Source organism: Chiloscyllium punctatum, chromosome 11 (genome assembly GCF_047496795.1).
Source record: "Chiloscyllium punctatum isolate Juve2018m chromosome 11, sChiPun1.3, whole genome shotgun sequence".
Classification (NCBI taxonomy): domain Eukaryota; kingdom Metazoa; phylum Chordata; class Chondrichthyes; order Orectolobiformes; family Hemiscylliidae; genus Chiloscyllium; species Chiloscyllium punctatum.
Window position 1 is genome coordinate 19,419,229 of NC_092749.1, and position 117,377 is coordinate 19,536,605.

At 42.0% G+C, this 117,377-nt stretch overlaps 3 protein-coding genes across 7 annotated transcripts; 1 reads left to right on the top strand and 2 right to left on the bottom strand.

The window, feature by feature from the left end:
• Positions 1-1,106: 1,106 nt before the first annotated feature.
• Positions 1,107-69,419, bottom strand: tspan33b (tetraspanin 33b). Of its 5 annotated transcripts, XM_072580412.1 has the most exons (11): positions 45,407-45,549; positions 44,490-44,593; positions 42,197-42,238; positions 40,005-40,116; positions 26,572-26,629; positions 24,172-24,299; positions 21,321-21,395; positions 16,049-16,144; positions 5,277-5,405; positions 4,297-4,458; positions 1,107-2,823 (listed from the first exon to the last, which is right to left on the bottom strand). In XM_072580412.1, exons 2-11 carry the CDS (start codon positions 44,525-44,527, stop codon positions 2,758-2,760), a joined length of 906 nt encoding a protein of 301 aa, XP_072436513.1. In that variant the 5' UTR covers positions 44,528-44,593; positions 45,407-45,549; the 3' UTR covers positions 1,107-2,757. The 5 variants fall into 5 exon arrangements, with proteins under 5 accessions (XP_072436513.1, XP_072436512.1, XP_072436514.1 ...); XM_072580411.1 differs by lacking the exon at positions 45,407-45,549 and having other exon boundaries at positions 44,490-44,644; XM_072580415.1 differs by lacking the exons at positions 44,490-44,593; positions 45,407-45,549 and adding an exon at positions 69,374-69,412 and having other exon boundaries at positions 1,108-2,823.
• A 5-nt stretch (positions 69,420-69,424) lies between these two features.
• cox20 (cytochrome c oxidase assembly factor COX20) lies at positions 69,425-79,352 on the top strand. Its single transcript, XM_072580419.1, has 4 exons — positions 69,425-69,584; positions 73,233-73,347; positions 76,054-76,117; positions 76,553-79,352. Exons 1-4 carry the CDS (start codon positions 69,552-69,554, stop codon positions 76,704-76,706), a joined length of 366 nt encoding a protein of 121 aa, XP_072436520.1. The 5' UTR covers positions 69,425-69,551; the 3' UTR covers positions 76,707-79,352.
• An 11,424-nt stretch (positions 79,353-90,776) lies between these two features.
• hnrnpua (heterogeneous nuclear ribonucleoprotein Ua) lies at positions 90,777-110,394 on the bottom strand. The gene is made up of 14 exons (XM_072580420.1): positions 109,508-110,394; positions 105,522-105,648; positions 105,364-105,437; positions 103,140-103,279; positions 102,951-103,050; positions 99,894-100,006; positions 98,471-98,734; positions 97,802-97,921; positions 97,036-97,164; positions 96,430-96,598; positions 94,944-95,210; positions 93,960-94,165; positions 91,826-91,930; positions 90,777-91,121 (listed from the first exon to the last, which is right to left on the bottom strand). Exons 1-14 carry the CDS (start codon positions 110,265-110,267, stop codon positions 91,065-91,067), a joined length of 2,631 nt encoding a protein of 876 aa, XP_072436521.1. The 5' UTR covers positions 110,268-110,394; the 3' UTR covers positions 90,777-91,064.
• Between the last annotated feature and the right edge of the window lie 6,983 nt (positions 110,395-117,377).

Below are 117,377 nucleotides of genomic sequence, written 5' to 3' on the forward strand. Positions count from 1 at the left end.
AAGGGTTCAGAAAAGATTTACAAGGATGTTGCCAGGGCTGGAGGGTTTGAGTTATAGGGAGAGGCTGAATAAGCTGGGGCTGTTTTCCCTGGAGCATCGGAGGCTGAGGAGTGATCTTATAGAGGTTTACAAAATCATAAGGGGCATGGATAGGGTCTTTTCCCCAGGGTAGTGGAATTCAAAACTAGAGGCATAGGTTTAAAGTGGGAGGGGAAAGATTTAAAAGGGACCTAAGGGATACGTTTTCACCCAGAGGGTGGTGCCTGTATGGAATGAGCTGCCAAAGGAAGTGGTAGAGGCCGGTACAATTACAATATTTAAAAGGCATCTAGATGGGTATATGAATAGGAAGGGTTTAGAGGGATATGGACCAAATGCTGACAAATGGGACCAGATTAATTTAGGATATCTGGTGGGAATAGCTAAATGGGAGCAAAGGGTGTTCAAAGTTTGTGAGAAGATTTGTAGCTCAGGTGCTCGTTGTTGTGGTTCTGTTCGCTGAGCTGGGAATTTGTGTTGCAGACGTTTCGTCCCCTGTCTAGGTGACATCCTCAGTGCTTGGGAGCCTCCTGTGAAGCGCTTCTGTGATGTTCCCTCCGGCATTTATAGTGATTTGTACCTGCCGCTTCCGGTTGTCAGTTCCAGCTGTCCGTTGCAGTGGCCGGTATATTGGGTCCAAGTCGATGTGCTTATTGATTGAATCTGTGGATGAGTGCCATGCCTCTAGGAATTCCCTGGCTGTTCTCTGTTTGGCTTGTCCTATAATAGTAGTGTTGTCCCAGTCAAATTCATGTTGCTTGTCATCTGTGTGTGTGGCTACTGAGGATAGCTGGTTGTGTCGTTTTGTGGCTAGCCACGACCAGCTATCCTTAGTAGCCACATACACAGATGACTAGCAACATGAATTCGACTGGGACAACACTACTATTATAGGACAAGCCAAACAGAGAACAGCCAGGGAATTCCTAGAAGCATGGCACTCATCCACAGATTCAGTCAATAAGCACATTGACCTGGACCCAATATACCGACCACTGCAGTGGACAGCTGGAACTGACAACCGGAAGTGGCAGAGACAAATCACTATAAATGCCGGAGGAAAGATCACAGAAACGCTTCACAGGAGGCTCCCAAGCACTGAGGATGTCACCTAGACAGGGGACGAAACGTCTGCAACACAAATTCTCAGCTCGGCAAACAGAACCACAACAGCAAAGGGTCTGTTTCCATGCTGTACAACTCTGTCTCCACTACTCTACTGTGAGCAGTTTTGGTCCCCGTATTTAAGGTAAGATAATTGTTTCATTGGAGGCATTTCAGCAGAAGTTCATTCAGATGATTCTCCAGTACGGAGGAATTGAAGAGGTTGGGATTCCCCTCCTTGGAGTTTAGAAGAAGGTGAGTTGATCTCATTAAAACCTATCGGATTAATAAGGGGCCTGGTAGGGTAAATACTGAGAAGACATTTCCCTTCATGGGAGAGTCTAGGACCAGAGGGCATAGTCTAAGAATAAAGGGATGCCAATTTAAGACAGAGACAAGGAGGAATTTCTTCTCTCGGGGGTTGAGAGTCTTTGGAACCCCTTGCCACAGAGAACTGTGTGGGCAGAATCCTTGTGCATATTTAGGGCTGATATAGACAGATTCTTGATCATTAGAGGAATCAAAAGTTAAGCAGACAAGACAGTAAAATGGATGTGAGGAATGTTGGATCAGCCTTGGTTCTATTGAATGGCATAGCAGGCTTGAGGGGCCGAATGGCCTACTCCTGTTCCTATTTATTATGGAATTACTTCTGTCCTGAATAACAGCTAGCATGGAAATTGATCACCTTGGTGGATTATTTAAGTAGGTCCATGTTTGTGATGGTTTGTGGAACATTGGGGTTCAATTGCCAGCACATTTATCCCAGCTGAGTGGTGGAAAACATAGTCATATCAGGGTCCCATTTCTAGCTGCTCCCTAGTGACTGGTTAGTTCATTCCTTGTTAATTCCATGCCTGCAGCAAAGTGCATGTCTGTAATCATCAGGTGAAGGTGAGGAATTGGAAGTCAAGGGTCACATCACCTGTCACACGTCACTGTGGGAGCAGAGTAAGAATCAAAGGGACTGCACTGTCAATATGTAGGAGCAGGGTAGAGGAGTGTGGGAGTGGGGTGGGCATAAGAGATAAGATGGAAGAGGAGAAACACCAGATAAAACCAGAATGGTGTGTATATTATGTACCTTCTCTTCACTGCTAAGTTGTAGGCTATTGCAATAATTTGGAGACAGCAGTTTTTACTGCCTATCTTTTCAGATCAGCATTGGGTGAATTACACTGCAGAACTAGCCTGATAAATATATCAGCTGTTTAGTCATGCTTTCGTAATGTGAAATCTATGTTGGAAATTATGAAATTGTTCTCAATTTTTTTGACCTTGTGCTGACACGCTGAATCACTCAAATAGTTGCCTCAAAACCAATTGTGGGAAAGGGGATGTTGGCTGAGAACGCAGCTGACTGCAGTGCTCCTTGTGATCCTCAGTATGTGCTCTGTTCAACTCTTAGTGATGCAGGTGAAAGATGAGGAGAGAAACTGACAATGCACCATCTTGGATTCCTCCATTTCAGTTGATCAGAAATAAAAGAACAGCATTTCTCATAAAAAAAGGTCTTGAATGTTCTTTCAGCCAGTTTGGCATCTTTGATTCTTGGCTAAGGCTCAGCAAATGACACTGCCTTTGGTTTGTTTCCCATAGACAAGGCTCCAGTCATTATATTGATTTAATCTCCTCTTTGATCTGTCCAATCAGCATTCGAGACAGCACAATCCCTCCGATCTGCAATGACAGATCAGAGAAGTACTTAATTTCCTGAAAAAAATACAATTTCAGCAACTTCACCTATTCACCTTACACATGCTCATTGCTGCAACTAAGTCACCTCAATGCATTTTAAGGTTACATGTAGGTCTCCCTTGTTGTCCTTACTGAGTCGTTAAGCCTGGCCCTGTATACTGGGGAGGAGGTCCTGGGGCTTTAGGAACATCCCCTAGAATTGGAAGGTTCTATGGATTTCCAATTTTTTTGAGATGCGTGAGTTTCCTGAGGATGTGAGGGTCTTTGGTGTGGGGTGGAGGGGGCTGGGGGTATGAGAATTTCCTGGAGGTGTGAGAGTTTCCGGGAGATGTGAGACTTTCTGTGGGGTTCGACGTTTCCTGGATGAAAGAGGGGTCTGAGAATTCCTGAACGATAGTTTCCTGTAAGTTCAACATGTCCTAAAAGCTGTAGGCATTTACGAGGGGTCTGGGGCTTTCTGAGGGGACCACAGGATTACAAAGGATTTGTCGTTTCCTGGGGGTTCAGGAGGTTCCTGGAGATTGAATATTATTTGAGGATATGAACACTTGCTTAAAGCATAAGAGATTCGTGGGAATTTGATAGTCTTCTGGGATTTAATGGTTTGACAAGGGATGCAAAGTATCCTGGTTACTCATAGCTTACTGGTGTTAGATAGCTCACTGGGGCTTGGAGGCTGGGGAATTGCCACAGTGAACATATACATATATTATATTCCATCAAGGGAGGTTCACTGGGCTGATACCTGAAAATGCCAGGACTGTGTTATGAAGAGCGATTGGTTGGAATGGACCTTCACCAGAGTTTAGAAGGATGAGAGGAAATCTGATAGAAAGGTAGAAAGGTTTAACAGACTAGATCCAGGAAGGATGTTTTCCCAGGTTGGGGAGTCTAGAACCAGGGGTCACAGTGCCAGGATATGAAGTAGACTATTTTGGACTGAAATGAGGAAAACGTTCAGCACTCAATGGGCGGTGAGTCTCTACAATTCTCTCCCACAGAAAGCTATGGAGGCAAACTCACTGAATATATTTAAGGAAAAGATTGATAATTGTTTTAGATATTAAAGGCATCAAAGGGTGTGGGAAGGAAGCGGGATAGAGATAGAGAATCAGCCATGATCATATTGAAAAGCAGAGCAGGCTCAAAGGGACAAATTACCTACTCTTGCTCCTAGTTTTCTATGAGTTGTGCTGTTTCCTTCCTGCTGGTCCCAGCTGTTGTAATAACTGGTCCCTTTATGCTGTCTCCCATCATTCCTCTCTCCCCCCTCCTACCAGCAGCCCAGGCTAATCTGAACACAAATACTTCAATCAGTCTCTGAGATATTTGCTGTTTATACCTGCACGAATCATGGCTCAAGCAGAGACGGAGAAATATAGGCACAGGCAGCTGGATACATACAGATACATGCACCTATATATGAATGGTCCTATCCATACTAAGAGTGCCTACCTGTGGCAGTGCCAGCCCAAGCACAATGCCTCCCACCAGCAGCAGATGACTCTCTATCCAGATCGCTGCCTTGTCAGCACAGCCCACCGGGTGCAGGAATTTAGAGGCTTCCAGTTGGTTTAGCGATTGTTTCCCAAAACCACACATTGTATTGATCACTGACTGAAGGCAAAGGGAGATGATAAGGAACAAATAAAGTAGGTGGTAGACATTTGCACAGTGGCATGCCTTAGGGACCCCAGCCAGAGAATGGGGGTAAGAGGGCAGATTTCCCAGCAGGCATTGCTAACCTCAGGTACACTTGAACAGGTTAATGTCTATAAAACAGGAGCTGACATTGGAAAAATGCCATTCTCATGCATGTAGTATTTCAATCCACTGGTCACTTTGGAGTTACAAAGTCAGAATCATCAAAACTGCAGAAATAAACTTTTATCCAATTCAAGCACCTAACATCTAAATCAAGTCCAGTGTAAAAGCAAAACATGTTCCTTTGGCACAGTGGTAGTGTCCCACTTGCTCCAGAGAGTGTGTCATAACAATTATGATGTTTTGATTAAAAATATACAAAAGCAAAACTGCGATTGCTGGCAAACTGAAACAGAAAAAGCCACAAGCAATTAGTGGGTCACACAGTATCTGTGGACAGCAACAGAGTTAACATTTCAGTCTGTGACCTATCAACAGAATAATTCTTTAAACTCGTGCCTAGATAATAACGGAGGCAAAATAGGGCAGTCAGCCTCAAGAATCCAACCCCAGGAACACCTGGTACCTGGAAGATGGGTTTAAAACTTTTTTTAACAAAAACACTGCATATTTTCTTTACTTCTTCATTTTTCTGCCTTTTATTCTGTGTTTTGTTTACTTTTCTGTGTTTTACGATGGCGCCAGACAGTGACGACACCATTTTCACCGTATTTTGTAACAATATACACATGACAATAAATAAAGCAAATCCAATATTTCGAATGGCTTACCTCACCAGGTATCAGTGTACAGCAGGAGTAAGGCACACCACAGCGTTCGGGGCTGGGATTGGTCGGGGTACAGTTGAAATACATGTTTTTTGACCAATCTTTGTAGCTGTTCCAACCACAGCATTGAAACTGCAAGAAGGTAAAGGAAGAAAGATTTTACAGGGTGCCCATTATATTAAGATCATCATTAACACTATTTCAATAAACGTTTCTTTGTGAATATATTATAAATATGTATCTATATTAAACAGACATTATAGAATCTGCAAGTTAAAAGCATTATAACATACAGGATTCTGGGTAATCCAAGATGGAGGACAGGAAAAATTTCTGGCTGCAACAGCTGTTCCTTTTTTTTGAGATATTTTAGGTGCTGGAGGTGATTTCCTCAAATTCCAGGAGTAGCAATTATTGTTTTATATGCTGTTGCATTGTTTTGGAACTTTGGAAAAAAAAGTCAAAATAATAGCAGTTTTAAAAGGGAGATGAACAGACAAAGGAGGTCATTGCGGGAGAGAGAGAGAGAGAGAGAAAACATGCACAGCTACTGCCTTTACTGTTTGAATTCATGTGTCGCTAGACATCGGAGTGCATCTGGGAAAATTAACAAACAGTGAAATTCACAACTAATCTTGGAGGAACTGTTGGGCGAATTTCACAGCACGGAATCAGATAAGTTAATCATTGTTTTAAATGTGGCCTACAGAGAATCTGCAGTAGTGAGTAGAGTGGGTTCTTTCTTGATTATATGTTTTTGGAGATATGTCTCTTGATTAAACTTAAAATATAAGCCATAACTAGTAATTTAACCTGGGGCAGTGTTTGTAGAGGAATAAGATGGTGTTATTTTCTGGGTCTGTAGATTGTGATGGAACAAAAATGGCCTTCATATGGAGAGATATGTAGTGCGAGCAGCAGCGGAGGTAGGACGAACTTGGAAGACTGCAGATAAGGTAAGGCAGTTTTTATTAAAATTACTTACCAGTAGCGGGCAGCGGTCGTTTTCTCTTTCACAGAAGGAGCGGGAGCAGTGGAGGAAGTGATGGAGACCAGAGGGGTAGCCGGGAAGGTAAGCAGTGAGTATAAATACTCACCCTTCGACGCCAACGGCCATTTTAAGTGCGAGCAGCAGCTGAGAAGGAGTGGGAGCAACGGAGGAAGTGACGTGGACCGGAGGGGCAGCCGGGAAGGAAAGCAGTGACCATATATATCAGCAAGGCGGCTAAACCCGAGACTCTACTACCGTAGTGTCTCCCACCCGCCCTCCTCCTCTAACCTAGTTAATTAGTAGGAAGAGCGGGAGCAATGACCAGGGGACTGCCAGTAATATATCTGGGCAGTGGCTGAACCCAAGACACTACACGTGTTGTGTCTCCCACCCTCCTCTAACCAAAAATAGGACTCGGGTTTGTTAAGGTAAGGATTTTCTATTTTTTTATCGGTGAATGCTTAAAAATTTACTTTTTATAGTTTATCTATTAATTGGTTTTTAGAAAAAGATTATAGCAGAGAGGTATCAGAAAGTATTTTAACTCAAACCTATACAAAGTAATAAAGTAATTAACTAAGCAGAGATGTCTGGGAAGGTGGTGTGCTATAGCTGTATGATGTGGGAGCTGGCTGATCCCATTGTGAACGGCAGTGACCACATCTGCAGCAAGTGTTGGTTGCTGGAAGAACTCCGGATCAGAATTGATAATCTGGAATCTGAGCTTCAAACACTGCGGCACATCCGGGAGGGGGAGAGTTACCTGGACACTTTGTTTCAGGAGGCAGTCACACCTGGGAGATTAAGTAATTCACATTCAGCTAGTGATCAGGCTCATCAGAGTGTGACTGTAAGTGAGGCAGGTAGGGGGAACCTGAGTTCAGGAGTGCAGGAGCCTCAGCCCTTGACCTTGTCTAACAGGTATAAGATTCTTGCTCCCTGTACGGATGAGGAAAAGGGCTCTGGACAGGATGAGCCAGCTGATCACAGCACCATGGTGCAGAAGGCCATTCAAGAGGGGGGAGCTAATAGACAAGTAATTGTTATAGGGGATTCTATAATTAGGGGGACAGATAGTATCCTTTGTGAGCCGGATCAGGAGTCTCGCATGGTGTGTTGCCTGCCTGGTGCCAGGGTGCGGGACATCTCCGACCAGCTTGAAAGGATATTGGAGCGGGAGGGGGAGGATCCAGTTGTTGTGGTCCACGTTGGGACTAACAACATAGGCAAAGCTAGGGTGGAGGACCTGTTTGGGGATTATCAAGCACTAGGAAGGAAATCGAAGTACAGGTCCTCAAGGGTCATAATCTCCGGATTACTGCCCGAGCCACGTGCCAATTGGCATAGGGATAAGAAAATTAGGGAAGTAAACACGTGGCTAAGGGATTGCTGTGGGAAAGAGGGATTCCACTTCATGGGGCATTGGCATCAGTTTTGGAACTGGGGGGATCTGTACCGTTGGGACAGTCTCCACCTGAACTGATCAGGTACCAATGTTCTAGCGAAGAGGATAAATAGGGTGGGCAGTAGGACTTTAAACTTCTGAGTTGGGGGAAAGGGAAAGTGAAAGCGACAGGGAGTATGGAGTTAAATGGAAAGATAAGCAGGAGGATGGCATGTATGCAGGTGGATTTAACCTTGAGGCAGATTAGGAATGCAACAAAAAGGAAGGATAATTTAGGACATCTTATGACTTCCAATATCTCTAATGATAAGAATGTTAGCATTAAGGCACTTTACCTGAATGCTCGTAGCATTCGTAACAAAACAGATGAACTAATGGCACGGATCATCGTGAATGATTATGATGTGGTAGGCATCACAGAAACATGGTTACAGGGGGGTCAGGACTGGCAGTTAAACATCCAAGGATTTTCAACTTATCGAAAAGACAGGGAGGTGGGCAGAGGGGGCGGGTGGCCTTGTTAGTTAAGAACAAAATTAAATCTATGGCACTAAATGACATAGGGTCGGATGATGTGGAGTCTGTGTGGGTGGAATTGAGGAAAAAAAACCATAATGGGAGTTGTATACAGACCTCCTAACAGGGGTCAGGACCAGAGGAGCAACATGTACCGGGAAATAGAAAAGGCATGTCAGAAAGGCAAGGTCACAGTGATCATGGGAGACTTCAATATGCAGGTGGACTGGGTAAATAATTTTGCCAGTGGATCCAAAGAAAGGGAATTTTTGGAATGCTTACAGGATGGCTTTCTGGAACAGCTTGTCATGGAGCCCACAAGGGAGCAGGCTATTTTGGACCTAGTGCTGTGTAATGAACCAGACTTTATAAAAGATTTTAAAGTAAGGGAACACTTTGGAAGCAGCAATCATAATATGGTAGAGTTCAGTCTGCAGTTTGAAAGAGAGAAGGCAAAATCGGATGTAATGGTGTTACAGTTAAACAAAGGTAATTATGAGGGCATGAGAGAGGAACTGACGCAAATCGACTGGAAGCAGAGCCGAGCAGGGAAGACAGTAGAGTAAAAATGGTAGGAGTTTGTGGGTATAATTGAGGACACAGTACAGAGGTTCATCCCCAAGAAAAGAAAGATTATCCGGGGAGGGATTAGACAGCCATGGCTGACAAAGGAAGTCAGGAAATGTATCAAATAGAAAGAGAGATCCTATATAGTGGCCAAGAGCAGTGGGAAATCAGAAGATTGGGAAGGCTACAAAAACAAACAGAGGATAACAAAGAGATAAATAAGGAAGGAGCGGATCAAGTATGAAGGTAGGCTAGCCAGTAATATTAGAAATGATAGTAAAAGTTTCTTTCAATACATAAGAAACAAACGACAGGCAAAAGTAGACCTTGGGCCACTTCAAACTGATGCTGGAAGCCTAGTGATGGGAGATAAGGAAATAGCTGGAGAACTTAATAAGTACTTTGTGTCAGTCTTCACAGTGGAAGACATGAGTAATATCCCAACAATTAAAGGGAGTCAGGGGGCTGAGTTGAGTATGGTTGCCATTACAAAAGAGATAGTGCTAGAAAAGCTAAAAGGTCTTAAAATTGACAAATCTCCTGGCCCCGATGGGCTACATCCTAGAGTTCTGAGGGAGGTGGCTGAGGAAATAGCGGAGGCGTTGGTTGAGATCTTTCAAAAGTCACTGGAGTCCGGGAAAGTCCCGGATGATTGGAAAATCGCTGTTGTAACCCCATTGTTCAAGAAAGGATCAAGACAAAAGATGGAAAATTATAGGCCAATTAGCCTAACCTCGGTTGTTGGTAAAATTCTAGAATCCATCGTTAAGGATGAGGTTTCTAAATTCTTGGAAGAGCAAGGTCGGATTAGAACAAGTCAACATGGATTTACTAAGGGAAGGTCGTGCCTGACAAACCTGTTAGAATTCTTTGAAGAGGTGACAAGTAGGTTAGACCAGGGAAACCCAGTGGATGTGGTCTATCTAGACTTCCAAAAGGCCTTTGATAAGGTGCCACACGGGAGGCTGCTGAGGAAGGTGAGGGCCAATGGTATTCGAGGTGAGCTACTGGTATGGATTGAGGATTGGCTGTCTGACAGAAGACAGAGAGTTGGGATAAGAGGCTCTTTATCGGAATGGCAGCCAGTGACAAGCGGTGTCCCACAGGGTTCAGTGTTGGGGCCGCAGCTGTTCACGTTATATATTAATGATCTGGATGAAGGGACTGGGGGCATTCTAGTGAAGTTTGCTGATGATACGAAGATAGGTGGACAGGCAGGTAGTACTGAGGAAGTGGGGAGGCTGCAGAAGGATCTAGACAGTTTGGGAGAGTGGTCCAGGAAATGGCTGATGAAGTTCAATGTGAGCAAATGCGAGGTCCTGCACTTAGTAAAAAGAATACAAGCATGGACTACTTTCTAAACGGTGAAAAAATTCATAAAGCCAAAGTACAAAGGGATCTGGGAGTGCTAGTCGAGGATTCTCTAAAGGTAAACATGCAGGTTGAGTCTGTGATTAAGAAAGCGAATGCAATGTTGTCATTTATCTCAAGAGGGTTGGAATATAAAAGCACCATTGTGCTACTGAGACTTTATAAAGCTCTGGTTAGGCCCCATTTGGAGTACTGTGTCCAGCTTTGGGCCCCACACCTCAGGAGGGACATACTGGCACTGGAGCGTGTCCAGCGGAGATTCACATGGATGATCCCTGGAATGGTAGGTCTAACATATGAGGAACGGCTGAGGATCCTGAGATTGTACTCATTGGAGTTTAGAAGGTTAAGGGGAGATCTAATAGAAACTTACAAGATAATGCATGGCTTGGAAAGGGTGGACGCTAAGAAATTGTTTCCGTTAGGCAGGGAGACTAGGACCCGTGGGCACAGCCTTAGAATTAGAGGGGGTCAATTCAGAACAGAAATGCGGAGTCTTTTCTTTAGCCTGAGAGTGGTGGGCCTGTGGAATTCATTGCCGCGGAGTGCAGTGGAGGCCGGGACGCTAAATGTCTTCACGGCAGAGATTGATAAATTCTTGATGTCACAAGGAATTAAGGGCTACGGGGAGAATGCGGGTAAGTGGAGTTGAAATGCCCATCAACCATGATTAAATGGCGGAGTGGACTCGATGGGCAGAATGGCCTTACTTCCACTCCTATGTCTTATGGTCTTATGGTCTTATGTACTTCTTGTCAGATGTGGGAGTTTAAAGAGAGTTTAAGTGTTACTGCAGATTATATCTGCTATAAATGCTGTTGGCTGCGAATCTAATCAGATCGAATGCATCAGCTGGAGGGACAGTTAGAAGCGATGAGGAATTTGCAACAGCAACAGTATGTGATGGATGGCAGTTATAGGAAGGGGGAAAAGTCTCAGATACAGTCACATAGACAGGTTAACTCCAGGAAAGGTATGAGAGGTAGGCAGCTAGTGCAGGAGTCTTTTGTGGATATACCCATTTCAAGCAGGTATGCAGTTGTGGAAAATGTAGGGGGTGATGGATTCTCAGGGGAACGTAGCATGAACTGCCAGGTTTCTGGTATTGAGACTGGCTCTAATGCAATGAGGGGTACGTCGGGTTCAAAGAGATCAATTATGTCAGGGGATTCTCTAGTCCGAGGTACAGACAGATGTTTCTGTGGCCAGCAGTGAAAAAGCAGAATGGTGCTCAAAGTTTGTGAGAAGATTTGTAGCTCGGGTGCTCGTTGTGGTTCTGTTCGCCGAGCTGGGAATTTGTCTTGCAAATGTTTCGTCCCCTGTCTAGGTGACATCCTCAGTGCTTGGGAGCCTCCTGTGAAGCGCTTCTGTGATGTTTCCTCCGGCATTTATAGTGGCCTGTCTCTGCCGCTTCTGGTTGTTCCGGCCACTTCAGCAGACAGCTGGAACTGACAACCGGAAGCGGCAGAGACAGGCCACTATAAATGCCGGAGGAAACAGCACAGAAGCGCTTCACAGGAGGCTCCCAAGCACTGAGGATGGTGTGTTGCTTCCCTGGTGCCTGGGTCAAGGATGTTTCAGAGATGGTGTAGAATGTTCTCACGGGGGAGAGAGGCCAGCAAGAATTCATTGTCCACATTGTAACCAACGACATGGGAAGGGAAGAGGTTGAGATTCTGAAGGGAGATGACAGAGAGTTAGGCAGAAATTTAAAAAGGAGGTCCTCGAGAGTAATATCGGGATTACTCCCAGTGCTACGAGCTAGAGCTATGAGGGCAGGAATAGGAGGATAGAGCAGGTGAATGCACGGCTGAGGAGTTGGTGTATGGGGGAAGGATTCACATTTTTGGATCATTGGAATCTCTTTTGGGGTAGAAGTGACCTGTACAAGAAGGACAGATTGCACTTGAATTGGAAGGGGACTAATATACTTGCAGGGAGATTTGCTGGAGCTGCTCGGGAGGATTTAAACTGGTAAGGTGGGGGGGGTGGGACCCAGATAGTGAGGAAAGAGATCAATCTGAGACTGGTACAGTCGAGAACAAAAGTGAGTCAAACAGTCAGGGCAGGCAGGGACAAGGTAGGACTAATAAATTAAACTGCATTTATTTCAATGCAAGGAGCCTAACTGGGAAGGCAGATGAACTCAGGTTAGAAACGTGGGACTGGGATATCATAGCAATTACAGAAACATGGCTCAGGGATGGGCAGGACTGGCACCTTAATGTTCCAGGATACAAATACTACAGGAAGGATAGAAAGGGAGGCAAGAGAGGAGGGGGAGTGGCATTTTTGATAAGAGATAGCATTACAGCTGTGCTGAGGGAGGATATTCCCGGAAATACATCCAGGGAAGTTATTTGGGTGGAACTGAGAAATAAGAAAGGGATGATCACCTTATTGGGATTGTATTATAGACCCCTAATAGTCAGAGGGAAATTGAGAAACAAACTTGTAAGGAGATCTCAGCTATTTGTAAGAATAATAGAGTGGTCATGGTAGGGGACTTTAACTTTCCAAACATAGACTGGGACTGCCATAGTGTTAAGGGTTTAGATGGACAGGAATTTCTTAAGTGTGTACAAGACTATTTTCTGATTCAGTATGTAGATGTACCTACTAGAGAAGGTGCAAAACTTGACCTACTCTTGGGAAATAAGGCAGGGCAGGTGACTGAGGTGTCAGTGGTGGAGCACTTTGGGGCCAGCGACCATAATTCTATTCATTTTAAAATAGTGATGGAAAAGGATAGACCAGATCTAAAAGTTGAAGTTCTAAATTGGAGAAAGACCAATTTTGACAGTATTAGGCAAGAACTTTCGAAAGCTGATTGGAGGCAGATGTTCGCAGGTAAAGGGACGGCTGGAAAATGGGAAGCCTTCAGAAATGAGATAACAATCCAGAGAAAGTATATTCCTGTCAGGGTGAAAGGGAAGGCTGGTAGATATAGGGAATGCTGGATGACTAAAGAAATTGAGGGTTTGGTTAAGAAAAAAAGGAAGCATTTGTAAGGATAGATCGAGTGAATTCTTAGAAGAGTATAAAGGAAGTAGGAGTATACTTAAGAGGGAAATCAGGAGGGCAAAAAGGGGACATGAGATAGCTTTGGCAAATAGAATTAAGGAAAATCCAAAGGGTTTTTACAAATACATTAAGGACAAAAGGGTAACTAGGGAGAGAATAGGGCCCTTCAAAGATCAGGATATTGTGTGGAGCTGCAGAAAATGGGGGAGATACTAAATGAGTATTTTGCATCAGTATTTACTGTGGAAAAGGATATGGAAGACATAGACTGTAGGGAAATAGATGGTGACATCTTGCAAATTGTCCATATTACAGAGGAGGAAGTGCTGGATGTCTTGAAATGGGTAAAGGTGGATAAATCCCCAAGACCTGATCAGGTGTACCCTAGAACTCTGTGGGAAGCTGGAGAAGTGATTGCTGGGCCTCTTGCTGAGATATTTGTATCATCGATAGTCACAGGTGACGGAAGACTGGAGGTTGGCAAACATGGTGCCACTGTTTAAGAAGGATGGTAAGGACATGCCAGGGAACTAAAGACCAGCGAGCCTGACATTGGTGGTGGGCAAGTTGTTGGAGGGAGTCCGAAGGGACAGGATGTACATGTATTTGGAAAGGCAAGGACTGATTAGGGATAGTCAACATGGCTTTGTATGTGGGAAATCATGTCTCACAAACTTGATTATGTTATTTTGAGGAAGCAACAAAGAGGAGTGATGAGGGCAGAGCGGTAGATGTGATCTATATGGACTTCAGTAAGGCATTTGACAAGGTTCCCCATGGGAGACTAGTGAGCAAGGTTAGATCTCATGGAATACAGGGAGAACTAGCCATTTGGATACAGAACTGGCTCAAAGGTAGAAGATAGAGGGTGGTGGTTTGTTTTTCAGACTGGAGGCGTGTGACCAGTGGAGTGCCACAAGGATCGGTGCTGGGCCCTCTACTTTTTGCAATTTACATAAATGATTTGGATGCGAGCATAAGAGGTACAGTTAGCAAGTTTGCAGATGACACCACAATTGGAGGTGTGGTGGACAGCGAAGAGGGTTACCTCAGATTACAACAGGATCTTGACCAGATGGGCCAATGGGCTGAGAAGTGGCAGGTGGAGTTTAATTCAGATAAATGCGAGGTGCTGCATTTTGGGAAAGAAAATTTAGCAGGACTTTATACACTTAATGGTAAGGTCCTAGAGAGTATTGCTGAACAGAGAGACCTTTGAGTGCAGGTTCATAGGTCCTTGAAAGTGGAGTCGCAGGTAGATAGGATAGTGAAGAAGGCGTTTGGTATGCTTTCATTTGTTAGTCAGAGTATTGAGTTTAGGAGTTGGGAGGTCATGTTGCGGCTGTACAGGACATTGGTTAGGCCACTGTTAGAATATTGCATGCAATTCTGGTCTCCTTCCTATCGGAAAAGTGTTGTGAAACTTGAAAAGGTTCAGAAAAGATTTACAAGAATATTGCCAGGGTTGGAGAATTTGAGCTACAGGGAGAGGTTGAACAGGCTGGGTCTGTTTTCCCTGGAGTTCAGAGGCTGAGGGATGACCTTATAGAGGTTTACACAATTATGAGAGGCATAGATAGGATAAATAGACAAAGTATTTTCCCTGGGGTAGGGGAGTCCAGAACTAGAGGGCATAGGTTTAGGGTGAAAGGGGAAAGATATAAAAGAGACCTACGGGGCAACTTTTTCACACAGAGGGTGGTACGTGTATGGAATGAGCTGCCAGAGGAAGTGGTCGAGGCTGGTACAATTGCAACATTTAAGAGGCATTTGGATGAGTATATGAATAGGAAGGGTTGGAGGGATATGGGCCAGGTGCTGGCAGGTGGGACTAGATTAGGTTGGGATAGCTGGTTGGCATGGATAGGTTGGACCAAAGGGTCTGTTTTCATGCTGTATATCTCTATGATTCTATGACATGCACAATGGAATGCACATAACAGAGTCACAATTTCCAACCAGGATTGAGGTGATTAGGACATATTTTATTCTTTCATGGGTTGAGGTCTTTCTGGCATTTGTTGCCATCCCTACTTCACCTTGAACTGAGTGGCCTGTCGAGCCATTTGAGAGGGTAGATTCAAGTCACAGACATTACTATGAAGCTAGAGTCACATGCAGGCCATGTCAGGTAAGGAGACTGTGGAAGGAGGGATGGAGACGGGGCAAAGGAAATTTGAAGATAACAAGAAAGATGGTCAAAGATGAGGGGAAGGAAGGTCAGGGACGGGGATGAGGAGGGGCAGAGATGGGGAGGGGGAGGGTCAGAGACAGGGAGGGGGAGGGTCAGAGACGGGGAGGAGGAGGAGGGTCAGAGACGGGGAGGAGGAGGGTCAGAGACGGGGAGGGGGAGGGTCAGAGGTAGTGAAACTAGATTCCAAGATGGTACAGCCACTGTAACCTGCTCAAGAGCTACTCCTGGTGGCCGACACAGAGAAACTGGGGGTAAAAACCACCTTACTGGGGAAATCAATATCATTTTGGAGAAGAAAGACAGCTTATTGAGGTTGTGCCATCATATGGGTTGGTTGTGAAGCTATGATGGGTTCTGTAGTGCTCACATTGTAAATCACAAGGGAGAACAAAACCAAGCACAGAAGAATGACTAGATCAGCCTGGTTGGGCAGCAAAACCAGAGATAGGAACCATTCAGGTTTTAAGGGTAGATTCCTTTGTTTCCTTGTTTCTAAATATTCATACAGCCTGGCATTGTTTGAAGTTTACAATCTCTGACTGTGACATAGGCTGTTTTCAACCATTGCTTTTCATGTGAGAAACAGGGAAGCAGCAAGTAGAAATCACTCCCAGTGAATCAATTAAGGTCGAGATAAGACACCACACAAACAGAAATGTATCAAAGATCAATTCTGTTATCTCAGCGAGTGTAGTTGGAGCTATTACCTCTCTCTGGATGTAGTCTATCAGATTCTGCAGGTCAATGTCATCCCTGTAATGGACAATGGCTTTCTTGATAAATTTACTCACTGTGTCTTCAGCCTACAAGGAGGGTACAAGGTCAAGATCAGATTGATGAAAGAAAATACAATGAAACAGAGCATTCAAAGTTGATGCAGGCTTATGTCGATGTGCCTTTGATTCTAAGAAGCAGCAATTCCAATTATTTCTGCTGTGCTGAGGATGAGCACCTTGCCAAGACCTTCCCCATGCCGCCACTTCTCACCTTTATACAACCGCCAAACCTCAAACAAATCATTGTTCACAGCAAATTGCCCAGCTTTCAGGACAACACCACACAACCCTGTCATGGCAACCACGGCAAGACGTGTTAGAGTGTCGACATGGATACCACCATTACACGTGGGGATACTTCCCACCATTTATACGGCAGGTACTCATGTGACTTGGCCAACGTTTTCTATCTCATACGCTGGAGGCAAGGATGCCCTGAGGCATGGTACATTGGCGAGACCGAGCAGAGGCTACAGCAATCAAAGAATGGACACCACACAACAATCATCAGACAGGAGTGTTCCCTCCCAGTCAGAGAACACTTCAGAGGTCTGGGACATTTGGACTTGGACGTTCAGGTGGCCATCCTCCAAGGCAGACTTCGGGACAGGCAACAATGCAAAGTGGCCGAGCAGAGGCTGATAGCCAAGTTCAGTACCCCTGGGGGATGGCCTCAATTGGGACTTTGGGTCCATGACACACTACAGGTGACCCCACTACACACTCCTTCTCTCTCTCTCTCTCTCTCTCACTCACACACACACACACACATTCACGCAGACCCTCTCTTATATACAAGTTCTCTCTCAAATGCTCACACATACACACCTCCCACATTTACACCCACGCACACACACCTTTTCATAGATATTCACATCCCCCCCCCCCACATACACTCACATGCACACACACACACACATATATAAATGTATGAAGTTTGTGGAGTGAATTTGTGGAATTACATTTTATTTTGCTCAAAAACTGCATGAATCCATGTAAGATTCTGAAAATTTCTTTTTTAGAAATAGAATCAGTCTGATCATTGGGGCACAGACAGACAGACTTTAACCTCACACTTTCAATGCATTATCTGAGCTGACATGGCTGTTAATGTTAAATTTCACTTGAGAATGCAACTTTTAAAAAAAAGTTCTGGGATTTACATATGAAAGAACTCAAAGTAACATGGTCATTCTAAAAGATGACAGATTAACAAACATTCCAAGTATTTTTCAATATATTATTTCAGTTACATCACACTGCAAACATTTGCTATAAATTCTGTGTCTTATGATTTTATAGTCCACAACCAAGTGAAGGAGCAGCCCTCCGAAAGCTAGTGCTTCCAAGTTGGACTATAACCAGGTGTTGTGTGATTTTTAACTAAGGGTGGCATGGTGGCTCAGTGGTTAGCACTGCTGCCTCACAGCACCAGGGTCCCAGGTTTGATTCCAACCTCGGGCAACTGGCTGTGTGGAGTTTGCACATTCTGCCTGTGTCTGCATGGGTTTCCTCCCACAGTCCAAAGATGTGTGGGTCAGGTGAATTGGCTGTGCTAAATTACCCATACTGTTAGGTGCATTAGTCAGAGGGAAATGGGTCTGGATGGGTTACTCTTCAGAGGGTTGGTGTGGACTTGTTGGGCCGAAGGGCCTGTTTCCACATTGTAGGGAATCTAATCTAATCTTATTTCTGCAGCAGCTTCTTCAGCTGCTCCAGCTGACTGGGACTTCTGTAGCTTCAACTCAATGCACAACATCAGCTGATTCAGTAGAGGGGGCAGGGGGGGGGGGATTCTCAGCTCTGAGACAGAATGTCATGGATTCAAGGCCCGTACCAGACACTAAACTACATAACTTACCTGACATTGTCAGTGTAATGCTCTTGAGAATACTACACTGTCAGAAGTGTCAGTGGTTAGTTTAGCTCAGATGGGTGGATGGTTGATAAGCAATGCAAGTGATTCCAACAGCACAGGTTCAATTCCTGCACCATAGAGATGTACAGCACAGAAACAGACCCTTCGGTCCAAGTTGTCCATGCTAACCAGATATCCCAACCCAATCAAGTCCCACCTGCCAGCACCTGGCCCATATCCCTCAAAACCCTTCCTATTCATATACCCATCCAAATGCCTTTTAAATATTGCAATTATACTAGGCTCCACCACATCCTCTGGCAACTCATTCCATGCACGTATCACCCTCTGTGTGGAAAACGTTGCCCCTTAGGTCTCTTTTACATCTTTCCCCTCTCACCCTAAACCTATTCCCCCCAGTTCTGGACTCCCAACCCCGGGAGAAGACTTTGTCTATTTATCCTATCCATGCCTCTCGTGATTTTATAAATCTCTATAAGGTCACCCCTCAGCCTTCGATGCTCCAGGGAAAACAGCCCCAACTTATTCAACCTCTCCCTATAGCTCAAATCCTCCAACCAAAGGTCAATAAGAAGGACTCTCCTTCTCAACCTTTCCCATCACCTGAGGCATGGTGACCACCCTTCATCTCTTGGCACAACATCGTAGGCTGAAGGGCCTGTGCTGTGCTGTACTTTTCTATGTTCTAAGTGTCATCTTTTAGATGAGACTAAATTGCATGCAACGTTTAATACATATATCGGTGTAATCTGTGACACCATGGCATACAAGGTTTTGGCCAAGTACTGGAAAATAGTATTAGAATAGTTAGGTTTTTGTTTTTGCCTAGCATGGACTTGATGGGCTGAAGGACCTTTTCCTGTGCTGTAAGCCACTATTACTACTGCAGTGATTGTAACAAGGGCAGCCAGGTGGACCTCAAAGAATATGAGTTCCTTGATTGGGGCTGTTAATCTGGTCCAATCAGGGAGCCCTGGCTGACAGATATAAACAGGAGTGCCAGAGGTTCTGTTCACTCTGAGGAAGCTGGACCAGTGTCAAGTCCTGTGCTTGTGTAAATAAAGGGTGACTTGCTGAGATACCAGCCTCTGGAGTTATTTCAACTATGACTATGAGTTTTTGCCTGTTGCCCTCAGCAATGTTCTCCAAGCTGCCTGGCTCTGCCTATACAGAGGCCCTCTGATATTCCGTGTACGGTGAACGCACATTGACATCCCAATTGAGCATAGAATTCCAGATCCCAAAACCACTGCTGTGCACAGGCCTTGGAAACCTCTGTGGCCAGTAAGAAAATTAAAGAGAAAGTTATGCCATGATTCTGTTTTGAAGAACAGGAGCGTTACAAGGGAAGACCAATACATCAGATGTAATCTTCCTCCTCCCTTCCCTCCAGCCATTAAGTTAGTTTGTATCATTATATTCCTCCTGAGGGATGTCAGGAGACTCCTCTTGTTCTTTGAATTAAGTTTTTGGATCTCAAAGTATGATTTAATGTCTCATCCAAAACATGGCATATCCAGCAATGTAGCACTGCCTCAGTGCTGCGTAGATGTGTCATCTTAGAATAAGTGCTCAAGTCCAGAAATGTATTTTGGTTCCTCCAACTCTGAGGTTTGTTTGCAATGTGCTGAGTTAGAGAAAAAAAATAAAATATTTCCAAATCAGGTTTACCAGACTAATTCCTGGGTTGGCATGACGAAGGATGAAGAGAGACCAGATCAATTAGGTTCACTGAAGGTTAGAAGAATGAATGGGGGATTCTCATAGAAATCTGTAAAAATGCATCCGGACGAGGCAGGGTAAATGCAGGAAATATGTTCCTGATGACCAGGGAGCCCAGAACCAGGGGTCACAGTTTAAAGATACAGGGTTGGCCATTTAGGACTGGGATGAGGAGAAATTTCTTCACCCAGAGAATGGGGAGCCAGTGGAATTTGCTACCACAGAATGCAGTTGATGTCAAAACATTGAATGTTTTCAAGAAGGAGTTGATATAGTTCTTAGGGCTAAAGGGATCAAAGGATATGGGGAGAAAGTGGGAACAGGGGACTGAACTGAATGATCGGCCATGATGATATTGAATGGGTACAGTAGGCTTGAAAGGCCAAATGGCTTCCTTGCCCTCCTATTTTCCAAGTTTCTTTGCTAGGTCCAAGCAGCTGTTTCAGGTAGTTGAGGGTTGCCATACCTCAGTATTTCACTGAAATGCCATCCTAGAGTGCGTAGATAAAGCCCAGAATAGGACTGAACCTTCAACTCACTGGCATACACGTGAGAGCATGCAGTGAACTGGTGCCAGCTGATACCTGGTATAAAACACCAAGGTTAGCAGCTTTCAGCCAGTGCACCCATCCAGGGATTCCTGCTGAAAGTACATTTATGTGCAGAGGACTGACTTCTGCTGTGATAGCCCCACATGCAGCACTGCATCCGTACTCATTCTATATAAGATGAATGTTTTCCTTAGTTGTTGTTTGGTCTGATCACAAGATGACTCATCATATAGAACTGAAATACTTAGAACTTGCAAAACAGGAACAGGTCGATTCCCCAAGCAACTGCTTATGCTCCCTCTTTATGCTTTCAATCACTACTTCATCTAACATTATCTTCTTCTCCCTTCTTCAGTTTCCCATTAAATGCATCTATATTATTCTCTCTAGCCACTCACTGTGGTAATGGGTCCACATTCTAATCACTTTCTGGGCAAAGACATTTCTCCAGAATTTGCCATCTCACTTATCAATGACCACCCCTAGTTGTGGACTCACCCTCAAGTGGAAACATCGTCTGCACATTTACCCTTGATAACATTTTAAAACCCACCTCAGCCTTCTCTTTTCTAAAGAATGCCTGACTTTTCAATCTTCTTAAAAGTGTGTTGCTGGAAAAGCGCAGCAGGTCAGGCAGCATCAAAGGAGAAGGAGAATCGACGTTTCGGGCATAAGCCTTCCTTCTCCTTTGATGCTGCCTGACCTGCTGCGCTTTTCTAGCAACACATTTTTGAGCTCTGATCCCCAGCATCTGCAGTCCTCACTTTCTCTTTTTCAATCTTCTGTCAATTATAGATGGTAAAAGAATCAGGAAAGACACAATTTTGGTCAAAAGCTTTGTATGATGAAACAAAACTATAAGACCTCTTTATCAGATGAGAGCTGAGGCAGAATAAAGATTGAGCATGAGATTTTACACAGAGAACGTGAGGCATGGAATACAGTGCTATGGAACTCAAAGGCACTCAGAAAACCTTTGACTGCCCATATAAGTCAGTCCATCCCTGGATTTGGGATGGACACACTATTTTCTTGTACCCTCTGGATGTACCTTGTCTGAGTAGACAAATCCCAGGACTCCAACCGCCAACTGTACCAAGAATAGGATGGTCAAGCTCACCGAAAACTGTGAAGAAAATAAGCCAAAACAAAGCCATATTTGTAACAGAACAACGAGAGCAGCATTGATTATTGTTAAGGCAGGTGACTTATTAATCTCTTAGGTGTCCTCATACACCCGCAGTTTAACAGCTACTGAGAGGCCTTGTGGAGAATTATAGAGCTGGCTTTGAAAGTTATGTTATCTGCAATGAATTAGACAACTGTGGGATTTTAAATTGTCATTCATTATGGGGCACATGTTGGTGTTATTCAGAGAAAAAAATCCTCTATCGTGTATTGTAACATTGATCTTGAAATCTTCCCTTTCTGCTGGGTGGGGGATAATGGAGTGTAGGCTTTTAATTTCAAAGGGTATGGAGAATAAAAACAGGAGGTTTTGCTAAAACAATGCAAGGCATTAGTCAGACCACAGGTCAAACACTATGAACAGTTTTGGTCCCCTTATCTAAAGAAAGGTATACTGGTATTGGAAACAGTCCAGACAAGGTTCACTTGGTTTATTCTGGGAACAGAGAGGTTTTTAATGAGGAAAGGTTGGGCTTGTACTCATTGGAGGTAAGAAGAATGAGTGGAGACCTCATTGTAACATGTAAGATTCTTAGGGGACTTGATAGACTAGATACTGAGAGGTTTTTTTCCCCTTGTGGAAGAGTCTGAAACCAGAGTCTCTCAGAATAAGAGATTGCTCATTTAAGGCAGAGGTGAGAAGGAATTTCTTTTCTCTCTGAGGGTAGTGAATCTGTGGGATTCTTTACCACAGAGGGCTGGTGAGGTTGGAATCATTTATATCCACCCAAGAGGACACTTTGCTTTATCTGAAAAACAGCAGTTTAGAGAAGAAAGACAGCAGTTTAGAGAAGAAAGGTGCTATGTTGGGTGAATAAGGCCACAATGCCTTGGTACTGCACTAAAATGCTAGCCTGGGATGTGCATATAAAGCCCAGCATAGGATTGAACCAGCAACTCACTGATATACAAGTGCAAGCACACAATGAATTGGTGCAAGCTGACTCCTATAAAATACCAAGAATAACAGCTATCAACCAGAGTTCCAATCTAGGGATTCCTGTTGATGATACATTTGTGCACAGAGGATTGAACTCTGCCATATTTGCCCCACATGCAAATACTTTGTCAATGATATACTCCAAATTCTCCCATCAGACAGAACCATGAGGTTCTGAAGAGTGCTTGCAACCTGTTGGCTTGCATCTTTGCCTGAGTTAAATCCTTCAGAAGGAAAATATAGTGAATGGTACAAAAAAAAACAAAAGTAAAAAGGACATCAAGGAGTGTTCTGCAAACTTAGCAGGTAGTGTGTTTAATCTGTGTAATTGCACACTAGACCAGTTTGTAATCACAGTGGAACAAACTTGATTCAGTTTTTTGAAGAGGTGACCAAGAAGATAGCTGAAAGCAGAGCAGTAGATATCGACATGGACTTTACCAAAGCTTTCAACAAAGTTCTGCATGGTAGACTGGTTAGTAAGGTTAAATCACACAGGATCCAAGGAGAGCCAGCCAATTGAATACTAAATTGGCTTGACAATAGGAGAAGAGGGTGGCGGTGGTAGAGGGTTGTTGTTCAGACTGGAGGCCTGTGACCAGCAGTGTGCCACAAGGATCGGTACTGGGTCCAATAATGTTTGTCATTATATAAACAATTTGGATGAGAAGCTAGGAAGCATGGTTAGTAAGTTTGTGGAATACACCAATATTGGTGGTATAGTGGACAGTGAAGAAGGTTATCTAAGAGTACAATGGGATCTTGATCAACTGGGCCAGTGGTCTGAGGAATGGAGTTTAATTTAGATAAATGTGAGGTGTTGCATTTTGGTAGAATCAACCAGGGCAGGACTTGTACTGTTAATGGTAGGGCCCTGCGTGGTGTTGTGAAACAGAGAGATGTAGGCATACAGGTACATAGTTTTTTGAAAGTGGTGTCACACATGGACAAGGTGGTAAAGAAGGTATTTGACACACTTGCCTTCATCAATCAGAGCACTGAGTACATGATTTGGGACGTAATGTTATGGCTCTACAAGACATTGGTAAGGTACTTCAAGACATTTAGAGTACTGTGTACAATTCTGGTCACCCTGCTATGGGAAGGAAGATATTAAACTGAAAAGGGTGCAAAAAAGATTACCAAGGATGTTACTGTGATTCGAGGGTTTGAGCTATAGAAAGAGTCTGAATAGGCTGGGATCTTTTTCACTGGAGCATAGGAAACTAAGGGATGACCTTATAGAGGTTTATAATATCATGAGGGGCATGGACAGGGTAAATAGCCAAGGTTTTTTTCCAAGGGTAGGGCAGTCCAAAACTAGAGGGCATAGTGAAAGGGAAAAGATTTATAATGGACCTGAGGGGCAACCTTTTCACACAAATGGTGGTGTGTGTATATGGAACGAGCTGCCAGAGGAAGTGGTAGAGGTGATTACAATTACAACATTTAAAAGATATTTGGACAGCTACATGGATAGGAAAAGTTCAAGGGAATGGGCCAAATGCAGGCAAATGGGACTACTTCAGTTTAGGAAAACTGGTTGGCATGGACGAGTTGGGCCGAAGAGTCTGTTTCCGTGCTGTGTGACTCTGTGACTCTATGGTGAGGTGCTCAGACAGGGTGAACATCTAAAATAATGCAAAGGCATAAATATATCTGTAAACGAGTGCAAATAACCATGACCAGGAAGGATGTGTGGTCACTGTTTTTTGAAATGTTTGTAGGTTATGCACTGATGTTGATGGATACAGTTGTGCTGAACGAAACTCACCACTTGCAGCAGCACAATGTTTTCTCTCAGAGCTCCAATGCAGCCACAGAAGGTGATTAAAAACATAATGGCTCCAACCACAATCATAATTATCGCAGGGTCAATAACAAAAGTATCCCGTACAGCATCTGTGTGAGAAAACCAGAGTAAATCCTGACTTTGTCCAAAGGTTCAAAATGCATGATGATAAGTTGACAGTTCATTTCATATTGCTCTCCTTTACCACAGTACTTCCATTGACTTCAGTACAAATCAAACCAGTTAGGAAGGAAACCTGCTTTCATTAACTCATCTGGTCTACATATCACTCTAGATGACTTCTAAAGGCCCTCTAAAGTGACTTACTTTCGAAGAAAATACCATTGTATCAGGTCGCACTGGGATGGACAATATGTATCAGTCTAGCTGTCGATGCCCACATTTGAAGATTACATTATTTAAATCTGAGAATTTCCATTATAACCATAGTTTATTTTTCTCAATGTTTTACTGACTGTAATAATATAATAATACCCCTTCATCCCAAGTTGGTCCACTAACAAATCTCACCAGAGCCCCTGCCCAGTCACATTGACTGAAATACCTCTGTCTCTCACTGTAATGGCATCGTTTATCAGCACTGTCCAATTCCTCTGACTTTTCTAAGGATTTCAAGCCTGGAATATTTAACTCACAAATGTTATCAAGGTGTACTATCTGAAATATTACTTAAGAATGACATTGATTGGTAATATATCTATGTTGTGGACATTTTGAAAGAAAGGAGACTGGCTGTAGTAGGGAAAATGTTGTATTTGTAGAGAACACAAGTTGCTTTACTGGAGTCACAGCGACAACAATACTTTCAGAAAGAGGTCACATGACCCCAGTTTGCAGTTAAAATAAAGCTACTGGATTTGATCTTGATATTCAGAGAGAACCTGTTTGGAACAACAGCCTTTGCCCTTTTTCTGAATCCATCTCATTAACAAAGAAAGGCTTCATTAACACAAGAGTATTCTTAAACAAGAACTCAAAATCTATACCACTGTCTCCAGAAAGGTGAACTCTGTCACTATATCAGATCCAAAAAGACCCCAGTGCCAACAGGTTGTATGCAAAATGACTTCAGGTACAGTCCACTATTTGGTCAATCTGTAAATTATTTTCCTGAAGATAACTCCTACTTGGCCAAAGTATTTTAAGATAATACTCTGCTGACTTCTTTTTTTCCCCAGACTGGATACTGAGGCAGATTTCCCTTCGCCAAAGGACAATAGTGAACTAGGTGAATTTTTCTGACAATTGATGACAGTTCTCATGGTCACCTTTCCCAAGGCTAGTTCTGAATTCCAGATTCCACAGCATGTCCCCTGGCCTCTGCACTGTTAGTCCAGTGACATTCTAGGTGTATATATTTGCACAGTTAAAATATTTTGTTCATAATCTTTATATATTTGCTTGAAATTTTTTGTTTTGCAATAAAATAGTTCCTTGTTACTTAAGGTGCATAGTTGAGTTGTTTCTGATACTGATCTGTATACAGTTTGTTACATGTATCAAACTCAGCTCACTTTATTAATTCAATCATTGTGGTGACCTGTGAAGGAGTGACACAAGGGCAGGAATTGGTTCATCTCCTCTAACTAGGACGTAACACAATCATGCTCAGGTTATAGTCAGTCTCTGGAATGGCTATTACATCTTATCCTTTCAGTAGAATTTGTGCTTCTAAATTGTTTTATTTCATATGCTGTACATGTTTGTGAACAGTTGAGTAACCGTCCCCATCTTGCACAAATGCTCCACTAGTCTCACGCTCGATTAGTAGGGTAATCAAAAATCCCAAAATTGTTCTAGAACTAGTTGGATGGTGGGCTTTGGGACTGGAGGAGTGCTTCATGGATGTAATCTAATTTCAGGTCTTACACCCCTTCCCATTTAATATAAAAATCAAAATAAAAATTTGTTATCTGTTTCTTCGCCCTTAGTGGGTTGGAAGTGCTTCTTAATACATTTACAGTATTTGTGACATGTGGATCTTTGAAATTCATGAAAATGTGAATTTACCAAGTCAGGAAGCTGCATATAACAGAACTGATATAGATGATAGTGGGGAATATCGTCACCTTGTATTTAGCGAGTATGGAACTGTTATAACTCAATCTTACCTAAGCAGTATACACTCAACCAAATGCAAAGCTGCTACATCTGACCTTTCATTGATAGGATGCTTTGTATACATATAGAGTGTAGACAGAATTACTATATCTGGGTATTGCTGGTAAATGAGCAGGAAGCAGGAGTTATTGCAATGCATACATCCTTGGAAATTGGCAGTTGCACAGGCAGCACTTTGAACAATTCTAAATCTATTGTGCTTGTCCCTATCACACAGAGAATAGAAAGTTCCTCATCCACCTGTGGCTTTTTGAATCTTTGCATATACTCCAATGGCAACAATCACCAGTGAGATGATCTACAAGACAAAAAAAAACAAAATGATTCATATAAACATCAAAACTTAACGTATTAATGACCTCTACTCTTATAGTCAAAATCATAGTTTTTAAAACAGTAAGCCTTTTGCAGCATTTAAATTCCAACAGCAAAGAGCAAGATAGCAAATGGTTGCATTGTACTAAGTGATTAATACCTTAAAATGAAGATATATAAACATTATGCCATGCAACACAAAAAATTGCTGCAAATTGAGAGTCACACAGCACTTGTACCTCTCCGCCAAAACTGAACGTTTATAGCCTGAAGCACATACCAGGAAGTGAATATTTCTATATGTGATCCCCAATCCTTCCAGCTTTTGCACTGTTCTGTATGTCTCACAGATGAAGAGAGATACCTCTTGGACAAACCACGCCTTACTATGTCACAGCTACAGACACTGTGTAATCGATAGCACGGAGGTAGGTCATTTGACCCTCATTGAAAGAGCGATCCAATTAGTCCCACTCCTCTACCTTGTCCCCATTTGCCCTGAAAATTTTTCCCTCTTCAAGTACTAATGCAATTTCTCTCTGAAAGTTGTTATTTGTATTCCCCATTCCTCCTATCTTTTCAGGTATCATGTAAGCAATTTGACTCCCTCCTTTCAAAATGTTCCTGTCAGTCCCAATTTCAGGTCTGCCCATGGGACAGAGAAGATTCAATCCAATATGTTCTTGCTCTTCACTGTATTGTGAAGAAACATCCCAACTCCAGTTGCCCTCCCTTAGCAACTAATTGGAGCCGCGAGTAGTAGCCGCTGGGGACATGGATCTGTGGTGTAGGGGTCACCAAAGGCTGAGGACGGTACTATCTACGGACCCTTGAAACTCCCGATTCCACATTTTCACAGGAAAGGCCAGTTCTATAGCTTTCTTGAGGTGCAGATATGGCTCAGTTAGTAACTTTTTTTTGGGTTAGAATAATATTAACTCCACAAACAAAGTGATCCCTGAACATTTCCCAAAGTGCTGGCCCATACTAACAGTGTTCCACCAATTTCTGCAGTTTCATTAAGAATTCAGTAACTGGTTCCCAGGAAGTCCATTAGCCATGTTAAACCTATAATACTGCAATATAACAGCTTTATTAGGGTCATAGTGGTCTGCTACCATATCTATCGGTTCATCAAAGGACTTTGGCTGCAGGTAGATTAAGCTCTTTATGATGTAGGAAGCCGGAGCCCCACAAGGGTTCGAGAGAATGACTTTTTGTCAGATGACCCCCTTCGATCCCTGAAAATATTCTTTCATTCTTTTGGCTCACTGGGGCCTTTTTTCCGTACCTGCATCACATGATTCCAGTTTCGCAAACAGAAGCACTTTCAATATTTCCCCACCACAGTCTTATTGGTTTCATTTGGAAGGCAGGGCTGGCTGAAACCTTTCTTGATTCTTGTCACTAATGTAATAACTCAGGGAGCCCGACTGGAAAGGAACATTGTTCATTGTTGAACACTAAAACAGAGCTACTATTTGTGGCATACATGGGTTAGTCCCAGTCCTGGACAGACTGATCTGCAGATCAATCTCTAGGTCTGCTTTTTTTTTTACTCAGAAGTGCTATTATGCACAACTAAGCAATCTTCCCATCATCAAAATTTCAACTTTTTTGCGCTTTTTTAAAACTAATAACCACCACCAGTAAAAACACCCATGTAATCAATTAAGTATTTACAAGCAAAACCCATTATGGGCAATGCAAGCCATCAGAGGTGGGTCTGCTTTATCCTAAATTTCTAATAATTCTGTTCAGCAATATTATTACACACATCTAGAGAAGGTGGGACTTAGAGGGCTCAGGTGATGAGTTATAGCTGGGCAAGCCATTGCCTGTTCCCAAGGGAACTCATCCTCAAGGAGCTCCATAGGGAGGTTAAATGATAATTCCCAATGGGCCTTGTAGGGGTTATCACAATTATCCAATTCCCTCTTGAATGAACCTACCCCACCACACTCTCAGGTATTCCAGATCCTAAGCTCTCACCGCATGAAAAACAAATTCCTTCATGTCACCAGTTTGCCAATCATCTTCAATCTTGTTCCCTATCCTTTCACCAATGGGAACTGTTTCTCCTTATTGATTCTGTCCAGGCCCCCCTCATGACTTTGAATATCTCTATAAAATATCCTCTCAAAATTCTCTTCTCCAAGGAGAAAAGTGCAAACTTACCAATCCATCTGTGTAACTGAAGTTCCTCATTCTTGGAACCATTAGAACATAGAACATAGAACATTACAGTGTAGTACAGGCCCTTCAGCCCTCGATGTTGCGCCGCCCTATCATACTAATCTGAAGCCCATCCCACCTACACTATTCCATGTACGTCCATATGTCTGTTCAATGACGACTTAGATGCACTTAAAGTTGGCGAATCTACTACCGTTTCAGGCAAAGCATTCCATACCCTTACTACTCTCTAAGTAAAGAAACTACCTCTGACATCTGTCTTATACCTATCTCCCCTCACTTTAAAGTTGTGTCCCCTCGTGTTTGCTGTCCCCAAGGCCCTCAGCCTTTCCTCATAAGACATTCCTTCCATCCCAGGCAACATCCTAGTAAATCTCCTCTGCACCCTTTCCAAAGCTTCCACATCCTTCTTATAATGCGGTGACCAGAACTGTACACAATACTCCAAGTGTGGCCGCACCAGAGCTTTGTACAGCTGCAGCATGACCTCCTGGCTCTGGAACTCAATCCCTCTATTAATAAAGGCAAAAACACTGTATGCCTTCTTAACAACCCTGTCACTCTGGGTGGCAACTTTCAGGGATCTGTGTACATGGACATCAAGATCTCTCTGCTCATCTGCACTCCCAAGAATCTTACCATTAGCCCAGTACTTTGCATTCCGATTACTCCGACCAAAGTATATCACCTCACACTTGGCCAAATTAAACTCCATTTGCCACCTCTCAGCCCAGCTCTGCATCCTATCTATGTGTCTCTGCAACTTACTACATCCTTCGTCACTATCCATAACTCCACCGACCTTAGTGTCGTCCGCAAATTTACTAACCCACCCTTCTAAGCCCTCATCCAGGTCATTTATAAAAGTGACGAACAGCAGTGGACCCAACACCGACCCTTGTGGTACGCCGCTAGTAACTGGACACCAAGATGAACATGTTCCATCAACTACAACCATCTGTTTTCTTTCAGCAAGCCAATTACTGATCCAAACTGCTATGTCTCCCACAATCCCATTCCTCTGCATTTTGTATAATAGCCTACTGTGGGGAACCTTATTGAATGCCTCATGAATTGTTTCTGCAGTTTCCCTCATGCCAAAAATTTGCTTTGCTAAGGTACTGAAAATGCTGAGACTTCGACTCCCATACCTTTATCCACAATTACCTTGATTGAATTATGATGCTCATTTACTTTCCAACCTATTTTCTGTTCACTCCTCTTAAATATTGACAATTACCTCCTGGAATCTCAGAATTATTACAGCACAGAAGGAGGTCATTTCCCTATTGCCTCACTTATCGGTGCATTCTGATCTTAAATGCTGAGCTTGAAAGACTTGTCAATTAAGCAAGGCAGCAAGTTATAGACTGAAAGCAGGTTTATTCCCTCCATCCCCACTTCTATTTTTATTAATTTTTTTTCATCCAATGTGAACATCACTGTAAATTAAAAACAGCAGGCCCTATTCTTCAAACTCTCCCACTGGGGCCAGGTTGGCAACTGCTAGCCTTTGGACAGGACATTCTGCAAGGACTGCTTACAATTGTCTAACCAATCTTGATGTGCTACAGGATCATAGGATTGTTACAGCACAGAAGGAGGCCATTTGGTCCATCATATCTGCACACCCTCTCTGTATGAACTTAGTCAATCTCCGGCCTTGACCCATAATCCAGTATATGCTTCCTTTTCAAATGACAGCTAATTCCCTTTCAAATATGCTATCACTCTACACTCTTTCTGCACTCTAAGGCGGTGCATTCCAGGAGGTAACTATTGGCTGCAGGATGCTTTGGCTTCTTTTGTCAGTTATTTAAAATCTTTGTCCTCTCGTTCTTAATTCTTTCAAGAGTGCCAATATTTTCTCTCAATTTGTTCAGACCCCTCATGATTCTGAATGCTAAGTCCTGGACATTCACTCCGTGATCTCCTGATGTGTCCAATGTCTCTCACAGCTCTGGCCTGGACGGGTCTTCGGTTTTTCTTCTTCTCCTATTCACAGAAAATCTCCTGGATATTGGAAGTTGTTGCACAACAGTTACCAGCACAAAACCGTGAGCAAAGATGCTCAGCTACAGGGAGCACAACCTTTCCACGGTAAACTGTTTGTCAGCATAGGGTGATTAGATATCATGTGAATATGATACATGGTTGAACATCGCATGGTCAGAATACATCATGATCAAAACTCTAGAAGTGACTCCAGGAGCCTTCATAAGCAGTAGGAGACACAGGTAAGTACAGCAGCATAGTCAGGCAGAATACAGTCACCTTAGTCGCTTCCAATGAAATTGTAAAATGGCGCCTAGTGAAATAGAGTCATAGAAATCTACAGCACGGAAACAGGCCCTTCAGCCCAACTTGCCTATGCCCACCAGTTTTCACAATTATACCAGTCCCATTTGCCTGCATTTGGTCCATATTCCTCCATATCTATCCCGTCCCGTCTAAATGATTTTTTAGATAACAAAATTGCATTCACTTCCACCATTCATGAGAAACTGAATACAAAACAGACTTGCATTTCTCTAGCAGCGTTTCATGACTTCAAAACATCCAAATTAAGTGTTTTTACAATGTAGCATAATGCAAGAATTACAATCATTAAGGATTATTACATAAAATCATTTCAAAGCAACTGGTCAAAATAGGTACATTTAATACACTGTAAAGATAGAAATACCAGGACCTGCAAGAGGATGTAATTTAGTGTGCGTGGAATGGGAATAGTTATCTGAGTCTAAAGCTGATCTTGGCAAAGTCTTACAGCATGAATGCAAGCAACAATTGGTTATGTAACTCTTTGACCTGTCTGACTTCTTTGGGCTGAAATGGGCTTGGTTCCTCGATGCTATTTAATTTGTATAATTCATTTCCTCAAGATATACTTTTATTCATAAAATGAATAAGGATTCAAGACAAGAGAATACAAATGTTATGCTTTATAAAATTAATTTACTACAAAACAATGTGCACCACTCTACGGTAACCCCTGCCCCCACCCCTCCAATTATAATGGACAATGGAGATTTCATCTACATTTGTACATGTTCTGACATGTAATTACTTGTGGGAATTGGGACAAATTGAACAATCTGAAAGTATGCTATGTCAGTAAGTCTCATCATCATAACTCTGCTTGTTGTTTTTAATGGCACCTCATGGTTTATATAAATGATGCATGAATTGATGCGTAAACAGTACTGAGCACAGTGAAGGCAGTGTTAGCAAATTCACCCTTCAGTCTTAGCCACTTAGCTCAAATGCAAAGCACAAAAAGAATGAAATTAACTCAGATGAAATACTTTCACAGTCCAATAAACATGGCACCAGAGAAAAACAGTAGTCCAGCTGTGAGCAATACTCAGTTTGGAAATGGTATCCCACATTCTTCTGCATTTTTGCTAACATGCATCCAGACTATTTAGACATTTGGGGAAGATTTGGACCCAATAAGTAGGCAGGTTCGAGTTGGTTAAGTGTTAAACAGTTGAATCCTGATCCTACTTGCAGTCCTGGTTGATAGTCAAGTCAGTAGGCATTCAACCTACTGTGTGGGGGAGTGGGGAGAGGGTTGTTGTCAGGACTTCAGATATTGTCACGAAGCTGCATGCCTCATTCTACATTCACCATTTAAAATTGAACTCTGAACAATTCAGATCTCGGGCAAGCTGCAAGCTACAAGCTGAACCAAGATTGTGGATTGAGATGTAAATATCTTTCCACAAACCTACAGAGTCCCTGACCAACTCCCTGCAATCAGATTCCTCCCTCCTCAAAGAAATTATGATCTTCCCTCTCCCCGATCTCTCTTCAATCTCTAGTAAACAACGTCTCCAACCTACTCCCATCATTGGGCTCTAATCTAATCTTCCTGTACCCCTCCCCACCCAAAGGCCCCCATGTGCCAATGAAACCAATTCCATTAGCATCTCTGCTCCCTCTGTCCTTGTGTATTTAAATCATTAGCCAGTTATTCTCAATCGGAGACATCACACAAGAGTCCAACCCTGTGGCCACCTGATTTTCATGTTAGCATATTATATTCCAGCAGAAGTTACTGGACAGCAGTTGTTGGCTGTCCCTTATGCATCTACTCAGAGTCACGACCTTTTACTCAAAATCTACATGTAGCCTATGTTAGAAGATAGAACATAGAACATTACAGTGCAGTACAGGCCCTTTGGCCATCGATGTTGCGTCAACCTGTGGAACCAATCTGAAGCCCATCTAACCTACATTATTCCATTCTCGTCCATATGCCTATCTAAAGATGATTTAAATGCCCTTAAAGTTGGCAAGTCTATTACTGTTGCAGACAGTGCGTTCCATGCTCCTACTACCCTCTGAGTAAAGAAACTATGTCTGACATCTGACCAATATCTATCACCCCTCATTTTAAAGCTATGTCCCTTTGTGCTAGCCATTGTCATCCGAGGAAAAAGGCTCTCACTGTCCAACCTATCTAACTCTGTGATTATCTTATATGTCTCAATTAATTCACCTCTCAACCTTCTTCTCTGTAACAAAAACAGCCTCAAGTCCCTCAGCCTTTCCTCGTAAAATCTTCCCTCCATACCAGGCAACATCCTAGTAAATCTCCTCTGAACCCTTTCCAATGCTTCCACATCCTTTCTATAATGCGGTGACCAGAACTGTATGCAATACTCCAAATGAGGCTGCGCCAGAGTTTTGTACAGCTGCAGCATGATTTCATGGTTCTGAAACTCAATCCTTCTACCAATAAAAGCTAACACACCTGTTGAAAGAGGTTGTTGCCAAGTATTCAAGACCAGCAATGATGGGTGACTTCATCCATTGTCTCCTAAGGCCAGAATATTGAAAAAAATCTCCTACAGTACCAAGGAAAGGAATAGCCTTCATGGCTCTTTCTGAAAGCAAGCCAGATTTCATCCTGTGTTGAGTAATATTAAATACGATGCAGTATCCAGAGTGAATGATTAAACCTCATAATATTTGCACCTTTTAGTGGTTCATATTTTGGAATATATTGCTAGAATGTGATGTTGGCAAGTCTGCATGTGTTGTCCATTTCTGATTGCCCTTGAGAAAGTTTGCACTCCACATGGCTATTAGAATCACAGAATCAATATAGTGTGGAAACAGGCCCTTCGGCCCAACAAGTCCACACTAACCCTGCAAAGGATAACCCAACCAGACCCATTCTCCTACCCCATTATCTTATATGTACTCCTGAATAACACACCAAATCTACACATCCCTGAACACCATGGACAATTTAGCATGGCCAATCCATCTAACCTGCACATCTTTGGATTGTGGGAGGAAACCCATGCAGACACGGGGAGAATGTGCAAACTCCATACAGACAATCGCCCAAGGTTGGAATTGAACCCAGGTCCCTGGTACTGTGAGGCAACAGTGCTAACCACTGATCCACTGTGCCACCCATTAAGGAAGCACCTGCAGGTTCTTGACCCAGTGACCGAGATATGACAAATTATGATTGGGATAGAGTCATAGAGATGTACAGCATTGAAAAAGACCCTTTGGTCCAACCCGATATTCCAACCCAATCTAGTCCCACCTGCCAGCACCAGGCCCATATCCCTCCAAACCCTTCTTATTCATATACCCATCGAAATGCCTCTTAAATGTTGCAATTGTACCAGCCTCCACCACTTCCTCTGGCAGCTCATTCCATACACGTACCACCCTCTGCATGAAAAAGTTGCCCTGTAGGTCTCTTTTATATCTTTCCCCTCTCACCCTCAACCTATGCCCTCTAGTTCTGGACTCCCTGACCCCAGGGAAAAGACTTTGCCTATTTACTCTATCCATGTCCCTCATAATTTTGTACACCTCTATAAGGTCACCCCTCAGCCTCCGACACTCCAGGGAAAACAGTCCCAGCCTGTTCAGCCTCTCTCCAAAGCTCAAATCCTCCAACCCTGGCAACATCCTTGTAAATCTTTTCTAAACCTTTTCAAGTAAATAGAGGACTACATTAGCTTCTTATGAAATATAAATTTGCAGTGAGAAGGTAAAGTGAGATGAAAGGAAAGAAAATGGATAGACTGAGAAATTTGAAATAAAGACAGAAAACACTGCAATTATGGAGGAAGTTTATATCAGCATAAGAAAAGATTGCCATTTCAACTCAAGTTGTCTTCTTCTTTCATATTCTAATGGACTGCTGCATATTTGTACTTCTACCCTTTTCCACTTTTGAAGGAATGCCAGCCAGGAGATTACATGTAATCTCAATCACAAATGTTTGTGCTGCATTGCAGTTTTTCTGTTAAAGTATAGTCACGTAGTTATACATTACTGATTTAGTGTAGAGTATGTCTTGCTCAGTGTCTATAGATGAAGACAGACCTCTTGACTTGACTGTCCTGATACTCTCCTGATTGGTCTTCGATTCCCCACCTTAAATAGATCTCAGCAGTTTCAAACCTCGGCTGCCTGTACGCTAATTTAGAATCGAGAGTGTGGCACTGGAAAAGCACAGCAGGTCAGGCAGCATACGAGGCGCAGGAAAATCGCGTTTCAGGCAAAAGCCCTACATTAGGAATGAGGATGGGAGTGGAGAGATAAATGGGAGGAGGTGTGAGGCTGGGGGGAAGGTAGCTGAGAGTGTGATAGGTGAATGGAGATGGGGTAATGGTGATAGCTCGGAAGGGAGGACGGAGTGGATAAGTGGGAAGGAAGGTGGACAGGCAGGCCACGTCATGAGGGCAGTGCTGAGCTGGAAGGTTGGAGCTGAGATAAGGTGGAAGGAGGGGAAATGAGGAAACTGGTGAAATCCACATTGATGCTGTGGGATTGGAAGGTCCCAAGTTGGAAGATGAGGTGGAAGATGAGGCGTTCTTCCTTCAGGTGTCAGGTGGTAATGGAGTGGCGACGGAGGAAGCCCAGGACCTCAATGTCCTTGGCAGAGTGGGAGGGGGAGTTGAAGTATTCAGCCACAGAGCAGTGGGGTTGATTGGTGTGGGTGTCCCGGAGATGTTCTCTGAAGCGCTCTGCGAGTAGGCGTCCTGTCTCCCCAATGTAGAAGAGACCGCACCGGGAGCAACGGATACAGTAAATGACAGATATGGATGTGCAGGTGAAACTTTGATGGATGTGGAAGGCTCCTTTGGGGCCTTGGATGGAGGTGAGGGGGGAGGTGTGGGTGTAGGTTTTGCAATTCCTGCAGAGGTAGTGGAAGGTGCCGGGAAGGAATGGTGTGCTGTTGGGGCGGGGGCACCTGACGAGGTAGTCATGGAGGGAACAGTCTTTACAGAAAGCAGATGGGGTGGGGAGGAAAATATATCTCAGGTGGTGGGGTCCGTTTGTAGGTGGCAGAAATGGCGGAGGATGATGCGATGTATATGGAGGTTGGTGGGGTGGAAGGTGGGGACCAGGGGTGTTCTGTCCTTTACACCAGTCCCTCTCCATCAGCACCCCATACTCCCTGAGCTACACTGGCTCCCAATCCAGCAAAGCTTCAGTTTTAAAAGTCTCATTTTTGTTCTTAAATTCCTCCATGGACTCACTCCTTTTTATCTCCAGCCTCACCAGTCTCCAGATATATCTGTACCTCTCCGATTCTGATCACATGCACTTCTCTGATTTTTACTGCTCTACCATTTGTGGCTGTGCCTTCAGTTGCTGAGGCCCTAAGATAGAGCCATAGAGATGTACAGCATGGAAACAGACCCTTCGGTCCAACCCGTCCATGCCGATCAGATATCCCAACCCAATCTAGTCCCACCTGGAGTTCTTTTCCTAAAAAACTCCCCAGTTTTCTCTCCATCTCTTCTCGTTTAAAGTGCTTGTTAAGACATGGTCACTTGTTCTACCAGGTCCTTGTGTACCTCAGTTTCAATTCATTTTTGGATAACCTGAGTTCCACAAGAGCCCTGATTTATAGCACCTTGTGATGCCTTATTACATTCACGATTCTATTTAAGTAATTGAATTGAATTACTTTGGAATTTGTGAGGACTTTATAAGTCTCTATAAGTTGCTTTTTGTATTGTAATCAGAGTTCCATTGCCAATCAATTAACATTATTTTCTCCTTTATTATACATTATTGGGATTGTTTGAAATTTGACTTTCTTGCATTTCAGTAAGATTTAAGCTGTACCAAGTGACCATATGATAGATTTAGATGGGAGAAAATGGAGGAGGTTCAAGTCAAGCAATGACAGACCATTTGGTCTCCTCCTCCTCCTCCTCCTATTTCTTATGACTCTATATATGAACGTTAACATGGACTGGTTAAATCGAATTGCCTATTTCTGTGCGAAATCCGAGGTAAATGTGGCAGCATTTCTGCATTATCAAAATGAGGTGTCCAGCTGATCTATATATGGTGGAGGAAGAAATGTCAGATTGAACATTGAACAATTTCCTATGCCTCTTTGAGTAATGTCACAAAAACCGTAACGTCCATTAGAACAGATGTTCAAAGGATTGTATTTCCAAGTGTCAGCTGTGAGGCCTTGCAGATTGCTTAGAAAAGATTCCACTGAAAGGAGAAAATAGGTTAAGATCCCAGAGGCAGTTTCTCTTCAAAAGGAATGTGCAACTGCATCACAAACTCACAATGCAGCAATGTCCTCAGAAGCAGAATTATTCTGAAAGCTGAATGTTGCTCACAGCTGTCCCTGTTTGCTATTCTCTTGTTTTCTGTTGTCTCAGTTGAACTGTGAAATGGTGCATCAGCAATAGGCTTGATCTTACTGTATGCTGCTTTGGCTGTCCTTGGTTATAGCAACAAAAGTTGACACCAATGATTTGCATTGGGATTTTTCAATGCAAGTGTAAAATAATCAGGAAATGGGGAGGGACGAGGTTTGATAGCAATGGCTTGTCCTAGGATGGATGTGTTGTCCCTGTCAAAGTGGTGTCCTTCCTGATCTGTATGTAAGGATACTAGTGCGTGAGGCTCATGTCGTTTTGTGGCTAGTTGATGTTCATGTATCCTGGTGGCCAGTTTTCTGCCTGTTTGTCCAATGTAGTGTTTGTTACAGTCGTTGCATGGTATTTTGTAAATTACATTAGTTTTGCTTGAGAAAAAAAGACAGGAAATGACATCACCATCGGAGATGACATCACCAAACCAAAGAAACCCAAGCATATAAATAGAAAGCAGGAATCATCAGCAATGCTTCATCCAGAGGCTCACTGAAGATGTTACCTAATATGGTGATGAAACATCTGAAAATAAACCTTCCAGCTCATCGAGCAAACCTACATCCATGACTTGAACCAGTTGAGAGTTTTCCCTCTGATTCTGATTGGCTCCAATTTTGTTAGTGTTCTTTCATGCCATACTTAGTGAAATGCTACTTTGATGTCAAGGGCTGTCAATCTCACTTCACCTCTGGAGTTCAGCTCCTTTGGACCATGGCTGTTATGAGGTCAGGAGATTAGTGGCTCTGATGGAGTGATGAGTGTCAGTAAGCAAATACTCATCAAATGCTGCTTGATATCACTATCAACAACTTCTTCCATGATTATAGTGATGATCCAAGATTAGACTGACAGGGTGGAAATTGGCCATTTGGGTTTGTCCTGTGTTTTTGTGTATAGAGAAATGTTAGTGTTGTAGCTGTATTGGAACATTTTGGTTTGGGGTCATGACTAGCCTGGAGGCCCACATCTTCAGTACTTTCACCAGAATGTTATCAGGGCACAATGCCTTCACCCATTTCTTGATACTACATGGAGTGAATCAAATTAGCTGAAGATTGACATCAGTGATCATGGGATCCGAGGAGGAGGCTGCAATGGTGTGCCTATGTGCTTGTATGCATGGTTTTCCCTGCTGTTTTCTTTGCTGACCTTGCTAACCTGCCTCTCTAAGGACAAGATCCAGAAGTTTCGCAGCAATGCCAATTATCTTCTACATGACCTCTGAACGAGCAGGTTTAGATCTCATCTCAAAGGGAAGATTGAATAGATAGGTTAGATTACCGATATTATTTTTCTACCTAATCTTTGAAAGATTGTGAAACAATTTAAATGCAATAATATATGATGGAAGGATCATTGCAACGAGGTTCCTCTGATCATTCAATTTCTTTTATTGTATTAGAGGATGTGGGCATCCCTGCAAAACAAATATTTCTTGCCAATCCCTAATTGCCCTTGAGAAGGCAAACAAACTGAGCAACCTCAACAGAAGTTTCTTGCTTTAAAAAAAAGTGGGCGGCATGGTGGTACAGTGGTTAGCACTACTGGGTTCGAACGACTGAACCCAGCACGACCTGGGTTCGATTCCCTCCTCATGTGACTGTCTGTGTGGAGTTTGCACATTCTCCCCGTGTCTGTGTGGGTTTCCTATGGTTTCCTCCCACAGTCCAAAAATATGCAGGTTAGGTGAATTGGCCAAACTAAATTGCCCGGAGTGTTAGGTGAATGGGTAAATGGGAATAGGTCTGCGTGGGTTGCACTTCGGCAGGTCGGTGTGGACTTGCTGGGCCGATGGGTCTGTTTCCACACTGCAAGTAATCGAATCTAAAAAGGCGGTGCTGAGCAAATGGTGAAATGTGACACTCAGCCAGACTCGCGTGACTCCCCCAACCCATGATGAGTTAACTGATCAACCTTGGAGCTGTGTACCAGCATGAGCAGAAGATCATTTTCTGATGAACTCTGCATAAAATGAATCAAATCAATAGAAATCTCAAGGGCACAGCCCAACAAGGAAGGGAGATGGGTGTTGGCTCCACCTGGTACAGGCATCAGTGCTGCTCCAGGCTATATAGAATATCACCCAGCTACACCATTCCCCTCCCAACAAAGCATCTCAGCTGCTACTATACCACATCAGTATACACAACTGATCTGACAGGTTCAATAATTCCATAAAAGCAGACAGCACAACTGCACCAATATTTAAAACAGTGGAAGATCCTTGTTTGTTTTAAAAAAAAGACACTCAAAAATGATTATGAATCACAGCCAAATAATAATCAGAAGGAAATTTGAAGATAAGCACAGGCTATCCCTTCACTAACAGTTTCACTTAGAACTGATGGTTAATGTTAGTGGGCAAAGCAGATATTACAGAACAGGCAACAAAGAATTAACCTTTAAACATTATCAATTAAAACACCTGCATGCATGTTCTGGCAGCAAAAACTAAAATTGGCTGTAAATGTAACAGCAATTACTTACCCAGAACAAGAAACTGAAGAAAAATAGATAGTACTTAATCCAGGGATTAATAAATGTGATATTTGCACCTCTGTTCAACCTTCTTCCAAGATCCATTGTGGAAATACAACAGCTGTTAAAAGAAAAATATCAGGACAGGAAAATAGAAGAGATTCCGCCAAATGATAAGCTATAAAGAAAATGTCAGCAGACTTCTGGCTTAACGTTCTTATGCAGTGTGTGTGTCTGTCTGTACGTGAATGAGCCTGCCTGTTACTGAACACTGCAACTCATTCTGTGCCTCCAGTTGGCTCTGTACCATAAATAGACACACTCTTATCACCCGAATGCATGCAGCTCAGACACAACACAAGCGGGAATACTGATTCAGCATCAGATGGGACACATTTGGCACAGGATCAGCTGCGGTAGTTTTTTAAAAAATCTATTTAATAACAACTCAACGGTTTTACATAGAGCTGCGTCCCTGACCTACTCTTTTGTTCTGGCCTTCAGAGTAAGGTTTTAGTGTCCTTCTTTGTCATATTTAGAAATGTATTTCATTAAGCATCATTTCATGTGATAGACATGTGAATATATTCTCACACATTTTATATATATAAAAACAAATTTCATGGTACAGAATTTAAGCTGTATATTCTATATGTAGACAAGCACTTTAAGCAACTATTAAATACTGTGATATTATGTTCCTCAGTTTTTGAGCATAAGTTGAAATGTACATTTGTGAATTTGCTAGTTTTCAGCAGTTTGCATTGCTTGCAAATTACAGCATCACGACATGGCTTGTGATGTTTTTACTGAATATTATAGTTCAAGGTGCAAACAGACGCAGTACTTTTACAAATGCATATTCCCATATCAGAACCTAAAAGCTTCTGTTCGGGTTCCCCCCACTTTGCATCTTTGCACTTGAGGAGTTTCAGCTGCTCTTATTTGCTTGCAAGTAGGATAACATGCATTGTTGCATTGCTGCAGATAAAAGGATGCACTAACATAAAATATATTCAATATAAGCATCATTAACTTGCGCTTTCCAGTATATTTAATGCATTGTGGTTATTTTTAGGCTTTCCAGTTTTTTTGTATTATAGGTTCAGGGTCTTGGGTTTACTGCTTTTACAATTTTAAGCAGGCAGACTGGGCAGCAATCTGATATGCGAACATTTTTTCACCCCTTCTCAGCAAAGATTATTAGGCCACAGAAGCAAGAACTTACCAGCTTCTATTCTATTTCAGTGTGTATTAGTTTATCTCAGGAGGTAAGCCGAAGGAAGTAAATGCAATGCAAGTAGCCTCAGCACTCCTCAGTTAGAATGGAGAATTAATCAATAGTAATTACTCCTCATTGCTAGTTGTGCTGAAAACCTTGCGTGGGTGGTTTTCAGGTGAGGATAGACTGGACTTGATATGCCATATCATATATTTTTGAGTAATTTACTGTCACTGAGGCCTCAATGTTACACTACACTCCTCCTCACACCTATTATCACCACCCTACCAATTAGCAGTACAGTGTGGTTGGGGAAATAATGAATGAAATTGGGATAAGCCTTCCCAACATGCTGCTTACTCAGCAGCTGCCATTTTTACAATAGCGGATATCGGGACATCTGAATATCATGCCACAGAGAGGTTGCAGACTTTATCATTATAGTGATTAAAACTATCACATGGATCACATTCTCAATGAGATTCTTGATTGGGACTATGAACCTGGGCCAATCAGGGAGCCTTGGCTAATGGATATAAACAAGAGATTCACCTGCACACACATGATATGGGTGCGGGGGGGAGGGGAGAAAGGAGTGTCAGAGGCTCTGTTTACTCTGAGAGAAAAAAGAAAAAAATATATAAACAGGAGATTCAGAAGTTCTCCTCAGTCCAGGGATTGTCTTTGAGCTGGCTGGTCATAATCCATGTACAGTGCGCATGTAACTAAAGGATGACTTGGTGATGGGATACCAGCCTCTGTGCAGTTAATCTAAGTATCATATCGGAACTCAGCACAACAGAGAACAATGTGAAAGGTGGAAGTTGACAGCTCTGTAAGCTTGTGCTTTTTCTGGCACTCCTGTGGGCTGGAGTCTATAGCCAAGCAAGTCTACAGTCTCCCTGAAATACCAGGGCTTAAATGTCTCAGGACAACCATGAAGAACAATCACTGGGCAAAAACAAAGATCGGAGGATACCTGCCACTCACTGAATGTAGCTCAATATGTGGCCAACGTCTTCTAGAAAGGAGTGAGGAAAAGAGAAAAGAAAACAAGTGAATACGTCAATCTAATAACAGATGTTTTTGGTATATCACATAGTTTACATTTGCAACAGTTTCATGACTGGAGAGATATGGACCAGGAACAGGCAGGTGGGACTAGTTTAGTTTGTGATTATGTTCGGCATGGACTGGTTGGACCGAAGGGTTTCTTTCTGTGCTGTATGACTCTATGACATCAGATAACTTTGGCAAATGGAGTTAAGGAGAATCAAAAGAGATTCTATAAATACATCAAGAGCAAAGTATTAAGTAGGGAGAGAATAGGGCCCCATAAAAGTCAGTGTGGCAGTTTATCAGTGGTAGGTTAGATATTAAACCGATGTTTTGCGTCAATATTTACTATGGAGACAAACTTAGAAGCCGGGAACTTGGGGAAATACATACTGATGTCTTTCAAAGGTTTTGTATTATCAAAGAGGAGATGCAGGAGGTCTTAATAATGAATAAATTCCCAGGAACTGATCAAGTGCTTATCAGAACCTTGTGGGAAGTTAGGAAAGAGATTGTTGGGTCCCTTGCTGAGATATTTGTATCATCGATAGCCATGGGTGAGGTGCCAGATGACTGGAGGTTGGCTAATGTGGTGCCATTATTGAAGAAAGGTGGTAAGGAAGAGCTAAGAACTATAGACTGGTGAGTCTTACATCAATGGTGGGTAAGTTGTTGGAGGGGACTCTAAGCGACAGAATTTACATGCATTCAGAAAGGCAAAGAATGATTCGGGATAGTCATCTTGGGCTTTGTGAGTAGGAAATTCTCACTAAGTTGATTTGAGTTTTTTGAAGAGGTGACACAAAAGATTGATGAAGGCAGAGCAGTCAACATTGTCTATATGGACTTCAGCAAAGCGCTCAGCAAGGTTTTTCATGGTAGACTAGTTAGTAAGGTTAGATCACATGGGATCGGGGGGGGGGGGGGGGGGGTTGGCCAATTGAATACAAAATTGTCTTGAATGAAAAGACTGAGGGCTGTGATGGAGGGCTATTTTTCAGACCGAAGGCCTGTTATAGTGGTGTGTCACAAGGATCAGTAATTCAACCTCCTGGCTTTCTTAACTCTGTCTACCATTAATTTAAGGCACAAGTTAGGATTATGATGGAATACTCCTGACTTGCCTGGATGAGTCTAGCTCAAACAACACTCAAGATGCTTAACGCCATCCATGTAGCCTATTTGACTGGCATCACATCCACAAACAATGGCCTCTGCCAAGTCAATACGCTTATAACCAGATCCACCAGACAAGACATATCATTTGTGTAGCTGACACCAGACTCCTGGACTAACTCCTTTATTTGGAACTTGGTTGCAGTAGCAAGTTCCCAGGAGGAGACCAGAAATGTTTTAGAGATGTTCAACGTATCCCTGAAAATGTCAAAATGTTACCTACTCACATGTGGGAGTCCTTGGTTTGTGATTGACCAAAATGGAGAAAGTTTAATCAGGAAGGCATTGAAAACATGAAGAGATTTTGTCGAGAACTTGCAATGGTCAAATAATCATAAAGCACATATCTCCCAATACCACATTTATCCCACCCTCTAAGACTCACCTGTACTGTATGAGATAGACTCTGCAGATCACTCATTGCACTTAACTAAGCTACCTCCGAACCCATCATAATGCAGTGTGAGCAAATCATCATCGACTATGAGAGACCTCCTACCAAGAGGGAAGACTCCCTTTGCTGTTGCATAGAACTGGGATGCTAAAATTACTTGTGTCTTCTAATGGGAAAAAAGCAAATTTATATTGTATTGCTTTGTGATCATAGAATGGTCAATTCCCAGACACAAATAATGGGGGAAAAAAGCCCACTTTTCATTGACATACAATTACCAGCATTACTTCCAGGAGGAAGGGTCTTGCACTGGAACCAACAAACATATTGGGATTTTAGTTCACTGAGGTAGGAACAACATGAAGACAGTCACAGTTTAATTTCCATTTCCAATGTTGGATGACATTCCTTTGAAGAAACCACAACAGAAACAGAACTTATTTCTTGTGCCCTTAACGATAACATCTGGAGAGGCATTGGCTTAATGGTATTTTCTCTGGTCTGTTAAATCAGAGACCCAATGTCCTGGGGACTTGGGTTCGAATGCTACCACGGCAGATGGGGAAATTTGAATTCAGTAAAACAAAGTGGAAATAAGAGTGTAATGATGATCATGAAACCATTATTGATTATTGGGAAAACCCACCTGATTCGCTCATGGCCTTTAGGTAAGGAAACTACCATCCTTATCAGGTCTAGCCTACATGTGACTCGAGACCCACAGCAATGTGGTTGACTTTTAACTGATCTCTAGGCAATTAGGGTTGGGTAATAAATGAGAGCATTGTCAGCAACACCTGCATCCTGTGAGTGAACAAAAAATATTTATATAGCACCATTAAGATATTAAACATCCCAAGATTCTTTACACTACTACATTCAGACATGATTTGACACAAAAATGTAGTATGCAGGTATAACATGGAATGTTGTGGGTTATTGTAAGGGGCATGAAATACAAAGAGGAGAAAGCATGGAGGCTGCGAGGTCAGTGGGGGTGGAAGTGATGTCATGGTTCGCGGCGGCGGTTGCTGCCGCGGGCGCTGCAGCGGCCGCGTGGTTAATGGCACCTGAGTGATTTTGGAGGCCGATGGAAGATTCTGGAACAGTTGAGGAACCCAGAGTGTTCCTCTATATTGGGGAGACAGGCCGCCTACTTGCAGAACGTTTCAGAGAACCTCCTTTGGGACACCCGACCAACCAACCCAACCACCCCATGGCTCAACACTTCAACTCCCCCTCCCACTCCACCAAGGACATGCAGGTCCTTGGACTCCTCCATCGCCAGACCACAGCAACACAATGGCTGGAGGAAGAGCGCCTCATCTTCCGCCTAGGAACCTTCCAACCACAAGGGATGAACTCAGATTTCTCCAGTTTCCTCATTTCCCCTCCCCCCACCTTGTCTCAGTCCTAACCCTTGAATTCAGCACCACCTTCCTAACCTGCAATCTTCTTCCTGACCTCTCCATCCGCACCCCCACTCCGGCCTATCATCCTCACCTTAGCCTCCTTCCACCTATCGCATTTCCAATGCCCCTCCCCCAAGTCCCTCCTCCCTACCTTTTATCTGTTTGGTACACCCTCCTCATTCCTGAAGAAGGGCTCATTCCCGAAACGTTGATTCTCCTGCTCCTTGGATGGTGCCTGACCTGCTGCGCTTTTCCAGCAACACATTTTCAGCATGAAATACAAAAGTAGGAAAGTTTTGTTCCAGTTTCACAGGGCATTGTGAAATTACATCCGGAATAGTGTGGATGGTTTGGTTTCCTTAGTCAAGAAAGGATATCATTGCTTTGAAAGTAATGTAAATAAGGTTCACTCGACTAATTTCTTAGATGAAGGGATTATTTTATGAGGTAAACAGGTTGAGTTTACAACAATGAGCCGTCATCTTATTGAACCATATAAAATCCTGAGGGGACTTGATACGTTGGATATTGAAGGGATGTTTCCCATTGTGAGAGAGACTAAACCCTAGGGAACACAGGTTAAAAATAAAGGAGTCTCCATTTACGGGAAAGATGAGAATTTTTTATCAGGTTTTTCATTAACTTAGGGTTACTAATCTGTGGAATTCTCTTCTGCAGAGACCAGTGGAGGTTGGGTCATTGAAAACAACAAATGCTGGAGATCAGAGCGGGTCAGACCGCATTCATTTTTGTTGTTTTCAGTACAGATTCCAGCATCTACAGTAATTTGCTCCTATGTTGGGTCATTGAATAATGTTTCAGATTTAGCTGGATTGACAAAGGTGTCAAATAGAAGGGAGTAGTAAAGATAGCAGAGGCCACAATCAGATCAGCCACGATCTTATCAAATGGTGAGCAGGCTTCATGGGCCAGATGATCTCTCCTGCTCCTAATGCGTATGTTCGTACATAGTAAGCCACATTGGGAGATATTCGGATGGATGACTGAAAGTGCAGGAGTGCCTTAAAGGGAAAGAAGGATAAACAGGTTTCAGGAGGGAATTCCAAGCCTCAGAGTTGAAGACCAGTGATCCAACAATGAAAATAGGGGATGCACAAGCTAGATTTGGAAGGATGTAGAAATTCTGAAAAGAGGGATGGCCGGATCAAATTAAAAGGTAATAAAGACAAGGATGTCAATGCATTTGAAAAAAAGATGAGAATATTAAGTAACTTTGGATCAGCTGCCTAGTTAGATCAGCAAGCTTAGAGGTAATGCATGAATGGAACTTTGTGCAAGTACTGCAGCAAATCTTTGGATGAGTTCAACTTTATATAGGATGGAATATAGGAGGTCAGACTACCACCAATGCGGGGATGAAAGGGGAGCAAAAGAGTACAATTAGAAAGTAACTGGTTTTAATTCCTATCTGGCACCTGAGACCAATCATTAGCTTATTATTGAACTATGATTCCGCAGAAAGCAAGAGACAAATTAAATTGATTTACAAACTTAAGATATTTTAGAAACAGAAAAAAAGGCATTTTTCCTATTGATAGATTGTAAACCCTACCTAATCATCTTTTCAATATATTTATGCAAGTTGGAAGAAATACAAATATAAGTAACAAATAGCATAATGACAGGAGAAAGTGCCAAAGGATAAATTGCCCCTCACTTACTAAAGGCATTAATGGTGATCCAGTGCAGTACCATGTGATATTTTATTCCACATATTAGTGAAAGTCACAAAGGGATATCACTGCGACCTGTTAAAGGATTCTCTGTTCAAGAACAGCACTGTATTGACCTTTAATCTTCATTGAAGGAGAAGTACAAAAGGGAGAAAGTAGCAGAGTTGTATGACGTGCAGAACATACTAGCCAAGGATGTAGTTGTAAAGAATCAGCTCAGCCATCTGGATATTGTAACAGAGCAGTCTGCGGATTCCTAGTGAGGCTACTGTTGAACTGAGCCACTTGGGACAACCTGTCATGGGCAAAGTATTATCAGCAAGAATAAAGGTCACTGCTTAGTCTTGCCATTTCCAGAAATTTAAAATAACCATGTTTTAGATACAACTACTAGAGCTTACATTGACCATATCTTTTTCAAACCTCTACCTATTGCTGCAGAATAATACACTGTTACTTTGCTACACAGATTGCATTGTGATAGTGAGTGATGTGACTCCCTGGAATGCGTGTATAAATATGCAAAATATAGTTCCTAAATCATACTGGAACAATACAATATGACAGTCACTACTGCACTGATATTTTATCCTACAGGGATCTTCCAGGCAGCCGTAGCGCTTATCTCCATGAATCCTCCTTATACTACAGGGCCAACACAAGTACCACCTCTGTTTTCTCAGTGGTACACCCACAGCATGTTGACTTTTCCCATTAGATATAAATCCATGTTGGTGCTATCTTTAACGAGGTTGACAATTATGGTTTCCCTGATGTCTGGTACTCAATAGACAATAGACAATAGGTGCAGGAGTAGGCCATTCTGCCATTCGAGCCTGCACCACCATTCAATATGATCATGGCTGATCAGCCTTAATCAGTATCCTGTTCCTGCCTTACCTCCATAACCCTTGATTCCACTATCCTTGAGATCTCCATCCAACTCTTTCTTAAATGAATCCAGAGACTGGGCCTCCACTGCCCTCTGGGGCAGAGCATTCCACACAGCCACCACTCTCTGGGTGAAGAAGTTTCTCCTCATCTCTGTCCTAAATGGTCTACCCCGTATTTTTAAGCTGTGTCCTCTGGTTCAGCACTCACCCATCAGTGGAAACATGTTTCCCGCCTCCAGAGTGTCCAATGCTTTAATAATCTTATATGTCTCAATCATATCCCCTTAGTCTTCTAAACTCAAGGATATACAAGCCCAGTCGCTCCAGTTCTTTCAGTGTAAGGTAGTCTCGCCATTCCAGGAATTGACCTCGTGAACCTATGCTGCACTCCCTCAATAGCCAGAATGTCTTTCCTCAAATTTGGAGACCAGAACTGCACACAGTACTCCAGGTGTGGTCTCACCAGGGTCCTGTACAGCTGCAGAAGAACCTCTTTGCTTCTATACTCAATCCCTCTTGTTATGAAGGCCAGCATGCTATTAGCCTTCTTCACTACCTGCTGTACCTGCATGCTTACCTTCATTGACTGGTGTACAAGAACACCCAGATCTCTTTGTACTGCCCCTTTACCTAAATTGATTCAATTTAGGTAGTAATCTGTCTTCCTGTTCTTGCCACCAAAGTGGATAACCATACATTTATCCACATTAAACTTCATCTGCCATGCATCTGACCATTCACCTAACCTGTCCAGGTCACCCTGTAATCTCCTAACATCCTCCTCACATTTCACCCTGCCACCCAGCCTCCTCATATTTCACCCTGCCACACATTGTCACATATACCTAGGTACAGTGAAACATTTTGTTTTGTGTGCAGTACATGCAGCTCATACCATCCAAAGTGCTTGAGTATAATAGAACAGTGCGAAGAATACAATGTTACAGCTGCAGAGATTGTGCACTAAGAGTGTGATCAACATTAAATTTAAAATTTGAGAGGTCCCTTCAGAAATCTAATAACAGCGGGGAACAAACTGTTCTTGAATCTGTTGGTACGTGTTTAAGCTTTTGTATCTTCTGCCCAATAAAAGATCTTATAACCAGGGTGCGGGGGGTCTTTGATGATGTTGGCTGCCTTTCTGAGGCAGCGGGAAGTGTAGATGGAGTCAATAGATGGAAGGTTGGCTTGTGTGTTTGACTGGGCTGCGTTCACAACTCTCTGTAGTTTCGTAGTGTCTTGGACAGAGCAGTTGCCATACCAAGCCGTGATGCATCTGGATAGAATGCTTTCTACGGTGCATCTATAAAAATTGATAAGATGCAGGTTCACTGAGTTCTGTATGCCGTGTGAAGAGGGAACAAATATCACACTATCAGTATACTCACAGACCTGCTCATCTGGGACCTGAACTGGTAAATCTGTAATGCATATAAGCAATAATTTTCATTTAATATGCCCTGGCCACAAAGGCTCCCTTATGATATTATCAAAAAAGTATGCTTTTATTAGAACTGGTTGCAAAGAGAAATGCTCAATGTCATCAGTAAAAGCATTATGAGTGAGTGTGTATGGTTTACTGCTGGAACTTTTACAGCACCATTAATACCACACTCAACAGGTGGCTGGGAAAGCACATTGCTCATCAGTGGAACTCACTTCATTGCAATCATTTATGACAACATCATAAATTGTGATAAAATAGGGACGGATATAAAGAGAAACAAACTTCAAAACTGATTTTGAGTCTTTATTTTCCTGAATTTTATAATAAAGATTGAATACACAGAACGATCTTAAAAACTATAATATCTCAAAATAGTATCTTAAAAAAATTAAGTTAAATGATCACACAAGGAATCTTATGCTGCAAAGAAATGTGATGTTGCCTGTGTTGGAAGAGTGGAAGCCACCAACATTCATACTTTTCAATCTGGACCGTAAGTATCCTTTAATATTTCATTTTCTTTTGAATTGGTGAGCTGATAGAGAATGCAGCACAGAATCTCAAACTTTGGCAATTTTCAGGTTTAACAAAACTTAAATCAAACCTGCCTCTGTTTATAAGAAACAATTTCTGCATGAGTCATCTCTCCACACTTCTACAAGACTGTTGGCAAGTTCAGCTTTGAGTAGGTCATCACCAAGCAGATTTTCTTACCCCTTTTTGTGATTCACATTCTTATCTTTTTTTCTCCCTCCTTATTTCTTTCCGAGTTCTCCTGGAAAGTCTGCCTCTTCCCGGAATTCATGGAATCAGAGAATTGTTATTGGCACAGAGGAGGACATTTAGTCCAATGTTCCTTCACCAGTTCCGTCATCTCATGCCAATCTCCTGCCTTATCATCATACTTCTGCATACCATTTCTATCCTATTAATCGTCTTATGCCCTTTTGAATGCCTCAATTGAACCTACCTCCACCAAATTTCCAGACAGTGCAATCTATGCCCTAACTGCACACTGTGTGAAAAAGACTTTTCTCATGTCACCATTACTTTGCACATCACCTTTATTCTAGAAACCTGAAATTGAGAAAGAGATTCTCTGCCAGTATAGCTTTTAAATCCTCAGTTCCTTCAAACTGAAACAGCTTTCGCTAACCCTCTCATTCACAGAACGCCTGCAAGCCAGTGGAAGCCAGGTCAAACTCATTCCTTGTCACAGCCAAACACCATCAGATAGAAAGATGACACCTTTGGGTTCAAAGGTGATGAGGCTTGTTAAAATGTAGTTTCTGGCTGCTTCTCCTCCATATGAAATGGAAATGCAAAAACTGGGGGAATCATGTACCTTTGGAAATGGCTCCCCGAAGTAAAAATTGCAATTACATGAATTGCAAATAAATGTGTATATTTCAGTGGTGATGACGGTCTGAAGATATGATTGGAATTCCTTAATGCTAATTTGCCTTCAGCCATCACTGTGGCTTTGGCAGCACAGTGGCTCAGTGGTTAGCACTGCTGCCTCACAGTGCTAGGGACCCAGGTTCAATTCCAGCCTTGGGCAGCTGGCTGTGTGGAGTTTGCACATTCTCCCCATGTCTACATAGGTTCCTCCAAGTGCTCTGGTTTCTTTCCACAATCCAAAGATGTGCAGTTCAGGTGAATTGGCCATGCTAAATTGCCCCAAGTGTTAGGTGTATTTTTCAGAGGCAAATGGGTCTGGGTGGGTTACTCTTCGGAGGGTCAGTGTGGACTTGTTGGGTCGAAGAGCCTGTTTCCACAATGTAGGGAATCTAATTAATTAATTAATCGCTGTAATCCTTGTGGTCATAATTGCATGACGTCAGCCTTCTGAAACAACCATTCTACTTGGAACTCAATCACAGCAGGAAACTCCCAGGAGGAATGTGCAGGTGCTTTAGCGATGGTGACAAAGTATCCTTGAAGAAATCAAATATACCTCTGACTCTTGGGAGTCCCTAGTTTTTCACCAATCAAAATTAAAAAGATCTGAAATTGGTGAACTCAATCTGGAGTTTAGATGGCTATGGAGTGCCTAGTTGGAAATCTAATTTCTTAGGATTCAGTTCAGCTTCATTGGAACACTGGAGGAGACCAAGGATTGAAATGTTAGAGTGTATAAAGCAAGGCAGAGAACAGAAATGACAATCAACATGATGCTGGAGGTTGCAGGCTGGAGTAACGAACAGGCCAGATAGAAGTTCACTTCCATGAAGCAACTGAAAGTTCTATTACAGTCTGATTACTTGGTCTTCAGTTGGTGCCTGCTGACAAATTACTAGGGAAGGCACCAATCACAGCAGGAGTCTTCAATGGAATCACCAGAGGTGAAGTCAAGGAGCCAGATAGAGCACAGAGCCCTTAAGCACCTCATAACATTGATACTTCAAGCACCACCTACCCACAAGTGGCAGAGTCTGCAATTTGAGCATTGGCCATTTTAGCCATCTCAGAACCCATCAGCATGGAAACAAGTCATTCTGAATTCTGAGGGTGCGCCCAAAAAGAGAATAAACCAATAATGAAGCTGTTGACATTGCCATCAGAAAATATTAAACATTACTGCTGAAAATACCCTGAACTATAAGTAAAATACATAACAATGAGATACTTTAAATTCTTTCTCCTCTGTATGGTTTGAATCATGTTGAAATTAAAAATTAAATAGAATCACTGTAAAACCAAAGAAATTTGTTATAATAGATATGAAATCAGGATGTCTTAGGAGCTTTTAAATGCAAGTAAAAGGGAGGAATAAATCATTGATGAATGTGATTTAATGTTTACACCTTCGTAACACAGTTTGCAAAGCCTTGGCTGCAGCTGGCTGAACTTTAAAACAGCTCCAGATCCTGGAGATGCTTTGCTGGTCAAAGCTCTGAATTATTCTTTTCACACGTCTTCATGAAAGCTGTTATCAAACAGGAAAACCTTAGGGTACAATAACAAAATACAGAATTTCAGTTTAGTAGTTATGCTTAATCCAAAGAGTAGGAGTTCAATTCCCATCATGACAAATTGCAAGATAAAAATTTAATCCAGTAAGTTGTGGGCTGGCACCAGAAAAATGAGGAAAGAAAATTACCAGGCAGCCATAGATTAGATTACTCACAGTGTGGAAACAGGCCCTTCAGCCCAACAAGTCCACACCAACCCACTGAAGCGCAACCCACCCAAACCCTTTCCCCTACACCTAACACTACGGGCAATTTAGCATGGTCAATTCACCTAACCTGCACATTTTTGGATTGTGGGAGGAAACTGGAGCACCCAGAGGAAACCCACGCAGACACAGGGAGAATGTGCAAACGGGTGGGAATTGAACCCGGGTCTCTAGCACTGTGAGGTATCAGTGCTAACCACTGTGCCAAATTCACCAGGAAAATGAACCTGCTGTCTGACTATTTATGACTCCAATATATCAAAATTGGAGGTGTAGTGAACAGTGAAGAAGATTACCTCAGATGGACCATTGGGCTGAGGAATGGCAGATGGAGTTTAATTTAGATAAATGCGAGGTGCTGCATTTTGGGAAAGCAAATTTAGCAGGACTTATTCAATTAATGGTAAGGTCCTAGGGAGTATTGCTGAACAGAGAGATCTTGGAGTGCAAGTTCACAGCTCCTTGAAAGTAGAGTCGCAGGTAGATAGGATAGTAAAGAAGACATTTGGTATGCTTTCCTTTATTGGTCAGAGTATTGAGTACAGGAGTTGGGAGGTCATGTTGCAGCTATACAGGAGATGGGTTAGCTTGGTTAGATTGGTTAGATCTGGAGTCACATTGGGTCAAAACTGGTAAGGCATTAGTGAACCAGGGTTTTTTCAAACAATGCTTCATAATAGTTTCATGGTTGTCGTCATTGAGTCTAGATTTATTAACTGAATTTAAGTTCCATAATCTGCTGTGGTGGGATTTGAATTCATGTCCCAATAGTATTAGCTCACTTTTAGTTTACTAGTTCAGTAACAATACCACTAACCTCCTGTCTCCCTCATTTTGTCAGCTAATCCCACTCTCACAGACTTTCCATTTATTTTTCCTGACCCCTCCCACATTTTCATTAATTTAAAACCAATTACATTTTTACCATTCTTCAATTCAAATTGCATGTCACAGACTTGAAACATTACCTCCAGTTCTCTTCACATAAAGTCATAGAGATGTACAGCATGGAAACAGACCATTCGGTCCAACTCGTCCATGCCAACCAAATATCCCAACCTAATCTAGTCCCACATGCCAGCACACGGCCCATTTCCCTCTAAACCCTTCCTATTCATATACCCATCCAGATGCTTTTTAAATGTTGCAACTGTACCAACCTCCACCACTTCCTCTGGCAACTCATTCCATATACACACCACCATCTGCGTGAAAAAGTTGCCCCTTAGGTCTCTTTTATGCCTTTCCCCTCTCAACCTAAACCTATGCCCTGTAGTTCTGGATTCCCTCAGCCCAGGGAAAAGACTTTATCTATTTATCCTATCCATGCCACGACACTCAATGGAAAACAGCCCTAGCCTATTCAACCTCTCCCTATAGCTCAAATCCTCCAACTCTGGCAACATCCTTGCAAATCTTTTCTGAACCCTTTCGAGTTTCACAACGTCCTTCCGATAGGAAGGAGACCACAATTGCATGCAATATTCCAAAAGTGGCCTAACCAATCTCCTGTATAGCTGCAACATGACCTCCCAACTCCTGTACTCAATACTCTGACCAATAAAGGAAAGCATACCAAATGCCTTCTTTACTATCCTATCTACCTGCGACTCTACTTTCAAGGAGCTATGAACTTGCACTCCAAGATCTCTCTGTTCAGCAATACTCCCTAGGACCTTACCATTAATTGAATAAGTCCTGCTAAGATTTGCTTTCCCAAAATGCAGTACCTCGCATTTATCTAAATTAAACTCCATCTGCCATTCCTCAGCCCAATGGCCCATCTGATCAAGATCCCATTGTTATCTGAGGTAATCTTCTTCACTGTCCACTACACCTCCAATTTTGGTGTCATCTGCAAACTTACTAACTATACCTGTTATGCTCACACCTAAATCATTTATATAAATGATGAAAAGTAGTGGACCCAGCACCGATCCTTGTGGCACTCACTCGTCATAGGCCTCGTCTGATAAACAAACCTTCACCACCACCCTCTGTCTTCTACCTTCAAGCCAGTTCTGTATCCAAATGGCTAGTTCTCCATATATTCCGTGAGATCTAACCTTGCTAACCAGTCTCCCTAGGGGAACCTTGTCAAACACTTTAATGAAGTCCATATAGATCACGCCCTCAATTATCTTTGTTACTTCTTCAAAAAACTCAATCAAGTTTGTGAGACATGATTTCCCACGCACAAAGCCATGATGACTATACCTAATCAGTCCTTGCCTTTCCAAATACATTTCCATTCTGTCCCTCAGGATTCCTTCCAACAACTTGCCCACCACCAACATCAGGCTCACCGGTCTACAGTTCCCTGGCTTGTTCTTATCACTTTTCTTAAACAGTGGCACCATGTTAACCACCCTCCAGTCTTCCGGCATCTCACCTGTGACTATTGATGATACAAATATCCCAGCAAGGTGCCCAGCAATCACTTCCCTAGCTTCCCACAGAATTCTAGGGTACACCTGATCAGGTCCTGATAAATCCACTTTTATGCCTTTCAAGAAATCAAGCATTTCCTCCTCTGTAATATGGACATTTTTCAAGATGTCACCATCCATTTCCCTACATTCTATATCTTCCATGTCCTTCTCCACAGTAAACACTGATGCAAAATTATTGTTTAGTATCTCCCCCATCTCCTGCGGCTCCACACAAAGGTTGCCTTGCTGATTTTTGAGAGGCCATTTTGTCTCCCTAGTTACCCTTTCGTCCTTAATGTATTTGTAAAAACCCTTTGGTTTATCCTTAACCCTATTTGCCAAAGCTATCTCATGTCCCCTTTTTGTCCTCCTGATTTCCCTCTTAAGTATACTCCTACTGCCTTTATACTCTTCTAAGGATTCGTTCAATCTGTCTATATCTGACATATGCTTCCTCATTTTTCTTAAACAAACCCTCAATTTCTCTAGTCATCCAGCATTCCCTACACCTACCAGCCTTTCCTTTCATCCTGACAGGAATATACTGTCTCTGGACTCTCGTTATCTCATTTCTGAAGGCTTTCCATTTTCCAGCCGTCCCTTTACCTGCAAGCATTGGCCCCCAGTCAGCTTTTGAACGTTCAAGTATTTCCAACATTTTCTGTTTTAATTTTATATGGTTGACTCTTAATGGCCATGGAAAGCCAGACCTCAGTAGCAAAATCTGTTGATGAAGAAAGGAGCCCTCATTCTTCTCTCAACAGCTTTATCCACATCCGGAGAACTAGAAATTGTCTATGGTAGAGTTCCATTACATGACATTATGATTTTGCCTTTAGTCAACTCTATTAAAAAGTCCCTAATGTGGCGCAGGAATCCAATTGCACTCTCTTCTTAGCAACAGTGGGCTAAGAAGATGCATGGCTTGCAGGCCTCTGTATACTATAGGTCATCTTCTCAACCTGCTAAGCTTTTTCTTTTGCCTTGCCTCCTACAGTGCCCCTCCAAAAAATGAAAATCAGCCACATGTGCCCTCCCATCAGTGACCATCTCGCAGTTGTCTATGGCAATGTCTATCATCATTCTGAGGAAGATTCACTGGACCCGAAATATTAACACTGATTTCTCTCCACAGATGCCGCCACACCTGCTGAGCTTTTCCATCAATTTCTATAGTTGTTTCTTATTTCTAGCATCTGTAGTTCTTCTGGTTTTTATATGTCATCTTCATATCTGGCTTACAGGCACCCTGTGGAAATATGTATGTTCAGGAGGTCATGGCCTCATGGCCAATTCACCATGTACAAAGTATTTGGGTATGGGGACCTCACTCGTCCAATGAAGGAACCAGATCTCGCTGCTTTGGTATTGAGTGCAAGAATTGTTCAAGGCAGAAGTTTTATCCTTGGGAGTCCCTGGCCTGTGAGGCCATAGAAATGGCTGGATTTAAACCAAATAATGAAAACACAAACTAATTTTCTGTGAGATCAAGACCAAGCATAGTCTATAGATAAAGTGAGACTACAGGGTGGGAGATCAGGGAAATAGGGTAAAATTCTATCCCTCAATTTGTAGTCAAGCATTCTGTTGTTTATTTACATAAGAATTTGACTTGAAATACTACTTATTATAAAAACTATGGCAATCTAGAATGATTATCCGTAACTCCAAAATGACCCAGGCCTAACAGACACAATGCATAACATCAGCTAGTCATCACAGGGGAGGCTGCAGGAAGTGTCTGTGTAAACTGCTGGTGACACCACATTCTATGTGCAATAATGTTAGCATCAGCGCATGCACAGCTGGCCAGGGGCCAGGCAAGCTGAAAGGGAAGCAAAGTGGAGTCTGCATAAGGAGAGTGGTGGGAATTTCAGCACCAGCAGCCTGCCTCTGTTAGTGGGAGTGGAAGAGAACGGAAGCTGGTATCGGGAGGCACAGCGTGTTAGCGTCTGTTTTATTCAGTGGCAAGGAGAACAATTTGGAATAAAGTGCATTAGTTTTCTCTTTAAATTGTTTAAAAATCTGAAGAAGCTTTCTGAATGTACACTTCCTGTAACACCAGCTTTGAGTCTGGTTGCTGCTTTCAATCACTTAGCAATGACACTGGCTTTCTCTTTGTGCATGTGTGCTCTCTGTGCCACCTACAGGTTGCATTTATACAAATCACAGCCATGGCAATTTGGAAAGTAGAGAAATGGCAAAAACACAGGGATTTGTCCACAGGGTTGAAAGGCTGAAAGTTTTTTTTCAACAATGTACTTTATTTGTAAAAAATAGTGTTGTATATATACATAGTCACAAACACAGTTTGGTTCTGTACAATAGCATATTGAGGAGAAAAAAAACTGTTCTAAGGAAGGGTCACTGGACTCGAAGGGCAGGATGGCCCACTCCTGCACCTATTGTCTATTGAAATGTTGACATTGATTTCTCTGCACAGATGCTGCCAGACCTGGGCGGCACGGTGGCACAGTGGTTAGCACTGCTACCTCACAGCGCCAGAGACCCGGGTTCATTTCCCGCCTCAGGCGACTGACTGAGTGGAGTTTGCACGTTCTCCCCGTGTCTGCGTGGGTTTCCTCCGGGTGCTCCGGTTTCCTCCCACAATCCAAAGATGTGCTGGTCAGGTGAATTGGCCATGCTAAATTGCCCGTAGTGTTAGGTAAGGGGTAGATGTAGATGTAGGGGTATGGGTGGGTTACGCTTCGGTGGGGCGGTGTGGACTTGTTGGGCTGAAGGGCCTGTTTCCACACTGTAAGTAATCTAATCTAAAAAAAACCTGCTGAGCCTTTCCAGCAACCTTTGTTTTTGTTTCAAACAAACTTTGGAGTTTGACTCTATACAAACAAAGACCTCTCTTACGCATACAAGACTACATTTACATACACTTGAGGCACAAGGAGGGTCTGATCATTGAACATACCCCCATTCAGCAGAAAGACTTCAGAACAGTGGTCCTTCCCCACTATGCCTTGTGCACAATGTACATCCAAATAGATGGTGTTTCCCATGGTATCCCCTCTTGCTAACATTTTCTCTGGTTTCCAGGAGAAGCATTTCTTTGATGGAATGATCACTAACCTCTTATCTCTCACAACTTCCACCATGTAGATGACACTTTTTATCCTGTGTCAAAATTTATCATTGAAATTAAGCAATCAAACAAGCTGCTTTTCTTTGACATGTTAATTGGAAGGTATACCAATGTGTTCTCTACTACAAGTGCATATTCACTGGTCATTATACACATTGCAATTCCAAAAGTTGTGCATGCTAGAAGCTCAACTTTGTTGGGAACCTCCTGAGGGTCTGAGCAATCCGGTCACCGTGTAAGCTTGACGCTGCCAAAGGAAGTATCAAGTATATCCTCTGAAATAACAGCATTCTTATCAAATTGCTGTACATGACACAAGCTCCTTGAAGCAACTGATAGCCACCATTTTTGTCCCTGAAAAATGCCCACATTGTTTCTTTTTCATTCTGCGAGAGTTATGGAGGCAGCAAACCCTGCCATACTCCCCGTGGCAACAGCCTGACCAATCTGAGGCTGCCTGCCTGGTCTGTTTATTCTGCTAACTGTGATTGACAGTTACCAGTTCCTCCTACATCTCCATGCCAACTACAGTTCAACCAATTAGGATTCTTTTTTCAGGCTGTGTAAATTGATATTTTCTTTCTAAGTTTGTTATTTTGTTCCCTAGTCTTGATAAGGGGAAGACAAAGAGTTTCATCTTATGTCTTTTTTAGCAATAAGGAAGTTCTGTACTTCCAAGCAATGATTTGAATTCCAGATTTGAAGTTTTGGATGGATGGTTATTGACCCAAAGTATTAATTCTGTTTCTCCTTCTGCAGATATCACCTGACCTGTTGAGTATTTCCAACATTTTCCATTTTTATATTCGAGCTTAGGGCTTGTACAGCAGTTTATAATGTTAGCATATTCAAAGGGTCATTGGAACCAGCCTCATCAGATCTTCAATGCCAAATGTAGAGGTGAGCCACACAGACTTGGACACTCCCAGGTATTGATCCCAAGCCTAAATTCAAGCTAACTGGTTATCAGCTGAGGCTCCAGTTAGAATCAACTCTCTTAGAACAGTGGGTCAGCAATAGGTCTGTCTAGAAATGAAATCTGTACAATGTAGATGCATCCAGAGATCTTGGAGAGTTGTGGGAGGTTACAGAGTTTGGGGCAAAGCTGGTATGAAATGGCCATGGATGAACAAAATTAGGAGAATTTTAATTCAGAATTGCTGCTATACCAGGAGCAAATGTAGGTCAATGATCACAAGAATGACAGGTAAACAGGACTTGGTGATCGTTATTACAAAGCAGAAGCTTGCCTTTTAGCCCATCAAGTCCATATCAAATGCTCTGCAGAGTCAGGACTGTTCCCCACTCTACTAAGTTGTAGATGAAACCACTCACTGCAAAAACGTTGATCTTTTCCAAGCATTTGTTTCCCCTAAGCCTTGAAACTGTCTCACCCCAGTTGAAAATCAGCGAATGGAAACAATTTCTTTTGTCTACCTTATCTAAACCTGCCAAAACCTTGTAGATCTCGACCTCATTTTGATCTCCTTTGTTCGAAGGAAAACAACACCAGCTTCTCCACCCTAACCATGAAACTAAATTCCCTCATACCTGGAGCCATTCTGGTAAATCTCCTCTGCCTGCTCTTTGGTGTCGAGGTACAGACAGTAGAGTTTCAGGTGACATGGATGGTAAAGAGTCTTAAGTTAAATGGTTGGAGGGTTGGGACTAAAGTGGGAGCTTTGTGAGGAATGAAATTTGGTGTGACAGAGACAAGTAGGCAGGTGGTCTCAATGTTAATCACAAGGAAGTCCATACGCTCCTGCCTTTGCTGGTAGGGGCGAGAAGGCAAAAGAGAGTTTAAAGGTAGAATTAACAATGCAGAAGTGAAGCCAGGACAAAGGGGTACAGTCTAAATTTAAAGTTGGGTCATTTAGAAGTGAAGTCTGGAGTGAAAATATGGAATAAGTACAGGGTGTTCTGGCAATGTTTAGTAGCTTTAGCAGCATTTGTAAAGGGAGAAACAGAGTTAACCTTTCAAGTTGAATGCAACTTTTCTTTGAAACTGTTAGTGAAAATCTGGAACTCTCTCCCCAGAAAAGGTTGTGAACATTTGATCCATTCAGAATTTCATGACTGGAACTGATACATATTTGTTCAAAGAAGGAAATCTGTGTTAATGAAGCAACAGCATTTTGATGAAGATGAAGGATAAGACTAGTTGATTAAACGCAATGAATTTGAAATGAGATAAAGTAGGGCAATGCAGGTGATAAGGAATACCAGGAAGTGATTGCAGGTGACCATTGTCTGTAATCAAGATGAAGGAGAGTTACAAAGAATTTGGGCAAGATAATTTATAAGATTAGAGATAAAGTAGAGGGCAGTCAGGGAGCAAACTCCAGACAGATAGGGTGAGATTATGGCTGTCATGTTTCTTCTTTGGTTCTTGCACAAAATTGGCTGCACAGAACTCTTCATAACATCTTTTCAGCATATCCTTCTAATATGTTCTCCCCATGTTCTTATCAAACTTCCTCTTACCTTATACCAAGTTTTGCTCACTGTGTCACTGACATTCAAGGAACCCTCAACACCTCACTCCAATTGTAGCACTGGTGTCCTCCATGTCTAACTCTCCCAAACCCTCTGCTCTCCCACTTCACCTGTCCACCCAACTCTGCTGTTCTGCCCTGCTCAGCAGCACCATTCTGTTCTCTGCTCAGCTCACTCTCTCCCTGCTCACAATGGCAACCCCCTACTCTTAGTTCCTTGCCCCTTTCATCTCCAATCCCAACTTTGTTCTCCCACTCTCAGCTATCTTCTCCAGGTCTGCTCAGCACCCCTCATTTAGTTGTCTCTCTCCACCCTCTCTCTCACGCCCCATTACCCATCTCAGTCAATCTCAGCTCTGCTTTCCTACTCCCAACTCTAGTCTCCAGCTCGCCTCAACATTCCCATGCTGCTCTCCTCCACACCCCACTCTGATATCTCACTCCCAGTTATGCTCAATAGTAAAGGTGCTGTGTTCACCTGGACAGTAAATTATCCCCTGCAGTTGCAATGGCAATACACACAGCCTTTTTTTCAATGGGGAGCAATTGCAGAACTGAGGTACAGAGGGATTTGAGTGTTCAGGTGAATAAATCACAAAAGATTAGCATGTAGGTAGAAGAGCTGATTTGGAAGGCAAAGATAAGCCAGGTTGATACCCAGCTTACCTGGCTAGGAAGAAAATGCTCCACATTCCATTGAGTCTGTTAGGGAGAGAACTGTCAACATCACTCGCAAGCTGAAAAAGATTAATGCCAAATTTCAGGAATTCTATGTAGTTATACCGATCAGAGGGCTGTGGGGGTGGAGTAGCGAGAATGGAATCCTTTACTGAAAACCTGGCCCTCCCTGGTATAAACACAGATCAGCGCTCCCTTTTAAATGCACCTCTGATGACACAGGAGGTGCAAGAGGCAGTAAGGCAGCTCCAAGGTGGCAAAGCACCTGGGTTCCTGAGTGAATTTTACAAGGAGTTTATACATGTTAGCTGAACTACTTCTGGACATATATAGTCATTTGTTTAGCCAACTGCCTTCCACCCTCTCATAGGGAGGTCAATATCTCCCTTACTTTAAAGAAAGGAAAAGACCCTGAGGATTGCACATTGCGTAGACCAATCTCATTGCTGAATGTGGACTTCAACGTTTTATCAAAGGTAATGGCTCTGAAGTTGGAAAAGGTGCTGCCCGCTATTATAAAAGAGAACTGGACAGGTTTTATCAAGGGCCGCAGCTCCTCCAACAATATTAGGCGGGTACTGAACACAGTGCAAGTTTGTCAGCAGGGATTGGTTCCGGGCTTGGTGGTCTCCCTGGATGCAGAAAAGGCTTTTGATCAGGTGGATTGGTCGTATCTATTTGCTGTTCTAGATCGCTTTGGGTCTGGGAAGGACCTTCGCCAGGGGGGTGGCGAATCGGGTCAAATCCAGCAATTTTAGTGTGGGGAGAGGCAGCCGACAGGAGTGTCCCCTCTTGCCGTTGCTGTTTCCTTGGTATTGGAACCATTGGCGAAGGCGATCAGAAAGGAACCTGAAATAGTGGCACCAAAAGTGGGAATTGGGGAACACAAAATTAATTTTTATGTGGATGATGTCCTTCTGATTTTGGCTAATCCCGAAAAATCCATACCCCAGCTCATACAAAAACATTAAATTATTTGGCAGCTTTTCAGGATACAAGATAAATTTTGCAAAGTTGGAAGTCATGCCCATGCGGGGATTGGTGGAAGTACCAAAGCTGGAGGTCGGAATGGAGTTTCCTTTTAGGTGATCACAGAAAAGTGTTCTCTATCTGGGAATTTTTATTATCCCTACCTTCTGTCAGCTGTACTGAGCTAACTTTGCGCAGTTAGAACATAGAATATAGAACAATACAGCACAGAACAGGCCCTTCAGCCCTCGGTGTTGCGCCAACCTGTGAACTATTCTCAGCTCATCCCCTATGCTATCCTAAAATCATCCATGTGCTTATTTAAGGATTGTTTAAATCTCCCTAATGTGGGTGAGTTGACTACATTAGCAGGTAGGGCATTCCACGCCCTTACCACTCTCTGCATAAAGAACCGGCCTCTGCAATCTGTCTTAAATCTATCACCCCTCAATTTGTAGTTATGCCTCCTCGACATGCTGACTTTCACTGTCTACCCTATCTAATCCTCTGATCATCTTGTATGTCTCTATCAAATCCCCTCTTAGCCTTCTTCTTTCCAATGAGAACAGGACCAAGTCTCTCAGCCTTTTCTCATAAGACCTTCCCTCCAGACCAGGCAACATGCTGATAAATCTCCTCTGCACTTTTTCCAATGCTTCCACATCCTTCCCGAAATATGGGGACCAGAACTGTACACAATATTTCAAGTGTATAGTTTTGTATCGTTGCAGCATGATATTGCGGTTCCTGAACTCAATCCCTCTATGAATGAAACTTAACACACCGTATGCCTTCTTAACAGCATTATCCACCTGGGTGGCAACTTTCAGGGATCTATGTACATGGACTCCAAGATTCCTCTGCACATCCACACTACCAAGAATCTTTCCATTGACCCAGTACTTTGCCTTCCTGTTATTCTTCCAAAGTGAATCACTTTGAAATCTTTAGCTGCATTGAGCTCCATTTGCCACCTCTCAGCCCAATTCTGCAGTTTATCCAAGCTCCCCCTGCAACCTGTAACATTCTTCCACACTGTCCACTACTCCGACTTTACTGTCTTCTGCAAATTTACTAATCCATCCACCTATGCCTGTGTATAAGTCATTTATAAAGATGACAAACAGCAATGGTCCCAAAACAGATCTTTGTGGCACACCACTAGTAACCGGAGTCCAGGCTGAATATTTTCCATCAACCACCACTCGCTGCCTTCTTTCAGAAAGCCAGTTTCTAATCCAAACTGCTAAATCACCCTCAATTCCATGCCTCTGCATTTTCTCCAACAGTCTACCATGTGGAACCTTATCAAAGGCTTTACTGAAGTTCATGTACACCACGTCAACTGCCCTACCCTCATCTACATGCTTGGTCACCTTCTCAAAAAACTCAGTGAGGTTTGTGAGACACGACCTGCCCTTGGTGAAACCATGTTGACTATCAGGGGCGGCACGGTGGTACTGTGGTTAGCACTGCTACCTCACAGCGCCAGGGACCCGGGTTCAATTCCCACCTCAGGCTGTGTGGAGTTTGCACATTCTCTGCGTGGCTGTGCTCCAGTTTCCCCCCACAGTCCAAAAATGTGCAGGTTAGGTGAATTGGCCATGCTAAATTGCCCGTAGTGTTAGGTGTAGGGGAATGGGTCTGGGTTGGTGTGGACTTGTTGGGCCAAAGGACTGTAAGTAATCTAATCTGAAATCAAATTGTTGCTTGCTAGATGATTATAAATCTTATCTCCTATAATCCTTTCCTACAATAGAAGTAAGACTCACTGGTCTATAATTACCTGGGTCATCTCTACTGCCCTTCTTGAACAAGGGCACAACATTTGCAATCCTCCAGTCCTCTGGTACTAAACCTGTAGGCAATGACGACTCAAATATCAAAGCCAAAGGCTCTGCTATCTCCTGCCTAGCTTCCCAGAAAATCCTTGGATAAATCCCATCCGGCCCTGAGGACTTGTCTGCTTTCACACCTTCTAGAATTGATAACATCTGTTCATAACTAACCTCGATCCTTTCTAGTCTAATATCTCGTACCTCATTCTTCTCCTCTATAATATTCTCCTTTTCCTGAGTGAAAACCAATGAGAAATGTTCACCTCTCCGATCTCCACAGGGTCCACACTCAACTTCCCACTTCTATCTTTGACTGGCCCTATTCCTACCCTAGTCATCCTTTTATTCCTCACATACCAATAGAAAGCTTTAGGCTTCTCCTTTATTCTATTTGCTAAAGACTGCTCGTGTCCTCTCTTTGCTCTTCTTAACTCTCTCTTTAAATCCTTCCTCGCTGATCTGTAACTCTCCATCGCCTCATCTGAACCATCTTGCCTCATCAACACATAAGCCTCCTTCTTCTTCTTAACAAGAGATGCAATTTCTGTCATAAACCACGGTTCCCTTACCTTATCACTTCCTCTCTGCCTGACAGGGACATACCTATCAAGGGCACCCAATATCTGTTCCTTAAACCAGCTGCACATTTCCATTGTCTGCATCCCCTGCATTTTGCTACCCCATTCTATGCATCCTAATTCTTGCCTAATTGCATTGTAATTGCCCTTGCCCCATCGATAACTCTTGACTTGTGGCATGGACCTATCCCTTTCCATCGCTAAACTAAACGTAACTGAATTATGGTCACTCTCTCCAAAGTGCTCACCTACAACTAAATCAAACACCTGGCCTGGTTCATTACCAAGCACCAGATCCAGTATGGCTTCTCCTCTTGTCGGCCCTTCGACATACTGTGTCAGGAAATCCTCCTGTACACATTGGACAAAAACTGATCCAACTGACGTACTAGAGTTATAGCATTTCCAGTCAATGTTAGGGAAGTTAAAGTCCTCCATAATGACCACTTCGTTCTTTTCACTCCTACCCAGAATGATTTTGCTAATCCTTTCTTCCACCTCCCTGGAACTCTGCGGAGGCCTATAAAAAACTCCAAGCAGTGTGAGCTCTCTTCTCCTGTTTCTAACCTCAGCCCACACCACCTCAGTAGACGAGTCCTCATCAAAAGTTCTCTCAGCCACCGTTACACTATCCTTGACTAACAAGGCCATACTTCCCCCTCTTTTACCGCCTTGCCTGTTCTTAATGAAAGATGTATACCCTGGAACCTGCAACATCCATTCCTCACCCTGGTCTATCCATGTCTCCAAAATGGCCACAACATTGAAGTCCCAGGTACCTACCCATGCTGCAAGCTCACCTACCTTATTTCAGATACTTCTAGCGTTGAAGTAAACACACTTCAAACCAGTTTGCTGTCTGCCAGCACATTCCTTTGACCCTGAAATCCTGTCCCTGTCCTCCCTATTCTCATCCTCCTGCGTACTGCAACTACATCTCAGATTCCCATCCTCCTGCTGAACTAGTTTAAACCCACCCAAACAGCACCAGCAAATTTCCCACCCAGGATATTAGTACCCCTCTGGTTCATGTGAAGACCGTCCTGTTTGTACAAGTCCCACCTTCCACAGAATGTGCCCCAATTATCCCAGAACCTGAAACCCTTCCTCCTGCACCATCCTTGCAGCCACATGTTCAGTTGTTTGAGAGAATAAAGCAGGACTTGCAACAGTGGGAGGGACTACCCATATCATGGTTAGGCTGTGTAGCCTTGATTAAATTGATTCTTCTTCCTCGGTTATTATATACCACGAGGATGCTCCTGTCGTTATTACCCAAACAAGCGCGCTGCGGAGGTTAGCCGGTTGGCTTGGATTCTTTATTTGGTGCAGTTGGCGCCCCCTAATTAAATTTACCAAGCTACAACTTCTGCAGGATATGGGGGGTTGGGGGGATGGACCTTCCAGATCTGAAGAGATAACAAATAGGCACCCTGCTGTCATTTGTAGGCGAATGGGTACACAATGACTCGAGGTCGATATGGCTTGATGTTGAGGCCTCGCAGATGAGATGCCCCCTCATCAACTTACAGTTTATGGATAAGATGAGATTTGTGGTTGAGCACTGTGAGAGCCTGATTATCAAAAATACGGTGAAAGCATGGAGGATAATGCGGCTGGGTGAGGGCAATTTGCTTAAAACTTCGCCGTTCACCCCATTGCTAGAAGCCCCAGAATTTAGATGGGGGTCAATGGACTCTGGCTTTAGAGCATGAGAGGGTAAGGGAATCTCCTGTTTGGGAGATTTATTCGAGGGAGAGGTCTTGATGTCTTTTAACCAATTAAGTCAGAAATATGGGATTTCCAATAGGGACCTTTTCTGATACTTCCAGGTTAGGCATTATATACAGAAGAAGACAACACTTTTGGCCCAGCCCTACAAGTCGGATATAGAAAGAATAGTGCTCCGATATGGGGGTACTCTCTCCCATCTGCAGAGAAGGAACGCCTTGGGAGATATGGAAAGACTCCATGGGATGTGGAATCAGGAATTAGGGAATTAAATCTCAGTGGAAACATGGGAGGATATATGGGAGAAAGTGAGGACTGCAGATGCTGGAGGTCAGAGTTGAGAGTGTGTTGCTGGGAAAAACAAGGAAGTATTTGAAGCCACAATCAGACTAGCCATGATGCTGCCAAATGGTAGAACAGACTTGAGGGATCTCCCTCTGCTCTAATTTGTTTTTTCTTTCACATCATTGATTTTAATTGTTCCATCATTAGTACTGGTGCCTTCAGCTAAAGCTGCAACTCTGTTATTCCTTCTCTTTTTTTTAAAGACGCTCCTTAAAACATTCCACTTGGATTGAGGTTTGGTCACCTGACCTAATACTTTATGTGTCTCAGTGTACAATTTGTTTGACAACACCGCTTTGAAGTGCCTTTTGACTTTTTTTACATTAAAATATGAATGGATTGCCTAAGCATGTGGTAGAGGCAGATTCAGTCAATCCTTTGTTATGAAGGAAACAAAAACAAGTTCAAATTAGGCTAATCAGTTTAAATTATGCCCCAGATACGAAAATCCAATCGAATTTGAATTTTACTGTTTGGGAGGACATCAAACCAAAGAAATGGGGTTCTGGATTAGTGGTGCTGGAAGAGCACAGCAGTTCAGGCAGCATCCAAGTAGCTTCGAAATTGACGTTTCGGCCAAAAGCCCTTCATCAGAAACGTCAATTTCGAAGCTACTTGGATGTTGCCTGAACTGCTGTGCTCTTCCAGCACCACTAATCCAGAATCTAGTTTCCAGCATCTGCAGTCATTGTTTTTACCTCAAAGAAATGGGGGCTTGTCCAGGATGTTTTGGGGTATAAAATCAGACATTTCATTGGTTTGATTGCTCCCAAATAGTAAAATTCAAATTCAATCAGATTTTGGTATTTGGGGCATAATTTAAACTGATTGCCTAAGTTGAATTTGTTTTTTTGTTCCATGACAACACAGCTGCACTATTGGGATTCATAGTCAAATGTTACATTTTAAATTGGTTCAGGACACTGTGTGCCTCTCTAAGTCTGTGCCAGTCTCTCTTAAAGGTACAGTACACCTCTACACCTTCATAACACCTTCCCAAAAGATTAGCGTCATAGAGATGAATAGCATGAAAACAGATCCTTCGGTCCAACTTGTTGATGCTGACCAGATATCCCAACCTAATCTAGTCCCACTTGCCAGCACCTGGCCCATATCCCTCCAAATCCTTCCTATTCATATATCTATCCAGATACCTTTTAAATGTTGTAATTGTACCAGACTCCACCACCTCCTCTGGCAGCTCATTCCATAAACGCACCACCCTCTGCATGAAATGGTTACCCCTTAGGTCTCTTTTAAATCTTTACCCTCCCACCCTAAACCTATGCTCTCTAGCTCTGGACTCCCCCACCCTAGGGAAAAGACTTTATCTATAAACATCTAAAAAGATAAAGCTGCAAGGCTACAGGAAAAGGCGAAGGATGTGAGACTGCCTGAGTTCTCCTTGCTGACAGCTGACAAAACACAGCCCTCAAAATAGTATTTTTTTGTGCTGTAACAAATAAAGGATCCATTTAAATGCAAGCTGTTAAACGTATCCATGCTCTTGTCTCAATGTGTAAAAAATCCCATTGTGTTATTTCAAAGAAGAGCAGGAGCAGTTCTGAAGAAGGGTCACTGGACTCAAAACATTAACTCTGCGTTCTCTCCATAAACACTGCCAGACCTGCTGAGTTTCTCCAGCAATTTCTGCTTTAGTTTTATATTATCACAAAGTCCGGATTATCCAGTTGTTATCAAAACGCTGTCTGGAGGAATTTCTGTTTGCAAATTCGTTGTTGCATTGCCTACATATCAAAAATGTTTTTCATCTGCCAATGGGGCACCTGATGCTAGTGAAAAGTGGTGATAGAAAAGCAAGACTTTACTTTTGGATGGAAGCAAATTTCAAACTCTTCTGGGTAAAAGAAATTCTCTTGAATGTTATCAAACCGAGACCTAGGGTGCAGATACGTAGATTTTTGAAAGTGGTGTCACAGGTAGAAAAAGGTATTTGGCATGCTTATCTTCATCAGTCAGAGAATTGAGTACAGGAGTTGGGATGTCATGTTGTGGCTGTACAAGACATTGGAGAAGGCTACATTTGGAGTACTGCATACAATTCTGGTCATCCTGCTATCGGAAGGATGTTATTAAATTGGGAAGGGTGCAAAAAAGATTTCCTGTACAAGGATATTACCAATATTGGAGGGTTTGAGTTATAAGGAGAGGCTGGAAAAGCTGGGCCATTTCTCTCCTGAAGAATAGGAGGCCGAGGAAGTCACCGTATAGAGGTTTAAAAAAATCACAAGAGGCCAGAGTCTTTTCTCCAGGGTAGGGGAGTCCAAAAGCAGAAGGAATAGGTTGAAGGTCAGAGGGAAAAGATTTTAAATGGGCGACTTCTTCTCGCAGAGGGTGGTGAGTGTATGGAATGAGCTGCTCGAGGAAGTGGTAAATGCAAGTACAGATACAACACTTAAAAAAGACATTTGGACAGGTACATGGATTGGAAAGGTTTAGAGGGATATGGGCCAAATGCAAGAAAATGGGACTAGTTCAGTTGAGGAAACTTGGTCCACTGGATCAGTTGGACTGAAAGATCGGTTTGTGTTGTATAACTCTAATTATTATTATTGGATCTGCCTTTGAATTTTTGTTTCGCTAGTCTCAGCACTTGGAGAAAGGTGCTTCTGAAATTAAAGGCGAGCACAACCTGAATTGAAAGGATGCAGCTCAGAGCACAATGGGACCTCCTCTCCCCCCAAAGGCCAGCAGAAGGTGCCCGCATGCGCAGAACTACCTGCCGGGGCCTTGGCCTCACGTGATCCCGCGCTCCCGGACTCCCGGTTGCCGACGCTTTTCAGCTGGTGCCACCCGGTCCCGGAACGAGATGACCGTTTGAAGCCACGGATTCGCTCCACGATCGAGGGTGAGGTTGGTGTTGGGGTAGGGGCCGGCGGGGACAGCAGAAAGCCGCCATGTCCAGCGGGACGGACACAGAGAAGGCGAAGGTGAGTACGTCAGTAACGGTCGGGAGGGAGGTCGCGGGGGTGAAAGGTCACGGGCCTGCGCAGTGGGCACTCCCAATGTCAAGTCAAGGTCGCAGCTCAGTGTTAAAGGTGAAAAACAGGCTGTCAACGTGAGAAAGAGACAAAAAAATGCTTAAAATGTTCAGTTCAAGTAGCAGGTTTTTGCTGGTCGGATTTCAGCCGTTTCTATTGGTCAAATAGGCTTCTTCGCTACAAAATGGCAGACAAGTACATTCCTGGCTGTTCTGAAAATGGCAACCTCTGCTGATGCATTCCTTCTCGAGTTCCTTCTAAAAATAAAATGATCACAGCTATAAACTTCTCTTTTCAAATATGTGTAAAACATATTTGTGAGACGCAGTGACCATAAATCTCCTAACTGTGGTGACCACTTTTATCTAAAAGGTCACTGGACTCGAAATGTTGATCCTGGTGTCGCCAGACTTTCTCCATCAATTGAGATTTCCAGCTTCTGTAGTTCTTTGTTATGTATTATTGTGGTACCTACCTGTTTGTTTTTTTTCCCTTTTCTGTGCTGGCGTAAGACACTGAATGAACAGTGAGTGCATAAATCTTTATTCATGTTCCACCAGCAGGAAGAAAGGAAAAACCCCAGTGACAAGCAGTGCCCTTATGAGACTGCTGTTTATTTTTTTAAAACCCACACACTACCGCCTAACTGCATTAGTGCTTATTTTTTTTCCCCCAGCACCCATGTTTTGTGTGTGCAGGTGTGAGACACAGGGAAGGACACAAGGTGCCTGTTTGGTTTTTAACTTGGAATCCAAGTGTTATGATTGGCTGAAATAAATTAAACCTGAACAGTAAAACTTTTAAAAATACTTCAGGTGCTGGACTTCTGAAATTAGAACTGAAAATATGAGAGAAACTCAGTAGGCCTGGTAGCATTTGTGGAGAGAGAAACAGTAAACATTTTGAGTCCAATTACTCTTGTTTTTGGAAATGGTCATAGTTAGCACAAATACTGAAGATGATTGTCACTGATAGTCTTCAATTATTTTTTTCAATCAGTGACAATCATCATCAGTATTTGTGCTAACTATGACCATTTCCAAAAACAAGAGTAATTGGACTCAGTGTTAACTCTGTTTCTTTGTCTACAAATGCTGCCACACCCATAGTTTTTTTTCCAAGTGGTTGAATTCTACACTTGAGCTGTGGTGGTTTGAGGTGCTGATAGTTTCTGTATTATTCATGTTCAGTTTTGAACTCTGAGCATGAATATATTCACTTACCTCAACCATGGCATCCAGTAATTGCTCTTGGCAACATTGATTATGAAGGGGAGAGTCAACCAAAATTAAAGCTGCAGGTCTGTGAGTGACCAGGATAGGACAAGAACCAGCGTATTTCTGAATCACACCTCTCCTATATGCTACACACAATCAAATTCCTAGTTCATGCATTGACAATTAAGAAATTGGCTGTGGAATTGTGTTCTTCAGAGTACAAAAGTGAGGGGACAAAGCATTGATATGTTCAATGTTCATTGCACTAAATACCTGGCAGATAAATTGAACAGATATTTTGTATGAATCTTCAATATAGAAGAAAAAAGTCATATTCCCAAGATAGATATCATTCAGGAAATGGGAGGGAGGAATTCAAGAAAATTACAATGAGCAGGAAAGTGGTGCTGATCCAATTGTTAGAGCTGTGGACTGATGGTTTCAGGCCCTGATGGACTTGTCCCTAGGGTTATAAAAGAAATAACAAGTGAGATAGTTTTCATTTTCCTAAGCTGTCTTGATTTGGGTGAGTCTCTATTAGACTGGAAAATAGTGAAATAACTCCTTTGTTCAAAAAGAGAAGAAGATAAATCAGGAAAGTGTACACCACATTGCTTAACACTTGCCATAAATAATGTGTTAGACAATCTTGTTAAATTGGTATAGAAAAGTTCAACATTATCTGTCAGAGTCAATGTGGTTTCGTGAAAGCAAAGTGATTTTTAACCAATATTTTTGGAGGTTTTTTTGAGAAAGTATCATGTGCTGCAGATGAAGCAGAATTGGTTAATACGTTTTACCTAGATTTCCAGAAGGCATTTGATAAGGTGTTGCAGCCAAAGATTATTGCAAAAAATAAAGGCTCAAAGTGTACGATGTAATATATATTGGCATATATAGAAGATTGGAAGAAAGTGAGGACTGCAGATGCTGGAGAGTCAAATTCGAAAAGTGTGGTGGTGGAACAGGAAACTGAGAATAGGGTCTTTGTTGGCAAGATGAATTAAGTGCCACTGATATTGCTGCTGGGGCATTGATTTATTACAATTTGCACAAATAACTTGGATGAAGGGACAAAAGTTATGGTTACTCCATTTATTGATAATAAAGATAAAAAAGGTTGTGAAGAGAACATGAAGCCATAAAGGATTATAGATGGGTTAAATGAATGGGTGAAGATATGGCAAATGAAGTTGAATATGGGGAAATGTAAATTTGTCTATTTTGGTAGGAAGAATAAAAAGCATATTACATGAATGGTGACTTTGCAGAATTTCAAAATACAGAGGGTTTTGGATGTCCTAGTGCATGAATTGCAAAAAGTTAGTATACAGGTTCAGTAAATAATTAGGAAAGCTAATGGAATGTTATAATTTATTGTGAGGGGATTGAATAGGTGTGCTTTGTTTCTGTTAAACAAATGAAACTCTTTCTGTACTGTAAACAATATTAGTCTCCTTACTTAAGGAAGGTTGGAATGCATTAGAAGCAGTTCAGAGAACTCAATTAACATATGGATTGGATGATGTGTTGATTTATAATGAAAGGCTAGGCTTATATCCACTGGAGTTTAGAAGAATAAGGAGGCTGATTTGATTGAAGCATATAAGACCCATGTGAAAGTAGTGATTTCTCTTGGGGGAGAATCTGGAATTAGTAGTCACCCCTTCAAAATAAGAGCGTCACCACCTCATTTGTCCAATCCAGTCTAACACCAGCATTTTCACATCATAAACTTGTTGGAACATAACCTGGTATTAGGTGATTTTTAAAAAAACTTAATCAAAATAAGGCGTCACCCATTTAATAGAGAATTTTTTCTCACAAAGTTAAATCTTTGCTACACTCTTCATGAAAAGCTGATGAAAGCAGAGTTTTTGAATATTTTTAGACTACAGTAGATTATTGATAAGCAAGGAGATGCAAACTTATCAGGAATATAGAGTAATCAGATCAGCTATAATCTTATTGATGGAGGAGCGGGCTTGAGAGGCTGAACGGCTTATTCCTGCTCTTGTTTCAGTTTTGTGCGGTATTCCAGTTTCAGTGAAGCATTAAATTGAGACCACTGTTTTGTGTTGTGATGTTTCAGCTGGACTATATTCTATGGGATTACTTGAAAGAAGGACCAAGAATTCTCCTCATTTTGTCACCAACATCTCTTCATTGATTAGCTGAAGATAGGTTGACTGATTATTTTCTCGTGGCTATTTTTTGACACAGATGGAGCGTTTCCACTGCACATCTGAGTAGTTCGTGGTGCAAGTTTTATGCTCTGATTGGGCTGTTGGTTTTTCAATTGTTTGCAGTAGGTTTCCATTCGGTATAGCAATTGAAATTAATCATATTTGGTAATAAAACTTTATTTTTGTTTTTTTAGCCATTCAAGCTTCTAGGAATATTGGATGTGCAGAACACTCCATGTGCTCGAGAATCTGTTCTGTATGGATCCGCTGGTGCTATAGTAGCTGGACTTGGTCACTTCCTAGCAACAAGTGAGCATCCAATTTGATATTGAAGTGAATCTTTTCAGATATGTATTCTGTTGTATTTATCGTAAGTGACAGGTTTACTGATGACTGTGGATGCTTGAAGCATGAATATTGAGATTCATATGGTGAAAATGAGGAGCAATGCTGCTGGGAAGGTGGGAAGCCTCCATTTATAGGAAGCACTTACTGATAGTACTGGACAGGTTTGTCCCACTGAGGCAAGGCAGGGATGGCAGGTTGAAAGAATCTTGGGTGACAAGGGATGTGGTCAAGAGGAAGAAGGAACTTACTTAAGGTTGAGGAGGCAAGAATCAGACAGGATTTTAAATGCTTACAAGGTAGCCAGGAAGGAACTGAAGAATGGACTTAGGAGACCTAGAAGGGGGCATGCAAAAGCTTTAGCGGGTTGGATTAATGAAAACCCTAAGGCATTCTACAGTTATGTGAGGGACAAGAGGATGGCTAGAGTGAGGGTAGGGCCAATCAGGGATAGTAGAGGGAACATACACCTGGAGTTGGAGGAAGTAGGGGAGGTCCTTAATGAATACTTTGCTCAAGGTGAGGGACCTTGACGTTTCTGAGGTCAGCGAGAAGCAGACTGATATGGTAGAACAGGTTGATGTTAGGAAGGAGGATGTGCTGAAAAGTTTGAAAAACATAAGGATAGATAAGTCCCCTGGGCCAGATGGGAAATACCCAAGATTACAAGAAGTGAGGGAAGAGATTGCTGCGCCTTTGGCAATGATCTTTGTGTCCTCAATGTCCACTGGAGTATTGCCAGATGATTGAAGGATGGCAAATGTTATTCCCTTCTTCAAGAAAGGGAATAAGTATAATTGGGAATTACAGACTATTCGGTCTTATGTCTGTGGTGGGCAAATTATTGGAGAGGATTATGAGAGACAGGATTTGTGATTACTTGGAAAGCCATAGGTTGATTAGAAGTAGTCAGCATGGCTTTGTGAGGGGCAAGTCGTGCCTCACAAACCTTATTAAACTCTTTGAGGATGTGACAAAACACGTTGATGAAGGCAGAGCAGTGGACATGGTGTACGTGGATTTTAGCAAGGCGTTTGATAAGGTTCTCCATAGTAAGTTCATTCAGAAAGTAAGGAGGGATACAGGGAAACCTGTCTGTCTGGTAACAGAATTGGCTAGCCCATAGAAGACAGAGGGTGGTGATAGATGGAAAGTACTCAGCCTGGAACTCGGTGACCAATGGTGTTTTGCTGGGATTGGTTCTGGGACCTCTGCTCTTTGTGATTTATAAAAATGACTTGTAAGAGGAAGTGGAAGAGTAGGTTAGTAAGTTTGCCAATGCCATGAAGATTGGTGGAGTTGTGGATAATGTTGTCGGTCGCAATGAGTCATTGACAGGATGCAGAACTGGGCTGTTAAGTGGCAGATGGAGTTCACCCTGGAAAAGTGTGAAGTCATTCACTTTGGAAGGTCGAATTTGAATGCAGAATACAAGGTTAAAGGCAGGAGTCTTGGCAGTGTGGAGGAACAGAGGGATCTTGGGGTCCATGTCCATAGATCCCTCAAAGTTGCCACCCAAGTTGATAGGGATTGAGATTAAGAGCCGTAAGGTTATGCTGCAACTCTATAGAGCCCTTGTTAGACCGTTCTTGGAATGTTGTGTTCAGTTCTGGTTGCCTTGTTATAGGAAAGGTGTAGAAGCTTTAGAGAGGGTGCAGAGGAGATTTACCAGGATGCTGCCTGGACTGGAGGGCATGTCTTACGAAGAAAGGTTGAGAAGGCTATGACTTTTCTTATTGGAGTGGAGAAGGATGAGAGGTTACTTGATAGAGATGTACAAGATGTTGAGAGGCATAGATAGAGTGGATAGCCAGAGACTTTTTCCCATGGCGGAAATGTTTATAGTGAGGGGCCATAATTTTAAGGTAATTGGAGGAAGGTTTAAGGGAGATGTCAGAGGTAGGTTCATTACTCGAGTGATGGGTGCGTGGAATGCACTACCGGCAGTGGTGGTAGAATCAGATACATTAGGGATATTTAAACAACTCTTGGATAGGCACATGGAAGTTAGTATAATGAAGGGTATGTAGGTTAGTCTGATTTTAGAGGCCGGCACACCGAGGACCGAAGGGCCTATACTGTTCTGTGTTCTCAACAGAAGCACAAGTGGACCATATGATTTGTTGAATGTGCTCTTCCATTAAAAAAGATGGGCTTTTAGGTCTGATCGAGTTGATCTTGTGGAAGACCAGCACGGGCACAATAGGTGGAACTCCATCTCCTGTGCTGCAACCAGTTTATGATTCAATATGGTTATGGCTGACCTTGAGCTTCAACTCCACTTTCCTACGTGTTTCCTTTATCCATTGATCTCCTGAGCCCAGAAATCTGTCACAGCCACTAATGTATTCAGTGACACAGCATCCACACCCCTCTGGGGCATATAATCTATTCTTTTCAAATCATAATGGTTATAGCACAGAAGGAGGACACTCAGTCCATGTGACATTACTGGCTCTCTGCAAGAGCACAAGGACAGGAATCGATCAGTTGGCCCAATGGCCTTTTTCTCTGGCACATTTACACTATGTCCTTACGAAAGCAGCCTTCCAGAAAGCCATTGTCACTCTGCAGCACCCCCCCAACCAAAAAAAAACATGTTTAATTTGCAATATTAATGAAGACTTTGAATTTTGTTTCAAAGTTTACAATAATTTTCTCTTCCTGCAGGCAGAGTAAAGCGGTCTTTTGACTTTGGTGTGGGGGGCTTTCTACTTACAACTTTGGGAACTTGGTAAGTGGGTTGTCAGATGATCTTGAGAATATATTTGTGTTCCATCTTTGCAAAGTTTAAACTTGAGTTCAGGGACATGGTATGTTACTGCACTAGTAATGTGGATGTCTGATCTAGTGAGCTGGAGTTCAGATCCCACCATGGAAGTTTGGAAGTTAAAATTCAATAGATTAAAATTTGAAATAAAGAGCTGGTGTCTGTAATGGTGACAATTAAATTGCTGTTTTGTATAAAAACCCAACTGGTTCATTAATAGCCTTTTAGATAAGGAAATCTGACTTCAAACCACAAAGCTTGGTATAGATGTTGCAATTACTGCAGTACAATTGAGCTTCAAGCCTGCAGTGGCAATATTTCCTTAAACCTGAAATTGTATGTTTGCTACAAGTGATTTGAGCCAGCAAAACATTTCAGTTACATCTGTATCTTTCTCAGGATGCTCTGCAGGTACCAGAATGCAAAACTACGAATCCAGCAGCGAATGATGCAGGAAGGTATGAAAAACAAGTTGACATTCGAAGGAACTGAAATGGATCCTACCCGAAAATCAGATGGAAGCAACAAAAACAGCCATGGAAGTAACTCATAGACCATTGGCCCTGACAGCAGTGTGGTTTGGAGCCAGAAAGTTTTAATTACTAGCGAATTCAAAGAATCAACTTTCCTACCTTGGCTGTACTTCCAATCCTGCTTGTTTAAGGAAACTGAGAGTTTTTCCAGAATTTCTAACATATAAGTAATTTGTTCCTATATAAGGGAAAAAGACCAAGATAACAATCGGCTCTGTTTTGATGATAAGTATTTATTATTACCATGACAAGGTAATGAACAATCTCTATATGTCATAGTCTAATTTTGAATGTTTTATGTAAACTGACAATTTGGATGTACAATCGCTTTCTTTTTGCAAATTTGTTGAAAGCTAAAACATTAGCTGGGTTTCTGGATCATGAAAGCTAAAACAGGTTGACATGTTTAAAACCATCTTCGAGACTTGCACAGATTTGAGTCATCATTTCATTTTGGCTTCTTGGTTGGAGTTATGGCAATGAGTGTTAGCTGGTGAATTTGATTGGAAAATGCAAACTAGAGGAGGCTTTCAGCTCCTTAAGCCTGTTTCACTACTTATTGAGATCATTGTCTGATCCACCTGCTTGAACTCTCTATTCTTTTATAACTTTGTCTGATAAATAGCACATTTTAAAATAATGATTGAAGAAGCATCCACTGCTTTTTATAGAGGAGCATTCCACTCTTCTACCAGCCTTTGTGTGAAATGTTTCCTATATTCTCTCCTGAATAGCCTAGATCTGATTTAAGCTCAATGTCACCTTCTCCTAGACAGAGAAATAGTTCACTTTATGTATGTTTCTTCACATTTCTGCCTGAAGGTAGTTCCAACCCACAATGTTGGGATCTCTGCTACAGAAGGAAGGCATATCATGAAACCTCCACAGACAGAATATGAATTGAAACCTATGCTTTTGGCACTGAACTGATCGACAGTGTCCTCGAGCTAACTAAGCTAAAAGACATGATGACCTCTCTGGACATTCAGTTGCATTACCATTGCTGGATGTCCCACTATCAACATGTCTATAGTTACAATTAACCAGAAGCTTAACTGGACCGGCCTGGTAAATAGTGCAATACAAGAGGCAATCAGAGGCTAAAATTCTGCAGTGAATAACTCGCCTCCTTTCTCCACTCTCCTTGATGAGCATGCTCAAAGCTCAATACTATCCAGGACAAAAACAACCCATCCAGCAACTTCAACATTCACTACTTTCACCAAAGTGCACAGTCACAGTATTGTACCATTTATAAGATGCACCGCAGTAACTCACCCAGGTTTCTTTGACGATGCCTTCTAAACCCAGGTCCACTATAGTCTAAGGACCTGGGCAGCAGATGCATGGGAATGTATCCACTTGTAAATTCCTGTACAAACCACACATTTTGACTTGGAACTATACTACCATCCCTTCTGTGTTGTCAGGGTCAAAATCCTAGAACTGCCTTCGAAAGAGCACTCTGGGTGTACCAAATCCCCACAGATTTCATTAGGTCAAAAAGACAACTCACCACCACCTTCTCAAAGGCCATTAGGCTGAGCAATAAATGCTACTCTAGCTAGCAACACACATTTCCTATAAATAATTGTTTTCAAAAATCAGATTGTCTTTTTGATTTTCTATACTCCAGGTTATATAGTCTTAGTTTATCAAATGGCAACAACCAGACTTGGTGCATATGGCAACTATAAGGACTTTATAAAGATTTGGAAACTTGTTTCTGAAATCTTCTAACAGTTTTGAGGGATTCATCAGTGTTTCTATTCAAATTTTCATTGTTGTCCCAGTCTACTGGTGCCATTTTGAATCATTAATCTTGTTTAGACTGTTATCTTTATTCATTTCCATTGTTCTTGGGGTCAATGAAAATGGGGGATAGTTGAGGCTAGCAGGTGAGAGGAATCCTTGAAGTGTGTTTGGAATTCCCTCTCCACAGTCTGTGCAGATAAATAATTACAAGGGAGGATCCTTCAGTACCAACCAAGCTCTGCAAACCTTGAAGGGAGTGGACCAACTCTCTTGATCTCCTAAAATAAGTGCGGGCTTGCTTTGAAATCTCACATTCCGATCCTTAGAGGTAATTGAAAAAAAGTGCAGGCAAAACTTTACAGGTCTGACAGCATCTGCGGGGAGGATAGAAGTAAAGTTTTGATTCAAATATAACTTATTTGGAACTGAGTTTGAGTTTCAAAGGAGAATCGTATAGGAGTCAACATTAACTTCCCATTAATTCCACTCAAACGCCAAAAATGAATTGCATTGGACTCGTGTTAACTCAGCTTTTCTCTCACCACAAATGCTGATGCACCTACTGAGTTTTTCTGGCGCTTTCTGTTTTTATTTCAAATTTCCATCATGTAGAGTATATTTCTTTTATCTTAGGGTGGTTTACCCAACCTTCCAGGATTGCACCATTGAGCTGAATAATGGCTCTGCTAAAGGGCCAATAAGGAAGAACGAATTGGCATCTTTCCCTGAGCAATCCAAAAACCATTAAAGGTATTCAGGAATTTCAAGACTTCCTCATTGTTTAAAAACTCATCCCCTTTACTTTGCAGCCTGACATCTCTGGCTACCAGAACATCATTATGTTGGACAGAAACTTGACCTAATTGATAGTGTTGCAGATATGCCTTAAATAAAAAGTGAACTTGTAAATATGTGATGCTTTTCAGGATGTTTCAAAGTGCTTGACAGTTGAAGAAGTATTTTTCAAGTGTTGTGGGGACACCGTATCTGTACCTACTCACTGTCCACAATTTTGCATTTGAGCTTTCCATGAAACATATTGATGAATAATGCTGTAACAGGACTGGTTTTTGTGCTTTTCTTTCCTGATTGAATCATCGGCCTGTCCTCACATGCCTCAATGGCAGAAATTTCATCTATGGTTACGTGCACCTTCACACCAGCTCCTATAGCATAGTTACAAATTGAGCAAAGTCTCCAAAAGCTCATTTCCTCCTAATGCTTTTATAAAGATATTGTAATTTGAATTGGTGTTCAATTATTCCTTTGTCATTGCTTAGCTGTCCATTTGTACAATGTCACCTGATCCACTGCAGTGACATAGCAATAAGTTAGATGCGCCACTAATGTTTCAAACTACTTTCATTGAACTCATGAATTAAGTAACTCATACAATTGAGTTCAATTTCAATTACACTATGTATGCATAAATACAGTGTTGCTATGGGATCCCTTCTAGGTGTAGCTCTCATTAACAACTTCCAAGGGAAATGTGCCTTCAATGGAGTGATCACTAACTGTCTACCCATGCAAAATTCTGATATATAGATGAAATGTTTGCAATATTTGAATCTGCAAGTACATCACAGAATTTCCTTACTCACCTATTCTCACATTCACCTTTAAAATAGAGTAGGAGAAAATGAGGATTGCAGATACTGGAGATCAGAGCTGAAAAATGTGTTGCTGGAAAAGCACAGCAGGTCAGGCAGCATCCAAGGAGCAGGAGAATCGCCGTTTCGGGCATAGACCAGTCAAACCAGGTCCTTTGATGCCCTAGCTGAGAAATTGGCTAAGGGGTTTCAACTATTTTCTGCCGCAAGCTTACATGCACTGGTCAACATTCGCTTTGGGGTTCCTACTGCTCCATATATTACACGATGAGCCATTTTGACAACCTCATGAAGAGGGCCTTAGCCAGCAGCTTGTGATATAGGTTTATTGCTAATTTAGTCCACCACTTTCCTCCTATTTTCCCATATTTTTGGTGTTGTTGCATTGGCCCTGCTGAGTAGTGCTTGTCAATTGTTTATTTTGTCAAATGTGTAAATTGGTAATGGGCAGCAAACAAAAAGTCGACAGTTTCTGCTGTATCTCCATATCAACCACAAACCAACCAATTATCACCCACTTCTCATACTGCATAATTTTTTTCTTTCTTTCTAAGGCTTTTTTTGTCATTCAGTTCTGATAATGCAAGCAAAAATGCAATAAGCTCATGTCTCTTTAGCCCCGTCTAAGTACTGATCAAATTAGTATCTGTTAAAGTCATCAGACAAAACATCTTTGTGTGTTGAATTAAATGAGAGTTCTTTATTTATTGCCTTTCACTAGTAGCTCATAGCTTTTTTTATCTTATTCCCAGCCAGCATTCCTTCACAATGTCAGCATCACTAAAGGGTTCACAATAACTGCACTTATATTAGAAGGACTAATGTAAAATAAAACATCCCAAGATGTTTGATAAATAAGCATTTATGTTGCCTTTTCAGGATTCAGTGTACTTGCAATAATACTTCTATTGTTTTTCCTGGTGGGTGATTCTGCAGTTTCAGTGGGAGTAGTCACAATTCCCAAAGCCGAGTGCCTTGTCACTATTATATGTGGCAGCCTTAATATTGAAAACAGCAACGTTCAGCCCCTTCTCATTTTAGATTTTTAGAATGGAAGATTTTCTTTGGCTTTAAAAAAATGCTAAAGAATTCCAGATCGTACATAGTCATCTATTGTGTTTAACTTGCTCATGGGGGAGGGGGGATGCTTGCCCTGTGTGATGCATATACAGATGCAAGATAAACAAGGATAAACATTTGGAATGAGAATGCTTAGGCCCTTGCACTAAACTAATGCATGGCCAGGCAAGTTGATGCGGTGATTGAAGACGAACTAAGGAACTGATTGATGTAATGAGAAGGGGCTGAATGTTGGATAACAGAGTGGGGAGACCATGATGTATTTTTTAAAATCATTCATGGGATTGGCTGTTGCATTTATTGTTTATCTCTAATTGTCCTGGAGAAACTGGTGGTGAGCTGCCTTCTTGGACCACTGTGGTCCTTCTGATGTAGGGACACCCACAGTGAAATCACATTGGAGATGATTCACAGAGACTCGTCAGGAGGCCAGCTACTTTGGACAGTGGCTTCAGCAGAGCAGATTTGATGGAGGTATTGTGTAGAGGGAATGGAGCCCTCAGGAGGTCAGAAGTATCATGCAGCTTGTAGGAGTCAGTAGATTTGCAGCAGAGTTAGTTGAATGGCCTAACCCGGATGTAGTGAAGCTATTGCTAGGATCCAGTATTTTTTTTCTGTCTGTTCTATTGTTTTTTTTAGAGTGAACAGAACCCCTGACACTCTTGCTTATTTTCTTTTTTTTCTTTAATACCCCCACACTACCACCTAACTGTGGTCGTGCTTATTTAGGAGCCAGTATTTTGTGCAGGTTTCTACATATGCTGGCACATGTAAATCATGAAGCCTTCAGCTCCCCCAAGTGGATTATTGTATATGCACATAACCTGGTGAAGAAATAAGCCGCTCAAGGTCATTGGACACACAAGGAAGGTGAAACCAAATATCAAACTGCTGAAAAAACACAACAGGTCAAGTTGGTATCTGTGAAATTAACAATTGATATTTACATTTAGGGTGTGAACCTCCAGAACTGTCACTGGGATATGATCAGCAGCTTTTTACTCTGATATCTCTATCTTCTGTTCCAGAAGTTCTGAAAACTCTTCAACCTTGGATTTCCTCGTGCTGTAATGTGCAGGGTAGATCTGTCCCTTCTCACTTGATTTTGCCTCTTTTCGCTGATCGTCCTCACCTTCCACCCACAACCTTTACATTCAACAAATTACCCTGTCATTTCAACCTGCCTACAACAATGACTGCCAAAGTCCAAACCCATCTTTAGCCCATCTCCTTTCCCTCCTTTACATCCACAGCAACAGAAAAGAATACCGATACCCAGGCAGTTCCTATTAGAAATTGATTTGACAGATCAGGATGGAAGAAGGCAGCTTAGGAATCAGCATTTAGCTGAAGACTAAAATCCAACTATCAGGTCCATGTCATTGTTACACTGTTGTGTACACAGTGTTTGTTGTATAGAACTTGAAATATGCTGAGAGTCTTTGCCAAAGCCTTTCATGTTTCACTCATCAGGACAAACACAAGAATGTAAAATTTCAGATAGTTGCAACAATACCACAACTATATATTCTCAATGATAAGATGTCGATGACAAACCTCACTGATAGTAACATCCTTTGGGGCCAAAACAGTAATAAGCAGGAATGTGTAAGCCGTCTCACCCACCCTGCATCTTCATCGCCACCATTCTTCATCTTGTGAAGAACAAGATTCCCAATGATGTGGATATTGGCTACAGGATGGACCTGTCAACCTCAAACAGTTGAAATCCAAGAAGGAAGTGATATCAACCTCACTTGTGGAACTTCAGAGTGTGGTTGACAATGTTGTTTCTGCCCTTTCAGAAGTGAACCTTCAAGCCTGACTTAGTGCCTTCACAGAAGCGGATCAAACAATTGGTCTCATCCTCAACCTCAAGAAAACTCAAAATCTTTACCAGTCAAATGAACAAACTGATCAGCCAATCATTGCAATCCATAACCCAGGCAGTCTTGAATTGCACTGGCACTGAAATTAATATATATTGTTCAATTGTATGGTCAGCAGAATGTATTTTTGCACTGATGACATGATACAGCCCCTCAGCATATGATGGATGTAGGACTTTAGTCAGTTGTCTTCCCAAAAATGAGCCTATGAAACAGAAGTTGCCCCCAAGTTTTATCAAGTGTTTCAACAGATAATCTTTGATGTTGGAAAGTACCAATCTGCAAAACCCAGTTGAGGAAAACTCTTTGCACACAAGGTTGTGGATAGATCAAAGATAAACTTATACCATGTTGATGGTCCTCAAGCAACAACTAAAATGCATCAGTGTGCATTCCTGTGATCATTGCACAGAGCAAAGTCCTGAATAATGGAACTTTTTGGAAGAAGCCACAATAATATCTGCTATATTTTCTCTCAAAGCTGCTTTGCAAAGGCATATTCCCAAAACAATTGAACACTTGCCTCTACTCCAGTACTGCCCCCTCAAAAGCAACATTAGACTCCAGACATGCAGAAGAAATCTGATGGGGAGGGCCCTTCTCCCCACCGACCAAGCTACATCTTGACGGTTGTTTGAACATTCTGGCAACAAAGCATTCTGCCAAATCACGTACTGAGGAAAATTTCACATCTTTTGTGCTTCCTGTAATTTCCAATTTAAACTGATTTCACCCTTGGGATGTACACCTGACACGGAATACATTTTGTAAATATTGAGTCAATTACAGTCATATTCAGTGGAACCAGGCTGATTGGGAGACAAGCTGAATTTTCTTGTAAATTCTGTAGGATTCAATATTAAAAATTATAAACATATCTTGGGAAAAATTATAGACACAAATGGAGCAGAGCATTTTGGGATTGTGATTGAGCAGCCCAATTCCTAGCTTTAAGAGAAATGGTGATGAAGAAAATGTGGATGATTGGACTAACGATCCTGCTTAAGGAATTCTTCTGAGGCTGTGAAAATGGTCTTCTGCCAAGCACAACAGTCTTTGTATGCGTCAATTATAACTCCAGTCATTGAGGCATTTCTGTTTGATTCACATCCACCTTAGGATCTGGGTCCCATATTTGGTTAAGGAAAATTTGCATTCTTATTGTAACAGCCTCAACATCAGAACAGCCTAAAATGATGTAAAACAATTTAAATACATGTGAAGTGTACTCACTGTTGTAAGGTCAGAAGGCAGCAGCAGATTTGTACACAAGCTCCCATTAATAGCAATGTCACATCACCTAAATAATCCCTTTAGTGATGTTGATTGAGGCATAGAGTTTGGCCAGGATACTAGGGAGAACTCCCTGAGCACCTCCAAATAGTACCTTGCGATAATGTTGATCTACTTCATCAGCAGATATTTGAAAGACTTCACCTCCAATAGTGTAGCAGCTTCTTAGTTCTGTATTTGTATAATTCAAAAGTAACAAACTGGAATGTTTTGATGAATCTGCTTTTCCAGTGGAAGAGAGGATGAAGTACCAGGCATTTTCAATGTGCTTCAGAGTCAACCTGCCTGGTTTAAAACTTGTAATTAACTTGTCATTAATTAGTGCATTCTCCATGGTAACACTTCTATCAATCAGAGTCATCTTACCAACCAATCAGCATGCACATCTCACAGTGTAAATATTAGTTTTATCCTTGTATTGGTATTCTTGCAAATTATCTTGAAGAGTACAAGGCAAAAAGCTTTGACCAAAGTGTGTCTTTTTTCAGTAATGCTCAAATTCTGAAATTTCTTCTGAGTGTTGTAATTCTCCGTGTGATCTGTGATGTAAGTTACAAATTGAAATGCTTGATTACCATTTGGTTTCTATATGAGTTATGACTGAGCAAATAATCATTATGCTGTTTAACAAATATTGATTATCTTTGGTAAACTTAACTTTAACAGGTTTAACCGATTTAAAAAACTTGTCCCACAATTTTCATTTCAATTACAATCTTTCAAAATAAACGCTTCTACAACAACAACCATGCTTTACATAAAGCAAGGAAGTTGATGATAAATTTTCCATAGAAGGCAGCTGGATTATTAATGATGTTCACGCAGAAATACCCACAGACTTTACCATTTTTTTTGCAAAGGGGGAGTAAAAGGCACATATACAACATTTACCTACATCTCAATGATTCCTTAATTGAACTTATTCACAGGTGGCCTCCCTAGTAACAGTCATTCATGTGTTAAACAAAATGTTTAATTTAACCAATCATGGAAGAATCATAGCTAAGCCAATTGTTTTCTCTGTTCATGAAAGAAATGGAACATCGCCTGGTCTTTCCCAAGCGTCTGGTTAAAAACACTACAACAATTCTCAACTGATTAATATCCTCACTGAGTGAAATCCAACTGTTCCAGTTATGAATAATCAGCCTCTGATAGCTGATCTTCATGACTAGTTCTTACCTAAAGAGCTAGAGTCTCTTGTAGTGCAGTGGTAGTGCCCCTGCCTCTGAACCAAAGTCTGGGATTCAAGTTCCAGTTGTGCCAGAGATGTGTCATAACACCTCTGAATATGTTCTTATTTAAAATCTAACTACATCTGTTCCTAGCCAGGGTAGCTAATTGTCTTAGGACTAGAGAAAGTTTTGTTTTCATAACCACTAGATGTCTCAAATAACTTTACACCCAATGAAGTACTTTTGAAGTATAATCAATCAGCTGTAATGTAGAAAATGTGACAATCAATTTGCACACAGCAAATTCCTACAACAGCAATGTGATAATTTCTATAATAGTTACTGGCCTAACAAATTATGTCCAGATCCTGCAAATGACTTGTTGTTTTTTAAATTGTGCACATTAGCAGCACCGGTGGAGAGAAAGCAAGAGTTTCAAGTCTAGTAACCTTTCAGAACTTGAGTTAATGTCGAGTCCTGATTCCTGATGAAAGTTTTTGCCCGAAACATTGACTCTTCTGCTCCTCAGATGTTGCCTGACCTGCTGTTCTTTTCCAGCACCACACTCTCAACTCTAATCTCCAGCATTTAGAACTTAGAACATAGAACATAGAAGAATACAGCGCAGTACGGGCCCTTTGGCCCTCGATGTTGCACCGATCCTAGCCCACTATCCTCCATATGCCTATCCAATGCCCGTTTAAATGCCCATAAAGAGGGAGAGTCCACCACTGCTACTGGCAGGGCATTCCATGAACTCACGACTCGCTGAGTAAAGAATCTACCCCTAACATCGGTCCTATACCTACCACCCCTTAATTTAAAGCTATGCCCCCTCGTAATAGCTGACTCCATACGTGGAAAAAGGTTCTCATGGTCAACCCTATCTAAACCCCTAATCATCTTGTACACCTCTATCAAGTCACCCCTAAACCTTCTTTTCTCCAATGAAAACAGCCCCAAGTTCCTCAGCCTTTCCTCATACGATCTTCCTACCATACCAGGCAACATCCTGGTAAACCTCCTCTGGACCCGTTCCAGTGCCTCCACATCCTTCCTATAGTATGGTGACCAAAACTGCACACAATACTCCAGATGCGGCCACACCAGAGTCTTATACAACTGCAGCATGACCTCAGGACTCCGGAACTCAATTCCTCTACAAATAAAAGCCAGTACGCCATATGCCTTCTTCACCACACTATTTATCTGGATGGTAACTTTCAGAGATCTGTGTACATGGACACCAAGATCCCTCTGCTCATCCACACTACCAAGTATCCGACCATTAGCCCAGTACCCCATCTTTTTGTTACTCTTACCAAAGTGAATCACCTCACATTTCGCTACATTGAACTCCATTTGCCACCTTTCTGCCCAGCTCTGCAGCTTATCTATATCCCGCTGTAACCTGACACATCCTTCCTCACTCAACAACTCCACCGACTTTCGTATCATCCGCAAACTTGCTCACCCAACCTTCTAGCCCCTCCTCCAGGTCATTTATAAAAATGACAAACAGCAATGGTCCCAAAACAGATCCTTGCGGAACACCGCTAGTAACTGCATTCCAAGATGAACCTTTACCATCAACTACTACCCTCTGTCTTCTTCCAGCCAGTCAATTCCTAATCCAAACCTCCAACTCACCCTCAATGCCATACCTCTGTATTTTTTGCAGTAGCCGACCATGGGGAACCTTATCAAACGCCTTACTAAAATCCATATACACCACATCTACCGCTTTCCCCTCGTCCACCTCCTTAGTCACCTTCTTGAAGAATTCAATAAGGTTTGTGAGGCACGACCTGCCCTTCACAAAACCATGCTGACTATCCCAGATCACATTATTCCTATCCAGATGTTCATAAATCCTATCCCTTACAATTCTCTCTGAGACTTTGCCCACAACAGAAGTGAGACTCACCGGCCTATAGCTACTAGGGTTATCCCTACTCTCCTTCTTGAACAAGGGAACCATATTTGATATCCTCCAGTCTTCTGGCACTATTCCTGTAGACAACGAGGACATAAAAATCAAGGCCAATGGCTCTGCAATCTCCTCCCATGCTTTCCAGAGAATCCTGGGATAAATGCCATCAGGCCCAGGGGACTTATCTATTTTCACCCTTTCCAGAATTTCCAACACCTCTTCCCTACATACTTCAAAGCCGTCCATTCTAATTAATTGTGACTCAGTATTCACACTGGCAACAATGTCCTGTTCCTGAGTGAATACTGACGAAAAGTATTCATTCAGTATCTCCCCAATCTCTTCAGCCTCCACACACAACTTCCCACTACTATCCTTGACTGGACCTATTCCTACCCTAGTCATTCTTTTATTCCTGACATACCTATAGAAAGCCTTAGAGTTTTCCCTAATCCTACCAACTAAGGACTTTTCATGTCCCCTCCTTGCTGCTCTTAGTTCTCTCTTCAGAACCTTCCTGGCTACCTTATAACATTCAATCGCCCCAACTGAACCTTCACGCCTCATCTTTACATAGGCCGCCCTCTTCCATTTAACAAAGGATTCCAATTCCTTATTAAACCACGGCTCCCTCACACGACCCTTTCCTCCCTGCCTGACAGGTACATACTTATCTAGGACACTCAATAGTTGCTGTCCTCACTTCTGTCTTATGTTGAGTCTGTATAACGGCCCTTTGGAATAGAAGGTATAACACTTTCCCATTCACCCCTGCACTTCTCAAGTCCCAAAGACACTTGCAGATGAAGCAACATTTTACTTGTACTTTTTATGAATCAGTTCTGAAGAGGAGCCATTCTGGACTCTATGTACACTAACTCTACTTCTCACTCCACAGAAGCTGCCAGGCCTGCTGAGTTTCTCTGGAGCACTTTCAACCTTTATTTCAGCTCTCTAGCATCTGCAGTTTTTTTTACTCTTTGCATGATGCTGATTTAAGGACACATTTGTTAGAACTCCCCTGTTCAGATCAACGGTCACTGAACACAAAATGTTATCTCTGCTTTATCCTGCCAGACTGGCTGTTTCTTCAGTAATTCCCCGTTTTATCTGACTTTCAACATCTGCATTTTAATTTAGTGTGTAACACCCCCTATCTTCTTCAAAATGGTGCTAAATGTTCCTTTTATATCCACCTGAACAAACAGATGGGAACTGATACTTCAGTTCTTACAGATCCTTACAAAGTACCCTAAAGTACTTCATGAGCCTATAAATTGCTTTAGGAGTGCAATCATTTTTCAAAACAAGATAATGCATCCAATTTGCACACAGCAAACTCACACAGTCAAAACACACAAGATAGTGTCTTTGCTAGTGATAAATGTTGTCCAGGACAGGTTATGGGCCAAGTGCTGAAAAGTGGGACTAAGATAGATTTAGTTTTATTTTGTTGACGCAGACTCAAAGGGCTGAAGGGCCTCTTCTGAATGATTGTATGATACCAAAACACTTCTGGTTTTCAAAGAACATCCAACCTGTTTGACAATCTGAGCAGATACTTAACATCTCATTCAAAACTGTCTCTACAAGAAAGCAGCAACTCTTCAGTATTGACATTCAGTGTGGTAATGGAATGGTCTTGCATACTGCATAGCTTTCACTCACCCAAGCTCAAGGACGAAGTCATTAATGCTGATCCCTGGGTTAAACAAACAGAAGTCATTCTGGTGAAAAGTCAGATTTGAATTAAAGCTAATTCTTTGGTGTTCAAGAACTTATACAAAATAAACCACTTTGCACCACCTTTTTGGTTCTGCAAGTTCAAATTTCTTTACTAAAAGCCATTAGTTTGCATGGGAACCCTGATAAGGAAATGGAAAATACTGTGAATGCTGAATATTTGAAATAGAAACAGAAATTTCTGAAAATATTCAACAGGTCCAGTAGTATATATGGAAAGATTTGGTGGTTTCAATCACTTAACTTCAACTGAGAAGAATTCTTAAAAAAAACATTAAATTCAAAACATTTAACAGCAGGTCTGGCACTATCTAGTACTTTAGTTTTACATTAAGGCTCTGCTAAATGTTAAGCTAGCTTTTTACAATTGGTATTTCCTCAGCACCAATTATTACAAATGCCATCCAGACATTCATTATTTTTGTTATAATGTTTATTTTTAACCCTACCTCCAATTTTCTGTCAAGGTCAGGCATTATTCCCCTGCTACTTCACAACTTGCTGTTCATGTGTAAACTCAGGCAAGCTAAGCGCACGATGTGATTAGAATCCCAAAAGGTTAAGAATCACACAGCTGAGCTGGGTCTATATTCATGATGTGAAGGAACCAGTGTTGGACTGGGATGGACAAAGTTTTAAAAAAACACACAACACTAGATTGTAGTCCAACAGGTTTATTTGGAAGCACTAGCTTTCAGAGCGCTGCTCCATCAGGTGGTTGTGGAGTATTAGATCATACGACAATTTATAGCAAAAGATTACAGTGTCATACAGTGATATATTGAACAAACCTGGTTTGTTAAATCTTTCATCTTTTAGAATGCAGTTTTCAATTCATTAATATGTAAATCCCAGAACTTCTTTTAAGTTATCTTTATGTTCAATAGAAGAAAGTAGGGACTGCAGATGCTGGAGACCAGAGTCGGGTGTATGGTGCTGGAGCAGCAGGTCAGGCAGCATCCGAGGAACAGGAGAATTGATGTTTCGGGCATGAGCCGGATGACCTGCTGTGCTTTTCCAGCACCACACTCTTGTCTTTGTTCACTGTCCATTGTGAATCACCACCTCCAGGGTCAGAAAATTATAGTAAACAGTAACTTCTTTCCAGGCAATACCTTTTAGTTTTAGCCCTTTTGAGGCTTGATGAATTCCTGGGATTTGGGTTAGGTACAGTATTATAGTGCCTATGTTACAGGGTAGCAATGCAGAGGCCTGGACTAATAAAGTCAGGGTGACTGTCCAAACCCTATCATGGCAACTTTTAAAAGGAGCGAAAGTGTTGCTGACTAGGCCAGCATTTGTTCCCTAGATCCATAAAATTTAAATTCAATTGATTAAATAGTATGGAAATATTGTAAGTTGTTGTAAACTGCATCATCCTTTGATAAAATGAATGAATAAAAATATACATGTATTCAATTTGTTAATGGTGCAAAAAATAGGTATTTTCCACAACCTTTCCCAAAATTGATCACTTTTCTATTGGCATTGAACCATAGGATGGAAGTGCCTGAATTTGCACCATCTGTAGAAAAAAAGGTGCAGACTTAGCAGAATTGTGAACCCAACACTATGATGGTTCATTAATAAACGAGTAACACACAAAGCACAAGTTCGGGGGGATTTTATTTGATAAAATTTTACAGAAAAAAATGCAGAAACTGAAAATGTTTTAATCCTCTAGAAATTGGAGGTTCACCACATTTCACCTAAACATTACAATTAAAATGTAAAAAAATAAAAGACACTTAAAAATCAATTAACTGATAAAGCTTCCAAATACGACCTGCAGGCACTTTGTTTTGGAATGTTTAAAAATCAAGATTAAAAAAGTTGACATCTCTTGGTTGAAATTACAGCTGCGGTGAAACCATTGTTCATTCACTCACTGCAGATCCTAGTAGTAGTCTTTGTTATACTGATTGCTGTACTGGCTCCAGAACTGTTGCAGTCGCTGCATGATTGAAAAAAAAGAGAATCAGAAAGATCCTAAATAATAGAAAACAAACTCCAAAAGCTTTTCATAGAGTTGCAGTTAACCTGGGTAAAGGGAACAGTATTTCAAAGTATATGTAACTCTAGATGACATGAAAAACATTGAAAAACTACCATCCCAGCTCTCTTCCATCTCTATATTTTATGCAACAGAAACACATGGGATACATTTTTTTTCAAAATACAGGCAAAGGCAGCCTTCCAGTGGCACTGAAGTGAGCTGCTGAAAGTCCTCTTCCCTACTGGTTTCAGAGATAGTTGATAATTAAGGTCTCAGGCAATGAGATCAACCAACAGATGAGATGTGAAACTGAGCACACCCCGTTTCCATTACCATTTCTGCTCATCCATCCTTCCACTCCAAGCTGCTTCAAAGTACTCCATAAACTTTAATACTCAAACGTTCCCTTATTAGCACTCACTCTCACAACACGAACAAAATTTGAAAATCACCTGCTTTATATATGATTTTTTAAAACTGCTTTGAATAAAATCTCCAGATGATTTCATACTTTAAATACCCCAATCGAAAACTATATTAAATAGTTTTAAATTGGCAAAAGTCTTTAACAGACAGCTGAATATTACCAGCTTTTTAAAAACAGGACTATAGATGAATCTGATTTGTTTGCTGGTCACTATCTTGTAGTAAATGTTACTTACTGCCTGCTGTTGACGGCTCCAGTTCTGTTTGTAGCCCTGACCTTGGAGGAAGTTTTCATTTCTGTAGCCTTGGTTGAAGCCACGATTTCCCCTGCCTCTGAAATTCTGTTGCAATATAAAAAGTATTTTAGTCAACAGATAGGTGAGCAGTTTTCCACTTACTCTGACATTCAAGATGTATCTGAATTGGGATGCCCAAGTGCTCAAGGTCTAATTCCACTACTGGGAGATTTCCCCATCTATTCATAATATGATCATTACTGTGATTGAAAAGGAACATGCAGCATCAAAATAAGGAAATAGGCAGTTTTCCATGGTACGATGTTGAGGGGGTGCTGATCAGGAATGACCCATGCGGTGTAACTAACAAGAGTTTCATTTCATTCAATGGCAAAGGTAAGCCTGCTGTAATTCTCTTCTTCCTACTGCAGCATAACCAGCTGGTACATTCGTTTGTATAAGGGATGCACTACAGAGCGGGACAAGATCTTCTACAGTCTCAGCAACCCAATTTTTCCAAGGTTCCCTCAGACTTTATAATCGGTGACCCATAATCCTGGTCAAGTATCCAATAAATGATATAAAAATTTGATTGTCACCATTTCAAAGTTTTTTCTCTCAAAAGTAATAGTTTTATGTTTAAAGTTAACTACCATGACGAGGCTGAAGTAGCCTTCCCATCTCTAATCTCCTCCAGCTCCCATATCCCCAGAGACTCTGCACCCATTTCTTTCTAGTCTTGAGGATCCCGGACTTTAGTTACTCCACCAGGAGCCTTCAGTTTCCCAGGCCTTAGGCCCTGGAATTTCATCCAAACTTCTCAAACCTTTCCTTCAAGAGGCTCTTCAAAAATCTATTTATTTGCTTTGATAGCATGTCATTTGGCTTAATAGTAAAATGTTATAACAGCTCTGAAGTGCAGATTTTATCCACTGAATGTGCTGATTAAGCCCTACAAAGCACGACAGAATCAGCAAATGGAAGCAATACTGTATGAATATACTGAAATTATTTAGAAGGATTGTCCATGCCTCCTCTTAGACTTTGTTACTCTCAGTGAAAGGGCAAGAAAAGGGGAAAGGAAGTGAAGACCAGACAGAAAACTGAAGAGGAAGATTGATGTAATTAGGAACTTACGACGAAGTGGAGTGGGCCATATGGCCCTTCGAGCCTGCTTCACCATTCAATATGAGCATTTATGATCTGACTGTGGTCACAACCCCACTGCCCAAGCATAACTCATTTATCAAAAATCTAATTATGCCTTCATTTAGTTCAATGAAAAAGTCTTTGCTAAGCTATGATAGGTACAGAAACAATTTCCTCATGGTAAATCCCCACACCCCAAAAATGAGACAAGTGAACGTTCTATGAACTACATCTAGAACAATTATGTCTTTCGTCAAAGAACGGGCACAAAACAAACAGTATTCCACATGTGGTATTGCCCAGGCCCTTTGCATCTGCAAGAAAATCTCCCTTCCACAGATTAAATCTTCCTGCAATAAATGCAACTATTGCAAAATTATTAAGCAGTCACAGAAAAAAAATGATCAGAGGTTTGGCTGAGAATACCCACGTCAGACTGTTTGACAAAATTTGAAGTTGCCAACTTCAATCTCAGGCTGGCACAATAGCAAGCACTGCTGCCTCACAGTGCCAGGGACCTGGGTTCGGGTCCAGTCTTTGGCGACTGTGTGTGGAGTTTGCATAATCTCCCCATGTCTGCGTGGGTTTCCTCCTGGTGCTCCGGACTCCTCCCACAATCTAAAGATGTGCAGGTTAGGTGAATTGGCCATGTTAAATTCCTCACACTGTTCAGGGATGTGTAGGTTAAGTGAATTAGTCAGAAGTAAATGCTGAGTAATGGGGAATAGGTTTGGGTGGGATACTCTTCAGAAGTCAGTGTGGACGTTGGGCCGAAGGACCTGTTTCGACACTATAAGGATTTTAATTCTTACAGGCAACTAAAACAACAGTTTATAAGCTCATTTTTTTTTTAAAAGTAAGATTCATGGAGCTACCTAACAGAATAATTTAGAAGTCTTGGGTGCTGTGTGTTACACAGAAATAGTTTGCGGCCAGAGAGCATTTTCTTACAGACAAATAAAAAAATTCAAAATCTATACATTACTTGTCCATAGCCTCCTCTGTTGCTGCCTGGACCCCTGTGGTTGTCTGCCACGCCCCTGTGGTTGTAAGAACCTCCTCTTCCACTGTAAGAGGGTCTTTCGATAAAACCACCTCTGTTGTAGCCTATCATTGGAGTGAAACGCTGATTATGAGCATAGCCACGGCTTTGCTGATTTCCTCTTCTATTATACTGTCCACGGTTTGAACCTGTTTGGAAAAAGACAAGAGCTTCTCAACATCACATTTCAATTCCATTTAATATTTCAGGTCAAAGGGGAAGCCATAGAACCACGAGGAAAAGAAAGGTAAAAAGGGACCAACAGGATAGTTGCTTCAAACTGCTGACACAGACATAATGGTCTGAATGGTCTCTTTTTAGATCGTATTTTTCTGCTTAAAAAAAAAAGTCATCTTACAGAAAAACTTTCTCCTAATAAAGTTATTTCTCTAGAATGCAAATGAAATAAGGTTCTAAAGACCAGATTCTGGGGTGAGCCAAAGACCAGGTCTTCTGTTTGATGTATTCTGTTTTCAGTCAAAACTATGACCAAACGGGTCTTGGAAATCAGAAAGAAAGGAACGATTCTTTACCCTTAGAAGTACTAGAAACTCGCAATCGTACTTGTAGATGTCAAGCAAAAACATTTTCCCATCCTAATACCCAGTCAGCAACTGAGGCTCACAGCAATTACAAATACTGGAGCAAAGACGCTGGAGGATGCCAGGGAAAATGAAATCATAGCCCAAAATGTTAATATCTTGAGAAGATAGACAAGCCCAGAAGTCATCTAGAAAGTGGTACTCCCCACCTTCCTGCAGAGGCTGTTGCACCCACAGGTAACTTCATTGCTGGGCAGCAATGAAAGATCAAGTTTCACACTGTAAACACGTGGCAAATTGTGAGCATTTTCCAACAGAAAGCTGGAAATGAAGCCTCTATTTGTACAAATCTGCATAAAGTACAAAGCCTGTATAATCTGCTTACCTCCTCGGTAATTGCCACGGTTCTGATATCCGCCACGCCCTCCTCTCTGGCCACCTCTATTGTACTGGTTCATTCCACCTCGTTGACCACTTCGCCCCCGATTCATTGCTCTCTTTCCAGAACTGGTATTGGGCTTTTTCTCTGGTGGAAGAGCGGTTTTACTTTCCTCCTTATATTTCTCAAGCAATTTCTGAGCATCCTCCTTTTGCAACTCTGCGTAGCTCACCTCATCCAGAAAATCACCTGGTTCAGGCAATGTGTAGATACCTTAAAAAACAGACCAAAGTAAAAATCAACACAAAGTAGAATAATTTTATATTGAAATTCATCTGCAGTTCGGTAATGCTGTCCTTGGATAAGTAGACCATTGCAACCTCGTTGCATTGCTATTAAAACCTCCCTCCCTTCTTGCTCACTTGAAGCATGTCAAGAGGGGATCTAATGGGCAGATCAGGCCAGAGAGAGTGTAAGTAGGCTATCCAACTCTGAAGCATCACAGCTAAACTCTGTACTCACCCAAAGTCCATACACATGTCTTTTTTGGGGGGGTGGGGTGGGGTGGGAAGAGAGAGAGAGAAAAGAGGAGGAATCACTGAACAGCAGCGACTACCACCCTGACCAACCAGCCTCATACAGGGAGACATCAAGTAACGTCAGGCCCTTATTTACTAAGACCAAGCCGACAGTGCAGATCTATTATCCTGCATGGAGTGGCCCTAATCACTACTACTCAGAGCCACAGATTTTCAGCTAATGCATTAAAAAGAGCTCCAATAGAAGCTCAAAATCCAGGATAGCACCCCTCCTCCTTCAATCCAGGTTATTCCTTGCACTGAGAAGTGGTAAAGGACAGCAAGATTAAAACCCTTGTAAGAAATAAATTTCGGAAATTCAGTCCAAAAGGAGGCATCAGAGCATTCTTTCCAAATTAGATGATATTAGTGAACCTAAGTAGTGAGATAATATCCTGGATATAACGCACCAAAGAACATTTACTGGATTCATGTATAGCTCCTTCCACAAAACACATCAAAAACTACTCTGTATTGGTGTGCAAGAAACAGTGTGCTTTTTGCCTACAAGTCACACTAAGCTAAAATTAGAAGTTCTTGGGTAAAATAAAGTACAAACAGCTGTATGGCAGTAGCTTAAGGCTATGATTACTTCTGAAGCAAGACTTTTAAACACATAAAACATTTCTTACATAGAAGGCAGGTAAAATACCCAAGTCAAGCATCTCTCTAAAATTACACTTAACTAATATTGAAAGACAAAAAGATCCAATGTAACAGATAAAGAAATAAAAAAAAAACCAAAAGGGCAAAATTATATTTTAAGGTTTGGTAAAAAGACTGGAGGTGACCATTAAGTGCACCACTGTACCACTAACACATCCAAACTACAGAGCAAGACTAGGTATTCTAGCTTCCAAAGAAAAACTGATTGATAAGGCAACACCAGGGTTGCGCTCAAGTTCGATCTACACCTTTCATTTTCAGAACAGCATGCTCTGGGACATCCTTTCCCTCTTCCTCTGCTTTCTTCTTTGAACGCTCCTTATATTCTTCATCTGATGGGCAAATGACAACCGCTTTACGTTGGAAGCCTGCGAACAGGCACATCTTCCTTCTTTGTGCAGCTGCACACACATTTGTCTACACAAGAAAATTAAAAGTTTTTTTGAAAAAAAAACTATGCTTCTCATTTTGAGTTTCCAGGCACCCCCAAAACCTCCCATTCCTACATAGTATCCCATCTTAATTAAAACCCAGTAAAGCTGCTAAGACAGCATTAGTTATTGTGCACCAAGTATACAATTAATTATAGCAAACATATTACAAAGATGCTTGATTGTAAGGAATCAAAGTGCAATTATACTGGGTTATTTGGTTGCTTTCCTACTTAGCAAAAATGTAACTGTCCTATCTATAATCTATACTCAATATCTATTTATTGCAATGCATCAAACTCTTGCCCTAAATCTTTCCTTGTCTCCCAAACAATCTGACCTAATTAGATTATGCATAGGAACAGAAATAAACCTGAACATATAACCAGTCAATGACAGGAGAAACAGCAATTATCAGCACACCTGATCAAGGATGTAGTTGCGCTTCTTGCGAGCTGCAATCTCAATGAACTTGCTCAAACACTGTGTGGCTTGTTGAATCAACGTAGTTAGTTTACCTCTGTCAGTCTTCTGACGCTTGAAGCTCAAAACCTGAAATAGAGCACAAATTTTGAACAAACATTCAAGAAAATGGTAAAAGTAGAATCAACCATGGTTTAATCTGTTCGCAGAGTTTTTTTCCGCCAAGGTATTTGCTGTTTAGTGAAATCTTTGTTCATTTGCATTCCTTAGCCTTTTACTACGTGAATGTTGTCAGGAATGTAATTAATGATTTCTTTTGTAGTATTACCATGTACGTTTTTCAGGTTTTTTTTAAAGCGGCACCAAAATTGTTATTCTGTGGTAACACTTCCTATTAATTTCCCTTACAATGAGGAAGACTCAGTTAATTGTCACTGTTCAATCTGTTTCCATGTTAGGTTCCCAACATTAGTAAGTGACATGCCCATCCTGAGATAAACATGACTTGGGAATGGAGCAGGAAAAGACGTTAGGAACTCATTGCAGAGCACCACCTACTCATTGGAAGTTGCAACCACACGGTTACAGTCAATACAGGATTTTGAAGTATTTAGGGCATAACAAAAATCACAGCTCAAAATTAGACAGAGCATGCTTTAATATATTATGTAATAAATAAATCATTGCGGTTTACTAGGAATGCATGCTTACAAGGAATGCACATTTTCCAGATGCAAAATGGTCTGATGGTTCTCATGTATCTTACCTTCATTATATCCATGATGTTGTTTGTCCCCAGTATGTTATATTTGCCTGGGTACTCTGCTGCATGCTTTGAAACCCATACTGATTTGCCAGTTCCAGGCAGGCCAACCATCATCAAAACCTAAAACAAACCAAACAATATTATTACAAACTATTCTAAGTGTCCTGTTCCAGATATGACTACTAAATATTAACGCTGAATAAAGGATCTTCTGCAAGCTACATTTTACAGCATTAGTCTACCACACTATCACACTGCATCCAACATACTTTAAGAAAAAACATATTGCAGCCGTACATATTGAACTGTAACAACCAATGAAGAAAGTATATAGTGATGATATTATGGCTATACCTGGACAGAACCAGAACAGTGAACACTTTTTAAAAAAAGAGGAACAATGTAATATCAAATATGGGAACAAATGTGGCACTTTAAACGTTGACAAACTCCTGGTACACTATAGAGTCATACTGGAAAAGAAAACCCAGCGAGAGAAATAATCTTTGACATTTTTCAACCCGAGGACCTTTGTTAGGCAATGGCTCAAGGGATTTGAAATCAAAAGGTGGGTAAAATGAAGCCATGGTCTCGCCAGAGTAGTTTACTCCCCAAGGTTCTTACTTTTGAGCCACCATGTAATCAACAATTTCGAAGTACCACACTTACCTCACATTCTCCTTTGGTTTTGGGTCCCCTTGGCCCTCGAACACGCTCCTCCAATGGAACCTGCTGGATGAAGGTGAAGCCTTCTGGAATCGGAAAGTAGGGAGTCTCCATCTGTCCAAAGTTAAGTTCTACTGCACAATTGTGGCATAGAACATGCGGAAATAAGGCTCTGTCAGTGAGATGATCTTTCCCAATCTTAAATGCAACACCCAGATCCTGACCGTTTTTGGAATAAGAGACTTCCACTTCATCAGCATCAAAGTTCTGTAACAAAAAACAGTGGGAGCACTATAATTTCCTGCAGACAGCAAATTTCAAGTAGACTTGACTGCAGTCCACAGCTTATGAGAATTTGATCGTTACAGTCACACAAGCTCGGCTGAACATCACCAATAAATAGCCCTCCTCTGAATCCAGCAATCAGTACCATAACTACAGACAGAAGATTTTTCAAATCCTCATTTCCTATAGATGGGGAGCATGTCTCAAAAATCATACTTAATGCAGTAGGAACCTCAACACTTACCAAAACTTTCCATGGGGAATGTAAAATATCTTTGAAACATGCAATGCTCTGCTCTTGACGTTATAAGTATGAGAGATAAAGCAGGTTTACAAAGTTCCTTTCATTAATGACCTTCCATTTATTTTGAGGATTCACTCGAAACAAAATCGAATCAATGTTTAATTTTACCTTACCTCAGATTACAACTGGATCTTGATCAGATGGGCCAATGGGCTGAGAAGTGGCAGATGGAGTTTAATTTAGATAAATGCAAGGTGCTGCATTTTGGGAAAGCAAATTTTAGCAGGACTATACACTTAATGGTAAGGTCCAAGGGAGTGTTGCTGAACAAAGAGACCTTGGAGTGCTGGTTCATAGCTCTTTGAAAGTAGAGTCACAGAAAGACAGCATTTGGTATGCTTTCCTTTATTGGTCAGAGCATGGAGTACAGGAGCTGGGAGGTCATATTGTGGTTGTACAGGACCTTAGTTAGGCCACTTTAGGAATATTGTGTGCAATTCTGATCTCCTTCTTATCGAAATGAATAAGAAAGGTATGGAGGGATATGGGCTGGGGGTTGGCAAGCAGGACTAGATTAGGTTGGGATATCTGGTCGGCATAGATGACTTGGACCGAAGGGTCTGTTTCTGTGCTGTACATCTGATTCCCCGATAATATTGATACCAGTGGCACAGGAATTATTAAATCCAATGTGAAGGAGCTGAACAAATATGGAATCATTTTTTAAACTTCGCATTTAAAACAACATAAGTAATTAAATGCATGGGTTTCTTGACCTCATTAACCAGGAACTCAAATAATTACTATCCACTGAGGTATAGAAACATGACAAGTGGGTGAGAAATGAGAATTATTCATTCACCCTGATGCCACTATTCCTTACAAATATTAACTTACAAGAAAGCAGCCAATCACATCATTTTCTCCAAACTTTTCACCATAATCTTCAGATTTGCAATTTGAACATTTTGTGCCATTTCCAGAGTAGCCGACAGAAAGTTCTTCTTCACCTGTAAGCGAAAGTTTGAAACAAATTAAACTTAAGCAACTTGTGTGGCCTGGGTCAAGAATTTAGTAGTAGACACTAAAAAAATTGTTTCCCAAAATATTTGGAAGAAATGGAAAAATATACATAGGCCAGTTAGAGGCTGTGGAGAAAAGGCTGACGTTCCCCCTTTGTAGCAGACTCCACATTAGAACAGGTCACAACTTAAACCACATCAGAATTAGAATCAAGCAAAATTGAACAAGTGGTGGTCAGGTACACTGCTTTCAAGAAAAACAACTTGTGGCCTCTATTTCTAGATTATAATGACATTCAAGCTATGACCATCAGGTCAAGAGAGACTGAACAAATCTTTGTCTATCTTCCTTTCTAATAATTGCCATGCTCCTAATTTTGCTAAAGCATAATAAAGGCATTTCCACACATTCTATGTCACCACTCAGTACACATACACAGTTATTAGCTTGCATTAACAGAAAACAGCTAAAATGCAAAGAGAGAGAATGTTCCAATAGTGCCTTAAAATTCATCCGCTCTCAAGTATTATAGCTTTACTACAACAGTAAAGATTCTGAGTCACCTGTTACCATTGCAATGCTGTTTTGTGCCAGAAATTCCTTGGACACTCATTTGGTTTCAGAACCAACTCTAAAACCATGCCCTCATAGTTTACACAACAGTACATTTTTCTTCAGCTGCGTCTGAATCTCTCCTGGAAATGCTGTTATATCAGAAGTTTGTGAAAAGTGGCAACTCTAATGTGTAACCCCATTAGGAGTAAGATTCAGCATTATGCGAGAAGAACAGGGAACCTACACATGTACACATGACAAATGCAGTTTGCCAAGTTAAAACAGACAACACAAAGATCTAAAATCAAACTGTTTCCAGGAGGATTATCTGTCTCAGCTATGAACGTTAAAAACACTTTGGAGCTAAAATAAGAGAGGTAAAACCAATGAAAACATGGAAACAGGAAGACAGCAATATAAAAGAACCAGCAAAGGAAACTAAAATATTTCTGTTTCTCTTTCCCTCCAAGTGAAAGAGAGACAGAAAAATAAGGTATCAGAGTCTGCACGGAACTCTGTTTGAGACTGCAAGACATTTTTACATTAAATAATATGGCTCACATCTAGTTTTAAAGGACAAATTCAGAAACAAGAAACCAGAAGGCCCTCAGGTATTCAAATTATCCTTTTATTTTAAAACACAGGGTTAAGAATTATTGTACAAATTTGACAAAAAATTGAAGAATTCTTTAAAACCTGATACATTTCCCATATTATTTAATACAGGAATGTTTAATACTATGAGGTGCTATTGTTGTGAAATCTTACTTTGGTTTCCTTCAGTTTTCTTTCTCATATGTAGCTACAGCACTAGCCCTTGAAGTTTCTCTGCTGCTCAGTCTCAGTTCACCAAGTAAGTGGACATTCTTTGCTTTTGTGCTTGGACACCAAAAATATCTCAGAAAATGTACAACTTGCAGCATATCAGCGTCTCACTAAACGTTCACAAGTTGGTGATTTCACTGCTTGTCATCAAAGGACAAGCAGGAACCCAAATGAAATATTTGATTCAACCTCCTCTGCACCGGGACAAAGCCAAAATTACAGAACCTGACATCAATGATGACAAGTGAGAATCAAGCCTCGAATCTGCTCGGTTTAGTTTATATGCAATAAATTTATTTACTCAAGCAAACATCATTGCAAATTCCCCTGCAAAATACAGTACAAATTACTGTATTTCCACAATTCTGTAAAATGATAATATTCATGATGGTTTCTCAGAGACAATATAAGCCAGAATTATGTTTGCAAGTGCAAAAATATAAACACACAGAACCTTGACATGGTGACATAAGATTGTTTAAATCTCATTCTCCTTGGTCACTGATTTGAAATTATTTATTTTCCTCAAGATGAGAAATAGTAAATGTTTAGTTATGAAATGTTTAGTTACTATTTTTAGCAGACAATCAAGCATACAGCACAGCCCTGGTGCACTTGGTGGATCGCCAGTGACACTCAAATGTTGGTTCAATGTACCATGATCCAAAGCATCCTTTACTTACTGTGGCAATGTTCTACATCCCTTAACAGTTCTGTGTGGCCAATCTGCGTTAAATTTGGAGCAATGTTGAGCTGCACATTCCACATCAAACTGGATTAAAACTGTCTCTCTTTTCTTAAAGTATTGTTTCAGCCAGCTATGGGGAAGTTTTCAACTTCGTTCTGGTTTGAGATTAAATCCAACTCAAACAATGAAAAATGTCTAACACGTTTATCACCCATACGCAGCACTCATATTTGAAATTTTATTTAAAAATTACAAAAAAGCCCAATACCATCAAACTGCTAACATAACCATAATGGTAGGGCCCTGAGTGGTGTTGTAGAACAGAGACACATAGCGGTTCAAGTACATAGTTCTTTAAAATTTGCATTACTGCTAGATAGGGTGAAGAAAGCATTCAGTATGCTTGCCTTCATTACTCATACCAAAGTGGTTGATGCAAGTTGTTTAAACAAAGTTCTGTAATTCTCTTTATTTGTTCTACAAAATAACAGGCTACTATATTCAGCAAGTAGTTTCCTCTTTGAAAGGTGCCACTGAAACCATTACAACATAGTTCCAAGTTCACTGCCATTTGGTAACTAACAAGATGTTATAAACCACAAAAGCCCTCCCTTTCTAGGACACTCTCTCAAAAGAAAACTTTGATGTATAATTAAATCAAATTATGGGTCTACAACATATTTAAAATGCAGCAATTTTTAAGCATGTTAACCAACAGATATTAGTTCTTTACCAGACTTGAGGAATTGCGCTTGGACTGAAATCAGGTGCCTACCCCACAAACAGTTCTGCGGGCTCACTTCGGTAAGGAGATCGAGAAAAGAACCGGAGAAAGGCTGCAGAGAGGGTATTGAAACACTCACCAAGTAACATGTTGTGGGAAGCCAGCGACCAGCCAACCCTCACTTCATGTGGGTCAGTCTGATCAGGCGGCAAATGCTTAACTGGTATTTTCTCAGTTACCTGTTAACACAAATATCAAAGTCAGACAATACCATCATAAATTTGAGTTTTTAAAAAGTTATTTGCACACAAAAAGAAAAAACACTTACCTTCATCTCAAAGCAGATTTTGCCTTTGCTAACTCCGTAAGAAGCTCTCCCTCCAGCCCAAAGATAGGCAAATCCTTCCATAGTCAGTGGCATGGCGCCAAACCGATCTCTATTGATCTTAAAGTGCAAATCGCAGTTGTCTGTAAAAGAACATTGTATGCGTTAGCACCTTAACACGTCACCTAGTACAGCAGAAAACCTACTGCTAGCACACACTGACTTGCACTGGCATGAATTCAGCACATAGGGACATTTCCTACCTGATAGTCGAAGATAATGCTATACACCAGCTAAAGAAAACCAACCACAATACAGGATCACCACTCAGAAACTAAGGAAGAAGACTGAACTCAAAGAATGAGTGGATTAGTGGTGCTGGAAAAGCACAGCAGTTCAGGCAGCATCCAAGGAGCTTCGAAATCGACGTTTCGGACAAAAGCCCTTCATCAGGATGATGAAGGGCTTTTGCCCGAAACGTCGATTTTGAAGCTCCTTGGATGCTGCCTGAACTGCTGTGCTTTTCCAGCACCACTAATCCAGAATCTGGTTTCCAGCATCTGCAGTCATTGTCTTTACCCCAAAGAATGAGTGACCTGCACCAACATTATGTTGCTTATTTGACAGCAGAATTAGTACAGCAACAGTGATAGAGTAATTACTAGAATATTTCCATTATCTTTTCAGGGACTAAGCTGCATCAAAATGGAGGTTTAAGAGCACGAACTGAAGTTGCTCAACATTTTTTAAACACCCACAAGGACAGGAGACACCAATTTCCTCTTTGTTGCAAGGTTAAATACTATTACTTACTCATAATAGCACAAGATAAACTAAAAAAGAACATTATGGCAATTAGAAAACTGCTCAGCCATTACTGATTTAAAGTCAGTGTCGTTAAAAGGAGTTTCCCAACAAGAAACTTATGGTAACATTTCAGTTATTTTAATAATATATCAAAACAGAAGCAAAATAAGACAACTAGTATTAAGGACATTAATTAAAAATAAGTTGCAAATTTATGCATTGGAGGAGAAATAAGCTGAAGCTTTCTTTTTCCATAAGTTACCAATAGAAGCCTGCACAAGGACCTCAATAACAAAATAGGTGCAACTTGAGAGCTTTCTCTCAATGCTATCCACCCATTTTTGTGATACCATAAACCACCCCCCCAATGAAGTCTGGCAACTGATTAGGTACGCCAGAAAATGTGGACATCCCAGAGGGGTCAGAATATGGTATTCTCTTGTTCCAAAGATTTACTTCAGACTTTGAAGGAAAATTACAGTTCAAAAAATGAATTTTAAGATTGTGACAAGCATCGGCTTTCAAGCTAACTCGTCAGCAAGAACAATACAATGGCAAAATTCCAGGCTTTCATTAGGAAGGCCAAGGATTGTGGGCTGCTGCAGTACTGTTTTAGAATGGTACTGGACTTCCACAGCCATTAGATATTAATTAAGTTAGGTTTGAAGAGAAAGTATGCCTGAAGTGCAAATGAACACCCAAGTTTTCAAATGACATGAGATACATCATACAAGAAATGTGTTAATCTATTTTAAGAGCTCTGAATGTTTTGCTAGTTTAAAATAACCAAAGGAAATTATGAGATTGCCATACCTAAAAAGGGGAAGAAACCAGAAATTAAGAATTACAGACCTATTGGACACCAGGTATAGAAAGATGTTGAAACGTCTACAAAAATAAATGACCACCAGCTCCTCCAACCTGACTGAGCAAGTGGTCAAATTAAACGAATGCCCCCCCCCCCCCAGTGTAAATTATACAATGTATAATGAAACAGTAAAGGGACCATGGTAGGCATATTTGTTAAAGTCATTGAAGTTACATAAGCAAATAAAATTAGGTCCATAGATCAGATGAATGATTTGGCTGGAGGGCACAGGTTCAAAGTAAGAGGGGAAAGATTTATAGGAGGCCTGAAGAGCAACCTTTTCAGACAGAGGATGGTGTGTGTATGGAATGAGTTGCCATTTTTTTTCTCCCAGGAAACTTTGACACTGCTTAAAGGAGGGCTGGGGATACAGTAATGTGATATGCGGTTGCACTATGTCACTGTGGGGAGTTCTGTGATTGGGTGGTCCTCAGCTCGATTATATCTGAGTGTGGTGACTTTGGCAGCAATTTTCCATTTCCCACTAAATCAAATTCCTGCCTCATCTCATTTTATAAGACATAATTACCCGATTTAGTTAACATCACGTACATGTATCCAGGGCAACTACAGTATCATCAAATTCTTCCTCATCTTCTTCCACAGGGGGCTGGGGAGACTTGGACCTAAAAATGGTCATAGATATTAGTCAATGGTTTGGCATTAAAATGAACAGCAGCAAGGTACGTGAACTGATAAGTTAATCATACCGTCGATATTTGTTTTCTTCAATATACTCGTAGTAGCCACGTCCATGGTCTTCATGAGGTCTCTTTACACCTTTGCGATTTTGCTCTTTACCTTTATCAGTTGTCTGTTCAGCCTGGCTATCTTTTCCTAAAAAAGAGATCAGGTTACAAATTCAAGATTACAAGGTTCCACTGAAGTGATGAAAATAAGTATGCAAAATAACAAATTAAACATCAATAAAATGCATAAAGAGTGAGAATTACTTTAACTGTTCTAAATGAGGACTGACTTCAATTTGTTTAACTTAAGTTGATTACACTTTACCCAGAGTTAACAATAGATAGAAAGTGCAAGTGGTCTTGTATATTGTTAAACTTTATGTTTCCTTTAAAAAGAACAAAAGAATTTATTGGCTCACTGATAACCACAACACTTATCTACAATTGAGAGTATTTAACCTAGGAACTGAATTATTCATAAATCTGAACTTTCCTGTTGTAACGTTTTTGAAAAGGATTAAAGATATGCCACGTGATGTTTCTGCACGCCCAATCTGATAAACAGATTGTAGCCCTTGTAAACATGTCAACTTTACCAGATTCTAGTTTCACAAAAGGAGAATTTTCACTTTGATTAACTCTAAATGATCAAATATATGAAACACACTTGACCAACAACAGCAACGCTCCAGTACCTCCCTCCGCTGACCTCCTACCCAATAACTGTGCCAAATTCATTGTCTCTACTCTACTCAATACCACTGCATCATTAAAACGGAGGTATGCTCTGCTGAAAGAACTCACCTCGGCATAACAGCAAATATGTTTCTTGATTATTCAATTCCTTGACCAGCCACTCAATTTAGAACGCTAATTTAGGGATCATTTTGTACTGTGGAACCATATGAGGAAAGGTTGAAGGCTACACGTTATTTCCAGAAAGACTTTTTTATTCTGTAATAAAGGTAATAAGCCTTTGCCACAAGTGATTGTTTATTTGTAATTCTTGGTCTGTTGCAAATGTATTATTAAATTACATAGGAATGAAGGAGTTAAATTTAACATGCATTTACAACACAGATTTAGCATTGAGCAAAACAATCAACTGCTTCCTCCAGGCCTGGAATCAGAGTTCAAGTAAAATTTACACTTTTAATCAACATGAAACTTTCCCTTTGGCATACTTGACAGTTGTATTATGAATGCATCTATAAAATATTTCACAAACCACTTTCACATCGAAGAAGGATGTAATAAAGGGTGGGTAATTATTCCTTAGTGGAAACGTGCTGTTGAAAGATGCTGCAGCATTAATAGGACAGTTCTGTCACTGGGAGATTGAAATGGAACACAAAAGCTATTTCCAGAAATAGTTTTGACTATTAATAGGCAATTCCCGCTGTTAGCCTGAAAACAGCTGCTTAGTTTGCACTACTCAATATCAGTAGGGCAACAAATTCAGTAAGGATACTTTTCTGGAGGGAAGGAGAATGGCAATGGCACATACGAAGACATCAAAACTGTCAGATCTACTAACGTGGTTTCTTTCAAGGGACTTAAGTTCATCACAGAATTAAATTTACACCAAACTTTGTTCTAAGCTTTGCCTGATTTAGAACGTTAAACTGCAGATGACTTTCGGCTCTTTTAAAAATTGCAGTCAATATTAAAAACTCTAGCATACATGTTAAACTCAACTACAGTGTGAGCATTTCCACTTATTTTGGAGGCTCAGAATTGAAGAGATTAGCCAATGTCTACTGGGTATGTAATGTGTTTCAAAGGATCTAAACAGTCACTGCTGAAAAGTTGGTACATAAGTGGTGATGGAGTTGAACAAAACAATGGGATACCTTGTCAGACTTGACAATGCATGGTGTACAGATTACCTGGGTACTTTAACAAAACAAGATTTTACCAAGTCTGAATATTCTCAAACACTCAAAATAAATCAGCCTGATTGGAGCTCTCATTACGCAATATACATTTATCTACATGCCGGAAAATTGAGTCTGAACCCAAGCAGCACAAAATATCTTAAACGACTACATCCTCTGCACACCAAAGCAGAGTAATTGTCTTTAAACCTGGACAGAGGAAACTCAATGAACCATATTCGGCCTTTTCTCAGAAGGGATGGTGTCCACTTGCTCTCAATTATACAGTCCAGCAGTCGTGCCATATACACACATGCACACTCTGAAGAAGCCAAGTTGTTTGTGAATGGCTGTTCCACAGAATTAATTACAATGCACAACATGCATTGTTATTTTATAATGACAGGATAGCTACATCACACAATCACTGTGCAATATTCTGCTTCAAGTGAAGACGACCATGAAGTATAATGAAAAACACAATAGATGTTAGTTAGACATCAATTGTTGTTGGGGAGAGAACTATGAAAATTTGTACATTTATAAATTTCCAGTTCAGCAGGTAGCATGACATCATCTACTTTTAAAAAATTTTAGCTTTTAAGTGGAATTAACATATCAAGCTTTGGATGAACGTGAAGTTGAGGTGAAAATGTAGACCATTTGTATTAATCTAAAGATGATTTTTAAGAAAAAAAATCAAATTTTCCTATTTTAGAATTTACACTTGAATTACCTGACAGATGCTGACTCGATAGACTATATTAATAATTTAATTTCCTCCTCAGGGAGTGTAGATTTTTCAAAGATTGAAACGTGATAAAGGTTTGCTCATTAAGAGCCACTGAAAATGGCCCGCCTTCCCTAAATGTTTACCCTATATAAAAATAATAGTACCAACACAAAGATTCTCCCTGAATCATAGGGCCTCACAAGTAACGTACCTCCAACCTCCCTTTGCCTTCCATGCTGTGAAACACATGGCTGCCTTCCAAAATAAACAATTTCTCCCATGACCCTAATCCAACATCCAACCTACAGAGTAAAGGTAGCTTTGCACATATAATGCATTAGCTAATTTCATCATTTGCAACCTGCAGTTTTTGTCAAAGCCTTCCCACACATTGGGGCTGTATCTGCTTGGCTTCATACTTTTCTAAACCATTCCCAGTGTTTTATCTTCTCAGTCTCATATGATTTCTGGGAACTTTAAGAATCCATTACTGGCCTTAAACCTAGAACTGATCTCCATTCAACATCACCCACAGAACTGCGACCACATTTCTCACATGCAGTTACTTCATAATCAGCGTTAACATTCTCAACTCCTCCAATACTTCTTGTAGTCCCAACTCAAACTGACCAACATTGAGAGATGCAAGCTACAAGCACCCGACTACATATGCAACTCCAGTCCTTCCCTGCACCTCTTCAGAGCAGCCAGGTTATTGTACCCTCGCTGTCCTTATGTTTTAGCGTCAGCCCCACTCCATCCTAACGGCCTGCCTTTCATCAAAACGCTCTGGCTAAAACCATGTGCCTTATTTGGCCTGACAGCGCTGCAAGCTATTTTTCTAATTTTAAAAGATCGAAAAGCAAACGCAAGGCAATTTTAAAATAAAAGTGCAAAAGTTATTTCTGTTCCCACTTCCCCCTCCCCCTTGCAACCTTTTCCTAATTCCCTGCGCTACTCCATTTTGGTTTGCATTATTTCCACCCTCCATTTTCTCAGTGGCTTCCTTCAGCCATCCTGGATCCTCACTTCCCCCAGCTCTCCGCCAACCCACTCTCCCTCCCATTTTAAACCCAGATAGAACAGGGACACGGGGCAGAAGCAGCTTCCACACTCTGTCCCCACCCCCCTCCCCCCGGCACGGTCTAACACGCGCGCCCAGCAGCAGGAGCCCAATGGTGGCGCCGGAAGTGATGGGCTTCTGGGGCTCGTTGATGTTTTAAAATTTTAAAACACGGCGGATGAATGAGGACATTTTGGGGGGGGGGGGAAATACCCCGAGGCTGCACGCCCTCCCTCCTCCCCCAGGCAGGGGGTGAGGTGTGTGGGGGGGGTGAGGTGTGTGGGGGGGTGAGGTGTGGTGTGGGGGGTGAGGTGGGAGGGGGAGGGTTGCCCACCTTTGCCGGAGTGTTGAGGGGCGGCAGCCGGGCCTGAAGCGGCCTCAGGCTCCTGTTTGCCGCCAGCCCGCGCCTCGCCATCCCCCAGCTCCATTGTTTCCTCTTCTCCCGCTCTTTGCTGCACCTCCGCCTGGGCCTGGGCTGGCGCTTGGACGCGGGCCGGCTCCGGGACCGCTGCCTCCGCCATGCCATTTTCCTCCTCTTCCTCGTCGCCCAGGCCGCTCTCGCCTGTTTTGCTCTCGACCTCCTCCTCCTCCTCCTCCCCCTCGTCGTCGTCCTCGTCGTCGTCCATTCCCCCTCCCCCTCCCGCGGCTCGGACTAGGACTTCGGCCTCTCCTTGAGACTCCTGTTCCTCCTCCTCCTCCACCTCCTGCACCGCCGCCGGGGCTTGGCTGACTGCGGCCGCGGACGGTTCCAGCCTCGCGGCCAGGGCAGCGCCGTTGAGTCCCGGGCCCCGGGCCTGGGCTTTGTCTCCTCCCGCCAACTGCGGCGGCTCCTCCTCCTCCTCCTCGGCGCCGGCCGTCTCCTCGTCTTCCAGCTCCTCCTCGCCGTTCTCGGGGGTCTCCAGCGGCCCAGGCCCCCCGTCCTCCTCCTCCTCCTCCTCCTCCATCATCTCCTCCTCGGCCTGGGCCTCGTTGTCGAGTGCGGCCTGCAGCCGCTCCTGGAGCTCGGCTTTCAGGCCCTGCACGCTCAAGCCGCGCCGCTTCAGCTCATCCTTGAGCTCGGGCACCTTCAGCTTCTTCACGTTGATGTCGCTCATGGTAAGGACGATGGCGGGGCGGGGGGTGGGGGGACTCGGGCTCCGCTTCAGTTCGGGCTCCGTCTCCCTGCACCGACCGACCGACCCGGCTCCTCGAGGCTAGGCTCCGCGCCGCGCAGACTCAGTGTGGGCCAACTCCGGCCTACCGTAAACCCCCGAGTGTGAGCGCCTCTGCTGGAGGAGCAGAGAGATTCCCAACAGAACTGCTACTGGATTACTAACTACATTCCTCTGACTGACTGTGCAACATCGACAGGGCTGCTGCTGGATTACTAACTACATTCCACTGACTGACTGTCCATCATCGACAGGGCTGCTGCTGGATTACTAACTAGATTACACTGACTCACTATGTATCATTGACAGGGTTGCTACTGGATTACTAACTAGATTACACTGACTGACTGTGCATCATCGACAGGGTTGCTGCTGGATTACTAACTAGATTACACTGACTCACTATGTATCATTGACAGGGTTGCTACTGGATTACTAACTAGATTCCACTGACTGACTGTCCATCATCGACAGGGCTGCTGCTAGATTACTAACTAGATTACACTGACTCACTATGTATCATTGACAGGGCTGCTGCTGGATTACTAACTAGATTACACTGACTGACTGTGCATCATCGACAGGGTTGCTGCTGGATTACTAACTTGATTCCTCTGACTGTGCATCTTTGACAGGGCGGCTGCTGGATTACTAACTAGATTCCTCTGACTGTGCATCTTTGACAGGGCGGCTGCTGGATTACTAACTAGATTCCACTGCCATTGACTGTGCATCATCAACAGGGCTGTAACTGGATTACTAACTAGATTCCATTGACTGTGCACCATCGACAGTGCTGCTGCTGGTTTACTAACTAGATTACACTGACTGACTATGCATCATCGACGGGGCTGCTGCTGGATTACTAACTAGATTACACTGACTGTGCATCATCGACAGGGTTGCTGCTGGATTACTAACTAGATTCCATTGACTGTGCATCGTCGACAGGGCTGCTGCTGGATTACTAACTAGATTCCACTGACTGTGCATCATCGACAGGGTTGCTGCTGGATTACTAACTAGATTCCATTGACTGTGCAACATCGACAGGGCTGCTGCTGGATTACTAACTATATTCCACTGACTGACTGTCCATCATCGACAGGGCTGCTGCTGGATTACTAACTAGATTACACTGACTCACTATGTATCATTGACAGGGTTGCTACTGGATTACTAACTAGATTACACTGACTGACTGTGCATCATCGACAGGGTTGCTGCTGGATTACTAACTTGATTCCTCTGACTGTGCATCTTTGACAGGGCGGCTGCTGGATTACTAACTAGATTCCTCTGACTGTGCATCTTTGACAGGGCGGCTGCTGGATTACTAACTAGATTCCACTGCCATTGACTGTGCATCATCAACAGGGCTGTAACTGGATTACTAACTAGATTCCATTGACTGTGCACCATCGACAGTGCTGCTGCTGGTTTACTAACTAGATTACACTGACTGACTATGCATCATCGACGGGGCTGCTGCTGGATTACTAACTAGATTACACTGACTGTGCATCATCGACAGGGTTGCTGCTGGATTACTAACTAGATTCCATTGACTGTGCATCGTCGACAGGGCTGCTGCTGGATTACTAACTAGATTCCACTGACTGTGCATCATCGACAGGGCTGCTGCTGGATTACTAACTAGATTACACTGATTGACTGTGCATCATCGACAGGGTTGCTGCTGGATTACTAACTTGATTCCTCTGACTGTGCATCTTTGACAGGGCGGCTGCTGGATTACTAACTAGATTCCTCTGACTGTGCATCTTTGACAGGGCGGCTGCTGGATTACTAACTAGATTCCACTGCCATTGACTGTGCATCATCAACAGGGCTGTTACTGGATTACTAACTAGATTCCATTGACTGTGCACCATCGACAGTGCTGCTGCTGGTTTACTAACTAGATTACACTGACTGACTATGCATCATCGACAGGGTTGCTGCTGGATTACTAACTAGATTCCATTGACTGTGCATCGTCGACAGGGCTGCTGCTGGATTACTAACTAGATTCCACTGACTGTGCATCATCGACAGGGCTGCTGCTGGATTACTAACTAGATTACACTGATTGACTGTGCATCATCGACAGGGCTGCTGAAAAAATTGTTATTGTTATTATTGATTAGTGTCTGTTTAGAGGTACCAATTACTGGGCATTGTCTTATCTGCAAACACCAGTAATAAAATGTAAAGCTGACTGTTTGCAGATAATTGTGCTTAAGATGTCCTTTGCTCCTCCCTCTTTTCCAACATGCTTCTTCTCATATTATTGGCAAGAATGGGGTTAGCTTCCATAATACAGTGATGATGGCCTGCATTCACATTTCTATCTTGCGGTCAGTTAGTTCAGTTGGCTGGATCTTGGTTTACAATGCAACAGCTTGGGTTCAATTCTTCCATCAACCGAGGTTACTCTGAGACTCCCATCTTCTCAACCTCGCCCCTCACCTGAGGTGTGATGACCCTCAGGTTAAACTCACCACCAGTCATCTCTCTATAATGAGGGAGCAGAATTATGAACCTCTGAGTTATGACAACGTTACCATTATATATGTACTACCACTTGAACTCTCCTGGTTTCAGATGTTGTTCAACATGAGCCAGATTTTTCTTTTCACTTATTGGGTAAAGTTATCAGAATTATAGGTGAACTCATTTAAACATGAGATTTTGGTATAGCTTGAAAACGTAGACGCTGGGAGACTGTTTCCTCAGCTGGATAATCTAGAATTAGGGAGTGCAATCTTTTGGAGAAGAAACAGAACATTTAGGACTGAGATGTGGAGAAATGTCTTTGTTCAGAAGGTAATGAATCTTTGGAGTTCTTCAGCCCAGAGAGCTGTGGATTATCTGCCATTGATTGTATTCAAGATTGCAATCACTAGATGTTTTGGATGGTAAAGAAATCAAGAAGATTGAGAGAGAAAGGAAATCAGTCAAAGTTCAGCCAGCCTTATTGAATGGTAGAAAAGTCTCAGGGATCTCTTAGAACAAACAAAATAGAAAATAGGAATAAGAGCAGGAATTGTCTGTGAGATATGAATCAAATGTGGGTGAAAACTATATGAGTAAAGTGCACGGAATTGATATTAAAAGAGGTAACTGGAAGACTGATAAATTATAAATTGCATAGGCTGATTGACCTACTATTGTGCCATATTAGTTTGGATATTTAAAGTGGTAGCTGTGCATGCTTCATACATCAGTGTATATGGCAGTGTGTAGCAACTGCATAAATACTGTTTAATGGAGGAAATGACAAAGTGTTTCTATACAGAGATAAAAGAGTTGAATTTGAGGTAGGATTGCTGCTGGATTTCAAGTTCAAAATGTTCAAAGAATAAAGGGATAGATTCATATCTTGAAATCTAATGTTTCCTCTGCTAATCAAAATTCATTACTATCCTTAACAGTAATTAAGGCTTCTACTTGAAAAATAAATTCTGAACTTTAAGATGATCGTGTTTGGTGTTCATCACACATGGTTAGAAATCTCAGGCTGGATGTAAGTTCAAAATCAGATCTCTGGTAATCTTAATCATTGAATGATACAGGGCAGAATGAGATCATTTGGCCCATCATGCCTGTGCTGGCTGTTTGATTGAGCTATATCTACTATTTGCATTCCCCTGTGGCCTTGTCTTTTCTTTTTACCTTTTAAATATTTATCCAATTCCTTTTTGTACATCACTGTTGAATATACTACCCCCACCCTTACATGTAATGCATCATAGATAAAAACAAATCTTTGTCATTTCTTATGTTGCTTCTGGGTTTAGATTAGATTACTTCTAGATTAGATTAGATTAGATTACAGTGTGGAAACAGGCCCTTCGGCCCAACAAATCCACACCGACCACGCCGAACCCACCCATACCCCTACATTTACCCCTTACCTAACACTACGGGCAATTTAGCATGGGCAATTCACCTAATCATTTATTGTATCCATTGCTCCCGATGTGGTCTCCTCTACATTGGGGAGACTAGGCGCCTCCTAGCAGAGCGCTTTAGGGAACATCTCAGAGACACCCGCACCAATCAACCAAACCGCCCTGTGGCCCAAAATTTCAACTCCCCCTCCCACTCTGCCGAGGACATGGAGGTCGTGGGCCTCCTTCACCGCCGCTCCCTCACCACCAGACGCCTGGAGGAAGAACGCCTCATCTTCCGCCTCGGAAAACTTCAACCCCAGGGCATCAATGTGGACTTCAACAGTTTCCTCATTTCCCCTTCCCCCACCTCATCCTAGTTTCAAACTTCCAGCTCAGCACTGTCTCCTTGACTTGTCTGGACTTGCCTATCTCCTTTTCCACCTATCCACTCCACCCTCTCCTCCTTGACCTATCACCTTCATCTCCTCCCCCACTCACCCATTGTACTTTATGCTACTCTCTCCCCACCCCCACCCTCCTCTAGCTTATCTCTCCACGCTTCAGGCGAACTGCCTTTATTCCTGATGAAGGGCTTTTGCCCGAAACGTCGATTTCGCTGCTCGTTGGATGCTGCCTGAACTGCTGTGCTCTTCCAGCACCACTAATCCAGTATTTGCTTTCCAGCATCTGCAGTCATTGTTTTTACCTAATTCACCTAACCTGCACATCTTTGGACTGTGGGAGGAAACCGGAGCACCCAGAGGAAACCCACGCAGACAACATGCAAACTCCACACAGTCAGTTGCCTGAGGTGGGAATTGAACCCGGGTCACCTGGTGCTGTGAGGCAGCAGTGCTAACTGCTGTGCCACCGTGTCAGGTTGTGGTAACTGCCTTGTAATAAATGCCTAATATAATAGTTCATATGATTTAGAGATGTAACCTTGTAGAAAATACAGAAATTGAATTTTAAATGTAAAGCGCTGTGGCGAAAGAATCTCTGGTAAATGTCTAAGGTCGGGAAAATCACATGCATTTAAGATAATTCCAATTCAAAAGTTAACTTGTACTTAAAGGAGAAAGTCAAGTAAAGGGGTGAGAATCAAATATATCAGCCAACCTTACTTAGCTAAAGAACTGGGGACATAATGCCTCCAATTATTCCAAGAAAAAGTTGGAGAAATTGTGTGGTACAGAAGAATCTGGGTGTTCTTGTACATTAATCATAAAATATCCCTATACAGACATAGCAAATAATTCAGAAAGCAAGTGGAATGTAGGCCTTTAATGTAAAGAGAATGGACTGTAAATTGCTACATCTGTGTGTGGAAGGGTAGATGAGACCTCGTGTAAAATAATTCCTTCCACTTTTAGCTTCCTTATATGCAGAGAGTTATGCTTGCAGTGAGGACTGCTCAAAGAAGCTTCACCATGTTGATTCCAAGGATGAAGGGATTCTCTTCTGAGGAATACTTGAGTGGCAGGGTCTATATTCACTGTATTTTAAAGACTGCAAGGTGATCTTAGGGCCTTGGATAGAGGTGAGGGAGGAGGTGTGGGTGCAGGTTTTACAGTTCCTGCGGTGGGCATAAAGGAGCCTTCCACATCCATCAAAGTTTTACTTGCATATCCACTTATATCATTTATTGTATCCGTTGCTCCCGATGCAGTCTCCTCTACATTGGGGAGACTGGGCACCTCCTAGCAGAGCGCTTTAGGGAACATCTCCAGGACACCCGCACCAATCAACCACGCCACCCCGTGGCCCAACATTTCAACTCCCCCTCCCACTCTGCCGAGGACATGGAGGTCCTGGGCCTCCTTCATCGCCGCTCCCTCACCACCAGACGCCTGGAGGAAGAACGCTTCAACTTCCACCTCGGAACACTTCAACCCCAGGGCATCAATGTGGACTTCAACAGTTTCCTCATTTTCCCTTCCCCCACCTCACCCTAGTTCTAAACTTCCAGCTCAGCACTGTTCCCATGACTTGTCCGGACTTGTCCTACCTGCCTATCTCCTTTTCCACCTATCCACTCCACCCTCTCCTCCCTGACTTATCACCTTCATCCCCTCCCCCACTCACCCATTGTACTCTATGCTACTTTCTCCCCACCCCCACCCTCCTCTAGCTTATCTCTCTACGCTTCAGGCTCACTGCCTTTATTCCTGATGAAAGGCTTTTGCCCGAAACGTCGATTTCGCTGCTCCTTGGATGCTGCCTGAACTGCTGTGCTCTTGCAGCACCACTAATCTAGAATCTGGTTTCCAGTATCTGCAGTCATTGTTTTTACCTCAAGGATGTTGACAGTGGGAGATTCAGTGATGGTAACGTCATTGAATGTCATGGGGCAGTAGTTTGCTTGTCTCCTATTGGTGATGGTCATTGCCTGGCATTTACGTGGTATGAATATTACTTGGCACTTGTCAGCCCAAATCTGGATATTGACCAGATCTTGTTGCATTTGAACATTGACTGCATCGTACCTGAGGAGTCATGAATGATGTTGAACATTATGCAATCATTGGCGAATATCCCCAATTCTGACCTTGTGGAGGGAAGGTCATTGGTGAAGCAGCTGAAGATGGCTTGGCCTAGAATACTATCTTGAGGAACTTCTTGCAGAGATGTCCTGGAATTGAGATGATTGACCTCCAATAGCCACAACCATCTTCGTGTGTCGGGTATAACTTCCAACCACCGAAGAGTTTGCCCCCTGTTACTCATTGTTTCCAGTTTTGCTAGAGCTCCGTGATGCCATACTCGGTCGAATGCTGTCCTGATATCAAGAGCTGTTACTCTAATTTCACCTCTGGAATTCTTTTGTCCATGTTTGATTCAAGGCTATAAAGAGGTCAGGAGTTGAGTGGCCCTGCTGGAACCCAAACTAGGTGTCACTGAGCAGGTTATTGCTTAGCGGGTGCTGCTTGATAGATCTGTTGGTACCTTCCATCACTTTACTGATGACTGAGAGTAGACTGATGGGGCAATAATTGACTGGGTTGGATTTGTCCTGCTTTTTATGAGGACATACCTGGGACATTTTCCACATTGTTGAGTAGATGCCAATGTTGTAACAGTACTGAACGAGTTTGACTCGGAGACCAGCAAGTTCTGGAACCCATGTCTTCAGAACTATTGTTGAAATATTTTC

Excerpts from the sequence above, each read along its gene's own strand:
- tspan33b (XM_072580412.1), bottom strand. The coding sequence starts at position 44,527 with ATGGTAGTTTCCTTACCTAAAGGCCATGAGCGAATCAG. Across the intron at positions 26,630-40,004 it reads TCTTCAGTTTCTTGTTCTGG|ATCATCTCACTGGTGATTGT; the intron begins GTAAGTAATTGC and ends TTTGTCTTGTAG. Across the intron at positions 16,145-21,320 it reads GATTTGTCTACTCAGACAAG|GCTGAAGACACAGTGAGTAA; the intron begins GTACATCCAGAG and ends CCCTCCTTGTAG.
- cox20 (XM_072580419.1), top strand. The coding sequence starts at position 69,552 with ATGTCCAGCGGGACGGACACAGAGAAGGCGAAG. Across the intron at positions 69,585-73,232 it reads CGGACACAGAGAAGGCGAAG|CCATTCAAGCTTCTAGGAAT; the intron begins GTGAGTACGTCA and ends TTGTTTTTTTAG. Across the intron at positions 76,118-76,552 it reads CTTACAACTTTGGGAACTTG|GATGCTCTGCAGGTACCAGA; the intron begins GTAAGTGGGTTG and ends TATCTTTCTCAG.
- hnrnpua (XM_072580420.1), bottom strand. The coding sequence starts at position 110,267 with ATGAGCGACATCAACGTGAAGAAGCTGAAGGTGCCCGAGCTCAAGGAT. Across the intron at positions 105,438-105,521 it reads GAAGAAAACAAATATCGACG|GTCCAAGTCTCCCCAGCCCC; the intron begins GTATGATTAACT and ends GACCATTTTTAG. Across the intron at positions 95,211-96,429 it reads TGCTGTTCTGAAAATGAAAG|GTATCTACACATTGCCTGAA; the intron begins GTGTAGATCGAA and ends CTGTTTTTTAAG.